At 36.5% G+C, this 123,118-nt stretch overlaps 4 protein-coding genes across 4 annotated transcripts; all 4 read right to left on the minus strand.

Annotated features, from left to right (window-relative positions):
• Nucleotides 1-35,931: 35,931 nt before the first annotated feature.
• On the minus strand, nt 35,932-72,439 carry LOC141427037 (RYamide receptor-like). Its single transcript, XM_074086268.1, has 7 exons — nt 72,159-72,439; nt 47,164-47,878; nt 45,838-46,036; nt 44,825-44,893; nt 44,060-44,218; nt 40,218-40,305; nt 35,932-37,189 (listed from the first exon to the last, which is right to left on the minus strand). The coding sequence occupies exons 2-7, from the start codon at nt 47,811-47,813 to the stop codon at nt 36,993-36,995; spliced, it is 1,362 nt and encodes a 453-aa protein (XP_073942369.1). The 5' UTR covers nt 47,814-47,878; nt 72,159-72,439; the 3' UTR covers nt 35,932-36,992.
• Nucleotides 72,440-81,517: 9,078 nt separating this feature from the next.
• On the minus strand, nt 81,518-91,997 carry LOC141427391 (aldehyde dehydrogenase-like). Its single transcript, XM_074086749.1, has 11 exons — nt 91,954-91,997; nt 90,546-90,650; nt 88,384-88,651; nt 88,204-88,320; nt 87,641-87,828; nt 87,182-87,284; nt 84,627-84,811; nt 84,313-84,477; nt 83,148-83,305; nt 82,533-82,607; nt 81,518-81,989 (listed from the first exon to the last, which is right to left on the minus strand). The coding sequence occupies exons 1-11, from the start codon at nt 91,978-91,980 to the stop codon at nt 81,920-81,922; spliced, it is 1,461 nt and encodes a 486-aa protein (XP_073942850.1). The 5' UTR covers nt 91,981-91,997; the 3' UTR covers nt 81,518-81,919.
• LOC141427390 (aldehyde dehydrogenase 1A1-like) lies at nt 84,459-101,999 on the minus strand. The gene is made up of 12 exons (XM_074086748.1): nt 101,932-101,999; nt 100,476-100,580; nt 99,355-99,622; nt 99,153-99,269; nt 97,682-97,869; nt 97,490-97,592; nt 96,866-97,050; nt 96,509-96,673; nt 96,247-96,404; nt 96,093-96,167; nt 94,920-94,990; nt 84,459-84,477 (listed from the first exon to the last, which is right to left on the minus strand). The coding sequence occupies exons 1-11, from the start codon at nt 101,956-101,958 to the stop codon at nt 94,921-94,923; spliced, it is 1,461 nt and encodes a 486-aa protein (XP_073942849.1). The 5' UTR covers nt 101,959-101,999; the 3' UTR covers nt 84,459-84,477; nt 94,920.
• Nucleotides 102,000-106,189: 4,190 nt separating this feature from the next.
• LOC141427389 (aldehyde dehydrogenase 1A1-like) lies at nt 106,190-114,852 on the minus strand. The gene is made up of 10 exons (XM_074086747.1): nt 114,744-114,852; nt 112,250-112,354; nt 110,652-110,919; nt 109,284-109,400; nt 108,904-109,194; nt 108,634-108,818; nt 108,100-108,264; nt 107,813-107,970; nt 107,321-107,395; nt 106,190-106,331 (listed from the first exon to the last, which is right to left on the minus strand). Exons 1-10 carry the CDS (start codon nt 114,768-114,770, stop codon nt 106,262-106,264), a joined length of 1,461 nt encoding a protein of 486 aa, XP_073942848.1. The 5' UTR covers nt 114,771-114,852; the 3' UTR covers nt 106,190-106,261.
• Between the last annotated feature and the right edge of the window lie 8,266 nt (nt 114,853-123,118).

The raw sequence follows: 123,118 nt of genomic DNA on the forward strand, positions 1-123,118 counted from the left end.
TATCTCTCACACGTGCTTAAAGTGCTCTTTTTAGAATCAGATTATATTTAAACGGATTTCCATCACAAACATCATCATCATCATCATTCCAGCCTATATACGTCCCACTGCTGGGCACAGGCCTCCTCTCAGAACAAGAGGGCTTGGCTATAGTTCCCACGCGGGCCCAGTGCGGATTGGGAACTTCACACGCACCATTGAATTGCTTCGCAGGTTTGTGCAGGTTTCCTCACGATGTTTTCCTTCACCGCAAAGCTCGTGGTAAATTTCAAATGTAATTCCGCACATGAATTTCGAAAACTCAGAGGTGCGAGCATCACAAACATGATTCACTCCATTTGATTGGTATATTGGTGATAGTAGGTACTTTCATGAATTCAGGAGCAATAAAAAACACATTTCAATACATTTATTGTGAGATCAAAACCCGAGCTAATGCACGAAAGATGGAGCCCTAAAATACTAATACAAAGTAATGTTACGTAGTAAGTATATCCAGTTTAGATATACCATTAAAATCCGATTTGAAGGTGGTGTTGGTATAGATGCTTTTTCCAAGGCTGCCAACCTAAACGACCCGGCCTCGACTTTTCGATGCGCTGTACCCTTAGTGTAAGTTTTTCGGTTACAAAATACGTCTCGATCGCGTTCGCGTTAAAATCTCAATTTGTATGGAAACACGAACATCGCAAACGTTCCGCTAGAGGCGCTGTTCGAGTTTCCATACAAATTGAGATTTTAACGCGAACGCGATCGACACGTATTTTGTAACCGAAAACTTACACTAAGGGTACTGAACATGTTCTCTCTTCATTGTGCCGCGCAAACACACACAAATTAGTTGGTGTACAATGCTGTGTGCAATTGTAATTGTGTTGTAGGCACTAATTTTTAACCCCCGACGAAAAAGAGGGGTGTTATAAGTTTGACCGCTATGTATGTCTGTGTGTCTGTCTGTGGCACCGTAGCTCTTAAACGGGTGGACCGATTTGAATGCGGTTTTTTTTTATTTGAAAGCTGGTTTTCTAGCGATGGATCTTAGACATGATTTATCAAAATCGGTTTAGCCGTTTCAAGATCATCAGCTCTTTTGTTCGATGCGGTAGGAATCTTAGACGCATAATGGATTACTTTACTTTCAAACATATTTGGGACCTAAAATTTGAAACACCCATGTATGCTATATAGCTATGCAAGATTATGGAATTCTCGGCCTGATGCTGCAGCCAGGATATCCAGAACACTAGTAGGTACACTCTTAATAAAACTATATCAGATATATCGTGTTTGGGTTCGTTTTGATCAGTATTTGATTCTACAAACAATGCAATGGTGGCAACAGGATGAGCTGATGCTGCAGCCAGGATATCCAGCACAATAGTACACTCTATAAAAAATAATAACACATATGTCGTGTTTGGATTCGTTTTGATCAGTAATTGATTCTACATACAATGCAGTGGTGGCAACACGACGAGCTGATGCTGCAGCCAGGATATTCAGCACACCAGTATACTCTTGAAAAAATAATAGCAGATATGTCGTGTTTGATTCCTTTTGATCAGTATTTGATTCTACATACAATGCAATGGTGGCAATAAGATGAGCTGATGCTGCAGCCAGGATATCCAACACACTAGTACACTTTAAAAAAATATATATCAAAGTTTAAAAAACATGAAATAAAAACTTAAATTTAAAATTTAAAAAACCCCCGACTTAAAAAACGCCAGCAAAAATAAAAATAAAAACGCCCGAAAAAAACGCTGCTTGAAAAGACAATTAAAAAGTAAAAAATAATTATGCGCTACCTAGCTGTTGCACGCGACTTCATCTGCGAAGAATTCGTTTATCTCTATCCCGCGGGGAATATGCTGATTTCCCGCAAAATTAGCCTAAGTTAATTTAGTATAAAGCATCTAGTAATATTTTTTTATCTAAGCGTTGTCGGTGTCGGGGGACCGCTAAGGTTAATACTTTAAAAAATACAACATATTTAGTTTCATGTTAACCTTAGCGGTCCCCCGACACCGACAACGCTTAGATAAAAAAATATTAAGTAAAAATATGTACACACGGCCTTAATGTTAAGTGCATAAAGTCGTGTATACATATTTCTGTAACTTTGGCCGTGTCGATATCTTTGCCCTTGACTGTACCTTAAAACCCGTTACAGACAGACACTGAAAACTTTCATAGAACGTGAACTAGTAACTATGAGCTATGGTCACTATGACAAGAAACAATCAAATTCTTCTTCGGTGATGACAGTAGGTACTTACTAACTACTAACTCACGTAAAGAAGTATGGAATAATGTATAGGCGTATAAAAAATCGACAAGTTTGACTTCCAGTCCAGTCAGTGCGTCAATCTCAGTAAGTGACTTAGTAACTACCTGGCAACAGTTCCAAATCCCGGTCAAGTTAAGTTTAGAAAATGGACTTTTGTTTTTTTTTCTTTGTAGGTACTTACGAGTAATAAAGTGTACAAGATAAAATCTGGTAGGTAATTAATGGAAAATAAATTTCACAGAAATCCACGACTAAGTCGATAAATTATCTACAAAAGTGACATCGAAAGATATAAATATCGAAGTACAAAGTATCGAAGTACAGAGTATCGAATATCCTATGTATGTGTGAACTATCACGTGACAGGGTAGACTGAGCGGAGCTCCTATTCCGCCCAGTTGAGGCGCTTCGCGCTTTGACGCAATATTAACCTAACCTAATGAACATTATAGACATTTCGGTAAAATGATGTATTACCAAAAATATTTGGTTGGGTTAGGTTAGAACTGTGACCACAACAACGCTAAAAATGACTAGATTATCTAAAATAAAGCAGATTTGTATGTACGATGTTTTAATTTTCGACCTTCAAATGACATTTATAACTTGGATAAGTATATTGGTTATCGACATTTTTACTCATTCGATATTTTAATCAGTCGACATTTCAAGCTTAGATAACAACTTTCGATATTGTGTTTCAATCGATATTTGAATTTTTCGATATTTTGAACATCGACATTTTAACCGTAGGTATTTTAATTTTGGATTTTCAAATACATATGTAACCGTAAATTACACGAGGACATGAATCTTACATTCAGAGTCGACAAATACTCGATCGTTCGATAATCTATTTCTAAAATACAATTACGTAAATCAAACGAAATTAAAAAAGTCTTACTGTTAGGTATAATTAGGTATGTAAATCAAGTAAAATTCAAAAAGTATTACTATTGTCATCTTCGTCTGTTGATATTTCTAGTTTAAAACAAGATTTTTATTTATCTTTCAAAGCTTCCTTTTTAGGTAAAACTTAGTCTCTGTTCCCTAAAATATTCTACCGTTTAAAGAAACCCTCTAAAAATTGCGAGAGATGGCATCTGTCATTGCGTATTAATTATTAAATGTCAGGACCCTAAAGTAAACTGCCCTTCTATTGTGTCATTTTCAAGCTCTGGGTCGTGTTGATCGACAGCCGTAGTCATTGATATAGTAACAACGATACTATTTTGGAAACGCGTTCTCCATAAAATACAGGTTTAACTGCTCCATGAGTTGAATGATCTCAAATATTTTGTTTTGTAGACAGTTTGTACTGAATGCAACTTTGATAAATAGATACAAAGATATGATTGTAAATTTCAAAATAACACGTCTTTACATAACAAAGACAATTGATGATAAAAAATAAAAATTAATAACAATCTAAATGTAACGAATCAGGCAAATTTGACAAATATTTTGAAGATTTTTTGGGATCTCTATAAAAATGCTCATAATTTTACATATTAAGTACCTAAGTTGTATCGCTACATATAAATAAACGAACACCTATTAGGCGACCTATAAAAAGCGAGTACGATAACGATAATTTATCTCCACTTTTCTTTCACCACGTCGCCTAAACTTTGTTCAGATGCTTTAGCTGTTAAAGCTCTTTGTACTTATGTCAAAGCCGTTACAAAATTACACCCACTTTTTGCTCGTCATCCGATATAACAAACTGCCAACCCGAGTCAAAGACCTCATTTCTTTAAACGCCACCGGAATACTTAATCAAGCCTGAAGACTTATATCTCAGTCAAGTCCTTATTTTCTTCGTTCATTTTGAAGATCATTATTTTTTGCGGCCTGCCATATGTCATGTTGACACCAGCCCGTTGCTGTCCTAAACATAAGTTAATAGAGAATATGCATGAAACATAATATTTTCCAAATAACGTAACACATAACTGGAAAATAAAACGAATGTCGTAATAAAATAATCATCAATGTCTAAGAAATAAAGGCAACGCTGGCATATTCCCTATTGAAGGAATCATAAATATTCAGTAAGGTAAGTATCAGCAGCTACACGCCATTGTTTATGTATTGTGATCGACGAATTTGCGTAAAATACTTAACGGCTGATATCAAGTTCATAAAACTACCTCTTTGTACGTAGCAAAAAATCGAAATAGACTTAACTAAATTGAATATGATAAATAAAATAGAAATATAACCAAGTTTTAGTAAGTAACCTACCTTCGGAGTAAAGCACGAGAGAGAAAATAAAATACAAAATTGTTTCAATTTATCTGCGTCTGTCCCAAAATTTTCATTTGAAAGTAACATAAGTAGCAGCCCATTAACTCTCAGTGGATTAACTTAGGTATAAAATAGGCTTAAGTTTGTATTCTCAGTCTTTGATTAAGTTTGACGTTTTCCTTCTAACTAAGGATGAGACGGTGGTTGATAAGTAGATTTCCTCCACTCACGGGTTGAATTACAGAAAATCCTCTCTAAGCGAATGCCTACGTCATGAGGAATCTCTTCTTAAGATGTCACGTTTCTTGGATTAGTGCAAAATTTGTTTTGAAGGTCTCCATAACTCAATTAAATTGCGAACACGATACGACGCAGAAGTCACGTCACCTACCTATGTCCTTATCATGTTTATTAACATTTTTACAGGTCTACGACTTTTGGAAAAATAATTATAACAACGTTGATTCGGTATCTGTACATAATTTAAAAACAGAGAGATTTATCCGACTTCTAATAAGTATATATTCACGAATCAATGGAAACTAAACTAAGTACAATAAAAATAAAAACAACGACAGTCGTAACGCGATAAAAGCTTAGTAAGTTCACTTATAATACTAGAAGTTAGCTAGCGTGGTTTCCCAAAATTAATAGCCGTAACAAATTTATTACGAGCCAATAAAAAGTCACATACGAAACCTGAAAAGGAGAAGACCGTAAATTGATATTAGGAACGAAAGAAAGTGTCTGCCGACTTACCTGTACCATTCATTGCGTGATATAAAAGGATGAAGAAGCAAGAAGATATTTTGGAATAGTATTGAATATATTTCTAGCTCGAAAAGGCACATTTACAGGTATTGAATCACTAAACGCGCAATGAAAACTTAGCGCTGTGAACGATTGTCGATAGCAACAGCGAATAGCGAAGTGTTTTATTAGTAAAATAATAGTCTTTCACATTATGTACTCAAGAACACATTTAATTATTTTGACTCATGTTTTATTACGTCGTTCGAAGCCGGACAACGCATTTTACGGCATAATAAAATTGCAAGTATACTTAATTGATATTTATGGGGCGGCCGGCATCGCGTGGTGCTGGTTTTTTCCTCGAAAGTTCTTAAAGATTTCCCTCTTTACTGGATATGTTTCAAGGTTTATGCTTTGTTTACTTCCCCAATTTGTTACTTGTCGACGGAAAACACCTATTAAAACGAATATTTGTGCGTTTCGAATTAATATACCTGTCCGTGTTGGTGGTGGGATCCTGGTCTAGTAGGTACGTGATTTATCATTTATCCTTAAACCTCCGTTAATCTCACTGTTAATCTGTCGAGTGTAAATAAGAGTTTGCGCACTTAAGTTGCAGGGGTTTTGTTAAAATTTAAAATGGCTCAGGCCCAAAATGTCTGTTTTCCTAAAATGTACAATTCTCAAAACGTCTGCGTTTTCACAATGTTAGCACTTCTATTTTGTCAGTTTCCCAAAATGTCTGATAATAAAATGTGTACAATCTCAGGAAGTCGTCTATTCATATTGTTTACATTCCTATAATATTAGCATAACCATAATTTCAGCTTTCCCGTTACGTTCACTTTTTTTAAATAGGCTATAGTCTTGTTAAGTTTGTTTTCCCATAATGTCTGCTTTATTTTCAAATCAATTTTTTAAATGTAAAAGGTTTAATTGCTGGCATACTTACTCTTTGATAACATAAATATCTATACCTAATATAAATTACTGCTTTAGAACAAAATATTTTCGTTCTCAACCGGTTTCGTACCCGAACAAAGCGATTTTCGTAGTTTAGTTTTTTACTAAAATCAATGCTAATAAATGCGAAAGTAACTCAGTCTGTCGATCTGTTACTCTTTCACGGCTGAACCGCTGAACCGATTTAGATGAAGTTTGAAGACCATGATTGGAGACATTTTGGGAATAAGACTTTTCAGGAATGCCAACGTTATAAGAAGGCGGATATATTGAGGTTGCAGACATTTTGAGAATAAACACTTTCTGAAAAGCGAACATTATACAAAAACTGTAATTCTTGGAGACAGGCAATTATAAACAGCTGACATTTGAGAAACTGACATTTTGCAAAAGACGTGTTGAAATTCTGAAAAGCAGACATTTTACGAAAAATACATTTTAGGAAAACAGATATTTCAGGCCTGAGCTTTTAAAATTTCATCACTCAACACCTCGATACGTAAGTACTCATTGTCATTATTATCTCTATTAAGCTTGTAGTCAATGGGGAAAACAGTATTGTGAAGAATTTAAGCATATTGACAGCTCGGTTGTACCTATGTAAAAACGATGTGATGGTTTACAATAGTAGATTGTACAACAAGAGCATAAAACGAGCCATTTTACCCGAGGCATTTATATAGCCACCCGAACCGGTACGCCGAGGATGGATAGACACATCGAGGGGAAAATTGGTTCAATGCCCGAGTTTTACACTCTGCTTTTCACTTCGATGGCGAGGAAATGAAATATCAACAGTGGAAACAATTGTTCACTTACTATGTACCTTTTGTTGTTCATGCATTACTATTTAAATAATTTTTGTAGTTTTATTGATTTGATTGGTTTTTATTTTCACATAAATTAAAAATTATCAAAAAAAAATAGCAACTTCTTTGTTTGTGGCTGTTTACACCTGATTGCCTTGGTGTCTTGGTCTTAGACGAAGATTTTACGTTATGCACTAGCTAGAGCATAAAAAGTCATTTTATGTCGCCTAGATCCAGCATAAATACGAACTTTACGAGCATGAGAAGTGAAAAAGCCTTTATAAATTACATTAACGATCAGGCTTTAGTCAGTAACACAACAGTTCCTTCGTTCCCAGCGTTTACGTCATCTAAAAGATATTTATTTACACCGATCTTAAAGGCAAACTGTGTTTATTACATCGCTGAAGATAATGTATATTATTTGGTACATATTTGAATAGTTGTGTTACAGTAGAATTTGCTTTAATCGTATTAGGTATGTTACAGAGAGATTGCGTTCCTTCCGTATCGTAGCAGCTGTCGACCGCCCATATATTTTCAATTGTAGTTTAATTGTAGTCGGTAAAACTGCATGTTGGGTTAGCTCCGAACAAAATAATAGTCAGTTGGCAGTTGTGATTAAGCTGCGGTAAATGCAACAGTGTGTGTCAACCCTAAGACATTGCCCGCCATTACATCGTCCAAAATGAAACGGACAGAACTGATGGAGTACTAAGGTACAATACAATACAATACAATACAATACAAATATTCTTTATTGGTCACCAAAAGCAGTCCAGAGACATTACAAGTAATTAAATCAGAAATCAAATCGGGGACGTTCTGAAGAAAGGTCGGGTCAGGAGTACTCTAAACCGACGTATGCATGAAAAGATTGATGAATGTAGAGGAAGCGAGAGTTGTATCCCAGAATCGTAGCAAGTGGAAGGATGTAGTCTATGCCTACCCCGTTGGTAAAGAGGCGTGATTTTATGTATGTATGTATGTAAATCAGAAATGTTTATTTTTTTAGATTAAGCTGTTGCCCTTGACTTCATTTGGGACAAATTATTCGCATTTATAATTATTAATAATTATAATTAAATATTGTACGATTCGAAAGCGATAATTCCCATTCGCAAATTATCGCGTGCCCTTAGGAACAATTTTATTAATTGTTTAGGGTTATAGGATATAATATTATTTAATCTGGCCTTCTAAGGTGTTATATGTAAAATGCCATTGCAATTTCAGCAGTTAAGGCATGGAAAGGGAACAATGTGCATTAAGGGGCGTAAGAAGGGGATTACTAACGAGGGTCTATTAAAAGCCCGACGCCGGCTTTTAATGACCGGAGTTTGTAATCCCCTTACGGCCCGTGATACACACAATGATTTTCATCAGATTGCGAGGAAAAAATGCAAAAAAATAAATTCACAGCTCAGCAAAAGCAAGACGCTAAGAAAGCAACTGAATAATAGTTATTTGTGTCATAAGGGAGCAAAATGGTGTATTTACGGCGACGGCGTACATTGAATCCAGAATGTAGCGAAGGATTCTACAATAGAATCCTGAGCGTAGCGAGGGATTCTAAAGTAGAATCCTGAGCGTAATGAGGGATTCAAGTGTTAACGCCCAAGATGAAAATAATTTTGCTCCCGAGTGGCTCATAAAACTGTTCACACCAAGCATTAAGAAACTTGAAAAAAAAATGTCTAAATATAATTAAAAAGCAACCAGCATAGAAAATGGCGTGACTTTACAATTATCAACTTCAAAAAGTGGCATTTGCAATAAAACACTTAGAAAAGCCTTGAACAGAAAAGTTGCACTTTGCTCCCTCTCGACAGCGAGGAAAAGTTACTTTTCTGAAGGAGAGGTGTGAAAAATATATGGCTACCCGCCAATACAGGGGGCTACTACAAAATTCGGAAATCGAAGTTCGTATCGTACCGGCCCTCTCACTCGTATTAAATAAAATTAGCGTCAGGAAAATGATATGAACTTCGATTTTCGAATTTCGTGGTAGCCCCCCTGATTGTTACTTTTTTCGAGTCGTCTATCATAGATAGTACTAAGAACCGTGTTTAGTTTAGGATTCAAATGGTCTTACGGCCAAATTATTCCAACATGCTAAAATATATTTACTAAAATTATTGCAAAACAATTTTGATTTATATAACGAAGTTTCATGAAGCGTGGCACATTTTTATGGTGTAAAATTAGGTTATATCTAAGTTTAAGAACTAAAGTCATTACTCCCTTGAGAAGGAAAACTATACGTAAATCCATAATTGTCGCGGGAACAACTGTGGCCATTGTCTTTTAGTATACAGGCATGGAATAAGGTCATTGACAAGCAAGTGTGATAAAAATAAATAAATACTTAAAGCCACTTTCACATTTAAGAATAAGAAATCTTTATTTCGCATAAGTAACAAGTCAAACATGTTCATGCTAAGAACATTATAATACGCGCATAATTATAGGTATATTATTATTATGCAATTATAGTATTATTAAGGAAATATGGATAACTAGCGTTTGTCCGCGGCTTCGCTCGCGCAGAATCGGTATGTAGCTTAAACCTTTTTTGATCCCACAGGAACCATACATTATTTCAGTATAAAAAATAGCCTATATATTAATACAGGGTATTATATTACTTGTATGCCAATTTTCATGCAAATCCGTTCACTAGTTTTTGCGTGAAAGAGTAACAATTATCCAAACATCCATCGATACAAACTTTCGCGTTTATAATATTATGTAAGAAGTCAGATAATATAATCATCCGAGCCAAATCAGTCATCATCATCAGTAATTATATTTAACGCTAATGCTTTGAGCTCCTGATATGACCTTCTTGAGCCAAAACAGTAACTTATCAAAATAAAACTTCATTCACAGAGATTTTACCATAATGTAGGCGGTAATATTGACAAATGATTTTTCTTAACGACAATCCTTACTAACAATTTAAATACGAAAGTACTTACTTATACCTGTTTGTCTATTATCTGTACACGCTTAAACCGATGAATCAATTTAAATAAAATGTTGGTATGATGTTTGACCCTGGAAAGGACATAAGATTTTATCCCGAAAAATTGCAGTTTCCGCGAGATAACTAAATAGTTTGTTGGGTTCCTCTTCCACTGGGATTTATTATACAAGTGCGGAAAGTAGGCAATTCCCAACGAGTGGCAGAGAACTTGAAACACGAGCGAAGCGAGTGTTTTGAGCCGGCACGAGATGGGAATTTCCTACTATCGACACGTATATCATACAACGTTTTCGATGCATTAACCGAGGAAAAAAATCGAGACAGTTACTAACATCATTAATTTGCTATACTCCTTTTACTATATACAGTAGCAGGCAGTAGATATACATATCGACCGACATGTACCTACACCAAACCAACAACGTTAACGTATACACTTTTAAACCAACTTTCATAAAAATCATTGACCCAGAAGATAAAAACAGCTACAGCTACTTATGATAGGTAAAGGAGACTTTGTTGACCTGTATCTAGTCCTTATCTCTTTCACGCTCCTATAATGCTAAATATCAGTGCAACCTGATACCTTTATACTATTCGATGTTTTTTTTTAATTATTATTTCTTCCTAACGTGTTTTTTCTGTGTATCGAATATGTGTAAATAAATCTCTCTCTCTCTCTCTCCCTCTCTCTCTCTGTGAATAAATCCGTGTAATAGTTAATTATCATCAAGTATATTTTTATATTATGTATCTAATCTAACAGCTATGAACAAAAAGTCACCGTAAATCTGTGATTGTTTAGCTTTGGAACTGTAAATAATTCAAAATAAAATTGATTGAATTGACTGGCCACTTGCCACGGCTGCCTATAAAAAAAATCGAGTTGGTCACGACCAAGGAGCTTATATACAAAACTGGATGTTGAACGCCGAACGAAGAAGTTTGACCTTTATTACTTATTTATATATTCCATCTCTTCCACACTTCACGAATTACTTCCATCTCTTTCTTAACCTAACTAAAGAAAGAGATGGAATATGTTCGTGACGTAATAAATATCAAATTTCTTGTTTCAAACAGATTTCGGCATTCAACCTCCAGTGTTGTATATAAGCTCCTTGGTCACGACGTGCATCTAGATGTCCATACCGAAACGTGAAAAAAAGTGTCATTGACGTGACTCAATAATCTTCGACTCCGTGGCAAATCGAATAATAAAAAAAAAATATCTTTCCACCCTACAGATGAAAACGCAATTTTCCACCCGGCTATCTATACTCATGAAAATTAAAACTCCCGAACAGGAGAGATGAAAAATGTATTAGCGATATACGATAGCGATAAACGAATTTTTCGGGAACGGAGTCGCGAACAAAAGCTAGTATTAAATAAACAACAGACAGAGCCATATTTTTAATTAAAATTAAGGTTCTGAAACACGTAGGTACATGGGCTAACAGTTTTAATGAGAACCATGATAAAGAGGTGGTATAATGATGTTGTCGGTGTTATATCAAAAGACTGGAGCATCATAAATAGGGTTTAAATTAATAAACGTGACAACCATGATAATTATAAACACTTTTCTTGACTATCTTTTGACAATTTATTATTAATCCTTTCTATGAATTTAGGCATACATCTTCAAAACATACTACCGAATATCAAAGAAATGCGCGAATACTGTTAAGAAAAAACTATTTGTACCATGTTTATTAATTACAAAATGTGAAAGGCGGCAATAAGCTTTTTAATTTTGAGGAATTGTACATACATTATTATATTTTTGAATTCCATTTTTCAACACAGCAAATTTATCATTTTTTAAATCACTTCTACTCGTACACTCGTACACTCGATCACTTCTACTTTTTTCATTTCGGATTTTGAGGAAGTCGCGTTTTGAATGAAGCTAATTTAATAAGTAGGTATGTTGTCAATCAATGAACACTATCTTTTAGTAGTTGCAGTTGCTTGTAGTATTGAATTTAGCTATTTACGTTTCAAAAAGATTTGAAATGGACAGCAGTTTCCATGAAGCATTAAATAAAGATTTTTTAGGTTTGTTAAAACTATAGTACCTACCTACAGTCAACCAATCAAAGTGCTTTACCATTTTTTATAAGGGTTTCTAATAGTAGTACTAATAGTAGTGGGTGGAAAAATTTGAAAAAAATCAGGATGGTAGTTAGTACATCAAACTTACATAGAAAACTATAACGGTTAAGTTTTCTTGAGAATTATTAGTAGTTTAAGAGTAAATAGCAGCCTAAGGTATAAAATATTATTATACCTAAACTTGGAATATTCCGTTACCAAATACAAAATCCTTAGAAAAATATGACTTAATTTTTTCGTAATGGCTACGGAACCCTATTTCGGGCGTGTCCGACACGCTCTCGGCCAGTTTTTTTTTTTTTAGAAACACGTGGAAGTTTCATGCTTAAGTTGCTATGAAATACTGTCTGCTATCTCTGGGAGTAGTGAAAAAATTAAGCTTTTATGTCAGCGCGATCAAAAGATACAGATAGGTATTAAAAAAAAAGATGCTTCCATATAAATTGCCAGGGAAATTAAAACCTGTACTTTTAGTTGTCTTAAACACTTAAAACTTGATATGTACGCTGGATGATCTTATAGCCCAACCAATAAGAAGTATAATAATCATATTTTTATGTCTGACTGTCTATGTCAATAACCAATCTTAAATGACCCCACACTGCGTGCATTTTGCTTAGGAGCAGAGCTCTATTAACGTTGAATATTTATAAATACCTACTTTGTACAGAACCCTCTATGTGCGAGAGACTCGCACTTGGCCGGATTTTTCCAAGTAAAAAAGGTAAACTAATAAAAGGAAAGTTTCAGAGAGTCACTCACCTTCATATTATTGCTGTTCGGTTTGTTATTACTTGTTTACATATTATTTAGCTTCGCTTTGGTTGGAATATTATATTTAAATTATAATACATTTTGCGACTGAGGCCCAATTTTAAACGCTAAATCGGAGTAATTTTGCCGAAATTGGAGTGTTTCTTTGATGTTTATGTTGGCAATAAATGTTAAGCAGAAATCATAATTCTATTTCTGGAATACTTCTTATAGAAAAAAAGGATTGATCGTTTCAAAAAAAGAATTACAAAATTGTATTACACACCTTTCCGGTGTTTGAGGGTGTGTACTCTGTATGTGGGTTATAAAAAGTTTGTTGCTACATAGGTACATTATATTTACGACTCCGATTTGAAATAAAAAATGCAGGTAGTTATGCAAAAGTACCTACATCTATATATATATATATATATATATATATATATATATATATATATATATATATATATAAAAGAAGAAACTGACTGACTGTCTGACTGACCGACCGACCGACCGACCGACTGACTGACTGACTGACAGACTTATAGATCAACGCACAGCCCAAACCACTGGGCCTAGAAACTTGAAATTTGGAATATATGTTCCTTAGGCGGTGTAGACGCGCACTAAGAAAGGGTTTTTGGAAATTCCACGGGATAGGAAATAAAATGGGATTTATACTTTCACTTCAAAATGGCCCTATTTCTGTAAGTATAATTATTAGAAACTTCACATTTGGCATGCTAGTAGGTAATACTAACAGCTTAAAACAGTTTTCAGGATTTTTCGAAATTCCCACGGGATAGTGAATAAATGGGATTTGTTTTTATACTTCCAATAAATGATCCTCTTTCCGTCACTATAATTATTAGAGACTTCAAATTTGGCATGCAAGTAGGTAATACTAACCGCCCAAAAAAAACTTTCAGGATTTATCAAAATTCCAGTTGCAGTTCAGTTTCAGTTTCTTTATTTGCTTTCAACAGATACAAGTATCATGCAAAATTGTGTACAATGAAAATAAAACTTAACCTAAATCATGCATATACAATTCAAAATTTAATTCAGAATAACATTTCGACACCTCCTACGTATACTGGTACAAGTGCATAATCATAAATTTACAGGAGAGCTGTTCAAAGGTTCCAAAACTTGTAACTTTCTCATTTGATGATATAACTTTTCAAATTTTGCATTGGTTCCAAAGAAAATATTTGCTTTCTACCTGTATTCATGGAATTTTGAAATTTCTTATAGTTTTTGAGAAAATTGCAGATACACTACTATACGCGTATTTTACATCTTGTAGTTGTGCGGTATACTGAGCTAATTACCACTTGCTCCAGTATACGGCGTAATTCGTAGATTACTGATCTAACGATATTTTTATATTGTATATAATTTTTAGATGAAATACTTATATGGCTTGCAATGAACAATAAAACAGATGCTCTTTTACCTTCATCTATTGATTTATAAACGTTTTATCACTTGCATCAATATACGCTAACATTAGCATGCTACTTGTACCAATATACCGCTAGTAATGTGTTAAACGTGCTATACAAAATACAGAAATATACCTTTATAAAAAACCTCACTTGAAATATAAATGGTTTTATTAAGAAAAGTAATTGTATTAAGTGTTTTAAATTAATGGAAGCACATTCAATGGATTCGTATTCCTGTTCAAATGTGTACTCGTATTTTATTGTGAAAGGTTCCTCATGTGATACATATATCGCATCGCACCCATTTGTGCATAACGGTTTAGCTTTTTGTGCCTCTTCAGGGTTCCGTACCCAAAGGGTATAAACGGAAACCCTACTTCTATATACTACTTCGCTGTCCGTCCGTCTGTCACCAGGCTGTATCTCATGAACCATGATAGTTAGACAGTTGAAATTTTCACACATTATGTAGTCGATATAATATATATATATATATATATATACATATATATAACAAAAAATAGAACAGAATAAATATTTAAGGGGGCCCCCATACAACAAATGTATTTTTTTTGCCATTTTTTGCTAATCCTAATGAAGTTGTATAGATGGTATGAACCCTTCGTGCGCGAGTCTGATTAGCACTTTGCTTAAGCCAAGCTTTGACATGAAATATTGAGTCAAAGTCAAAATATCTTTATTCAATTTAGATTGTAACAAGCACTTATGAATGTCAAAAAATCTACCACCGGTTCGAAAAAACCTCTGTTGAGAAGAGTGGCAATAAACCTAGGTATATTTTGTAAACAGATTTACAATCATATTTTAGTGATATCTATACATCACAAGTATTTAGCACAACTACATATTTAAAACAGTTCTAAATTCGCTATTTGGAGTAAGCACTCGCCAATGCAGATCGGAATTATTTCCAAATTTCCCTATCCATGATATAATCATTAATTTTAATAATACGCCTTATATATTAATGTCTTCTTGACAATAGATTAAATTTTGTGTCTGTTTCTGAGTCTTGGGAAACTTCTATAACTTCTTACGGTTTACCCGTTTTCGCCATATACATAGCCAGGTACCATTTCTTAGGTGTGTATAAAAAAATGTGTATAGGGGGTTATAAAAAACCTGTACTATACTTTAAACCACATTAGGGCTACTAATTACTAATATGATCCAAGTAGAAAAATACTGTGAATCGAAAAAAAAAAGTTTTGCATGGAAGTGGAGTCGCAAGAAGACTTGCTAATTTCGATGTTTTCCCACTTATCGTATTAGTAATCAGTAGCCCTAATATGGGTTACAGTATAGTACAGGATTTTTTTATCAACCTGTAGGTATATTGAAATTTACTGTTCTCATTTTAATTAAAGCATGCATGCCTTCGCCTTCTTTTTGGGGATGCTCAACTACCAGAATGCAATGTAATACTGCAATGTTATATTTATAGCACGCGTACATGTAGGTATAGCCGAGGAAACTGAATCACGTACTGGTACTGGGGTGGAACCGTTGTACTACCAATGTTATGTTGACATCCCATACAATTGCCAAAGAAATCATAGCAAAATAGATCACGAAAAGGTTTCACATTGGATTTAGTTTCCATGACTGTCTATGAGAAATACGGCAATTGTGGTCTTGCCCTCCGCAATTGTCAGACGAAAACATGTTTTTTTTTATATATACTATCAAATTATGTGTTCGTAGAACAGTTCAAACGGTCCGCACGCGGCGACGGCTAGCGCGTATACTGAGGCAACTGCCAGTTACACTGGACTTCCCCGGCCCCGCGACAATATCGGTGCCGCGTATAGTGGTGCATGTCGGTTGCCTCAGTATACGTTGTACCGATTAGCAAAACGGTGTTAGATGCATTCATATACGTCACTTTATTTCCAAAACTAATAGGAATATCCGTGCAAATTTTTGTGGTAGGTAAATAAGGAAATATTAATCACAAAATTGCAAAAAACTAAAAATCAGAAATTTGTCACTTGTACCAGTATACGTAGGAGGTGTCGATTTCACAAAAGAGTGATAAATATTTTATGAAGATGTCACATTTTAAGATAACCCACGGGATAGGGAATAAATGGGATTTATATTTTCGCTTAAAAGTGGCCCTAAATCCGTAATTATAAATATTAAGAGACTCCAAATTTGGCATGCACGTAGATAATACTAACATATAAACTGTGTCATAGATTTTCCGAAAATCCCACGGGATAAAACGAATAAAGAGGATTTTATATACCAACTGAATCGGAAAACGCACAATCTAAACTAATTAAACTAGGGACTGGAGATTCTTCACCGATGTAAATCTAGTAACAATACAATAATTTAGCAGTGACATTCTGCTCATCATGGCGTGGATCGTCTCCGTAGAAGGGAACTCCTCAAAAGTTGATGGCACAAACAAAAGACTACATGATTGTTAAGTTTCAATGACAATGCGTTTATATGATATACACCACTTGATGCTGCAGCCAGGGTGGTCTGCTGATGACGAAACTCCTCAAGGGCTGATAGCACAGATACGATATTTTACATGTACGTTCAATGAACTAACACAATTACTTTGCTCACCCGTGACCTTTATGATAGCTACTTTTATGCATCAAATGTGTGTTCATGCAGTTCCTCCGACACTGTAAGAACACACACACAAATCCATCTATCACCACCACCACATTACACTGACGCGTATCAAACCCAACCAGAGCACATCTTCAGAGCAACAAAACCGATCAGCATGCTACAGTGTGAAATTTGGCATAGATGAACCTAAAGTAATACAGAGGTGCACTAGGGAAAGATTTTTAGACAAACCCCATGGAATAAGAAAATATCTCAACTTTGTTTGTTTCATTGTTTGTTGGGGGTAATCTCTGAAACTAATGAGCTGATTTAGAAAGCTACACTGTCCCTGATTGACATAGACTACTTTTTTTTAAATGCAAACTATCCGCAGAATAAAAATAAGTGAATTCAATTTCTGGGAAGATTTTCATAATTCTTTTATTAATAGAAAGGTACAATGTGTCTCTCATCGACAATTAAGAATATTAAAATAGATCATAACAGTAATTCATGTACTGCGGAAACTTTACAATTTCTCGAGACATAATCCTATATTGTGTATGAAGTCGCGGGCAAAAGAAACGCGTAATACCTACTTTAACGTTTTCTAAAATTCCACTCCTGAATCAGCGAAACAGGGTTTCAAAGTTGGTACAAATTATGATTAATTACGTATGTAGGTAGATTTTTGTATTCCAAAATTTGCACCATCTGTCTAAAACAACGTATTTGTATTTCCATGTAATCCTCCGAAAAATCAATCAAAACACGAAAAAAGGATCGCAGAAAGTAAATGACGTATGTTACCCCAAATTTAACGTGAGCGAAGCCGCTGTCAAAAGCTAGTTTTTTTATATATTAGTTAAACAGGCTTTAATTCATTCGCAAGGAAACTTTTTGATACCAAAACTCTGGTAACAAAAACGGAAATTTCCACAAAAAGTAATTAGGTCATTTTGGTATACTACTTACTCGTATGCTACGTAGATTCCTTTTCATTTACCCTACAAAGGTACGAGTACCTGTTGTTTTAGTGTTAGTAAATTAAGAATCGTGAATGAAAAATACAAACTTTTTAGAAATGGTGATTAATATAGGTACTACGAAGAGGATTATTTTTGCCTTCTAATAATTACAACTTCAGTTACACTAAATGTCTTTAGAAACTGTACCCTTAGTGTAAGTTTTCGGTTACAAAATACGTCTCGATCGCGTTTGTGTTAAAATCTCAATTTGTATGGAAACACGAACAGCACCTCTAGCGGAACGTTTGCGATCTAAGGGCATACTGTTTTATACAAAACTTGTCGGTGTTAGTCGATTTAGTAGTAATTTAACGTAAACAATTAATGAGAATCAGGATAGAAGGGTACAGTTCTGACAGCCTAAAAGGAAGACCTTAATTTTAAACACGAAAATGCTTTTTAATTACAAACGTTTAGCTGGGACACGGATCAGTAAATAAATGAACATAACCTTATTTTACTAAATTGCGAAGCTACTTCTAAATTAAAGAATAAATAATAATCAATCAGTTAAGAACTTGAAATCGAAAAAATACTTAATAGGCAGGTAGGTACTGTAAATGCAAAAGTTTGTACGGCTGTTTGTTTATTACCGCTTCACGCCTAAACCGCTGAACCGATTTAGACTAAATTCGATTTACTTACAGATAGTTTAAGTCCCGGGGAAGGACATAGGATAGTTTTATCCCGGAAAAAGGCATAGTTCCCGCGGGCGCACAATAGGTAAATGTATTCTACCTAGATGGAGTCTCAGACAACATCTAGTATACGGTAATTGTAACTGAACTACTACGACCACCTTTGGACTTTGGGACGAACTCTGGTGTGGAACGCGACGTGTGTCGACACTCTTGCCGCGTCCCACATCCAGAACACCTCTCTCAGGGCTCAGATAAACAAGCGCCGCAAATACCTACTCAGTTTTAACAAACTATCATGAGTTGGCGCTTGCTTTTGAGACAATAGGACCATGGTCAGGAGACACCAAGCTTTTTATTAAAGATTTGTCATCACGTCTGGTTTCGGCATCAGGATCTGTCTGTGGTAGAAAATCTTGACGGCATTTTTAATGTGTAGTTTTAGTTTAATTCACTTTAAGTTTTCTAATAAAACTTATTTATCCCATTCACATAAATTACATTAAATTGAACAAAACAAAGTCGAGTGTTTTCTTATTGTATTTTATAATAGTCACTATAAATAAGGTGAACTACCTACTTAAAATATGTTGTTTCAAAGAGATAGAGCGGGGTCTGAGCAGGGTGAAAAATAAAGTAAGACAGAAAAAATATTTATATGTTTTAATACAATCAAACATAATTTTGTTTACTGAAATCCTTACAAGGTTTCCTTGCATCCTCAAATGGCATTCGTAACGCAGATTTTATTTATATGAAATTCATGTTCGCCCGAAAAACAAGCTTGATACGTTAAAAAGGCCAAAGTTGCTTAAATGTATACCTACAACATCATACCCAGGTAGCGGGCGAAATTGTTAGTAAATAGCATTCTAATGTTAGTTAAATTATATTTTAGGTGCCTGATACCTATTTAGTTGAAGTTGTGCGACATTATATTACTTTCCTGTCCTTTAACCACGGCTTCGCGTGAATAATTACATTTAGCAGTGAAACCGAGAGGTTGGGATTTAATGCATAATGCACTTACAAACTTTCATTTTATAATGTTAGTAAATACTTTAGTAGTAGATAAGTGGTAGTTAGTAGTAGTGGTGAGCATAAAAATAATGTACGTGGTCGCACAGAATCAGATGCACCTACCTACTTGTCTTCCACGAGTGATCGCAGAAAAGCAAGATACTCTGTTCGAGCTTACCATCCATCTATTTTGTGTTATCTCTGAGCTGACCACCCCTCAGCACCCAATTATTGCTCTGTGCAAGTAAGTACCCTTATTAACTGATGTACGTCTAGACTGCGTTCAATAACTGTACCTACTCGTACTGCAATTTCATCAACTCTTGTCGAATACTCAGTCTTAAATTCATTTCCCCGTGATTAATCAGAACAGAAAATTTTAAACTCATTTGTCTTAATAAGGATGCAGTTTCAATTTATTTTCCTTTGAGTCAAATGATAAATTACCTTTTTATTCAGACTCAAATTAACGGAAGTGAAATTGAATTTATTCAAATTGAGGGTTAGTAAGTATATTACAATGGTTAATGTTTGCGATGGAATAGAAAAAAGCAAGATCACGTTTAATAACTTTGCGAAAACCAATATTTGAAGCGTTTTGCAGATATCGTGGGCACGTGAACGTGTACGTATTCGTATTTTAATTATTTAGCCCATTGGTATATCTTTGACATTTTCTGAATAAGGTGGGACACCTTATAAGGTTAAACGAAATAAATAAATCTAAAGATACATTGGTCATAATGCATGGCTATTGTCATTTTATCAAAAGAAGATAATTGTATTTTGGCCAGTAGCTTACAACTACGTAGGAGTTATTCAATCCAATGGAATAGCCCACCCACCCTTTCTAGACGCGTTTGGTTACTCTCCTATTAAGATATAGGCCACTTCAAGTCCCACGTATATTTGCAGTCTGGCTCAAGTATATAGTTACCAATTACATAATCCTCTTAGTAAATTAGTACGTGTTTTATATAAATAAACAATAGCCTCATATAGCCTCTCCTATTCCTTCATAAGTCTCGGGCATATCAGGCCCATCTCTTTCATACGAGTCCAAATCATTTCACCATCTTCTTGGTTTGCTTCATTGTCGCTGGCCGTTCTCCGGCATCCACACTTGGCGGCATCGGCAAGTAGAAGTGTCAGCCAGTTCCTTAAGCAAAGTAGTCTCATTTTCTTTTTTCAATGACGGCTATGCGTGTTTTCGAGCGCGACGTGGGTGGTTTAAAATATACTGAGCGGCAAAATATCTGACCCTCAATTTTATGCAGTAATAGGTACTTTTGTATGTAGAGTGGGCCAAATTTTGTACCGCTGAGTATATATATATATATCTAACTAAGGAATAAATTCTGATAACGCTACTCTACAATAAGACTGAAATTTTATTGCCATTTCTTGAATATTCTCTTTCCTATTTGCTTTTGTTACGAACTTCTTTTAGAAGGAACTGAGTGACAAATTGCCAGTTATTCGGGCAAATAAGCACCTTCAAAGGTTTTTTTTATTGAATTACGTGCACTTAGAGAGAGTGTAAGCTTTTTTTTTGCGGTTTTTCCGGTTAATCTAGTCAAGCAAAAAAAAAAGTTCATACTTGAAGAGTAAATATTGTGAGACTTCACATTAGTTCACGGTATAGTCATATTATTATTATATCCTGAAGAACAATTATTTATTCTAAGATTTTCATAAAACTATCTTGATCTAACCCTTTACACTGGCTTATCTATACATATAATGTATACTAAACATGTAGTAGGTATTGTCGATTTTCTACAACCTTGTACAAAAGAGTTTGTGCAAAACTTTATAGTCAATATCTTAAGCTCAACATCAGCATAAAATCAAAGTGAAAGCTCAGGTTTTCAAACAATTTTCTTGTGATATTTAAGTTTGAAAGCGGATTTTGTAAAATTGAGTCCAAGTTTATAAAGTTCTATCTAATGCTTGCCCGTTATATTGCTCGCTTCAAAGACGAGTTTGTAATAAATTAACCAGTACAATAATTAAAGTAAACTTGAATGCTTTATGGTTCTTACTAATCTGCTGTGTAACGCTGCTATAATCTACCCTAATATTACCCCGCAAACTAATTAGCTGCTCTTCCAATTCTATACACAAGGTGCTGTTCGTACAAATACGTCAGTAAGGTGTTCAAATTCGATAATAAATTTATTAATTTGAAGTTACTGTTTATCCTACTGCTTATATTTATTTTAGACATTGTATTATATGTACGATATATGTATGTGCTGGACATAGGCCTATGTCCAGCAGTGGACGTCTTTCGGCTGACATGATGATGATGATAATGTATGTATTTAATAACTCTAACTGATGTTAACTAGTCCTTCCTTCTTTCAACAAACAGCGTTGTGGCTTGCCGCAACATTATGCTGAGTGGGTCCCAATTTATACTATTCGATATATTTTTTTTAATTATTATTTCTTCCTAACGTGTTTTCCTGTGTATCGAATATGTGTAAATAAATGTCTCTCTCTCTCTCTCTCTCTCTCTCTCTCTCTCTCTCTTTCTGTAAAAAAAAGGTTGCGTGGAAGAGATAGCTCTTAAGCGATAAGGCCGCCTATTGTTTACCATGTTATTTTCTCTCTGTGTACCTGTTTTCTGTATCGCTTACTATTTCTGGTATACAATAAAGAGTCATTGTATTGTATTGCATTGTGTTTGTTCTGGTTAAAAAATCTTGTACTTACAGTCGAGTTCCCCATTGAGAAATCATATTTTTTGTACAAATTATTACGTGGTTAACTTGTAAAACTCTACTTACAGGTTTGGTTAAGTTTCTTTATAACAATTCTGAAATTAGGAAATGGATTCAGAGAAAAAATAGTTATGAAAAACAATACATTGTGACAAACATTACTTTATACCTACATGTAAATAAATTACGTAAATAAATGTATTTTCTTTCTTTCTTTCTTATGAATTGCGACAATTATGAGGGTCGATATGGACCCCGTTGCGAATAACTTTCACACCTATTAGATCGCACAGGGCGAAATATATGATATTGATTACTAAATAGCACCCTCTCATCGCAGGCTACTTGAGGCGCGGTGATTTATTAGCAATCTTCGATAGCGTGGCCTTCTTTCCTTTAATAGAGTTTAGCTGAGCCCATTCAATAACGTGCGAGAAACATTTTATGAATATCACTATCATTGCTTGACCGTAAAACTCTAGTGATCACTGCAAAGTTGTTATACTTATAAGTTCGTTGCACAATTATCGCATTTATTTATTATATAAGAGTACTGCAGATGCCACATTGTATAACGCTCCGAAAGAATACCTACATTAATATTATAAGGTGTAATTAGAAAATTAATAATTATTAAGTATATTAATAATTACTAGTATATTATTAAGCTTATTATTATACTAGTATTTATTAATATATTATTAAGTCGTGGTGGCCTAGTGGTTTGACCTATCGCCTCTCAAGCAGAGGGTCGTGGGTTCAAACCCCGGCTTAAGCCTCTGAGTTTTTTGAAATTCATGTGCGGAATTACATTTGAAATTTACCATGAGCTTTGCTGTGAAGGAAAACATCGTCAGGAAACCTGCACAAACCTGCGAAGCAATTCAACGGTGCGTGTGAAGTTCCCAATCCGCACTGGGCCCGCGTGGAAACTATCGCCCAAGCCCTCTTGTTCTGAGAGGAGGCCTGTGCCTAGCAGTGGGACGTATGTAGGCTGGGATGTATGTGTGAAGTATATTACGGATGTTTGGAAATATTTCCGATCTGCACTGGCGATCTCTTACTTCTACTGTGGTCAAAAAGTAGTTTTAAAGTTCTTTGAACCGGCGGTTAATTTTTAGACATTTATAAGTGTTCATTTTAACCCAAATCATAGGTTTCAATTTTTTTTTCTCTAAGACCACTTTTAAACTTTTACTGTTTTCGGTAGACCCATGCACCTACATTTCTACTATACTTATTCTTCAAAGCCCCCATTTTTTTCACGCCAACGTGGACTGAGTCTGGTATCTCATGGACCCTTGAGGGTTCACCTGGACCACTTTGGGAACCTCTGGTCTAAATTGAATATAGATATTTTTGACTTTGATAAATATTTCAATTTAACCATATTTAACGGCATATTTAACGGCTTTCTTCACGTTGTATTGCCTTCAATAATCGTTGCGTGTAAAAATTTTACTGCAAGTAACTTAAATACCTATTTCATCCAACCTGAGTGACATTTTACACACATTTTTTGAACATTATTCATTTTAGCGCCTTTGTTTGTCGACTTCCGAGAAAAGGGGAGAAATAGAAGAGGAGTTTTATAAATGAACCTTCGTGTTCAAAATAAATGCTTTGTTTTTAATTAGGTACGTACATTAAAATACATTTTGTTGTAGAGAGCAATCGATATATTTTATAAATTTATTTAAAGAGCTTTGTTATTCGCTTTGTTATCTATCATAAGACCCGATTACAATGGGAATTGTACTGTAAGTGAAAATTGCAGAAATTTTAAACAATACGTAATTTAATTTGTTTAACGTTTCATACAATTATAGTAGCTGTCTGTAAAAAATTCGTTTATCACTGATCCGCGGGAACTGTGCAATTTTCCTGGATAAAAACTACATATCATATTTCCATTGCATATCCACATAAGTATATCGTTCTTTTAATATCCAAACCAAATTCATCACACGCTTTCTCATTTTATAATGTTTGCAGGATAGGATAAGATAGGATTTGAAACAACTGACAGCGGCATCTACTAAAAATCTATATTCAAGGTATCAATATAGATAATACATATTATCTCACGGAATCGAAATATCCTGGTTTGCGCCAATATTATAATTAAGCGATAGGCCGATTCATAACATAGGTAGGCAATTTAATTAAAGTACCGCAGCACTTTAGCAAACACATTTTAAGTGTCGCTCGACCCGTTGTTATTATAACAAAGAAAGGTTGATTTTGACAGAGGTTTCGAGGCTGTAAGTCAAGAGTGTTGGTAAGCATAAAAAAAATTATCATAAAAAATGTCTGTTGCCACCAATATCATGTGTATCACGGATATTTAAAAAATACTTTGAAACCAAGTCAAATAAACACTCTTATTTTGTTATATAGGAAATATCCATACTAATATTATAAATGTGAAAGTCTGTTTGTATGTTTGTCCTGTCGTCTTTCACGTCGAAACGGAGCGACGGATTGGCGTGATTTTTGGATTATAGATAGTTTATGGGTGAGAGAGTGACATACACTACTTTTTATCCCGGAAAAATGCACAGTTCCCGAGGGAACAGCGCGCGATAACCGAATTCCACGCGGACAAAGCCGCGGGCAAAAGCTAGTTGCTATATAAAGCTATAAAGTATTCGTAGTTGGTGTTACCGCTTATCAGATTGGCTTTCTATAAGTTTTGGGAACAGAACAAGATTCTTGGAAACCGAAAAATAAACACTCCCTTTCTTCATTAATCACAGGCACATAGAAATCGGGACTCTTTTATGTGGCCTTTTCTACGTGATCTACATTTATTTAGACAGTATGGAAATAAGGTACTTACTATTTGAAAAAATGTTATTTACAAAAAATTACCACTTTTGTTTGATGTGTTTCGCACATAATCCTTGTAATAAAGAAAAAGGTCGCGAATCATTTTGTTTCCCTTCAGTATTACTCATTTCATAAACGTAGCACGCTGTAGTTTTTGTGTAATAAATTACATTTTCCGACATTTATTCGCATTTGCATAATAATCTCGGTAATTTGGTGGACCATAAAAATATAATGAAAGGAAGCTATTAGAGTTATGGTTTATCCCGTACTGCGAAATTGTTTCAGGGGCTGTTAATGACAGACGAGACCCAGATGGGGGCTTTATTATACGATCCTTTCGAAAGGATGAACGTGTCCTTCAGATTTGAAAAGGATTCAGACCACAAACAGCCCAATTTAACCTCATTCAGACATCAATTTTGCATCTACACTTATTTATAGAAATCTTCTTAAATATCCCATCGTATAAATGCTCGTTATTTGCAACTTGAGCGCTGTATTGTCGTACCAAAGTAGTTTTACCCACAGAATCCGTCCCATTGCCTTTAATGTTATTCCTTTTATAAAGCGTATTTACAAGTAAACAGTAAAAGTTATATAGTATATATAACCTTGTTAATTATGGAGTATTAACGATATTTCATTCCTGAGATCAAAATTATTTAATGTTTCCTAATTTTTAACTTTTTACAAGGCTCAAAAGATTTACTACGCCTGGCGACCACCGCAAAAAACTTTCGTATTTTTAGCAGCATTTAGGTTTTGCGAAGGTCATACTTCTAACCTAACTGGCTTTTCTGGCTTTTTAGTTTTTTTTAGTTTTTATTTTATTTTATTTTGAATTTGAATTTACTTGCATTTATGTATAGATAGAATAGATTATACACAAAGGTATATTGCAAAATATATATAATAACCAAATGTTATTGCCTGAAATCGATAGGTTGAATAGTGAATGATACATACATAAATGGTAGTAATAGAGGTAGGTATTTATGTTGAATGACATTAGGAATATAATAAATTCAGAGTTCTAATGATTATTGCTGTGGTGTTAAGTAAAAAGGAGATGAGTTAAAAAAATAAATTATTAACTCATCTCCTTATTGCCGTGACACATAATAGTGTTTGTATGTATTGTTAAAATTTGATGAATGAGATACATGTTCGAAATTTCAATTACCGAATTTGCAATTTTATAAGAACTTTGGCGCACCCATTTATTTGGTTTACTAAAATACACGAGAACTTATGTACCTAGCTATAAAATAGAAACCAATATCTCATGATATCAAGACATAGGTATGAATTCGCAAATATATCGGAGACATAAATGTATGCCATTGGTATTACTGATAGTGTCAATGGGGCCATTCTTATATAAAAAGACAAATTAATTGACAACCTACGACCTGTACCACAAAAGGATAAAAGGAACCCTTGTAAAATCATTCACGTGTTGAGTCTGTGATAGCAAAATACTTCAGATAGAAAGAAAAAAAATACATTTTCTCCAATATGCTATGAAATGTCCGCATATCTGTCGCAAACATAGTCTAGACTTCCAATAATTAACAAAATAAAATCTACAAATTGTATGAAATTCCATTATTGTACAGTTTTTTTTACTTTTTAAATTCACGTTTTGACCACGATAAGTCAATCTAAACAGCCAAATATTCCTGAAGATCAAATTCCTTCTACCTTTTTTCTTTTTAAGTCCTAGTCTAAGATTTGATTTAGAAAGAAACAGCGTCTTTTAAAATGTCTCGAACAGTGTCACTGTTTTTTTTTTAAGATTTCGAGTTCAAGCACAATTTTAGAAACTGAAAAAATGGTAACAAAAGAAAATGTCTGATAATATAATATCTTAAGCTTTCGCGATTTTTACACATGAAATGAATGAATGGATGTTCTGAGGGACGATCGGACGTTGTTAGTGTTGTGTGTCGGTGTGATGGGGTGACAAATAAAAATTATCAAGTGCGGGTAGTTCGTGACACGAGTGCCGGTACTATTTGTGATCAAGTGCGGGTAGTTCGAAGGACTCGCGCTGATAGTACGGTATTACTATTAGTTATTCTGTGCTGCTAGGCAGACTTGACACCCCAACCTTCAGTCTACTCGTGACCAAGCCACTGTAATGTTGCCGAAACGTCGAGGTAAATATTACTCGTGTGCTTTAGCGTGAAAAGTCCCGTTTGTGTTATTTAGACTATTCAATTAGGTAATTTGTCAAATATTTAAACAACAAAATCGATATTCATAGATAACTGGAGCACCCTTTTGCCTAGGTATTAACTTTATAGGCACGCCAATCGTGAAGTAAGAGCTATTAAATAATGCATGACCACCACTTTACGCTGGAACGATACCCTACGGACTTTTCTCAGAAGTCGGTTTTAAGTAAAGGTCACTCCATAAATGTTGTCACCCAATATTATGTCTTTCTATTGGTTTGGACAAAATACAATAAAATTATAAATTTATGCCAATATCAAATTCATTCTTCTAGGTACTTAAATGGTTGTTTCTTGATACTACGTATGAATGTTTTACGGCAGTGAATAGTAGGTATAACTACGAGTGCATAACTAATTTGAAAGGAAAACTTTCACAGCTACTTAGCGTACTTAGCCAAGTTAACGAGTAATAGTCGTTCAAAACTTTATATTAATTATTTACTGTATCATTCGTATGTATTATCGCGGTGGCCGCACGCTGGCCCGCCCTTTTAAAATACGATAACGAGTGTTTCACATAAAAAGCGAAAAAGTACCAGGCTAACAATTTACATAATACAGTCTATAAAACGACCGCAATGCTCTTATGTGGCGGAAACGTACGATGATCAAAAGACAAGAAAGGAAAACAACGAGTCAGCTGAGGGCGGCGAATTGGGACGTGTTTAAAAATGAGGTTGCAATGTAACATGTGGGGAAAATATTGTCCCTTTTATGAAAGGGCATTTGAGTCGAGACCACTATTATGGGCGTATATTTACCCTAAGGCCAAAAGTCAGCTAGGGGCGCGTGGCACGAGCTACTTCTCGTGCTCAGCTTTAGGCGCCATTCTTTTTGACTTAACACGTGTGAAGGAATATAAAAGTTATAACCTGATTGATTAATGATGATTTGGTTGTAAATTTTGTAGACTTCAAGACGTAGGGCTATACTGAATTACTGCCTGGGCGGCGGGACGGCTGTTTCGTTATACTCCGTAGCAACTAGAAACTAATTGGAATGTTTTGAAGTTGCTCGTGTTGTATTTTTGGTGTTTTAAGTGTTTATTGTTATATATAATACAGGTATGCACAATACACAGTAATTACATAGGATTATCACGGCACAGATATGTCTGTTTTACACTTACGTGTGGAGAAATAGAAGGGAAAAGAGAGGGAATTCAGCTCTGCAAAGCGTTCATATTCAAAGCTCCCCGTTTAAGCGAATTTCCATTCCATAGGTACTATCCATACTAATATTGTTGATACGGAAGTAACTTCATCTGTCTGCTACCGTCTCACGCCTAAATCTACATCAGTTTAGCGGTTTGAACCAATTTAGACAAAACATATTTAGTTCTATGGAGTTGATCAATGAAATGTTAACGTTATTAAAAATATCACTAGTGCCACATTAAAAAAATGCTTTTCGATTTCGTAATTCTTCAAAAAAGGGCGGGAAAGGTTGAGGACTTAGTTGAAATCGATAGTTATTGGATCGTTTACCTTACAGGGGACTTACTAGATTAGCCGTGCAGGCAAATTATTTGCTAGATGATTGTACATTTGACACAGTTCATGTTCTTACTAACTATTTTAGTATGAAAGAAAGAAAAAAAAAGCAAAAAAATACATTTCACGCCATTAAACATCACAGTCTCAGAACAAAAGAAAAACATTTCTTTTTTTTGTAATTGACCCCTATCTCACATGAGACATACAAGACGCTAAAATAGGGCCCTAATCAGCATAATGTCACGGCAAGCCGTCCTGCTGATTTTCAGTGATGTAATTATCTAAAGCTAATGAGTGATGACTTTCTTATTGTTATGATTAGAATAAGAAAGGGTCATGATTATTTACCAAAACAAAACGCCTAAAAAAAGACAACTAAAAAGTAAATAATAATTATGGACTACCTAGCTGTAACAGTCGACTTCATGTTTCCCGTATAAGTGTTATTTAGTATAAGTACCTACCTAGTAATATTTTTTTTCTCTATGCGTCGTCGGTGTCGGGGGACCGCTTTACTTTTACCGATTTACTTTTTAGTTGTCTTTTTTTGCGGCGTTTTTTTTTTATTTTTGCTAGCGTTGTTTTGAGTCGGGTTTTTTAAATTTTAAATTTAAGTTTTTTTTATTTCATGTTTTTTAAACTGGTATATTATTTTTTCAAAAGTGTACTAGTGTGTTGAATATTCTTGCTGCAGCATCAGCTCATCGTGTTGCCACCATTGCATTGTATGTAGAATCAAATACTGATCAAAAGGAATCAAACACGACATATCTGCTATTATTTTTTCAAGAGAATACTGGTGTGCCGGATATCCTGGCTGCAGCATCAGCTCATCGTGTTGCCTTTAGTGTGTAGTTAGGTCTTTGGTACCTTATGTGGTAACGATAGTGTACTAGTGTGCTGGATATCGTGGCTGCAGCATCAGCTCATCTTGTTGCCACCATTGCATTGTATGTAGAATCAAATACTGATCGAAACGAATCCAAACACGATATATCTGCTATGGTTTTATCAAGAGTATACTGGTGTTCTGGATATCCTGGCTGCAGCATCAGGCCGAGAATTCCATAATCTTGCATAGTTATATAGCATACATTGGTGTTTCAAATTTTAGGTCCCAAATATGTTTGAAAGTAAAGTAAATACCCATTATGCGTCTATGATTCCTACCGCCGCGAACAAAAGAGCTGATGATCTTGAAATGGCTGAACCGATTTTGATAAAACATGTCTAAAATCCATCGCTGGAAAACCTGATTTCAAATAAAAAAACCGCATTCAAATCGGTCCACCCGTTTAAGAGCTACGGTGCCACAGACAGACACACAGATACACATAGCGGTCAAACTTATAACACCCCTCTTTTTGCGTCGGGGGTTAATAATACGCGGTGCGAAAATGTCTGGGCAACAAAACGCTTCTTCATACGTCATTAATGCATGCGAAATAGTAGTTGCGTGTTTCATATTTTATTCAAGTTTCATATTATATTTATTGCCCTTGAATTATTACTAGTGCCAGCTCAAAAAATTTAATAACACTCCTTCAAGACCAATCGTACTATATACCTACCTTCGAAGTGAAGTGAACTAAAGTTATCAACTTTTCCTGAAACCGATAGAGACAACTCTTGTAACACGATATTGCTTTTAAATAAATATGTATACATACTCGTATCTATCTAATAGTATTAATGCATTAACAGATACTTTGAATTTTGCGAATATGTTTACTCAGAAGGTTACTGCGCCTTGGTTTATTACAAGTTTTTATATAAAAAAAAATTAACAAAAAAGTAAAACCGACTCCAAAAAAATAACACAAAATTTGTTAACCATTTTCTTTATTTCTCACTTTTTAGTGATTTGTAGCCAAAGTACTTCTCACAAAGATTCCATTAAGCCCAAACACGGCTTAGTTACGTCATTTTATAACAGAGTTCCGTTGTCTACCTTCCGGCTTCAGCATCAGATCTGTTCGAAAGAATCATTTTAAAGCTTCTTCTTAGACGCTTATCTAGGTATATTAATCATGATCGTTTATAGACCAGCGAGCATTACTTAGCTTTGATGAGTTCCATTGGTCATCTACGGTCTTCTTTATCAGGTCCAGTTTACCAAATGATACTTTCTGAATGTAAACTCTTATCTATATGCTAAAAATGCCAAAATCGCTATAGGTATGCCTATAAAATTTGAGGTTTGCCCTCGATTTCCCTAGGATCCCATCATCAGATCTTGATTTGGTGACAATGGGACCATCTCAGAAAAGTACTCTTTCGAATAAAAAAAGAATTTCGAAAATCGGTCCACAATTGACTGAGTAATCGGTAACATACATAAAAAATACAAACATTGGAACATAGAACCTCCTCTTTTTTTGAAGTCGGTTAAGTAACTTGCCCTGTCTGTTGATGTTGGGTCAAATCTTGTAAGTTCATTTTGACCCACATCCAGCAGACGAATTGACTTGGAACTTAGTATACCTACATTATGTAAAACGGGTGATAATACAAGTCCAGTCAACAAAACATACAGTCAGCAAAAAAATGTTTTAAAAATTAATTGTTTAACAAACTTATTTTACCTTTATTTTATCATCCTTTCATTCACTACTTATAATTTGCTATAATGTGCTTAAAGCACACCAACTCCACACGCACAGTACCTACCCTTAGTGTAAGTTTTCGGTTACAAAATACGTCTCGATCGCGTTCGCATTAAAATCTCAATGTGTGTGGAAACACGAACATCGCAAATGTTCCGCTAGAGGCGCTGTTCGTGTTTCCATACAAATTGAGATTTTAACGCGAACGCGATCGAGACGTATTTTGTAACCGAAAACTTACATACACTAAGAGTACATAAAGAAGTTTTTTTTTTCAGATAGGGATGTTAGGATACGCTTATTTATAATTTACCTAATACTTCCTCAGTAGTGTTTGAGTTTAAGCGCCGTTTAGCGTATAACTTTAATGAGACGTGAAAGTGAAAACTACTTAAGTAAATACAAGTAGATAGGTACCTAATTGTAATTAAGTACTTAATGGATTCGATGCAGCTGTAATCTGTATGTAAGATTTTCATTATTATCAGATTATCTTTTTAGGGTTCCGGAGCACAAATGGCAAAAACGGAACCCTTATAGTTTCTGTTTGTCTGTCCGTCCGCGGCTTTGCTCAGGGACTATCAAAGTTAGAAAGCTGTAATTTTGCACGATATGTATGTAAACTTTGCCGACAAAATGGTACAAAAAAATGTCAAAAAAATTTTTTTTTAGTGTATACGTATAGGCGTAAAATGGGGGATTTTTTTTTCTAATCCAACCTTGTAGTGTGGGGTATTGTTGGATAGGTCTTTTAAAATCATTAGGGGGTTGCTAAAACGATTTTTCGATTCAGAGATTTTTTGCAAAATATTCAACTTTAAAGTGCAAATTTTCATGAAAACCGGTGGGTGGAAATTTTTTTAAAAATTCAGAATGGTAGTAAGTATATCAAACTTTCAAGGAAAACTATAACGGCTAAGTTTGCTTGAAAATTATTAGTAGTTTAAGAGTAAATAGCAGCCTAAGCCAGCCTAATAAAATATACCTAAACTTGGAAGATTCCTCCTCCATTCCATTCCTTAGAAAAATATTACTTATTTTTTTCGTAATGGCTACGGAACCCTATTTTAGCCGTGTCCAACACGCTCTTGGCCGGTTTTTTTTTCATAATACTGACCCATAACATAGTTATGTTACCTGATGAAAAGTGCAAATGAGGCCAAAGAAGGTGTATCTCACTGATTCAGTAACGCTTATGTGCAGCCTGTGGGTTGACTATACGCAGAAGGCGTACAACGATTTACGCGTGCAGTACAACAATGCGTTCCGGGTGTTGATGGGGCTGGGGCGAAGGTGCAGCGCATCTGGCATGTTCGCCGAGGCGCACGTGGACGGCTTCGCAGCCGTGATGAGGAAGCGGTGCGCGTCGCAGCGCGCCCCCCTCTGCGCCAGCCCCAACACCATCCTGGAGCCATTGGCCGAGCCATCGGACAGCCCTATGTTGAGCCGTTGGGGGCGCTTGCATGCGCACCTCTAGTTTTATTTTAGTTTTAAGTTTTACTAATGAATTTTATTTAATTTTGTAATTTGTATGGACCTGGTCTAAAAATAAAATAATAATAATTATCAAAAGTCAGTTAAATCATTACTTTGTTTCTTTTTGCTCATGAATTGAAGTGAGAATTAACTAAATTACTTAACGTGACATATTACACCGAACTACATGTCGGACAAAGTGGTTAGTTTTAAGTCATTTTAGTTTATTTTTGCTCATGAATTGAAGTGAGAATTAACTAAATTACTTAATGAATTTACACCGAACTAATGTCGGCCAAAGTGGTTAGTTTTATTTTAACACTTTTTTTAAACCTACGGGTAAAATTTCGATGTTCAAAATATCGAAAATTAAAATATCGACTGTATCGAAATATCGAAAGTTTATATTGTCGAATGGTTAGATAACCTACGTCCAATATATCGAAAATATATTTATCTACAAAAGTAACATCGAAAGATATAAATATCGAAGTCCAAAATATCGAAGTACAGAGTATCGAATATCCTATGTATGAACTATCACGTTTAGTTTTTAATATTTCTTTGTTATTTTTACAGTTTTATTTTTGTTTTTGACTTCTGACTATTTTCAATATTGATTATTATTTTCAGTTTTTACTTGCCAATTTTCAAATTATTTTATGAATTTTACTTAGATGGACGATCCCCTGATATTATTGTAATTTTAATTTTATTTTTCTTTTATGAGAACCTGTTTTGAATTTTCATTGTTTTATTGCTTTTTTTATTATTTTATTAAATTTTCACATTTTGTGACATTCAATTGTTTTCCAATTTAATCTTTTGTGTATTCCTGACAATTTCAGTATAAATTCTCGTAACTTTGACATGTACAAACTATGATGTAATTTTATACTGAATGAATAAATAATCTTATCTAATCTAATCTAATCCTAGACATTTTGACCATAGATATAACAACTTTCGATATTGTGATACAACCGATATTGTAATTTTCGATATTTAAATATGTAACCATTATTGCCATATCCAGAGTTATATCTATGACCGTGCACTATTTCATTCCCAAAGTTCACTAAAACAACTTAGTTACCTAACGATTCCAAAATTTGTTACAAAATATGAAAGCGAAAATTAACTAAGTATTTTGTTGAGTTTTCGACCATCAAATTATAGCTATATGAGCTTTAAATTATGCGAATAGTCACTAACTCGAGTCGAACAATCACTAACTGACATCTAGGTTCATAATTTAAGAGATAAAAGTAAATATCGCTAATAACTTGGAAAATTAAGCTTTTTGTTTCGATTTGGCAGTTGGAACTTACACCGTGACATGTCATTATATCATTGCAACGAGACAACAATTATGATAAATATCTCACGCCATAAAACATTAGATTTTTTTTAATTTTCACAACTTTAAACCTCCGTATCTCAAAACAGCAAAATACGACTTAGTGACTTTTCGCTCTACGGGAACGATTTACTCTAGCTTTGAAGAGGCCTAGTTGTACTAACCGGAAACACAAGACGATATGGCAGCGAATTCAATTCCATAGTACGTAAGGTAGTTCACATTATGAATGATTAAGCGAACCGCTTCGTACGGACTAATGAAATAATAACCACATGGGTTCCACTCGCCTGGACGACCTAATGGCTGCTCCAAAGTATCAGAGATCAAACGCGTATAAGATACATTATTCATCCCTATTGACAAGCAAGTGTCCTTAAGGGTACCCGAAAACCAGTTTGGCTGCGCTTCAGTTGTGATATTTAATGAAATCATTACACAGCATTACAGACAAGCCAAAGCACTGTGAAATTCATAAAATATTAACAAGCACAACACATGACACATGGCACAAAAGATAACAGAATTAACATTTACAAAACGGTCATCCTTCGCCTCACAGAACCTCATACACTCGCTACATAAATTCATATGTCGTAGGTACAATTCAGTACCCAATTAAGATACCAAACGATGTAAAACTGCGTCTTTATTTACTTACTAGCTCCCCGCCCCTGCTCCGCACGGGTACAATATTCAAAATAACCCTTCTTTGGACAGTCGGGTAAAAAGGTCTCCGCGCCGGTAGCCCGTAGTTTTTGCACGGGAAAATTTTTCAAAAAACTGGCCAAGTGTTCCGTACTGTTATCTATACAAAATTAGAAATTAGAAAAAACGGCAAAAACATACGTTTGTTGTATGGGAGGTTCCCTTAAATATTTATGTATTTTATTTTAATTAATTGATTTATTTTTAAGTGAATATACAACTAATATTCTGTGTAGGTATATTTCAAGCGTCCACCTGTTGCGGTTATAAATATCATTTTCACTTCTCATGCTCTAAAAGTAGGTCAATGCAGCCTTACGAGGCGGGAGTAAAATGAGTACTTAAGTCCCTAGGGAGTAAAAGTATTTTTTTTTTAGTTACTTCGTAATTTATATCGAGTCCCTCGATAAAAAATATACTTATAATCTGGAGAAGCCGCTGGCAGACTCAAGCCTATTGCGGCTTAGGACAGGATCATGTATTTTCGCAGAAAGTATTTTTCGGAAATGATCCATTTCACAACTGTTTCATTCGACGATTTTTTTTTCAGAAACTGTAAACTGATCAGGATATATTTCAGGACTATCAGTAGAATCCTATAGGTTAGGTTAGGTTTGTTCTATAACAATCCTGAAATACTTACCGTTTAAATAAAAAAACGTTCTTCCATATGAAACAGTTGAGAAATGAACCATTTGAGAAACATACTTTCGGCGAAAAATTAGAGAACTGCTTAGGAGATTTAGAAAAGGATAGTAAAACAATGATAATAAAGACAATTTTAATGTTCTACCCTTACATTTTATGATATTCCAGTCAGAAGCGAATTAATAATGATAACTGAAAATAAATATATACATCCAACAATTTCATTCACAATTGTCATTAGAGTTAAACGTTCGAAACGAGATACTTTTCTATTGCACTTTTGTTATCGTTATCTACATAATGAAATTTGTATGTAAATGTAATAACCAAAAATATTGATACAATGTACATCTTAAATTCACTTTTATATTATCCTTATTATTTACATAATATACCAGGAGAAATCGTACAAATATATCACATTCATTTACGAATTAATAATAATGACTATTCTGGTATTTTTAAAAGGTAAACGTACTCAATTACGTAAGTAAGTTTTTCGATTCTGTGGTCTCAGCTGGTCGCAGCAAAAGATAGATTTTAACAAATTACCAAAATGTCTGAAGCTTGACGACTTGGACATCGAATACTATATATGGTGTCTATCGTATCAGTTAATCGATGTCCCTGAGCTCGGTAGTTAGTATTAACGCCGCGGTCACAAAGTCAGCGGGAAGCGGCGCGGCGACCGTGCTCTCTATTCATTGCTGTACACTGCCAGGTAACCACGGTGTGGCGAGCGTTACAGCCACGCAATGAGCAGAGAACGCGCTCGCCGCACTGCTGCCGTCTTACTGCGTGACTGCGCCCTTAAACTTTATCTTAATAAGCTGTTGCGTTGCTCTGCGGGACATGTTCCGGGCACTTCGTAGCTCTTTATCTACGAGCAATGGTGTTTCTTCGGATAGTCGTGCGACCAGCAGGGCTACTACGAAACTCGAAACTCGAAGTTCGTATCGTACCGTCCCTCTCGCTCTCGTATTAAATAGTATAAGTGTCAGAGGGACCGCACGACACGAGTTTCGAGTTTCGTAGTAGCCCTGCAGAACGGTGGAGCGCAGTGCACGTTTCACAGCAGTCGCCGTGTCGCGTAACTCCTAGGAAGAGCTACGAATTAGCCCGAAACATGTCGAGCTAAACTCTATTTAAGACTTGAGTTATCCGGATTTATTTCATTAAATATGAGTGAGTCTCACGGTAGTTTCATATTCATAGTTTATCTATCTCATGTGAAATGCGACCGCACTGAAAGAGCGCGCGCCGGCGGAGGCGGCGGCCGCCCGATGGCGCACACTTTGCGGTCTAAGGAGTCACATTTGCACTTGGTGCCGGTGGCGATCACTTTGACGCTATTGGCGCGCGTCCGACACCGGCAACTGGTCAAGCCACGCCGATTCGCCGACCCGTTCAAACCCACCATTTCTGTGAGAGAGAAAAACAGAAACATAACGTCCAGAGTTGGGTAGTTCATCAGTTAGATTATCATAAAATATGAGACGAAATAAATAAACGAAGCAGACCAATAAAATTCATTTGACATGTACCCAAGAAAAGCTGACACAGTATAACAGCTCTACATCCAAACAAAAGTAGTGTGTTAAGCCGGGGTGTTCTCTATTTAAATTAGCGATGGAAGAATTCAAAACTGCTAATTTTGTTTTATTTGTATCATGACAAAAAGTCATATAGTATTAAAATTAGAAAAAGTTAAATACCCGTGTTATTACAGTAAGTTATTTTGTATACTGTTGGTTATTCTTTACATAACTTTTTCACGACACTGCTCAAAAATGTGGCCATAGATAACCTAAATCCAGTACTCAAAACTGCCTATATGTACATATTTACATTTAACAGCTGACTCATTTATGGCTCGAAAAACACAACGACAATATTTTTCCCGGGCGTGCTGAAACGACAATCTGACCAATCAAAAGTACCTTATCGTCTGCTGCATGTGAAATTTAATTGACCAATGAGAATGCGTCATTAATGACTTTTATGATGTCTTTTTTCTAAACGCTTGATACCTACGTACATAATTCTTTAATTTTTTTAAGTATGAAAAAACGCCACAGCATCACCTGAGGTCGGACATGACGAGGATGACGATGACGAGGATTATGTGTTTGGGTAGGTACTGGCCACTAAGAATGAACTTGTTAAAAAAAAGGCACAAAGGAAAAACTAAAATCGGCGGGAGGGGTAACACTATGTACCGGCACGGATAATACCGACATGGGATTCGCGCTGTCATCGTTCATCCACCATTACCTCTCATATTTCGTTTTCTAGAATTTTTTTATCGTACAACGGCAAAAACTACTAGACACTGGCAAAATTGTCCTCCGATGGATAGAGCCATATTTTTTTAAAGAAACAACAACAATACCGACCTGGAAATACCGACCTGATTATACGTGCACCCATAAAAACTCGTGTCAAACTGACATTTATTTATTTATCAAGAATATCTTCAATACCCAAAGCACAATACAGTTAGGTACTTGTATTGTGCCCAAAGTACGCTTCTAAAATCCGAAGGTTTTTTTAAGAGCTCACGGTATACTTACGTTATACGTAAGAGCTTATAGTAGGTACACTTATAACGAAACCGGCTAGAAGAAGGCTATCTAAGGGATGATGATGGCAATAGTTAAAAATCACGAGACATCGACACCAACTAACCTAATTTAAAACCGTTTTTGGGAACCTCATCGACCTTAAAATATTGACTTATAGCTGCAAAATTCGCTCGCCCCTGCTTTGGTTTCAGGCTGTGCAATTAAATATACTTTTTACAGCCTCGTTACATACTCATATTCCCACCATCAACAGAGAACGAGCAAAATGAATGTTTACTTTCCTGCTCACGTTATTTGAGTGTTACCGCTTGCCGATTTTGCAATTCAAGAATAATAGTCGTGAGTAATTAATATTGTTCTTGGATTGATTGGATTAGGACGTCTCGATTATGATTATGTAAATATTAGACGGTTGTGGTAGCTAACATCAAATACTAATCGTTTATTTACTTTACACACTAATCGGGCGTCTACGTCTAGTAGTTTGACCGTTATAGAGAGAGCACTTTTTGGCGTAGCTTTTGTTCAATTTCATAAACGTGAGAGAATATATATCATTAACAAATAAGTGCGTTAGACGTTGCCAAGAGAGCACATGGAAACAGAGAAGATATTTGGCTTTATTTTCGTCTCTATAACCAAGCTCTTTTATCTACTTAAATCCTTTTTTTATACTTACAAACAGCCACGTAAATTTCTTTGGTAGCTTTCGTTATCCTAATTACTTAAATGAAAAAAGATATCATCTAACGACACCAGCTATTACCTTACCGTTTTATCTGTTCATGTAATTTTGAAGATAACGTGGTAATTTTACGTTGGAATTTCCAAATTCATCCAAAGAAATCACGATAAATATATGAAGGCACGTAATCTTGTAGGTACTTTTCTAAATTAGCCGGCTTACACTTATTTCTAACTGCTACATTCACAAAAGCCATAATAATAATACTGCGATAATCTTATTTAAAAAATAACAGTTTTTACTTATTCAAAGAGATTGTTTATTAATAAACGTTATTAAGTATAGTAGAGCGTGACCGTTGTTGGTTTACATTCATGATTATCACATTTTTGACATTTTCAAAATATTATAATAAATTGACGTAGAAGTAGAAATTACCGACTAGACAAATTTTGAAATTGTATTTATGGAATTCATTTCAATAGGCTAACATCTAAATATAGCAGAAGCAGAAAGGTAAACGATGCTAAAAGGATTGATAATCATAATTAATCGATTTATGTCTTGTTCACATTTCCTACTGATAGGAAACTGTAAATTTTATAAAAAGAGTCCGTTTGTTGCCCCGCTTTGCCGCTTGTCTAAATACACAAATGAAAAAGTACCCAGCCAGACCAAGGGTCACTCGAGACACCGATTTATTACTCCAACAAGCCCTTAAGGTTTTTTTGGGTAAAAACTATTTTTTTATATATATAAGTGAGGGCAAACGAGCAGACGAGTCACTTGATGGAGAGCGATCACCAAAGAATTTCAAAGTTCCTATCACAAGTACTTAAATTTATCAACGGTTTGATAGCAAGGCAGAATCTGTCTCTACATAGCCCATTGATTTGTCGTGTAGGTGTGCTTTCGGTGTATCATCGGGTATAATATTTTTTTGTCTAACACAATGTATCGATGAAGAACGTAGGTACATTATCAACAATATAAAACAAATAAGTAAGTTTTTCTTCCAATTTCTCTGGGCCCATTAACGATACAAAGCCGACACAAATGGGACGATATTGTTACAAAAAGATATTCTATTTTCTCATCAAATAAAAGAAAAATAATGAATCGGGATCTACCTATGTATTCCAAATAAGAAATTTCGTTAACGCAGCCTGATTGTCTTTACCTGACATGGGTACGCCTTCACAGATGCTGGAGCGGTGACAGGAGCGGCCGTTCTCCGTGTGTTTGAGACAAAGGAAACCGCCAAGTATCTGCGACAAACATCATTTTAGTGGGCGTTCTGACAAAGACACGCTCAACACCTAATTGTAATGTGCGAGCAAATGGTATCTAGTGTAGAGGATCAAATAATAATCCCATCTATTTCTAAAAGAAATTGGTGATCAAGTTTGAAAATTTGTATTTGTTCATTTCTTTTACCTAATACTAAGTTTGTTGCTTTGGCTAAAATCAGAAGTTATTATGATTTGGGTTAATAATACTTATAAGTAATGAATTGATTGAATTTAATAAACTAAGCAATTTTTTTTAACAATTCGTTAAAACGGAATGTTTTATGAAATATCCATCAAATCAATTGAACAAACCGATCATAACTCGGCAAACTCATGCAGCAGGGTATTATTTACAAAACCAAAATTACTCTGCGATCCACAAGTTTCACGTCACGATTTATTCTTATTGACAAAGTCTCAGAGTATTGACATTCTTATCAACCATTGAGTCCACCGGTGAAAAGTTACTCCTACTATTATGTATTTTTAACCTTTTCCACCCGTCTCGAGTTAGATATTACCTTACGTAGTCGCTCAAGTTCCATAACTTCTAATAAAACATACAATATTAAATGTTATTATAACGGATAACTCACGTCTTAAACCGAGTTTAGCTCGACATGTTTCGGGCTATTTCGTAGCCCTTCCTATCTGGCGTGTTGCGGCAGCCGCCGGTTCGCGTGCTCCTGAGAGGAAGGGCTACGAAATAGGTTTAAGACGTGAGTTATCCGTTATAATAACATTTAATATGAGTGAGTCTAACGGTAGTTTCATGTTCAAAACATACAATCACCGTATTACCATTTAACTTGCCTAAAAACACAAAATGTATTGTCAAAACACAACTAACTACCATAGTCGAGTTTTTCGAGTCTTTCCATTTATATTTTGGATGATAACTACTATCGTTATAAGATCCTGGCTTCTGTTTGAAATACTTATAGCAACATTATGTGAGACTATAAATAGGTAATATCAAATTAAATGTAAGTGTCGCAGAGCTTTCGTGTGGACATGGTCAGCTAGCAGAGCACTTAGGAGGATTAGTCGTAAAACATAGCCTAGTAATAATGGGGCTAACAATGTAATCGGTGAAATTCATAGGACTGTCGTTTGTTGGCAAGTATTATTGTAGGAAATAAAGGTAGTGGACCCAACAGTAATTCCTCTGCCAGAAAAAACTTTACAGTATGATAAAGTATCAATAAATAAATAGTATTGTATAAATTTCCAAAGAATAATAAATACCTAAAGTCTTAAATCGTTAATATATTTTTGCGGAAAAATGCTCCGTTCAGACTTTCTTCACCGGCCATATTCATGTAACGTATTGCAACAATATATGAAATATCAAAAAAAATACCAGCAGAAATACCAATATTAATAAAATATAATTTTTTGGCGTTTCTTGGACCGGAAAATTGCTCCGTCTAATTTTTTCATTGAAATGCCATTTTATTGCCGTTTAATACCTACAAAATGAAAATCTAAAAAAAAATTGCCTTTTTACTCGCTGTGGAAAATTTCTCTATCCATTTTATTTATTAAATTAAGTTCACAGTTTTCTTTCCATTCAAGTATATAAAAACATCCAAAAAAATAACAAGCGTATTAAAAACTAAACATATCGGGAGCAGTGTGTAGGGAGCGGGGTGTACAAGCGGGTTTTTTTTGATATTTTGGATTTAAGTGTATACGTGACTACTTAGTATATACTACTTAGTATATTGAAGTCAAACGATCGGCTACATGTAAGTACTTGCACTGAACCGCGCTTCGCTCCCGGTATAAATCGGGCTTAACAGTGCCGTGGCGCAGTTACAACTCGATTCCCATCGGGTTGCTAACGCCGACGCCGGGTTGCAGGTTGATATTAACGTATTCAATATCCCATTGTCAATCATCGTTATAACAACATATTCCCTCTGTATCTATTATCTGTACAGCCAAGGTCATAAATGTATGGACGTTCTAAGACGTCAATACCTATCTTTACAAAATGTTGACCCTATGGCTGTATAAATATTTATGCCCTCAACTGTACATACGTATACATCGCCCCCCACGAAAGGGCAGAAAAAAGAGATGTAGAGACAAAATGAAGCATGCATTAGGTAACTCTCATTATACGAGTAACTGCTTTGTACTTAGTTGAAACAAAAGTCCCATGGCATGTGCCCTACATTTGCAGTTGCATTTAGGTAAAAGCTTTTTTGTGTCATTGCGAAACAAAAAATAATTAAAAGTACTTTTTGTAGACAAAGTTTCACTAAATTCCTACTGAAGAACAAAAACTTAGACAGCCGTTCAACATGTATTTAAAATATAATGTAACACACTTCACTCAGAAGAATAAGTAATAAAAATAAAACAATTTACCTCATTCGAGCAACATAGTCCATATAACAAATATCTTTCAGACTAATATACATATATAGGTACAATGGTACTTACATGATTTATAAAATAAGAAACAAAATATTACAAACTATTAATGATAGGGCTTAGGCCGTGTAGGTCCTGCGCGAGCCTAGTGCAAATTGGAAACTTCACCCATAAATATCTACCCATTCAATGTTTTCACGATGTTTTCCTTCATCGTAAAATACATGGTAAATTTTAAATGTAATTTCACACGTAAGTTCCCAAAAACTCCGATGTGCGAACCTTACAACCCACGACTGTTGGTTGAGATTTGAGGTCAAACCACTAGATCACCACAACTTTTTTATATTTTGAGTACCTATTTAATCATAACTGATTCATTTCGAAACAAGTAAAGAATACCTAATCAGCCCTAGGCCCGCGAGGGAAGTCGCAAAAGTGTTCTCAATTTATAGACGCTTTCAACTTTACGCGCGAGGCAATTTTACATCTTTTCTGAGAAGAAACCTTGATGGAATAAATTAGTCTCCATTTTCAATTTTGAATCGGTGAACGTTAATAGAAGAAATTATTTTGCAAATATTTCAGTTTTCATACTTGTTCAATCAACAAAATTATTATTTTGTCAAAAGTTTCATTCGTTTGATCAAGTTTGTAAGTAAAGGTGAAAGTGGGCATTTAATATATAAACGTGATCCGATCGTATAACTACACCAGATCTTCACTTACAATCAAGCATTTAACAGTAGTCAAAGACAAGCTCATTACAAGTGTGCATGTTTCAGCACTGATCACCCTGGAGTATAAAAGAAACAAAATAAATACTAGATAGGTAACCTTATTCAATTTCCTACCCTAATTCCCTATTATAAGGTGCATAGTGGCTCAATATAAACTTAGTTTAATTAGTTGTGCTGCCAGCAGACTAAACTATCCGCTATCAATACAAATACATATGTAGGGGGCCATTTAGCGTGTGTGGAGATGTACCCGTATTTTCAAAAGTTGGCTACATTAGCCACATTAGAGCATGCTATCAGAAGTCTTAATTAGGATACAGAAGCAGTTTCCGTAGCTGAAATCGTCACGACCTGGATCATCCATTCATTTAGTGACAGTTAACTACACACACATAAACAAACCTAGCATGCATACAATAAAATTCAAATATGAAGCCATGAAAATTTAGTGAAATTTAGAGCCGCATAATTACACTATTACATAAGCTACAAATATCACTATATGACGCAAACTGCACAAATATTGATGTGTTCCCATGCAACAGTAGGTACCTAAGTATAATCTGCATTGACCACTTATGCTAGTGGTTAATATATAGAAATACCTGTTTAAATCCGCGTCTGTATCTAGCGTTCATGTAGCAGTAGATGATAGGGTTGTAGCAGGAGTGGCTCATGGCCAGCCAGTGGCTCGCGAACCAGGCGTAGGGCAGCCCCGGCCACGCGCCCCACTCCGCGTCGCCCTCGTGCGCCGTCCACAGCACCTGCACACCACACAGTCACCCCATGCCCAAAGACCACTGGCCACTACAAAATGAAAATACCAAGTTCACGTAGACTGCAGCCACGAGAAGAGGTTGGCACACCCATGACTCGTATTGTGCCTGGTCTTGCACAACACACGGCCACCATACGAACCTCCATCCATACGGCACCATCCTCAGCGAGATTAAAAATAGGTAGGTACCAAGTTCATGCAGACCCTCACGCCACGAGACGAGTGTGATGCGTACATGCCTCGCTCGTGTCTTGCTTGCCACTTCCAGCCTATCCAGTTTTTGGCCGGACTCAATGAACCTTGCCAGCGACGCGAGATGGACGCAAGGTTAGTGTTTACATTCTCGAGTTGCGAGGCAAGTACAAGTCGAGGCACAAGGAATCTAAATGGGCTATAATGTTACTTCTTACAGAATGGCCATTATCCGTTTCTTACCGTAGGTGACGATTAAGTATGTTTGAAAGAGCTCTTATGAGCCTCAAAGGAATTCAAGGATAAGCAATTCGAATGTACAGAAAATTCTTGGTAGAAATATGTAGGTACTCATGCACTATGCTATAGCAGCATACATTGAAATTAGTAAAAGACTTACAATGAACACGTTGAGAGGCAACCACGATATTGTGAAAACTGCTACCACAGTCACCATCATTTTGATCATCTGCCAAAGGAGCGTTTAATTAAAATAATTAAAAATTCAATCAATGAAAAAGTTAGTATATTCTAAATTAAAGTTGAAAACAAGCCTACTTAATGGTAACTAATATTAATATACCTATAGCGTAACACATTAGATAAACGGTCTTTGACCATGATAAAAAACTTTTAGCTATTCTAAATAGCTTGACAAAACAACGAAAGGGACGAAATTGATAGCTGAGTTTTCGTTAAGTTGGAAAACAATGCAGTCTTCTGCGCATGATATCTAATTAATTAATCCGTTCGTCAAATGAACAAAATTAAACTGAAAGTTTAATCGCCCCTTTTATGACAATCAGGAATAAACTAATTATTTATTAACTTCAAAGTCGAAAGGGTTGGGGTTTGAGTGACGTAGGTTAAAGGGCCTTCATGAGTGTACACCGACATTATAGAGCATAGTTTGTCGTGCCGATTGTCTTCTTGGGGTACTCCCCAAACATACGGTTTAGCGGGAGCATTTTGATGGCCTTAGCCATATCCCACTGTTTACCTAGTAAACAAACATCAACGGTAGTGCGAACAGCAAAGCACGTAGACATATAATTAGACTAGCCATTACCCGCGACAATAATTGGATAGATCTGGCCGTTGAATTCAGAAATTTTACTAAGTTCCACTGGAAATTCTCCAAAATTACATCCTTAGTCTCCGTACACATACGTACGCATGAGGCACGCTCGTGCAAAATGTCATATCTCAAGACATAGCAGTTGAGATTTAGGGATTTTACATTCGTTATAAATAAACATCCAGCTAACTATTTACTAAATTTTATCCCTATCCATCCACCCAGACTCCTTTTCTACAAGCCAGGCAAGGGAAGCGGAAGACCAAGGTAAATTGATATAGACCTTCGCAAAGTAACGCCTGCAAAATTGATTTTTATTTAGGTATTACGCTGACCTTTCTCTTGGAGCGTTGCATGCGCGTATCACGCGCGCTTTGCGCCTCGCCAGGCGTGCGGCCGCCCCACACGGCGTGCGCTATGCGCACGTAAGTGCACACCAACGCGGAGAGTGGCAAAGCAAACTGCAGGGCCAGCAGCGCGCACGTGTACTGCGAACTCTGCTCGGGATTCGCCCACAACTCGCCGCAGATGTCACTAGAATAGGAAAGATGCTTGAATTGTGCCGCTTAGCTACTACTGTAATAGTCTATTTGGTAGCATTGGTTGATTTATTTAATCCCGATTTCTTGCAGAAACAATTTATAGTTTCAATCCCGATAGCTAGATTAATGTTTAGTTAGTTGTAAAATATTATATTTGTTGTAATACCCTTGTAATACTAATAAAATTTTGTTCTGTGGTTATGGATTGGATTATTTATTATTCTTTTCCCGCAATACACGGGCAAGGCTAGACGTTCAATATTTATCACTTCAGTACTGACGCGTTATTTTTATCTAACGTCGTAAAGCCCCGCAGACTGAATTTAGGACACAGCTACACCTAATTTTTTTTTTTTACTTTTTAGGGTTCCGGAGCCAAAATGGCAAAAACGGATCCCTTATAGTTTCGCCATGTCTGTCTGTCTGTCTGTCCGTCCGCGGCTTTGCTCAGGGACTATCAATGCTAGAAATCTGTAATTTTGCACGAATATGTATGTAAACTATGCCGACAAAATGGTAAAATAAAAATTTAAAAAAAAATTTTTTGTGTACCTGCCATAGACGTAAAGTTTGGGTGTTTATTTTTTTCTCATCCAACCTTGTAGTGCGAGGTTTCGTTGGATAGGTCTTTCAAAATAATTAGGGGGTTGCTAAAACGATTTTTCGATTTAGTGGTTTGTTTGCAAAGTATTCAACTTTAAAGTGCAAATTTTCATTAAAATCGAGCGCCCCCCCCCCCTCTAAAATCTAAACCGGTGGTTGGAAAAATTTGAAAAAGATCAGAATGGTTGTAAGTATATCAAACTTTCAAGGAAAACTATAACAGCTAAGTTTGCTTGAGAATTATTAGTAGTTTAAGAGTAGTAGTAGTAGAGCAGCCTAAGGTATAAAATATACCTAAACTTGGAAGATTCCGTATAAAATACGAAATCCTTAGAAAAACTATTACTTATTATTTTCGTCTTGGCTACGGAACCCTATTTTTGGCGTGTCCGACACACTCTTGGCCGTTTTTTTTTTACTACGTCAATCAAGAAAAGTTTTATAATAAGTTTAATATTATAACGATCATCATAGGACGTGGAGTTTAAGAGGTTACCGTCAAACTATTTAACTCACATTTCGCAAGCTTCGTGCCATAGTGACGGCCGTTGCAGGTTTGAGACGATGGGTATGGGAGCGGCGGTGGCCAGCGCCCCGCCCCAAACGCCAGCGACCACCAACTTCGCGGTGGCTTTCCCGAGTCGTGGCTTCAGCGGCTGCATGATGGCCATATAGCGGTCGATGGAGATTGCTAGCAGCGTGTAGGCGGAAACAAGCACTGACACGGCCTGCGAGTAGTTAACCACCTTGCACATGATGGCGCCAAAGGGCCAGTAACGCAGCACCAGCATCGAAACAAACGAGAACGGCACACAGAACAGCGTCATGAGAATATCCCCGACCGCCAAATTCACTATGAAGTAGTTCGTCACCGTCTTCATGCGCGGAGACGTCTGCACCACAAAACACACTAGTCCATTGCCCACAAGCGCCACCACAAACACAGCACTATACATAAAATACACACACATTTGAAATAATGGCGATGCCATGAAGTCCTCGGCTGGTGTCTCAAACATGCACACCATTTCGTTGTGAGGCCCGGTAAAGTTCTGTGATGAAGTCTCATTGTTAAAGTGCCACAATCCTTGGCTGCACTCCCCATCTTTGCAAGCGAATCGGAGTGTAGTTTCATTTTGGATCGTCGATTCGCTGGTGTACAGCATCCTTCGGTGTCATTAAACGATCACATTATTTTCATGAACGTCTGTCAAGTGTGTCAACGCGGTACCTGAAACAAAATAACGTCAATTATTTTTTGATTCAAGAGGACCAGGTGTTACTTTGCTAATGTCTTGCCAGGCGGGTGCTCACAGGTATTATTGCACTAGTTACTCGTAGCTAACATTAACTATTGTTATAACTAGCAGTAACATTATTAGTTTCAATTTCACAAGTAATTAGAATATTTAAAACATTTTTTGAACAATCACAAAATAGAAGACCAAAGTATTTTACACAGTACCTAAAAATTGGGATCTCGACAAGTCAGTCTCGTAATTCAAACAAAATTAGCGCAATATAAATTTTTATACCCATTCATCTAATTAATTTTGTACCTTAATTACTTAGCACCTCTCCTTACAAATTATCTTTGAGTTTTGAGCAGTAACGATTTTTCACGATTTAAGGAGATGGTTTCGTTTTTAGAGTAAATTAATATGTTTTTCGAAATGTCTTTGAAATTTTAGGAGCAGACAGACACGTCTGTTAGACTGTATAAGATTTACTGAACTAATAATTAATAACACGAGACCACGAGAATACCGATTTCATCGTTAAACAATAAACATTGTGATAGCCTTCGATTTACAACGAAAATATTGACCAACAAGTGAGAATTCCGTTCTACTCATTTATCATAGAGCAAAAATATGATAGCCGTTTTTCTTATGTAAAAAAACAATATTAAATAGTTACTACCGTTTTGGATGTAACATTAGGTAGGTATCATGCGTATAGGACATTACAGGACACGCGGTCGATAGGGCACGCTTGACAAAATATCGTGATGAAGACAAACAGTTGTCTGGAATGTCTTTAATTAGTTTGGTTCAAGGATTCGAAATGTGAGATATTTGTCAGGGTAATGCTACATCGGAGGTCTGACCTTAGAATATACTTACATAAAAGTGATAGCGCACGTTCACTTTTGAAAAATTTGATAACAGACATGTTTTAAAAGCTTGTGCGTGTGTTATATTACCTACACTTATAATACTTTAAATTAATAAAATTAATATTACATGGGGTCAAAACGCTTTGATATTTATGTTCAGGCATTTTGCACAATTAAAAAAAAAACTATACACATAAACAAACATCACGCCTGTATTCCCAAATGGGGTAGGCAGAGCACATGAAACGTTACCGCTTCGGAGCAGCAGCAAGTTTAAAGTAAAAAAAAATATGATAAAAACTATGGTCTTAAGGCCAAAAAAGAAAATTAAAGCAATACATCATTATGTAATCACGTTTGTGTTTCATCAAACAATCATCGAATACAAAAGTAATAAAATTAGTGACTTTCAGCACAGAAATAAAATTTATTAAAATGTTTTAAAACAGAACAGGAAAATATTCGACTTTTGCAAAGAGTATTTCTGTTTGATCTAGGTTAACAAATACTGCCTTTTACAAATTATATTGTTAATAGAATATTACACTTCTTCAAAAACAGTGACTATACTAATTAATAAAAAAAATAGAAAATAATTATAACTTACAGGCAACAATATTTTATATAAAATTCGATCATATAAATAACTATGTACATACATTCTACTTAATTGACTCAGCATAAAAGTATTCTAAACAATATTCTAATGACAATTAACAAATAATCAAATCAATTAAAATTGTAGTAAAATATTTTCCGGTATGTACAATTTGTTCTATAATTAGGTCGCAAAGTTAGGCGTGCAGACAAAATTGGCAATTCTTGGCGGACGCCGAATCTCATTACTACCCTAGTATCTTGAGGTTATTTTTTGTTTAGAGAAACTCAGTTATTAAAACTCTTAAATTGTTGCTCGCTTTTAATTACATGAAAAACGACAAGTGTTTCACACCTAATGGTAAGTGAGCATCACCGCCCATGTTCACCAGCACCATTAGAGGATTGCAGATGCTCTGCCAGCCAAGAGGGCTAAGATGAATATCCCCAATGAATGCCAATAATTCACCGAAGATTGGTTTTTTGGAATCTTTTTGTATTTTTTATTTAATTTCCAAATTTTTTACTTTTAAATTGAAAATACAAACTGAAATATAGATGCACAGAAAAACCTGCTGGACCAGCAGTGGTGTAGCGGTATAGCACGCGGCACGGAATGCCGAGGACCTGGGTTCGATTCCCAGTGCTGGTCTTATTTTTCTGGTTTTTCTGTGCATCTATATTTCAGTTTGTATTTTCAATAATTCACCGGTTAGGATAAGATGATAGTAGCGATAAGGGAGGATAATCAATCACACAAGGTTGCACCAGCCGCAAGATCGTGCTTGGTGAAAACTACGCCAATAATAAAAGGCTACGTTTCCAGGCGAGGATGTGATGCGAGAAATGCAGTGTTTTTCATGAACCAATAGAAACGCTTCATTTACCTATCCTATACAGCATCGCTCTGTTGGACACAGCTGAGGGGTGCGAGGCGAGATAAGTGAAGCGTTACTATTGATTCATAAAAAACACATTCCTCGCAAAATATCTTCGCACGGCCTTGGACGACTTCAATGAGGATTCGATTTGTAGCATTCGAACATGGCGGATGTAGACAATATCTAATTTTGCTATTTCTGTTTCTTTGGCTAGTTGAAGTTTAATTTTGATAGTGTTTTATGCGGCGATTAACCTTAACAGTGAACAGTGATCACAAAAGTTCTATGTTGCTCTCGTGTCTGGCATTTTTTAATGCGCAAGTTGTCTCCACGTGATTTCTGGAATTTTACTATCAAGTTGCAAAAACTGCAATCACCGTACAACGTCCCTCTCAAAGAGAGTTTACCTTGACACTGGCGTAATTTCCCTATTAATTAGGACAGAAAAGCCATATCTTTAAAGAGAAGAAGAAGAAGCTTCAATGAAATTTGCTATATTAATTAGGGTTTTTGGGAGCGAACAACGAACTTGCCTTGGTCCCATCTCTAAAAATTGCGTGTTCTGGCGTGTCCGTCTAGCGTGATCGCCCAGATAGGTAAACGCAAAAAAATATTGTCCCAGGTATACTTCAGTGAAAATTGCGAAAGTTTGAAACAACGAACGTTTAGATAAGACCAGCACATACCTAAATACATCACAAAACCCGGCCAAAAGCATACATACACGCTCAAAATAGGGTTCCGTAGCCATTGCGAAAAAATTAAGTAATATTTTTCTAATGATTTCGTATTTTATACGGAATCTTCCATGTTTCGGTAAATTTTATACCTTAGGCTGCTAATTACTTTTACACTACTAATAATTTTCAAGCAAACTTAACCGTTATAGTTTTCCTTGTAAGTTTGATATACTTACTATTATCCTGTTTTTTTTCAAAATTTTCCACCTGTTTAGATTTTAGAGGGGAAGGGGGGACGCTCGATATTAATGAAAATTTGCACCTTAAAGTTTAATATTTCGCAAACAAATCACGTAATCAAAAAATCATCTTAGCAACCCCCTAATGGTTTTTAAAGACCTATTCAACGATACCCCACACTATAGGGTTGGATGAGAGTTTTATTGTACCATTTTGTCGGCATAGTTTATATTTATATCCGTGCAAAGTTACAGCTTTCTAGCATTGATAGTCCCTGCGCAAAGCCGCGGACGGACGGACAGACAGACAGACAGACAGACATGGAGAAACTATAAGGGTTCCATTTTTGCCATTTTGGCTACAGAACCCTAAAAATGGGCAATTGTAAATAAGCTCTACCTGAAATTATGTACATCGTATAATCGTCCGAATATCACAACTCGCACGAACTAAAACACTTTTCGGGATAAAACTATCCTATAGTCATTCTATACAGATATTTAAGATCGAGTCTCAAACTACTTTCATACCAAATTTCATCATACTCGGTGGGGTATTTAAAGCGTGAAAGTGAAAAAAACAAACATACTGATTTTCGCATCTATAGGTACCAGTAAGAATATCCGGACTTGACTTCTTTAAGAAACTTCTCAGAAATATTTTAATAAAGAACCGCGTTTCATTCGGGCAACAGACGATTACTTCGTACCTGTAAAGTTAAAATGATCCTGATTGTTCTCTTAATCTATGTCGGAATTGTCTGAAAAAATCTACAAATAATCATTGATCTCGAGGATGGAATTTCCCTTCTTCCTCGTAGTGCCCCCAACTTGTTGCAGCTATGGCACGAGAAGGAATTTCGTCATTCCTCGTCGTAGGTCTACTAAGTTTTCCCGACTGCCAAGCGAGCATCACTGAGCGAGTAATATCTTTGATAGCTCTTGTGTTTTGTAACTGTGACAAACTTTGTCTTGTAGCTTGTGGGTGTTGTGGTGTTCCGTTGTTTTAGGGAAGCCACGAAGACGACATTCAAAAATTTGTAGTTGTGTTATGTAGCTCCTTTATTATTACAACTTAAATACATCTTACATTTATTATACTTATGTGAAAAATATCGTCAAGTTTTAATAAATGAAAACTATAAAATAAAATGAAAACGATAAAAAAAAATCTAAAAACAAAAGTATAGTTAAGTATAAGTTATTATTTTTTTATGTTTTTTTTGTGTTTCTGTATTATACATATACGTAATTGAATTTTGGTTTTCAACTTTAATGCTGTTTTTTAATTGGTAAATTAATTAATTAATAAATAAGTGTTGATAGAGTTTTCGCCAGAAAGACGGCCAGCGATAAACTAATTTATGCATCTCTTTGGCAGACACGGGATTAATCTAGAGATATAATCGCTTCTGCGAAGTCGGTGGGATAAGTGCCTTATGTACGAGTATGCAAGACCTACTCGAACATAGCACAGTCACCATAAATATATAGGTTTGCTGACCTAACACAAACAACCTCCGTATAAAATAGACAATTTATCGACAGCGCTAACTTTGTACCCAAAATTAGATAAGTCGGTGTATGAAATTGTTTAGCGTCCCCTTAGATTATGCTGCTAGCATCGAATACTTGTGAAACAACTTTTGTAATAAATTACATAAACTCCTCACAAGAAAAGGAAGAAGCTTGGAAGAGGGGTATTTTAAGAACTTTTTCAACCCCATACATTAAACTCTTTATTCTGGAAAAAAAAACTAAGCAAAAAAAAACAAAGAAAACACATAAAGATAAAGTCTTCCGTTACCAGAACAACCCCAATGTATACTATTCGATGTGTAGTAAAGAGATAGTTCGAGTCCCAGGGAAGCACATGTTTTTTTTATTCGACTGGATGGCAAACGAGCAAGTGGGACACACACACACACACACACACACATAGCGGCACATAGGATAGTTTTGCTATGAGAAATTGCATAATTCCCGCGAGATAACCATAAACAAATTCTTCACAAAAAAATGACGCAGGCATAAGCTAGCAATGAAATATTTTTTTCTACTCCTGTACTGTAATCTGTGATTTACTTAATCACGAACAGTAGTATAACAGTATACATAACAAGATTCTGGAAAAGTCTATTATTATCTATTCCCCATAACAGCACTATATCGTAATGATGCTAAAACGATACTGCAACGACTTACTTTTTTTTTATTATTTCGTAAGTTTGGACAAGCTAAGGTGCAGCCAGTTACATTTTATATGGTTTTTATACAGAATAAAAACTTTCCGAGCATAATCCATAGCCTGCTAACATTTAAGTAACGCGTATTTTTAACATCGTCACAGGCAAGTAAACGTTAATCAAAAACAAAATTTTACTTAGGCAAATTTTGACATTTTCATATTTCTCACTTGTTTGTTTATTGTTGTTTACCTTCTCTTTGCATTTGCCATACTTTTTACTATAGTATGAAAACATTGAAAGTTAACTTTTTCTCTAATTTTGTATTGTAATTAATACGAGGTAAGTAGGTAAGTACCCAGTCGAAGGAAAAGTAGTGTATGCAACGTTGTATAAGTAAGTTAAAAAAAAGCTCGTGGCGTCTTTTGTGTGGTCGTAACTCACGCCACTCACCTTTATTGAACCCTGTTATACAACTGTTGCATAAAATACTATAAGTAATATTAAGCGTTCAAAAGATTAATATATTATTATTATGTGGCAAGACAGCGCTTATCTAAAAGACATTAGTAGTATCAAAGGGCCTGAACTTCGTGTATGGATTCTTAATGATATATAGAACCTTGGCAGCCTTAGCCAGTACCAAAGTGGAGTTGACAAACGACGTCAATGTGACATGAAATACGACTTCGCTTTTCTTGGAGATCGCTAGTCCCTATTACAATTTTATTAATCGCGTCGCCCGGGCGTGAAGGACGTAATAACACAGCGAATATCTTAAGAAATATATATATAGCCTGTTGATTAACACGCGTTCAACATCAGCACCATCATTTCTGTCCCCTACAATGTAATTTTTAGACACTATCTAAATTTGGACCTGTGATACAGCATCGTTAAAAGAGCATGACATGTTTAAGCATCTAACTTGTTAGTGTGTAAGTAAGTGTAGTTATATTGTTCTTTTTAAAAAAGTCAATATGGTTTTTCTTTGTAAAAGGATTCTTCATTTCCGGAAGATTTTAATAAGAGGGTAGTTAAATAAAGGTTCGCGCGTATTGAAAGTGCCATATAATTTGATTGACAATTTTAAAATTATATGGTTAATTTTCGCTTACACTTACGAGTATTCATTCAAATTTAGAAACTCCTTAACGAATGTTGAGAAATACTTTAGCATGTTGAAACTAAGTTGTAAAACTTTTTACTTTAAATTTCCATTTTCCGGAAATGTCACGGCACTTTAACAGCCAAATACTAGTCGTGTTAAACTTATTTCATTTCCATTTTCCAACTTTAGTAAGTGAAGTTGAACGAGGGTTTGCCTTGGATGAACTTGAGTTTGAATTTTGTTCTAAGTAGCTTACGCGGGTGTGGCAGGACTGGCAGGCCACGGCGACATGCGTCTTACTTGAGATTAAGAAACAACCGCGAAATGATTAAGTAATTCTAGTTAGTAGGAATAGGAAAGTATCTGGCGGGCGAGTATTTAAATATTTGTTAGTGTTTTAATTTAAAACACTAAAACAATATCTATGTTTACAAACAAATTAAACTGTCTGAGAGAAAAAGGCTGCTATTAAATTTAAATTCTTTTTATACTCACAACGAACAAATCTATATATATAATATTCGTGCAAAATTACAGCATTCTAGCATTGATAGTCCCTGAGCAAAGCCGCAGATGGACGGACAGACAGACAGACAGACATGGCGAAACTATAAGGGTTCCGTTTTTGCCATTTTGGCTCCGGAACTCTAAAAATGGACAGATTATTTAATTTATAATACTTATTTTAATTCGATTAAAAAGAAAGAACGCATTTGAACATTATTGCATTTATTTCGTCTTTAACCATTCCTACTGAGGGTGTGAGTCATGTTTATATAGTTTATGAAACAGGTAGGTATTTTTTATTCGCGATGAATAAGGTAACATTTTGTCATTACCTACTACTGCTACTACTACCTACTACTTATAAATACGACCTAATCAGCAGTCGTCATACTGCGGCCCGAAGCCGATATTTTTGTGGACGGCAACAAATGCAACAACATTAATAGGTAATAGCTTTTAAAACAGATTTTATGTACAAAGATAACTGAATAGCTTACGTGAGTCAGTTGCCAATTCATAAGTGTGTGGCCCACAGTAAGCCCTCGCTTTGTGTAATGTGGCCCTTGATCATAAAACTGTGACGACCGGATGGCCAAGTAGTTAGAAAACCTGACTACGAAGCTTGAGGTTCCGGGTTCGATTCCCAGCCGGGGCAGGTATTTGTATGAATAATACGAATGTTTGTTCTCGGGTCTTGGATATTCAATATGTATTTAAGTATGTATTTATCTATATAAGTATGTTTATCCGTTGCCTTAGTATCCACAGTACAAGCTTTGCTTAGTTTGGGGCTAGGTCAATTGTTGTGAAGTGTCCCATGATATTTATTATTATAACTTAAAACAGAATGATATCAACCAACATGCGATCTATATTAAGTTCAAACTCACAATTGATGACAAACTCAAGAGTATGAAATATAAAATACAAACTGAAATGAATCTCCCTATGCACTTCATATCTCAGCTTGTGTTTCTTACTTCTTCTGTTTCTTCTTGTGTTTCTTGTTGTTATGAGGTGCATAGGGAAATTCGTGTCGGTACCGTTGGCCATCAGTGGTGTAGCGGTATAGCACGCGGTACGGATTACCGAGGGCCTGGGTTCGATTCCCAGTGATGGTCTTATTTTTCTGTTTTTTCTGTGCATCTATATTTCAGTTTGTATTTTCAATTTCGGTTTTACGGGATGACCGTAAAAGTAAAAATTTGGAATTGAAATAAAAAATACAAAAAGATTCCAAAAAACCAATCTATTTAGTATGAAATATTCCTAATTTTATTGCGAATGTCATGATGGCCAAAAAACAATTTATAAAACGGATCGATTGCTTCTCAAATATAAATCATTATTTAAGTTGAGATTACCCCATGCCTATTGACTTACCTACCAGGATTGGAAAGATATTCGATAAGAAAAGACACCTATATTCACGTCCATTGGAAATCAAATAAGGATCTTTGTATAAGTAAGGTAAATACTCAAGGAAAAGGATAATGATAGTAAAAGAAGAATAGCCAAGGATCCAGAGATTCCTTAGTAGGGCCCTATTGTGTTCGATATGAGCAGGATTTTGGAATATACCTTCCGACATGCCGAGAAAATGTCATATGAAAAGATAGTTTGCCGTTTGGAGTTGGGATTATTTGGTCAGGGCAGTGTAAGGTTCCGTGTTAATAAATAAACATTGAATATTTAGTTGGGAATTGTATCACTTTGGTGGACTCCATATTATGTAAGAACTGCTGCTTTTATGAAGAAACAAAAAAAACATACATAAAAGACATTGTGCTTGTATTTAACAAACAGAAATAATTAAATAATTGCTAGATAAGTTAAGCAAAAAAAAGAAAAACCGAGAGCTTACCAAAGTGTTGAAATTTAGTCCGATGTTACCCCAACATACCTTAACTTCATTGTACAAAATTAAAAACTTTCCAGTACTAAGACTCTGTACGCTAAGCTACAGACAAATATAGAGACAAATGACAAGACGAACATATAACAAAATTTTGTTTTTGAGATTTTGATTACCTACTGGGCTATAATATTGTTGTCAATTAGTATAATAACGTATATCTATGAGTATACCTTTACTTGCCCGAATTTCATTTGCCCGAATTTCATGTGCTGTAATATTCAACCGTCATAATATTGTTTCTTATAAATTCATTTTCACTACTCATTGTTCACCATATTAATCAAATGACAGAATCTTTGTTTCCCATAATATTAATTTCAATAATTTCATTTTTCATAATCATTGTAAGCCATAAGTATCACATGCCATAATATCATTTGCCATCCATATAAATGGTGAGTATCGACACTATATACTAATAAATCCCATACGTCAAACAAGCCTTTGAATTAGGTAAATTTTAATCACAAAGATTACGTTTGGTAAGAAATGCGAAATTTGATTTGTGCGAGCGAGCGAAGCGAGCGAGCAAGACGGTTCGGAGCAGAAGCGACTCGGATAGGTTAGGTTCCGAAGGCTAAGGCGGAAGCGAAGCGGAGCGTAGCTCCCGCCTTAGCCTTCGATGTTAGGTATTTTTTTATAGTAGCCCGAATAATAAAGATAATAGATAGATTAGTAATAGAAAAAAGCAATTTTAATAATAATAATAATAATAATAATGATTTATTTGCCAGAATACACAGAACATTAATACAAAGTATTGGTGTATTTCAAGAAGGTACAGTATTCAGTCGTATGAGAACAACATGCAAATCTTAATATTTATTTTTTATAACAATGTCAATTTCACTCAATATAAATATACGATATATTACTACATTATAACAATTTTAACAATTACAAATTAATCATGTGTACAAATTATGATTCCAAGAAATCTTTAACGCTGTAAAAACATCGCTCATGCAACCATACGGTAATTTTGGACTTGAAAACATGTCCCTGCAATTGTTTCAACTTCTCCGGAAGCTTATTATACAAGACAATGCACATGTAATAACAATTCTTCCTATATATAGCACTCCGACAGCGAGGGAGATATAAAAGACCCCTGTACTGTGCTCTTTGCGTTCTAACCAAAACATCTGCTCTCATTTCAAACAGGGTTCCGGATGGCAAAAATGGTTATAGTTTCGCCATCTGTCTGTCCGAACTATAGAAAGCTGTAATTTTGCACGGATAATATGCCGACAAATAGTAGGGTTGCAAAATAGTGGTATCGTTGGATATAGTATGGCGTTGAAAATTTGATAAAATCTAAATGGGAATCAAAGTTGCACACATTAGCATGGCAATATTCGGGATTATTGCATTCGTATCCCGGGAAAATAAGAATATATCAAATAAATTTTCTAGTAAACGAAACATTCGGACAAATGAAGTTTCGGGCATGTGAAGTTCGGGGTAAATGAAATTATGGCGTATAACTTTCGAGCAAACAATAGATAACCATATCTATGTAGGTAAAGCCTAGGTATAAACAAAGACATTTCCAAATTGCTTAAACGTTTAAGAAGATATCTATCATGTTAGTAATTTAGCGTTTAAATAAGATATTGCTTGTTACAAAAAAAATCTTGCTGAGTGTACTTTTTGCTGTCTATTGCATATTACATTGCTAGTTGCATTGTCATCCAATCTACGTAATTGTGAACCAAAAAGTCAATCTTACCACTAGAAGTAGATCAAACAGAACTTATAAGATTTAAAGCAAATAAATAAATGCTTGTAAGTAGGTACTTAGCATCACAGATACATCACAGATTACACTAGATACCACAATAACGCAACACCTCAATCTGTATGAAAACCAACCGTGTCACTTTTTTAGGGTTCCGGAGCCAAAATGGCAAAAATGGAACCCTTATAGTTTCGCCATGTCTGTCTGTCTGTCCGTCCGCGGCTTTGCTCAGGGACTATCAATGCTAGAAAGCTGTAATTTTGCACGGATATAAATATAAACTATGCCGACAAAATAGTACAGTAAATTTTTTTAGGGTACCTCCCATAGACGTAAAGTGGGGGTGATTTTTTTTCTTTTCCAACCCTATAGTGAGGGGTATCGTTGGATAGGTCTTTTAAAAGGGGTTTGCTAAGACGATTTTTCGATTCAGGTATTTGTTTGCGAAATATTCAACTTGAATGTGCAAATTTTCATTGAAATAGCGTCCCCTCTAAAATCTAAACCGGTGGGTGGAAAAATTAGAAAAAAAACACAATGGTAGTAAGTATATCAAACTTACAAGGAAAACTATAACGGCTAAGTTTGCTTGAGAATTATTAGTAGTTTAAGAGTAAATAGCAGCCTAAAGTATGAAATATACCTAAACTTGAAAGATTCCGTATAAAATACGAAATCCTTAGAAAAATATTACTTAATTTTTTCGTAATGGCTATGGAACCCTATTCTGGGCGTGTCCGACACGCTCTTGGCCGGTTTTTTATATCTACTGTGACGTCTCAAGAGCGAATTAGCGATGTGAATTCCCCGATGTCCGATGTCGATGTGGGGCTCGAGTCAGTCATGATTAGTCAGTTAACGGTCAGTCTTTGTATGGGGCCAACCCCGATCTTTGGTCGGGGTTCGGACACGCGAAGTAGATGCATTTGCGTAATCAAGTGTAATCTATATCTGTGCTTAGCATACTAACCTATGGGCTTACGCTGTCATCAATCGATCACCATTTTTTTGGGCCAAACTGTGTAAATGCGATAACGATTACAAATGCGTTTTCAATATAACCGCTGGTTGCGTATACGACGACTCCTTAAAGGTAGACTTTCGACTAGAGCGGCTCTATCGCAACAGCCGCACTGTCAGAGCCGATGCGTCAGTGTCGTAGCGGCTCTGACGCAGATTGGCTTCCGAGCAGCGCGACTCCGGTGTCAGTCTGTTGTTATTCCATGCAAAATAACCTCAAAACCACGTGCGATCCCAGCGATTGCGCGGCAGTGCTTGCGCAAACATGGCACGGCCGCTATCGCTCGGCGATACTGACGCGGCGCCACTGTCGCGGCGACAGTGACGCTGCGTTCGAACGTTAGTTCATACGTTTCCGTACTGCATAATACTATCGCTCTATCGCCGCGTTACTGTCGCTGCGTTAGTGACGCCGAAACCGCTCTACTCGTAAGTCTACCTTTATTAAACACTACAATTAGTAAGCGATACAGAAAACCTGGTAGACATAATGAATTTAGGTAGGTACCCAAAGACTTTTTGAACATGAAACTACCGTGAGACTCACTCATATTGTTAAACTCGGATTAAGACGTGAGTTATCCGTTACAATATCATTTAATATAGGTACCCAAAGACGTTAGTTTTTAGTTCTTTTTTTTTCAAACTTTATAGTTTTATCCTACGGTTGAATAACCTCATAAGTCTAAGCTCATTAGTTAGTGGTGGCTTGGAGGGTTTTAAAAGTTAGTCTTATTAAATCCGCGGTTCAGCTAAAACTGTCCAAGTTGGGGTCTTATGTGTAATCCGGCCCTAAAGTTCACATTTGAGTAAGTAGTTGTATCAGAAGAACATGAAATCCAAGACCACTGTCTAGCTGCTATACTGTGTACTGCCAACTTTCTTATCCTACTAAATCCTAGTAGTATTAAAAAAGCGAAATTTTGAAAGTGTGTATTTTAGTTTTACCTGTCCCGTTGTCTGTCTGTCTGTCCCCTTTGGCCACTTTGGAAACCAAAGGTTCGAAACCAGTTTAGAAAACAGAATTATTTTTCTTTTTCGGAAACCTAGTTTCGAAAGAAAACTATTTTGTTCTTATACGAAACCAGTTTTGAACGAACACTTTTTGTTCTTGCACGAAACTAGGATCAGGGATCGACTTCTGGTTTTTTACTGAAGCTTATTTTCACAGTAGTGTTTTTTTTTCAATCCGAATCGACACAGACACAGTGTCTGCTTTTGTGTAGTTTTGGCCCTTCGGGCCGATGTAAACTTAACATAACCTAAACCTACCTGTGTCTGTGTCGATTAAAATTGGGAAATTGAAATTTGTGAATGAGTTTCAAAAGAAGATTTGAACTTTAGACCTCCAGTTTGCAAATTCAACACTATACCGCTGAAATACAATACATACATATAGGCATATGTATAGCTATGTACAGCTAGATCGATTGTTCGCACTTGAAAGCCTCCAAACAGCCAATTTTATCGAAATCATTAGAGCCGTTTTTAAGATCCCCGATATAAATAAAAATACAAGATATGCTCCTTTAAATATTTAAAATGTAATACAGTGTATGTGTGTGCGTTTGTTACTTTGTCATACTAAAATAACTGAATGGAATTAGTTTTTGTAGGTATCTATAAAGTAGGCTTGTAATACCACATTCACTACGCTGCCAACAGATGGCGCTAGTTAACCCCGTTTAGACAATCATCGGCAGATACCACACGCAGTGTTTCCCGAAGCGCCAAGAGATGGCGCCACCGGTCAAATTAAATCGCGCCAACGTTTGGTAGATTTAGAATAATGAGGTCCAAGGAAACAATCGTGTCTGTATCGAATTCTAGGGACCTAATACAGCACGCTAAGCGCTCTCTCCTACGTTGAGACGTTTTAGTGTCTTTATTAGGGTAATAGGCTTTCTCTTAATTACTGTAATCGCTTCTCAGTAATAAACATTATTTCCGTGTAACGTCTGGTTTAAATCGTCGCTTCCCGCCACTTCCCCTTGCTAAAGTGGCGCCCTCCGTTCGGCCCGTCACGTGACGTCAGCTACGTGCAACGAGGACTACGGGTTTCGTAGCAGGTCTACGCGCGCTGCGGATCCCGCTTGTCTGCTACGAGCTACTCAAGACGACGCACCTACGAAAACATTAATGAGTGGAAGAGGTTGCGGAAGTTCGCACAAACCACCTACATACGTTACTCGTTCTGGACGCACGACGACTGTTAAAATCAAGACGAAGCATAACAGCATGTTGTCACCGGAACAGTTCCAGCAATTCTTGGAGAAGATTTCTCCTGCACCCACAATACTGAAGGGCTCCTTCACCAACTGCAATTATAGTTACAACGGTGTGAAAGACGCTGAAGTAGTGGAAGCTTTCCTATCTGCTGTGAACATCTATAAGCGGTCTTGCGACATCGGCGACAGGACAGCACTGGATGAACTTCCCATTCTCCTCAAAGGCGAAGCTGGAGTCTGGTGGCTCGGAATAAAAAACGACGTGACTTCGTGGCAAGATTTCGAAACACGTCTACGAGAAAATTTTGCACCAATCCGCGAACCGTACTTATTATACTCCGATATCACCCAGGAGAAACAGCTGCAAGACATGTCAACTGAAGACTTTGTACGGCGCAAGCGCATGCTATTCTCTCAATTACCAAAGCCAGGTCACACAGAGACTCAACAACTTGATATGATATACGGTCTGCTGCGCCTAGATATCCGAGATAAAGTCCCACGCGCTGATATTAAGGATTTTAAGGACCTATCGAAGGCAGCTCTTGCAGCTGAGCACGTCCTTATGGAGAAGAGCAATGAAGTGCTTTCAAGAAAGGTTAAGACAATTGAACCAAAACCTGAAAACAAGTCGGCATCAACACGCAAACCACGCTGCAGGTATTGCAAGAACTACGGTCATGTCAGTGAAAATTGTAGAAAGCTAGCTCAGAAGGACAATTTACCGAAACTACCGACTAGGACCGAAGCAGTTACGCAATTCCCATCACCGTCGGAACCAAAGGTGAAATGCTACGGCTGTGGTGCGCCTGGCGTAGTTCGAGCCAACTGCCAAACCTGCCACTCCAGCAGGCACACACAGAGGCAACCAGATGTTGAGTTTTGCTCCGTCGATACAACGACCGATGCCAGAGATCGACCCATAGTTTACGTTGATATTGGCGATAAATCCGGTGCAGCGTATCTCGACACGTGCGCTAAATCAAGTATTGCGTCATACTCCTTATATTGCGAACTACGAAGTAAAGGTTACGCCTTCAAGGAATTGGGAGTTGGGATAACACTGGCTGATGGTGTTCAGAAACGACAGAACGTGCTGGTTACCCGAGCTCCGGTGAAAATTTATAACCGAACCGTGATGACAACGCTCTTGGTGTTACCGGAATCCCGAAGCAATCGTACTCTCCTTGGTGTTGGGTTTTTAGTAGATGCCCACATCGTACTCAATTTGCCTCAATGTACCTGGCACTTCTTAGAGGAACCTTCTGAAGAGTTCGAGCTTTTCCAAGAAAGCTTCGCAACATTCAACGAAGTAAACATTGCTACCATGATGAACACCGACGATATATCCTTGTCACCTTCTCTACCGGAAGCCAGCAATACTGAAAATGTCAGTACACGCCCATATAGCCCTCCAGAATCCTTGGAAACAGTAAATCCATCTGCTTCAGCGAAGAAAAGGCCTCATATAACATGCCCAGTTAATCGTTCGCCAATCCTGGAAGCCCTGTATCGAGACGCTATAAGCAGCCTCCAGAACTACGATGAAGAAGATGATTTGGATGAATATGACAGAGCGCTGTTTCCGGATCAAGCAAAAAGGAAAACTTCGATAGCATCAATCGACATCCAGGCATTGACAACATTTCTTGACAACAATCGAACCGTATTCTCACCTAATGGAGAACCAGTGAAAGGCTTCGAACATGCCATCGAGACAGGAGACCACAAGCCAATCTCAGTACCGCCATATCGCTTATCTCCTGTTAAGACTGAGATCCTCAAAAAAGAAATAGGTAACATGCTTGCGGAGAATATTATTGAACCCTGCTCATCCCCATGGGCTGCCCCCGTTGTAATGGTCCCCAAGAAGGATGGCAGTATACGAGTCTGCGTTGATTATAGACAGCTGAATGCAGTAACCACAGCGGACGCGTACCCTATGCCAAGAATCGACGACCTGCTCCACGGTGCCAAGCCTACACCTTTTATGAGCACTATAGACCTTCGTGCTGGGTATTGGCAAATCAGCGTCAAAGAAGATCATCGGGATAAAACTGCGTTTGTTACACCGTTCGGGATATATAGATTTCGAAGAATGCCATTCGGACTTCGCAACGCTCCAGCTACATTCCAGCGGATGATGGATCGATTTCGCATCACGCTCAGTCATATCAAATTATTGATATACTTGGACGACTTGATTGTCATGTCAGCCACTTTTGAGGACCATCTTCGAGATCTGCAAGATGTTTTCACCAAACTCAGGGAATTCAACTTGACGGCGAATCGAGAGAAATGTAACTTTTGCTGCACCAGAATAAAATATTTGGGTCATTATATTACCCCTGATGGGCTGCAATTGGATCCGGGAAAAGTTAGTGCTATACTGGCCACGCCGCCACCGCGAAACTTGAAACATCTTTTAACTTTTGTCCAAATGTGCTCTTGGTATAGGAGATTTATACCTGGCTTCGCAAAAGTCGCAGAGCCACTGACGCGCCTGACAAAAAAAAATGCGACTTGGAAATGGGAAGAGGAGCAGACGACTGCTTTTGCAAAACTTCGTGAGCTCTTAACAACCTCTCCGATTTTAGCCCAAGCCGACCACACCAAGCCTTACATCATCAAAACAGATGCAAGCAGTTATGCACTTGGTGCAGTTCTCGTCCAGGGGGGAGGGGGATAAAGAACACCCTGTGGAATACGCAAGTAGACTCCTTACCAAGGCGGAACGCAACTATTCCACGACAGAACGCGAAGCCCTTGCGGTTGTCTGGGCGGTCGAAAAATTCAGAGGCTACGTTGAAGGTGGTAAAATAACGATTATGACTGACCACCAAGCTCTTCGATGGCTCATGTCATTGAAGTCGCCGTCCGGACGATTGGCCCGATGGGGCCCTACTTTTACAACCATATGACATCACCGTAAAATACATCGCCGGAAGGACTAATGTTGTCGCTGACTCTCTATCACGTCCCAATTGTGAACCTGGAACTCAGGAGGAGTGTGGGCTATGTACCGTAGTGGTGGATATGCCCGCAAAAACCAAAGAGGTTATAAGGGAGGAACAGCACAAGGATGCAGACATTGTGAAGATAGTGCAGAGTCTCGAAAACACTAACGAAGAAGAAGCTAGATATTGGAGTCGTAAAGGCTATATTATGAACAATGGCCTTTTATATCGCTATAGCCCGGAGGCTGAAATAGAAGGCAGCCAGCTAGTCATTCCGAAACAAGAACAAGCTAATATTATTGCTGCCTATCATGACGACTCAACTGCCGGACACTATGGCACAGACAAAACGCTCGATCGTCTAACGAAGCGATACTTTTGGAAAGGCATGAGAAAGCAAGTCGAAACATATGTCCGTAATTGTCTCCAGTGTCAACGGTACAAGCCTACTAATCAAAAACCAGCTGGTTTACTCCAAACGATGGCCCAAAATCAACGTTTTGAAGTGGTAGCCTTTGATTTATTCGGGCCGTTGCCCCGAACCGCAGATAACCACAACTGGATATTCATAGTAGAGGATGTTGCCACAAGATGGGTAGAATTATTTGCTTTGCAACGAGCCACCGCAGAGGAATGCGCCAAGGTTCTACTTGACGAGATCATACTAAGATATGGCACACCACGCAGATTTCTCAGCGATAACGGCAGTCAATTCGTCAGCAGTGTTATGCAACAACTGACATATTGCCTTGGCATCAAACATGGCTTCACCCCAGTGTATCATCCTGAGACTAACCCGTGCGAACGAAAAAACCGGGATATGAAGACTCAGTTGGCTATCCTAGTTGGAGACAACCATCTAACATGGGCAGAGAAGTTGCCCAGTATCCGCTTCGCAATGAACACAGCCAAGTCTTGCTCGACTGGTTACACACCCGCGTACCTAACGTTCGGACGTGAGTTGAGAACACCGGACGACGTGAACCATGACCTTCGAGAAATAGTGGAGAATGACAGCTTTATCAAAGAAGTGACTCCACGCTTGCTCATGATGGCGAACACATTAAATAGAGCTAGGGAGATACAGAATGAAAAAGAAGAGAAAAGGAAGGAATATGTGGATAAGAAGAGACAACCTTGCCCTGATTATCAACCAGGAGACCTTGTTTTAGTCAACACTCACGTACTGAGTAAAGCCAACCAAGGGTTTAGCGCAAAGCTGGCTCCTCGACGCGATGGCCCTTACACGATTGTGCGTCGACACGGCCCCAGCTCATTTGAAATCGCAAATCCGAATACGAAAACGCCTGTTGGCATTTATCACGCTTCAGCATTATTTCGATACCGACCCCAAGGTGTTACCATACCAGAACCCACGCTTCCAATTAGAAAGAGAGGCAGGCCAAAGAAACAAGAAAACAGTAAGAAAACAACTTCGGCTGCTACTAGGCCACGTGGAAGACCACCAGCTAGAGCACGTCAATAGAAATACAGTTCTGTCACCCTCGTCGAGGCGACTTCGCGGACAGAGGGGGAGACTGTAATACCACATTCACTACGCTGCCAACAGATGGCGCTAGTTAACCCCGTTTAGACAATCATCGGGCAGATACCACACGCAGTGTTTCCCGAAGCGCCAAGAGATGGCGCCACCGGTCAAATTAAATCGCGCCAACGTTTGGTAGATTTAGAATAATGAGGTCCAAGGAAACAATCGTGTCTGTATCGAATTCTAGGGACCTAATACAGCACGCTAAGCGCTCTCTCCTACGTTGAGACGTTTTAGTGTCTTTATTAGGGTAATAGGCTTTCCCTTAATTACTGTAATCGCTTCTCAGTAATAAACATTATTACCGTGTAACGTCTGCGTTTAAATCGTCATACTTCCCGCCACTTAGTTTTTTGCTAAAGGCTAAATTATTCCAATGTTCTCGTGGAATTGAGATGCATACGTATTATAATCGTTAAATCTAGGAACGTAGAATTTTGCACGAATGTTCGTCGTGCAACATACTTAAACTAAAACCAAATTATAATCCAGAAGAATTTGTATGGAAATTTAGTGAAATCCCCGACTTTCAATTCAAGTGCCAGATCCTATGCCTTACGCGTTTTATCTAGTAGGTAGCTACTCAATAAGTTGTAGTCATTTAGTTTTTAGCAAAGCTAGTCGTTGGTAGATTACCTTTTATTTAAAAAAAAATATTTTTAGGACTGTATCTACATATTGCTAAGAAAGATAGCATTATTCGTGATATTACGAAAACATGGAGAAAGTACCTAAAAAAAAAAACGTGTCACGGTCACGAAATGGCAATCACTAATCCTGCGTCTTTTAATTATTACAAATATGAATATTTGCGAGCAAACGACTGTCCGTATGTAAATAACATGAACTAAAGGAATTTCTTTGCTCTTTGATGTCATGTTTTTTAATGTTTTCTGCGTAATAAAAATAAATAAATGAAAAGTCAATATTTAATTCTTTTTTTTGCACAACAACTTTTTATCCATTTACCACTGTTACAGCTATACACACGTGTTTTCAATTTATTTGCGTCGCACAGACGTAGGCTGGCTTGCACGTGTCGTGTGGTAGCGGAGTGGCAAAATAAAAGGTTGTCGTGTCGTTCTCAAAGGATCAGTTATTTAATTCCTATACCGTTTTGTTCTTATCTTCTGAGACGTTTGAAACTGCGAATTTCTTCTAGATCATTTGTAAACAATCGAAAATCAATTGAAACATTCGCCTTGTAAGCGAATTGATAAAAACATGCTATTCTAAATATAATATTCTGATTTTTTTATTTTTGTAATGTCTCTGTACTGCTTTTGGTGATCAATAAAGAATATTTGTATTGCAACATCTGCACCGATTAGTCACTTGTTAGCTTTACTTCGAAAAGTTTTCATTCATTGTTGTCTGACAAAGTAATATATCGCTCGCCTTCCTATTTGTTACGAAAAAGGTCGTTGGTATTATGCACGGTACTGCGAGTATATCCCATTATGCCTCCAAATGTGTAATAAAGCTTACTCCACACGGGAAATTTTGTAACTGCTAGATTTGCCACAGCGAACCAACGCTCACGTAGGCACAAATTTAGTTCCGTATACTCGTTCTCAAGTTAAACATTGTGTAGAAGTTTAGACGCTGTTGAATTTTTGGCATTGCGTTGCAATTGAGCATATTTCTGTAGGTAATCTTGACGGCATGAGTAACATTTAAAAAAACCGGCCAAGTGTGAATCGGACTCGCACACTGAGTGTTTCGTACAAATTTGTAGGTATGTATCTATAGGTAAATATACAGTCAGAGCAGGCCTCGAATATATACGCAAAGCAAAAGTGTGGGGTCATTTTAGTTGGAAACAGATTTTTCTTATTTTGTTGTGCTATAATACGAGTAGGTACCTTCATACCAAATACTATCAAGTTTCTATGACAACCTATAGAAACCTATAGAAAACGCGTTTTGACTGTGTTTCCACCAATGACGCGCAAGTCGAGGATGTATTGCGGGGAATGTGTTTTTCATGAACCAATAGAAACACTTCATTTGCCTATCCTCGCACAGAACGTCTCTTGGTGGAAACAGCTGAGCGGAGCGAGGCGAGGTAAATGATAAATGAAGCGTTCCTTGCAACACATCCTCGCACATCTTTGGTGGAAACGGAGCCTTCTATGAGTATATTTCTCGACTGTGCTGAGTTAGAAGTCTGTTTTTTTTTACTAAGTTACTACTTCAAGTGTTAGCAAACCTGAATATTTAATATTTTGCAGGTGGTAGGACCTTGTGCAAGGTCCGCCTGGATTGCTACCACCATCTTTCTCGCTAATCCTGCCGTGAAGCAGCAGTGCTTGCACTATTGTGTTTCGGGAGAGTAAGACAGCCGGTGAAATTACTGGCACTTGAGGTATCCCATCTTGGGCCTCTAGGTTGGCAACGCATCTGCAATACCCCTGGTGTTGCATATGTTTATAGGCGGTGGTGATCTCTTACCATCAGGAGACCCATTTGCTCGTTTTCCATCCAGTCAAATAAAAAAATATAAAAAAAATTGTTTCAGCTTGATACCTTCACGCGTTCCTGAGAAAAGGGATCTTGACAGACGAACGACAAAGTGGTACTATTACGGTTCCATTTTTTTCTTTTGAGGTACGTAACCCTAAAAAACGTGATATTCCTAATGCACATATTGCAAAATTAAAAACAATTTAATCACTGCGTTTGTTATAAGCTATCTAGCTATAAACTTTGAATGATACAGCAAATCTCATTTTTTTAATGAATCATATCCTACTAATATTAAAATATACCTAAATATTTATAGGTAGATATCATTAAATAATTAATTGATCGAGGCGTTACTTAGCGGACCTCTTAATCTATGAACAACTCCCAAGTACCTCAGCAACCAACCAAGTACTCGTAATATATAATTTTGCTACAAATATAAATACTTCAATAAAAGTCGCTTGGACCATTTCCCACGTGGATACTGAGTTCCCATAAAAATGTACTCTATGGTTCCCATCTTGCACGAAGCTTATTAAGTGGGTTTTCCTCAATGAGAACGCAATATTTTATATTAAATTCCTATAATTGTTTGCCAAAAGAAAACATCACTCAATATATTTCCGACAACGTTTTTATGCGCGATACATAAGTAATAGCGATATATTTAAGCTTTAAGGGATAAGTTCGCCTTTGTACATCTTATTATCCTGTGTTATGTTATTTTCATGTGTTTTATGTACAATAAAGAGTTTTACAATACAATACAATACAATATTTTATATTTCTTTACGAGTATAATGAATTTAAAAACGGCTTTTAACCTGCGGTAAGAGTTCCTATTTTATCTCAAAAGTCCAAATTAGATATAGTCTCGTACCTACTTTTCAATACAAAGAATATATTTTTGCCTGACACATTGCTGTTACGTTCATGGTACGATACGGTGTAATGGGTAGAGAACGAGAAAATGGAGACGATTACACACGCAATACACAAACAAACCTTGCTAGTATAGTCAAGGACTTTAAGTCATTAGCCACCATGGAACCTTTTCAAAGGAAAAGTCATTACGATTTTCATTGTCACCCGACTGCAAGGAGTGGTTAATTAACGCGATGTCACTATGACGTTTGCTGAAATAGCCAACTAATAATCATCATCATTCATCATTTCGGCTGATATACGTCCCACTGCAGGACACAGGCCTCCTCTCAGAACAAGATGGCTTGGGCCACTCGGGTCCAGTGCGATTGGAAATTTCACGCACACCATCAAATTTCATTGGCTCCGTACAATTTTCTTTTTTACCGTTAAGCTCGTGGTAAATTTCAAACATAATTTCGCACATAAATTCCGAAAATCCCACAACCCTCTGCTTGAGAGAATAGGTCCATTATTTCAAACAATAAAATAATTATGAATTATTATTATGAATGATGAATTAAAAGAATTACAAGTAGACGAGTACCTAGCAGTCGATCAGAACTTAATTCTACTGATAACTATTATAAATGCGAAAGTTTGTAAGTTTGTTTGTTTGTTACCACGGAACCGATTAAGATAATATTGGGTAAGTATACAAATAGTCTGAGTCTCGGAAAAGGACATAGGATAGTTTTTATCCCGGAAAATCCCAACACGGGATAGCGATAAACAGCATTAACAGCTAGTGTTGAATATTTTGTTGCGTGTTAGTACGAAATCATTTACTCTGGGTGGCCCAACTCGCACTTAGGTCTTTTTTTTTCAAATCGACCATCGACTTTGATCTCAATGGCAAATGCAAATGAGGCCCAGAACGTAGAAGTCAGCCTAAACTAAACTGAAATTAGGTATGCAAATAGAAACGTAGGTTAACCTAATAAGGTAGGGTAATATAACATTGAATATTTTTCTTCGAATAATTATATTGCTTTGACCCCCTTGTGGTAAACCCTTGCCTATTTATACGACATGTCACAGGTCATAATTTTGAGCCCGGAGTAGCACGTTCGACTATTTTTAACGCAATATCAATAACGGTGAATGCGCATAAAGTTTCTAAATCACGTGAAGTCAGAGTGGAACTAAGCCCACACGATGTCAGATCAGACCAGGAGGATCCCAGCGGTGGGCTAGGAACGACGATTACACAAGTAGCACTTACATCTAAATAATATGCTAACATGTTCAAATGAGCAATTGTTTTTATTTGACTACAAATAGAGCATAAGCGTCATTACCCCTTATTCAAGCCTTTGCACAAAAAAGTGCAAATGAAAAGCGTTCCTTTGGCTGAAACTTCTGTATGATGATTTTTCGTAGTACTTTTCATAATGTCACTGAAATTGTCTCAGTAAGGAAGGTAAAGACTGATGGTTTATTTTCAATCGCCTTCCATGATTTTTAAAGAAAACAAGAACCAGCCTTTTAATTTCTTCAAAAGTTGCAAATTAAAAGGAGATGACGAAAAAAATATTTGAGGAAAAAATTGACAAATCACATGAAAAAAATTATAATACAAAATGCTTGAAAGTATATTCTGCAATCAACAGTTTTATATACAATGTATTACCTATGTATGTACTGCTAGTTATAATGCGAACGTGATCACTTATGTATACTTGTAACGCTTTCACGCTACGAGTAAAAGCACTTATCCGATTCTAATGAAATTTTAAATCGAGTTAGTTTGAGACTCTGAGAAGGATATATCGTTTTATCCCGAAAAATATCGCTCCTGCGGGCGTGCGATAAACGAACGCCCGGAAAACAGCTGGCTTTATAATAAATCAATTACTCACGTCACAATTACGTAAATTAATGATGGGTATTCATAATTTCACGTCATTTCCTGTGAATGAAGAAAACTGACTGATAAGCTTAGATTATTGGACATTGTCAAATAATGGAGTGGCCTGTTATAACGTCAGAGTAAATTGCGAGTGAATGATGATAGTGGGTAATTAAGTAACTTTACTAAGAAATATAGCAATCAACTACAATCGGGGTGCTGAAGCAGCTATTTTTACCTTGTTACTTATATTGAAAAACATATATCAAAATGTTATACCAACAGTTTGATAACTAACAAAATCATTGTCCGCACAGAAATTAAACGGTTCTACATACACTTAAAATAAATGTTGTATAAATTAATTGTATTAATATCGTATAAACTAACACAAAAAATACTTACCTACCTATATTTATATCATTTCAATATTATTTGAAAATTACCTTAAATCATAATTATCACTTACACTAAACAGTCTAAACACTATTAAAATAACGGAAATCCGATTAAAATCGGTTGTTTTTACTCACCAAAAATTTCAATGATTCCCGCGAACCGTCAAAAATAACTCATCAACAAAACCTCGTCCGCTTCAATAAAAGTCAATCCACAACTTCTTACGCGAGCGTTAAAAAAATGCAGTACTAACTTTTTACATCGATTCGAACTTCCTCAAAGTGTCCTTAACTTTTTCTTCACTACTGTGTGTATCCGAGATTATTTTGTAAAGTTTTCTCTATAACCACCACAACATTGAAGTTACTGTGGATCGTCTGAGTCTCGCGTTGCGTTGCGTCGCGTAGGAAGCCGGTTGCTAAATGTGAAGCAGAAGCTGTGCTCCGAACGCGCATGCCTACTCCAAACTGACTACTGAACTAATCTCACCCTCTGCTGGACTTATTTACGAAGCTTTCCTGCTTTAAGTGCAAACAGCGTCGCAGTATACTACTTTTTTTTACTTTAATTTTAAAAGTATAACTAACTTATTTCAATTATTCATTTAAAGTATTATAAGATGACTATTACTGCTACATGATGATTTAGCGATTAATGCTAATATATTCTTAAATAATGTCATAAAATCAAATCACACAATTACAACTTAGATGATTGTGTTATTATTGTGTTACTTTAGTATAGTTTATTGTATTTCTTAAATTTTAACGTGAAACAGGAAAGTTACATGCTGCAAATAGTGGGGTGGTTTTTAATAGCCATGAATGATGATGGCAATAGGAAAATAGAGTAGATAAAAAAGGTACCTACATACCATCAAAGTAAAAACTCTCTATAAGTAGTAAGTAAAAAACAAAAATGTTATCAGATAGTGATGTCAAATGGTTATACTAAATCAATGGTAAATAGTTTGGTTCAAAAGAAGCAGGCACTTATAGTGAATAGCATGCTTTACTCCGTGTTGCCTTCTCAGTCTTCTAACAAATATAGGTGTAGCATTTCATACGTTGGTCGTTTGTCTGATAGATTTTAAAATTAAACAATGTTAATGTAGCCTTTAACACTAACAACTCTTTGCACTCCAAACTTTGTAACCACAAAGAGAACACCTTCTACCACCGATAAAGGAACTAGATCGGGTGTATACAAGCTCACTTGTAATGACTGCAGTAAAGTATTGTAGGTCAGACAGGTCGCAGTATTAATGCTAGATTTAAAGAGCATGTTTCGGGATATGTATATATTATCGTTTATAGACGCGCGAGCATTACTTAGCTTTGACGAGTTCTATTGGTCATCTACGGTCTTCTTCATCAGGTCCAGTTTACCAAATGATACTTTCTAAATGTAAATGCTTATCTTAAGCTAAAAATGCTAAAAACGCCATAGGTGTGTCTATAAAATTTGAGGTTTGCCCTCGATTTCCCTAGGATCCCGTCATTAGATCTTGAATTGGTGACAATGGGACCATTTCAGAAGAGTACTCTTTCGAATAAAAAATAATTGTGAAAATCGGTCCGTAATTGACTGAAATAAAATACAAACATTGGAACATAGAACCTCCTCCTTTTTAGAAGTTGGTTAAAAATAAAAATACACAGAGAGGAGAACAAGGCCTAGGGGGTAGGTCTTAGGAATGTAACGATTGAAGTGCAAGTAATTGAAGTATCAGAAGTAATATACTGTTTTTTAGAAAGCTATAATAATATTTATGTTTTCTAATAATATATTATGGAACTATTTTTTCACAATATGTTTATGTTCGTATTCTTTGTTCTTGTTGGTATAATGCCGAACGTCTTGTTATAAATTATAATGAATTCAGTCACTATGATCTAGGTTTAGGCCGCTAGCAATGGAAAGGGAATGGCATGAGATGAATGTTCATTTCTAGACAATCCACTTTACAAAAATAGTATTTTTTGATACAGATACAGTAACTTGTTCTTTTTTGTGCAAATAGCTTTGCGAAAGTCTTGAAATTTGATTCCTATGGTTCTTGATATGTATTACTGCATATTAAATATGTATATCATTTTCTAATGCACTAGTTATTAAGGGCACTTTTAAATTACGTTTCGTGTGGTTTTTGATATTGGCCTTCCATCAGTCCGCAAAAAGTTAAATGAAGGAGATTAGTTTAAGAGATGGGTTCGCTTTGATACATCTGTTTTATGGTTACCTATCTGTTAATTTCATGTATTCTGTGTGCAATATAGAGTACATTTACGTAGACCCATAAAACCCATACGCTATAAAATAATGATTGCTATAAATAATTAACTACAATTTTAAAAATGAACAACTAGGTATTTTCTCCCAAGGTCACATTACTATTTGATGGGCCATGCCCGGCCATTAGAAGTTGTTTTTGATTTATTTAATGGTTGCAGATTAACCGCTTTAACATCACGCGTACAACATTGTTTATTAAAATGGTGCTCTGAGTCTGGAATCAAAATATTTTATCAGCTCTTCAACTCTTGATCTGAACTAAAATCGTTTATCGTTATACTCTTGTTACATGTGTGAAATTCTAGACCGAAATGTGAATGTTGAATTAATATACGGCCACTGTAATGTTGCCGAAACGTCGTGGTAAATATTACTCATGTGTGTTAGCGTGATAAGTCCTGCGCGTGGTATTTTGACTATGAGTGAAAAATCACGAAAGTTTAAAACGTTGTTGTCTCACGATTTGACAAAACCAAATTTTTTAATGATTCTACTCACTCACTGATCATTCTCATCATTAATAAGATTTCGTACCTCAAAAGACAAAAATGGCACCCTTATACATACCGATCACCGTGTTGTCCGTCTGTTAAAATCCTTATCCACAAATTCAACCCTTAGTGCAGGAGTCCTACCTGCACTTGGGCAGGTTTTTTTAAGAAAAAAAACGAGAGCCTTTGTGAGTAGGTCTATCAAACGCAATTATACTAGTAGCACATTGTACCTACTTAGTCTCTTTTTTTAATTTAATTTTATCATTGTTTTTAATAATGCGGTTTCAATTTATTAAAAGATCAACCGTCTTTTAAGTCTGAATTTTTAAAATTCAGTCATAATGTCCTATTCTTTATAAAGGATTCAAAGAGAGAGAGATACTTTTGTTAAAGTACCTACCATTTTTTAAATGATATTGTAACGGATAACTCACGTCTTAAATCGAGTTTAGCTCGACATGTACGGCACTGCTAACGGACTCTTACGTGACTGAGTTCACAAACTAAGGTAGTATTATCGTTACTACTACATACTTAAGGTACCACTAGTAAATTATAATTTGACATTCATAAAATTAAACGTATTATAAAGTGATGGGCAAAAATAACGTTCCATACAAAACTATCCGTATTTTTTTTACTTTATTTCTGTTAAGAATTATCATTGTATTTCTATTTTTATAGAATTACTAGCCTTTACCCGCGGTTTCCCTCACGTAATAATTTAGATCTAGCCATTGACATCCTTACGGCACTAGACACAACCCCTGTCACGGACGTCAATCAACAAACTATAGTAAAACGTTCACAAAACCGCGCTGTGAACTAATTTCGTGCTCTTTTTTATTCTAAGAAACATGCAGTCTATAGGTACATAGATGTCGATGGATCTATAGCAATAGAATTAGTACTCCGCAATATTACCGAATTTCCTAATCTCTACATTTACACCGTTTCGTTGTACGAAAAACAGTAGGTAGATATGCAAAATTTCGTTTCATTTATTTTCGTCATTTCGCAGTTACACAATTTTATAAGCGTGCATATCTATCCCATGGGAATATCAAAATAAAAAAACCAGGCAAGCGCGTGTCGTACACGCCCAGGATAGGGTTCCGTAGCCATTGCGAAAAAATCAAATAATATTTTTCTGAGGGTTTCGTATTGTGTAAGTACTGAATCTTCCAATTTTAGGTATATTTTATACCTTAGGCTGCTATTTACTCTTAAACTACTAATAACTCTCAAGCAATCTTAGCCGCTATAATTTGACTGTGTGACTGATATGTATATTCATGTCAAATTACAGCTTTCTAGAACGGTCTCTGAGCTTACCCGCGGGCAGACAGACGGACAGACATGGCGAAACTATAAGGGTTCCTAGTTGACTACGGAACCCTAAAAAGCCTGTGTATTATTCCCAAAACCCAGCAATCTAACTGAATAACATATCGAATTCCTTCCAATTCGTCGTGCCGTTAATAGCGTAAAAAAGTAACAATCATACACATAAATAATACGCGTTTATAGCATCTCCCTATATAGACTGTAGTCTTTGACTGTAGATTTTTAAGCAAAAAACGGACGCAATTAATCAATTTAGGTTTGTCCGTTAGTGCGAGAAATGGGCAAGACTTAAATAAACCCTTTTAACCTCAAAAAAGTACAAAGGAACATCGAATACAAACTAAAAGCACCACAGAAAGCGTTTTCTATCAAAAATCCAGGCACGCGCTGCCGTAATGAAAATGTTAGAAAAAACAACGTTACGATCGGACTTTAACTAGGTACAATTGTTTTGTAAAGTCCGTGGTATAGGATCATCATCATCATCATGATGAGCCGGAAGACGTCCACTGCTGAACAAAGGCCTCCCCCTTTGACCGCCACAATGATCGACAACTCGCCACCACCGGTTTCCCGCAACTATCACGGTGGTATAGGATAGATGCTGAATACGATCAGTTAAAATAAGATTTTGTTATAATGTCATTTTAAAACAAGCTTTTTGGCTTACACTATTTTTTGACTATACATGCATTGTAGTCTTGTAAATGTGTAAATTCGTAAAAAAATCGTACTAAATTTTAAGTCAATGTAATACTTGAAAGTGGGAAAAAAATCCTCTTAAGATTTAAATACAGCTAACATACTTACATAGGTACCTAAATAAGGGAATTGCAAGTTAAATAAAAGCTTGTATAAAACATTAAATTCCCAATCCGCACTGGGCCCGCGTGGGAACTATGGCCCAAGCCCTCTTGTTCTGAGAGGAGGCCTGTGCCCAGCAGTGGGACGTATATAGGCTGGGATGATGATAAAACATTCATTTATTAATTTCACAAACAAACAGAGCAAGAATTATTTTGCCAGTTAGGTTCTATTTTGTTGGTTTATTTTTAGGGTTCCGTAACTCGAAAGGAAAAAACGGAACCCTTATAGGATCACTTTGTTGTCCGTCCGTCCGTCTGTCAAGAACCTTTTTCTCAAGAACGCGTGGTATCAAGCTGGTATGATAGGTATCAAGCTGAAATTTATATCAAATACTCAGATCTACTGTCCCTTAGAGCTATGAAAAAATCAAACTTCTAAGCCAACGCAATCAAAAGATTTATGCCACAAATTTCCGCAAATTTTCGGAACTCGCAAGGGAATTAAAACCTACAGGGTACTTTCCGTGAACTCAGTCTTGAAATTTGGTAGAAGAAATTAATAAGCACAGATAAATAAAGGACAAATTGCGAAAACCGTAAAATTTTAGTTACATCATATAATAAAAATATTTATACTTACGGAACCCTCGGTGTGCGAGTCCGACTCCCACTTGGCCGGTTTTTTTAAGTTTCTATTTATTTCGTTCTACAGGGTGTCCCACGGCTATGCCACATGGAGGGAAAATATCCTACATATTGGAGATAGACAATTTTACTGAAGTGAGACTTCATTTTGTCTGATTAAAAAGAAATTAAACTGCATCGAAGTTTTTTGAAAAATATCCTGTCTATACCGAGAATCGAACCCACCTAATAGTAAAAAAGTACAATTATATTAATTTTCCTGAAATTATTAATGTCGAATTACATAGCTTTCCCTTTATTTAAGATGCTATGTTATCAAGAAAAAATTTGATCGGTACCGAAAAATTACAGATGTTTTTTTTTTACTATTTGGCGGGTTCCATTCTCGGTATAGACAGGATATTTTTCAAAAGACTTTGATGCAGTGTAGACAAGGTATTATTCTAATTTCTTTGAATGCAGTTTAAATAGTTTTAAAAATAAAAATGAAGTCTTCTTTCAGCAAAAAATCTACAATATTTAAGATACTTTCTCTCCATGTGGCATAGCCGTGGGACTCCCAGTATAAATAAAATTAGCTGTAGGTACCTGACTTTTCAAACTATTCTGTAATTGGTTTATATAAGTACCGTAGAACTGAGGTTACGCCATTTTAGAATAGCTGAATAATAATAAATTAAATACAAACCCTGGTGAAAAAAATAAACTATCAGCGTTCAATTCATGAATGAGATTAACATTTGTTTAAAATATTTAATTTACCGATGTTACTTTCACAGTTTTCTTTTGATAAGAAAAGCTAATGAACGTTATTGTTTCTTTTGAAACTCATTTTGTACTTATTTATCATATTGACAAGCTAAGGAATGTAAATAGACCAATTTTGAAAAGATCCAAACTTGTGATTTGGTACTGGCAGTGGCGTCAATAGCTTATTTGTCTTTGAAAAACTTTTACAATTATTGTCGGTTATAAGTTTAGATTATAAATTATTTTACGACATGGCTACTTCTGTAGACTTATTCGAGCTTATTTGGGAATTTGATTTGATTCATAGAAATATTGAATGTTTTTACACAGGTGCCTACTGTAACAGAATAGGCAAAATCATACAAACAACAGAGATTTGCTATTATGGAAATCATACTTGCCTACGTCCTATTTTTCCGAGATTCAAAATAAATGATAGGCAGAGAGGTTTACCGCAGTCCAGTTTATCATTCTTGATGCCAAAACAGTGTTGTCAGCTATTAAATATACCTTCCCCCAAATCTTACTGCTTCATACTACTTTTTTCTTTGCTTACTTTTAAATAGTACAGTGTACAGAGTGATTTTTTTGTGGTGTGCTGCAAAGATTGTTCTATTTGTGTTTGTTTTCTTTATTAAAATATAATTAATAAAGATCAGGTATATTGCAAAAAAAATGCAGTGAAAAGATAAAGTAAGTATGAAAATGGTTTTTTTTATTTGGAGAATCCTCAAATCTAGCACTAATGAATAAAGCGGCGCTTTTTCCGGTAGTTAACTCGTGTGCTACCCCAAAGAGAAAACTCTCGTCGACCTGCCGGGGTCAGTTTTCATAAATATTTACATATTTAACTTCTGCTAACTTAACATTTACTTGACATAAACACTTTGAAATTTTCCCTAGCCAAACAGGAATGACATTATACTCTATTATACCTAATTATTATTATGGATTTGTTAGTGAAAGTTAGTGGTTAGAGCACTTTGCTAAGCAGATACAATTTTGACTCTCCCCTGTTTACTTCGTTCTCGTTTGAAAACATAAGGTACACCAGAAACTTTTCAAATAAAAGCTTACTTGCTATGGTAACAGCTTTGTTACTCTTATCATTAATATTAAAAGTTCGGTCACCTAATGCAAAACACACAACGAGACTTAAATATATATGCTCGTTTTGAGGTGAATTATAAGCTGGCGACATTATGCTCAGGCTATCATATTGAGATCGCTATAAAAGACGCCCGCGAGAGGGTAACAACCCCAAATCTGTTCCTCCCTACAAAAAATCGTAAAACAAGTTATCAGGTAGCACGAGTGTGTTTTTGTAGAGTAAGTTGATATTATTCGAGCTGATGCTGAAAAAACTAAAGTTTCTGTATCAGCTTTTATAATTTTGATTAAGCTATAATGAAATTGATTTATTCATTCAAAATACATATTGTAAAAAATTACCTATGTAGACATCGAAAAAGAATAACTAACTTGATACGAGTATGATGTCCTCATAGAAGAAAAAATCTATTTAAATAAAAATAAAATCCTGACTGAGTTACTGTCTAAGAACTGACTGATTTATCAACATTAACTCCAAATTAATGGCCCTCAGAAAGATGAAATTTTACAATTAAGATTCCCTTCATGATATGGACAAGGAAAATAGGCAGGTTTTGCGAAATCCACCTGGAATAGGGAAATATATACCGGGCGCAAAGCCACAGACATAAGCTTGTAAATCTATTTGGAATAAGCGTATTGCTATGTCTATTTTTTTACTACTATCATGAATTAAATATTAACTCTACACTCTTTTTTTGGTTGGTCGGGTATAAATTCATCAATCAGAAGTTTGTGAAACCAACACCCTTTAATTACCATAGCATCCTACTCGCATTTTAATTACATAACTGAGAGTGTTTTTGTTGCCATGTTCAGGGATCATTTCAAAATAAAGCTTGTGAAAAATACTTTCACATTGAAATTGCTCGGATACTCAGGGGGAAACATGGCTTATAATATTTAAATTCTATAATTTATATGGTAAACCAGCAACAGATATCCATACTAATACATGTTATAAATGCGATGGTGTGTTAGTATGTTTGTCCGTCTTTCACGTCGAAACGGAACGACGGATCGACGTGATTTTTGGCATAGAGATAGTTTATGAACCAGAGAGTGGCATAGGCTACTTTTTGACTCGTAAAATGCACAGTTCCCGAGGGAACCAACCCAGACGCACGGATAACCAAATTCCACACGGACGAAGTCGCGGGCAAAAGCTAGTTATTTTCTTAATTTAATTAATAATTAGTACCCATAAACTTAACGTAGTTTGTATTTCGACAAAGTGAGTAATGTTTAGCCATAGTATTTTGTCGATAAAGCTTGTATTTATCTCGCTCTATTAACTAGCTTACTGAAGTTTATTGAAGCTAATTGAGAAAATGTGTCGCCCGCAGCCTGGTTTTTTTTGAGGGACTTAACCATGACATTAATGTAATTAATAAATTAAAATTCAGACTGTTCATTTTCTAACAAAAATATAATTGCCAGCAATTTACAGCAAAGTAAATTGACAAGTAAGTGTAAATGACTGCCGACAGATATTTTGATTATTACTTAACTTGTCAATTTACTTTGCTGTACATTGCTGGCAATTATAATTTTGTTAGAAAGTTAACAGTCCTAATTTTAGCTTATTAATTAAATCTATGTGATGGCGAAGTTACAGAAATACTTACTTACGTTATAATTAAAATACCATAAACGAGACTTATCACGCTAAACACACGAGTAATATTTATCTCGACGTTTGACCACTTTACAGTGGCCGCGCGAGTCCTTCGAACTACCCGCACTGGATCACAAAATAGTACCGCCACTCGTATCTCGTACTACCCGCACTTAGTCATTTGTATTTGTCACTCCATCACACCGACACACAACGCTAACAACCGGGAACACTAATAGTCGGGCTGAACGTTCGGGGGGACGGTCGGACATTTGTCGGAGCTTTACTCAGTTTGGGACTAGGTCAATTGGTGTCAAGTGTCCCATGATGTCCTAGGTTTTTAACCTGTTTTTTTCTTTAATAAATGAAACTCTTGCACTTAATTTCAAACTGATTATTTTTAATGATTAAAGGCTAGCCTCCAGCTGAATGTTAAACTAAAACTGTAGCATTAAACAACTTACTTAATTACTTATATATGCATCATCATCATCATCCCAGCCTATATAATGTCCCTTTGAAGGGCACAGGCCTCCTCTCGGGATGAGAGGGCTTGGGCAGTAGTTCCCAAGCGGGCCCAGTGCGGATTGGGAACTTTACACACGCCGTTGAATTGCTTCGCAGGTTTGTGCAGGTTACTAGGTTTACTTATATATTAAAACGAGAATTTTATATTTATGTTGGAACTTCTCTGTCGTATTAGGTCAAGCCTGTAATGATAGATGTAAGTGTGTGTACAATAAATATACAGTAAAGTGAATACATAACAATAGGGTACAAAAAGGTTTAAATTTAAGTAATATCAAGCGTGACTAGCAAATTAAGTTTTAGAACTTTTTCGGTTGGGCTATTGACACGGATTTGATCTCCAAAAACTCGTTGACGCACTCCATTCCTCTAGAAATACAAAAGACATTTCACATTAGTTACTGCAGTTTGCAGTCAAGTATTATTCCTGATTTGGGTATTCTTGGCCGACGAAGTCGAAGTGAAAAATTAGTAGGTACAACATAAGTATAAGTATTGACTAGATTGAAGTCGTATTGTCTAACGCGCTGACGTTCGCGATTGCATTCATCATCTCTTTCTACCCTCGTCTTTTAACGTGTGACAGAAAGATGTGGTGAAAGCAATTGTTATTCCAAATGGTGTAAGAAAATAAGGTCTCAGACCACCCCCAAGCGAAACCCAACCTGTATTCCTTTGATGTTTAGTAAATAATGTTTAGCAATGGAGGGTACATTGAGGCTTAAAATAACTGAACGTTAGGTTATTTATAGTTTCGTAAACCACTAGATGCTGATCTTTCGCTGTAATTGTTGTGTTATGTTATTATTATTGAAAGTGTAGTCACGCGTATAACTTATTATAATATAACTTTCTGTCACTAAAATATTTAAACTCACATAAAAACCGCTGAAAACTAACTATGTAACTCACCTTTCACGCCCTATTCCAGAATCTTTAAAGCCACCAAATGGTGCTTGATATGCACCTGCTGGATAAGTGTTTACGCTGTAAAAAATACGGGATTTTATACAAAACATTCTTTAAATTTATTTTTAACAATTATAATCTTAGTCAAGAATACTTAGGTAAGTATTCTTGACAACTTTTCGACAATGCAGTCGCTTAACTTTTGTATGTGTATGATACTTTGACCTAAAAAGATGGAGTTTCATTTAATTCCTTCACATTTTTCCCGTCTATCCCACTAGTCCCATTGAGTAGTCCCATCATGGGACTACTGAGATGATTACGTGCCAGTAGTCCCATGGGACAAGTGGCACTAATATCATATAGCGTGAACGGTCCAAAAAAGAAAATTGAAAAAATGCCAATCGGGATACTTTCAAAGACGCTAAGGAGGACGCACAGTACGCACACCCAAGAAGGAGGAGACAGTTATATTTTTTACCTTCGTCTCATAATGAACCTTTCCCCATAACTAAACGGTTTCCATATATTTTGCCTATAGTTCTCTATAGCTCTCTTGCAATCTGTAGTTGTACTCCACTACAAAGTAGGTACCTATTGAAGAACATATTTATTTACCAAACAATACCAGCTTCAACGTGCTTGGCAAACTGCAAAGCAATGTTGATGTTGTTCGTGAAGATGCCAGCGGAAAGCCCGTAGCTTGTGTTGTTGGCGCGACCTAGCACCTCCTCCAGAGTGTCAAGTTTTAGAATGCTCTGCACTGGCCCGAAGATCTAGGAAAAGAGGTTATCAGTCTTCAAAGTGTCTCTTTTTTCAACAGCTATAGCAATATAACACATTAATCGCAAGTCATATCAGACGCATCCCATCAAAAACTTCTTCATCTCTCCTGTTCGGAAAGTTTAATTTTCATGGGTAGTGTGTAAAGTTTTTTTTTTTAATTTTTACTATTAGACACGGAATCGAAGATACGTCAACGTCAAGAAGTTACGTCAATGACACTTTTTTTCACGTTTCGGCATGGCCATCTAGATACGCGTCGTGACCAAGGAGCTTATTTACAACACTGGAAGTTGAACGCCGAACATCCGTTTGAAACATGAAACTTGACTTTTATTATGTCACGAATATATTCCATCTCTTTCTTTAGTTAGGTTAAGAAAGAGATGGAAGTCATTCGTGAAATGTGAAAGAAGGAGACGGAATATATAAATAAGTAACAAAGGCCAAACTTCGTTCGGCGTTCAACCTTCAGTTTTGTTTATAAGCTCCTCTTTTTTTGTAGTATTTTACTTTCCTCACAGTCGAAATGAAAATTAGTGTCTAACTCGGGTAAAATTACCCATTTCCCCCGAACTATTGGCGCTCTCACTTCGTTCGAGCGCCAGAAATAACTCGGGTGAAATGAGTTAATTTCCACCCTCGGTTATTAATCTACTATTATATGTTTGACAGTTTATGGCAAAACCGTGATCAGAAAAGCACGATTAGAGCAAGCTAATGTAACTTTAGCTCGATAAAATCTCTAACATTTAGGTGCTTTGAACCGTGACGGTGTTATCATGATCCAGCCATTCGTCGAAATATTAAAATTAAAATAACCACTTGAATTTATTTTTCCAAGAAAAGAGACCGAGCTAAATCAATTTTCGCTCTGAAAAACTCATATTGCAATGCTCATTGAAAAGTATAGCATAAGCAACTATAGAATCAACTCCATATCATTTGCCATCCAGTCGAATGAATTTATATATATATAAATCGGTCGTTCTTAACGCACTTCTTCTTTAGCAATAGTCATATCATCAGTGACATCAGCGAAGACAGCAGGCTCTATGTAGTAGCCTTCGGTTCCTATACGTTTCCCTCCTGTCAGGAGTTTTGCTCCTTCCTTCTTGCCTGTTTCGATGTAGCCCAGCACCTTTTTCATCATTGCTTCACTAACCTGTTAATACAATAGTAAATTACGGTATTTTTAATAAAAAACAGTAAAGTTAGTAAAGCTATCTAAGCTGGTTATGACTTGCTCTCTAATTTCCTTCTTCCTAATTAGCTTTAAATATGCCATTATTTTTCACTTTTTAGATACAGTACCTGAGGACCTTGATGGTTAGTAGGATCTGCGGGGTTTCCTACTTTGATTTTTTTTGCTTCTTCAACTGCTTTTTTCACAAACTCGTCGTAAATGCTCGACTGCACAAACAATCGTGACGCAGCTATGCATACCTGACCTTGGTTAGCGAAAACACCGTTTGCTGCATAGCGTACAGCGGTATTTACTGGAATAAAAATAATGCTTAGCGGCATACTGCAAAATAATTTCAATAAACCACCATGGTATTCAATGAATCAAAAAGAAACGAAAAAGTTGACTTGCAAAGGGGTACGTATTATAATGTATAAATTTAAAATACATATCGGTTGAAATACAGACAGTTGAAATACCGAAAATTATAAAATATAATGCATCAAAATATATAAAGTTATTTGACATAAGTTCTAAACGCATAAGCTTGAAATGCAGGGTGGTCAAAATATATTATTATAAGCTCTGGCGCTAATGCAGAAGTGTTTTGCCGTCCCGAAGGTAACTTACCTCCTGCGTATGGCCCCAGCTTGGTTGTTCCCCGACGACGTGGGTTATTTTGACGTAGCCATTAAGTCGGCGATCGAGTCAATTACCAATGTCTCCCTGAGCGATAACCAATGGGCACAGGCTGCTCTGCCAATTCGGCACGGGGGCATTGGGGTGCGGCGTTTGCGGGATGTGAGCTTGCCGGCCTTCTTGGCGTCGGCGCATGGGGTGGCAGGCCTGGTCTCTAATATTCTATCTCTGGATGGGGACGGGGCAGGTATACCGTATGTAGCCGACGCCGTGGTGGCGTGGTCAGCTCTCAACCCGGGGGCGACCGTGCCTGAGGACCCTGCGGTCCAGCGTGGGTGGGATGATGTGGGATGTAGGGCGACTCTCGATCGTCTCATTGATGGCGCCGCGGGTGCGGATCTCGCGAGACTCTTGGCGGTATCGCGGTCAGAATCAGGGGCATGGTTGCACGCGCTACCTTCGCCTCAATTAGGCACTTTGCTCGATGGTGACTCGTTGCGTGTGTCAGTGGCTCTCCGCCTGGGCTGCGATGTATGTCAACCTCATTTATGCATCTGCGGTACCATGGTGGGAGCTGCCGGTCATCACGCGTTGAGTTGCCGGTAGGCACCCGCGTCACCATGCTCTCAACGATATCGTCCAAAGAGCCCTCAGGTCGGCTGGCGTTCCATCCGTGCTTGAGCCTTAGCCGCACGGACGGCAAGCGGCCTGATGGCCTGACGTTGGTGCCGTGGGAGGGGGGCCGTTGTTTGGTGTGGGACGCTACGTGGTGCCCCATTGGGTTCCGGGTATATATTCGTTCCCGTGGCGGTGGAGACGGCGGGCTGCTGGGGGGCGGATGCAAAGCGTTTTGTAGGTGATTTGGGCCGTCGACTCAGGCAAAAAGGGGAGGACCCTCGCTCCGAGTCATTTCTGGTACAAAGGCTGTCCATAGCTATCCAACGTGGAAATGCCGCGAGCGTTATGGGCACCTTTGTGGCGGGAATGGCGAGGGGCGAGTTATTTGACTAGGTTATAGTTTTCTATTGTAGATAATAATTATTATTATAATAGTTACAATGCATAATGGCTATTAGTCATATGGCACAAAATGCATATTTTGATATCGTATACGTTAAAAATACATAAAATTATAAAAAATAAATAGTTAAATGAAATATCAATCAAAATCTATACAGTATGTTTTCTATATTGGTTGAAATATTATTAGAGACACTAAAATTTTATAAAGAAAAATGCATAATTATAATACAATTCTGGCACTCGCCGGCCGCTGGTGTGGCACGCTCGCTTCGCTCGCTCGGCTCGTGCTTGTTTTGGTCACAGTTAAACCTAACACGCTCCTCCTTGCTACGCTCGTCGTCGCACCTAAATTTCTATTCAATTAATAATCAGACTTCAGTTTTAAATGCAAGGTCGTGTTAGACGATACGGCCTCCGATCTGTCGGTATCTTATATGTGAGGTTAGGTAGGTTAGAGTTCTGTCCAAGCGCGAAGCGCCTTAACTACTCTTAATAGGAGCTCCGGGAAACGGAGCTCCGTCGACATTGCCATAAAGTCCTTAATTTTTCAGAATTTAACATGCAAATACAACGTAAATAGACTGGAGATGATGATGAACATCGGGCATTATATCGTATGTATTTTGACCATTACGTAAAACGTACTGTAGGAATTTTAATTGTTATTTCTTTCAAATATTATATATTCTGATTGTATATATTCTAAACATGTACATTGTGATCTTAGTCATTTTAACTGTATGTATTTCGATCAATATGAAAAACGTGCTTTATGAATTTTGATTATTATTTATTTTAACCATTATATTTTCCAATTTTCTGTATTTTAACTGTATGAATTTCAACCGATATGTATTTTAAATTTATACATTATAATACGTACCCCTTGCAAAGACACCTATTTAACCGAACTACTACCTACACTGTAATTTCTATTTATTATCAAAATAAATAGATTATTACACCGCAAATGCTCAGAACTAACCATAACAGAATAAAGGAAGCCAAATTGAATTCTTACCATCTGCATCATTCATTATAATAAGTGGACTCTTTCCTCCAAGTTCTAGAGTAACTCGTTTTAAGTTAGTCTCTCCTGCTGCTTTCTGAATAAGCTTGCCAACCTACAATGACCAAGAATTTTTATATTTTTACAAGAAAATATATGCAAATTGGTTATTGGTGGGGTATTGTTGTTTTAACACATATAAAATAAATTACAACTTAATTTGCTTGAAGGCTCACTATTAGGGTATCATAACCAAAATGGCAAAAATACGAGGCTCAGAGAGGCTTAATATTCGAAAGCCCTTATTTTGATTGTACATAAAGTTGGTACTCATGGGCAGTGGTGATCATTTCCCATCAGATGACCCACTTGCTCGTTGACCTCCCTCTCATAATAATAAAAAAGTCACGCCCATGAGATAATCGAATGAAAAATTGAAAAAAAACAAGTGTTTGCTACGAAACTGCTTACTTCAACTGATCCAGTGAAAGAGATCATAGCGACATCGGGGTGGTGCGTGAGCGAGGAGCCCGCGGCGGACCCCATCCCTGGTACCACGTTGACCACCCCTGCTGGGATCCCGGCTTCCTTTACGAGTTCAGCCAATACCAGTGCTGTCAGAGGCGTTTGCTCCGCTGGCTTGACCACTACAGTACACCCTAGAACCATCTTAACCTTTGTACTCTACACTAACGAACAAAGTTTTAACAAGGGGTCGACTTGGCAGGCACCGGCCTATTAACGCATGGCTCCGTACCTCAAATGGATTTAATCGTTCACTTGACTCATTCAGTATTTTAAACGCGTGTAAGCGTCATAGGAAAACAGAAAAGTCATATACACTTACAGTATGCTTCAGGGCGTACAGACTGGGCGAAGTTCTCAAAACGTACTAACTCTTATGTGCGTTTGAGGTACTGAATGCTGTAAAAGCTACTACGTAAAGCGACGTAGCGGGGCTGATACAAGTACAGAAGCAGAATTGCTACCAGCAATTAGTGTCTTGATTATGAAGAAAAAGTTATTGACCTTACCTGCGGCTAAAGCAGTTGTAACTTTGGTGACGAAATTAGAGATCGGTGAATTCCACGGCAAAATAAGACCGCATACTCCCGTTGGTTGTTTCAAAGTGTACGTGAAAACATCACCGTCTGTAAAATTAATTCATTAATAAAAAGTCAAAAAAAAAAAAATTGAAGACGGTTGGACTTTACCCGCTGGTATGGTGTCCCCTTGGATTTTGTCAGCTAAACTGGCACAGTAACGCATGAATTTGATTCTACTGTCAATATATTCAGAAGCTTTGTTGATGTTCATCCCATTGTCGTATGATTCGAGTTCAGCGAGATACTTCGCGTCTCTCTGGATGAGGTCTGCGAACTTGTTGAGCAGACGGCAACGCTGTGACGCGTCTAGCAGCCGCCACTCCGAGTTGCGGTGGAACGCGGCCTTAGCGGCACTCACTGCCAGGTCTATATCCGCCTGAAAATGACATGAGAAGATTAAATATGACGTCACGTGGCAACAACGTAACGTAGATTTTCTACAGAATATTACGCCATGCACGAACTTTTACAGAGAAAATCACGGTTTACCATTAAACAGCCACGGCTTTGCAAAAAACGGTAAAGTAAAAAAAAACTTTTTTTTAGTTTTACTTACGTTCAAAATACACACACTGTGTTTTTCTTGATTTTCGCTAACTTAAAAGACGGCTAAACTTACTGATAGAGAAACTACCTGATAATTAACTGTTATGGACTATTTTTCTTTAATTAATAAAAACTTTTTCACTTCTTATAATAAATAAATAATGAGGCAGAATTTATCTCGGGTAGTGAATGGATGCTTATAGGCTTTTTAAATAGTAATAAACACTTTGAAATTGAAAGACAAACTAGTTTATAACGTTTGTTAGTAATTTATTACGAAAATTCATATGATTGTAATCTAATTATAAATTCAGGTGTTGGTATGAACTGCAACTTTACAGCTGAATAAATCTAGGTTGGTTACTTTAGATACGATTAACTACTCTTATCCGATATGAATAAGTTAGGTGCTTTATGTATTTTTTTTATTTGTGTTTCTATTGGAATGTAACTTTAAAATTATAAAATAAGATATTTTGTGTTGGATTTCCATCAGCATGTACACCGACATTGTATCAGCATGGTGAAAGGTTGTATTGCTCTGAAAATGAACTCTGGTTGAGTTCGAAACAGTCAGCTCAGTTTAGTCAAGTGGGGGTATTAGTTGGGTTTGTGTGATGTGTTCTTACAGTGAGGAGGCAGAGGTGCTGCATGAACACACATTTCTTGCATAGGTCGTGAGTGAGCAAAATATTTTTTTATAGTTCTTGCAATTTATGTATGTTCGGGTCAAATATTGCAAGTTTTTGTCCCACTGCCAACTATGGGACCGACTTGTACTTTGGCAAATACACAGCAAAAAAGCTACCTACCAATTAAAGGTGAAATTTTTAACAAAAACTTCTTTATACGGGACGTATCTCTGAAAGCCATAACACAATGATTGTCATAATTTTGCTAAGTAGGTAGTCATAATTTTTTGCCGCCTAAATCGTATTCCGAAATTTTTTAATCATCTTACTTTAGAACTCTATTCATTAGGTAGGTATAGTTTTGGTTTGTATTAAAAAAAATCTGAAACATAAATTGATTCAGAAAAAACAATAAATTTAAAAATCAAAAAACCAGACTGCCTTAAAAAATACTAAAAAGAGGAAAACACGTCTAGTGGGCTAGAACTTTGTTAAGTAGCTAACTTAAAGTTCAACAGTCGGGACCCATTAGGTAAGAATTTTTGAGCGTCACGATTTAAATGGGTCCCAACGTTGAATTTTCAGTTAGCTACTTAACAAAGTTCTAGCCCACATGACTTGTTTTCTTCTTTTTAGTATTTTTAAGGCAGTCGGGTTTTTGATTTTTTTAATTTATTGTTTTATTGCACACTTTTCTGTTAAATGGGTATATTAAAACGGTTATAACCCATATATTTTTAGAATGGGCTAATCTTTCATTTGAAACCCCACTCGATAGGTTTGAATTAAAAACATTTCTTAAAAACTTACGATTTGGCGCCAAAAATCCGCCATTTTGATTTTTTAAGAATTTCATGTACCCAGTGTCACTCGCGTCATTAAGACAAATCCAATGACGAATCATTTATCAAAATCGGTTCTGCCATTGAGTAGTTACGAGAGGACATAGGATTAGACATACATACATACTTACATACATACATACGCGTCAAACAACCATAACTCAATACCACTGCATATGCCATTTCACGCTCTCGGTAATTTTATGTACTTAATTTTTAAATAGTGTGTGTTACTAGATTCTTGCGTTACCTTATCACCTTCGGCGACTCTCGTGATCACTGTTCCTTCATGAGGAGTCAACGTCACGAACGTCTTCCCACTGCGGGCGTCAACCCACTCGTTGTTGATGAATAGCTACATGGCAATGCTTTATCAATAAACTTTGTGGAAATAAAGTTTTATCGTATAATTTCAGCGTAGTCAAAATACCACCAACGGGACTTATCACGCAGACGAGTAATATTTACCTCGACGTTTCGGCAACATCGCAGTGGCCGTGGTCACGAGTAGACTGAAGTGTGGGGTGTCAAGTAACGTCTGCCTAGCAGCGCGAGTCCTTCGCACTACCCGCACTTGATCATTTTTATCTGTCACCCCATCATACCGACACACAACACTAACAACGTCAGATCGTCCCTCTGAACATTCATCCCGACGCCGACGCTTATTAATAACAGGATTCCACGAAGATGAAAGCTTATATCCATCATCCCGGTTGAAATATTAATGACCAAGTGCGGGTAGTTCGTGATACGAGTGCCGGTACTATTAGTGATCAAGTGCGGATAGTTCGAAGGACTCGCGCTGCTAGGCAGACTTGACACCCCACACTTTAGTCTACTCGTGATCATGGCCACTGCAATATTGCCGAAACGTCGGGGTAAATATTACTCGTGCGTGTTAGCGTGATAAGTCCCGTTGGTGGTATTTTGACTATGAGTGAAAATCACGAAAGTTTAAAACGTTACATAATTTTAGCGTATAATCCAACGGTCTTAAAAAAATATTTTTTTTCCAAGGACCACGAATTTGCAAATAAATGTGAGAAGGTATGCACACATAGGGAAATTAAACCAACGCTGTATCTAGTCCGTTAATTTTCCATATTAAACCAAAAATACTTCTGTTAGTTCCACTTTTTAAATGATATACATATGTATGGGTATCAGTAAAATTAAAAAGAAAGAACAGCCTTTGAAGCTATATGATTCCCTATTACCTACTTTAAAAATAAAATCTCTCTCAAGTAGTTTCTGTGATGCTTATTTTTATGTGGTGCTTAATAAAGGGTCTTTGTATTTCATTTAAAGATTGATAACATTTATTCTTGATATTACAAATTAGAAAAAGAAATACAGATAGGTACAAATTATCACGTAATGGTCCCAACTCAACATACTTACCTAATGCCGGTATTTCTGTCGAAAATATTTGTTACGTTATATTTCAATCTTGTAAAAGATAATAAAATGTCACATTCCCCGTTTCTCATATTCAATTTTACACTACCTACTTACTCGAAACCAATCACCGAAAAGTATTTCTAGTTATTATTCTTCACGATAAAAGAATTCATTTTACATAAATTAAAAATTATTTCAGCTCTCTTATTTATATTCAAGGCTCCTATTGTATATTATATTCAATTGATACTTACTTTAGTATATTTGATGTCTGGTTTCATCTTTTTCAACACCACAACCTTTTGTGTCGGAAAATAAAGTAGAATTGGTTAAATAAGACGACACAGACATTTAAATTAAATACATAATTAGCATTACGAAGAAAAGTCAACATAATAGTGCAAATAGATTCAGATAGAATTGGATTGTATACCTCTTTATTATACAAAAAAATACACCCGGCATCTATCCTTACCTATGGCAGTGCTACAGCTCACTTTCAAACCTGATCTATAATGACTACCAAATTGTTTATTCAGTTGGCTGCCAACAAGGCGACCCTCTCGGACCAGCCATCTTCAGTCTTGCCATTCATCCCATTATTTCTGATTTAAAATCAAAATTTAACGTTTGGTACCTCGACGCTGGCACCCTGGGTGGTGAAGCAAGCACAGTTCTTAACGATCTACGTTCAATAATTTCTAAATTTAACTCTATTGGACTCGAGGTGAACAGTGACAAATGCGATTTTTTTATTAATCCTGATACTTTTAACAAAGAAGAAATTCTGAGAAAATTTCAGGATATCTGTCCTGGTATCAGGTCTCTGTCGAAATGCTCGCTTAATCTCCTAGGTGCACCAGTTTTCGACGAATCATTTCCAAATTTCATTAGAAAAAAAATCGATCTTTTTTCTGAACTTTCTGATCGTATGTTGGAAATCAATTCTCATATGGCCTTTTCCATTCTCCGCTTTTGCGTTTTTGTCCCTAAATTTACATATTCTTTGCGCTGCAGTCATTCGTATCCAGATAAAAATGAGTTCCAGGCTTTTCCTTCAGGCCACTCTTCCCATTAGATACGGTGGCCTCGGAGTACGACAAAATAGTAGTATTGCTCTACCCGCTTTTCTTTCATCTGTACACCCGTCACTTTGTGATTATGATTATGAGGTAGCATGCTTGTCAGATGCGGAAAATGCTTGGAAAATGGCTCGTCCGGGAAAAGAACCCCCTCAAAATAAAAACATTCAGAAGCTATGGGACGACCCAGTTTGTCGCCAGGTTCACGCTTATCTCCTGGATACCTGCTCGTCTAACTCGGAGAAGGCTCGCTTACTCGCCTCGTCTGAGAAGGAGTCTGGTTTTTGGCTCCAAGCGTTTCCTTCTACAAATTTCTCCACCCTCCTCGACAGTAACTCTTTCAGGTTGGCTGTCGGCCTCCGTTTAGGAGCAGATATTTTAGTACCCCATCTTTGTCTTTGTGGAGCATCTGTCGATCGCTTGGGCCATCATGGACTCTCGTGCAGAAGGAGTGCCGGCCGTCTATCTCGCCACGCCTGCCTTAATGATATAATCCGCCGGGCTCTTTCCATAAATAAACGTACCTTCTGTTTTGGAACCTCCCGGGCTTGCACGCGATGATGGAAAGAGACCCGACGGATTAACCCTTATTCCCTGGCAAATGGGTCGGCCACTTATCTGGGATGCCACTTGTGTGGATACCCTCGCGCCGTCCCATTTAGCCTCTTCATCTACCAAGGCGGGCGGAGCAGCAGCGCAGGCTGTGACAGCAAAACGCCGCAAATATACAGGTCTCTCTAAAGACTACATATTTACAGCTTTTGCTGTTGAAACTTTGGGTCCATGGAGTTCGGACGCTCACAAACTTTTCGGACAAATAAAAAAATATATTCGAAATTACCAATGACCATAGGGCTGGTGCATTTCTCGCCCAACGTATTGGAATCACGATCCAGCGCGGAAATGCAGCCAGCCTTATGGGCACTTGACAAGACTTGGGTGAACTGTATATTTAGTTAATTTATTTTTAGGATAGTTTAGTGTAACCTCAATGGTTCCTTTTTAATTAATATTTACCTAATAAAAAAAAATAAAAAATAAAACATGAAATAAACAGGTATGGATAACTAGGTAGGTATAATGTACGTGTATTGCAACTACAAATTTAAATACATAAACCATGGTAAGATACCTACTCACTCACGATCTACTCACTTGTGTGTTCGAAGTCAATAACTCAATCTAATCATTCGCAAAAACTTCGAATTTAAACTTCTGCATAGAGTGGTCACTTTCAACAGTCAATTTACGAGTAAATGGACTTATCGGGTTTGACCGTGTAACCCTCGCGATGCCTTTTTAGAATAACGATGTAACTCTACAACACGACATTCTTATGTGAACCGGGGTTCCTTATGCACGATAAAATTTCGCTTTTATGCCGTGTATGTTTAAGTCAGAAACATAGAACATTCAAATCGCGCATTTTTTCTACAAACATAAAATTAACCAGACGTTGTTTTTTTAGTGCTGTGCCACACCGCTTCTTAAAAAACGGTGACGGTATGGAATCGCAGTGACGCATCGTATGCGCACCGTTTTTTTTTTTGCATGCTTTCCACACCGCTGCTTACAATACGCAAACGGTCCGAAATCGCAGTGTCGTGCCGTAAACGTCACGACTTTTGTTTGGTAAAGTTCTGACGTTTACGGCATGTCACTGTGATTCCGTATTTTAAGCAGCGGTGTGGAGAGCATGCGATAAAAACGGTGTGCATACGATGCGTCACTGCGATTTCGTACCGTCACCGTTTTTTAAGCAGCGGTGTGGCTTCGTGGAAATTTCTTCATGTTTTTCTTTTCTTCTTCTTAATTTTTCAATAATTTTAAACATTAATTTTCAATTTTCTGTGATGTCAGAACACATAAGGCACTGATTTTTCATTTATTCAGAGTAGACTAAATAAATAAAGCAAAGTCTTTTTCATTTTATTGGTCTAAGATATACTTATAGAGCCATTTTCGTGTTCAAATATACAGTATCTTGACCATGGAAAGGTTACGCCTCATCGATCCCATCCAAAAAAAAAGCTATTGGCTACATGCTCCTTGGCCTACCTACCAGTGTTTTTAAAAAGTATTAAGGAATAAAATTAAGAACATAAATTTAAAGTAAAACAATACTTTTAATCATTTACTTTACAATTTTTTCGGCTGAGCTACAGTCACAGTCTTGACCTCCAAGTAAGCGTTGACGCAATCCATTCCTCTAAAAAAAGAAATAAATATATCAAATGCAATATAGAAATGGTACTTTGTACCTATATCTACATATTTAACATTTGTTGCACATGTTTTTGGATGAACCTACCTACGCGCCAGTTTTATGTGTTTTTGTTATTGCTCTAACTCTAACCTGCTAAAATCTATCTTTTACTACTTTCTATTATAAAGCTTGCCTGGAAGAGATCACTTGGATGCGATAAGGCCGCCTAATTGCTTATCTTTATCTTGTTAATTTATATCTATGAAGGTACCTGTTTTCTTTATTGCTGGTTTTTAATAAATAATACAGTGATGTATTATAATTATTGTAGAGTCACCAAACAAAACAACAACGCACAGAATATAACATTGTCTAAGATCCGAACTTGAAAAGATTTTCACCGGTCTGAAAACAGAATGAAACCTATATTATAATAAATTTAGTATACATACTCGTATTAGAAAATATATTAGAAATGGATTTGCTAAAAAAATACAGGACAGGCTATTTTTAATTATTAAAAAAGAATTGTTGCATCATCGAGATAATACGTAAATTTTATATTGACTTAAAGTATAAAACTTTTAAAATAATGTAGAGGTTGGGTTTGCTATTGTTTACCTGGACGAACTAACTGGGTTGCCAGGTATGAACTTAAACAGTTATGTCGTTGCCAGTTACTTTAACTTAATTAGATAATAGAACAAATTGTATATCAACGTAAGCGCTGTTTTATTGTGAAGACGTTGATATAGGGTTGTCTGCATTTAATTAAAAATTATAAAACAAAAAATAGCCTGTCCAGGATTTTTTAGCAAACCTATTTCTAATATATTTTCTAATATAAGTAGTAAAGTTATTTTAAAATACATTTCATTATATTATCAGACCGGTGAAGATCGATCTAATACATACATATCACTTAAGGTAGCTGTGCAAAAGTAAATTCTAACAAAGTATAGGCAGGTACTTCAAAAACTCACGCGACTTAAGAGTCCTACTCCTACACTTCAGTCTACTCGTAACCACTGCGCTGCACTAAAATGGCCGAAATTTCGAGCAAATCTCTGCAAAATTTGTCGTGACTGAGAAAGAAAAACCTTACTTTTCGCGGCCAAGTCCTGAGTCTTTGAAGCCACCAAAAGGAACCTGAACATTATAAACCAACCAATTGTTCACCCTGTAAAAATAAACAAATATAAAAACATGAGAACTAAATTACATAATTATAGGTAGTGTCATTGAGGAGAAAATTTTACCAGATAGTGCCGGCTTGAACGTGCTTGCTGAATTGCAGAGCAGTGTTAATGTTAGAAGTAAAAATACCAGCAACGAGCCCGTAATTAGTGTTATTTGCTCGATCAATCACATCTTCAAGCGTATCGAACTTCAGGATACATTGCACTGGTCCAAAAATCTACAACAAGTTTAACAGTTAGCCAGCATGAATTTCAGCGTATGTTAACTGAAATTTGCTCACGGAAAGTTTAACAACTTTACGTATTTACTGAACTCGTTTACCTCTTCTTTTGCAATAGTCATGTCATCAGTCACATTGATGAATACAGCGGGCTGAATGTAAAAACCTTTGTCACCGACACAATCACCGCCAGTCATAAGTTTTGCTCCCTCCTGTTTTCCTATTTCGATGTATCCCAGGACTTTTGTCATCATCTCAAGATCAATCTGCAAATTGTTGGATAATAATAATGATTTTACCGTGAGAGTTTGTGAAATTCAGGATTGCAGGTTTATCCTAAGTTTAATCATGTGTACATCCCTTTTGCATACTACTCCAAGTTTACAAGGGATGCTTTCTTTTTGTTTTCAACAAATTCTAGAGCGTTTAGCCTCCTGGTTATAAAAGTAGGTTTGTACCTGTGGCCCATGTCGTGAGGTAGGATCAGAAGGATTTCCAATCTTAATATTCTTGGCGAAATCTACAGCTTTTTGAACAAACTGGTCATAAATGCCTGACTGAACGTATAGGCGTGATGCAGCAAGGCATATTTGTCCTTGGTTAGCGAATACTCCATTCGCTGCAGTGCGCACTGCGAGCTCCACTAAAAGCAACAAAACGTATTTAAATTCGAATCATTGGGAGTACTTCACAGATATGACTTGTCGATCAAAATCTTAGACTGAGAACCAAGTCAAGATTTTACATTGCAATGCAAAAAAAAGTTCATTTTAAAGAAAACTTTCATGTTCGTCGCTGTAGTTGTAGTACAGTCGAACAAATTGAATCATGACATGACCCAAGGTGGAACCTTTGTGCTACTAAATTATAATAAAATTGATTATTAAAAAGTTCCATCCTGGGTAATTATTCAATTTGTTCGACCGTACATGTACATACCAACAATTGGAATACACAGCGAGGGTAAGTCTTCTGAGCGTTAACATTTTTAAGTGCTTATCTCCAGTTTAATACATCAGTGCTTATCTCAATTTGAGTACAAATTCGTTATCAACAGTGAATTTTAAAATGGATTAACTCACAATCCGCATCATTCATTATGACGAGAGGATTCTTTCCGCCCAGTTCAAGCGATACCCGTTTCAAATTCACCTCTCCGGCGGTGCGTTGAATCAGTTTGCCAACCTGCAGTTACGTATCTTTTGGTTAAAAATTTCTCAGTGGTACTTAAAGCAGATTCATCTATTACAGTGAATGTTAATTGGCCTCTTCACCTCAACTGATCCGGTGAAAGAGATCTTGGCAACATCAGGGTGGTGCGTCAGCGAGGAACCGGCGCCAGGGCCGAAACCCGGCACCACGTTAACCACCCCAGGTGGAAAACCAGCCTCATTCAACAGCGCGGCCAGTGCCAACGCAGTCAGCGGCGACTGCTCTGCTGGCTTCACTACTACTGTACATCCTGAAATATATCTTTTTTTCAGAACAACGAATATCTAATTCACTACTTTTAATTCCTTATGTGAAGCACGGGACTATTACAGACATTGCTTACAGTTAAAAACATTCACTGCGTGGTCAGTTAACATCACATCACAATTTTATTGATCTTACCTTTTCTAAAGTTTTGCAGATTTAGACATAGTCGGCACATTATAAATTTTCTTATTTTTTTTTTAATGTTCGTGAATTAAAAGGATTCTCCTGCTATTTTTCGGAAACTGATATACGGTTCCCTATGCACCTCATATCTCAGCTTGTTTGTTTCTTATTTAGCCACTTAAGCAGTGACGCTAGCGACATCTATGCCGTAGCCCTCATCGAGAAACTTTTTTCGGCACTCCATTGGAACTAACCGCTCACCCGGACAAGAGATATCGTTACTAAGCAATCAAATTAAGATTGGTTTTTTGGAATCTTTTTGTATTTTTTATTTCAATTCCAAATTTTAACTTTTACGGTCATCTCGTAAAACCTAAATTGAAAATACAAACTGAAATATAGATGCACAGAAAAACCAGAAAAATAAGACCATCACTGGGAATCGAACCCAGGTCCTCGGTATTCCGTACCGCGTGCTATACCGCTACACCACTGATGGTCAACGGTACCGACACGAATTTTCCCTATGCACCTCATATCTCAGCTTGTTTGTTTCTTATTTAGCCACTTAAGCAGTGACGCTAGCGACATCTATGCCGTAGCCCTCATCGAGAAACTTTTTTCGGCACTCCATTGGAACTAACCGCTCACCCGGACAAGAGATATCGTTACTAAGCAATCAAATTAAGATTGTTTTTTTGGAATCTTTTTGTATTTTTTATTTCAATTCCAAATTTTTACTTTTACGGTCATCCCGTAAAACCTAAATTGAAAATACAAACTGAAATATAGACCGATTGTCCTACGGCATAGATGTCGCTAGCGTCACTGCTTAAGTGGCTAAATAAGAAGCAAACAAGCTGAGATATGAGGTGCATAGGGAAAATTCGTGTCGGTACCGTTGACCATCAGTGGTGTAGCGGTATAGCACGCGGTACGGAATACCGAAGACCTAGGTTCGATTCCCAGTGATGGTCTTATTTTTCTGGTTTTTCTGTGCATCTATATTTCAGTTTGTATTTTCAATGAAAATAATGCTCTTTAATTCTAAAACAAACTGAACAAATACTTCAAAATTATTTATCAAATTTACAAGTAAATAAATCTAATATTCACAGATTGATTACTTTAGCGTAATGTTACCTGCAGCCAAAGCTGTTGTTACTTTGGCAGCGAACATAAGAATCGGCACATTCCAGGGCAAAATAAGCCCACACACTCCCACGGGCTGCTTAAGTGTGTATGAAAACACTTCACCATCTGCAGATGCAAAATATCCATTAAATTAGCTGAATACAAAAACTACATGAAACTAGCAACTCAGGTGAAGGAACATAAATTTTACCTGCTGGAATAGTATCTCCTTGGATTTTGTCTGCCAGGCCGGCATTATAGCGAGCTAAATTCTCTGCCATTGCTACATTACGCATGGCAAAACCTATCAACATCCCGTTATCGTAAGATTCCAGTTCAGCAAGGTACTGGGTATCGCGTTGGATGAGGTCCGCGAACTTGTTGAGCAGACGGCCGCGCGCTGATGCGTCGAGCAGCCGCCACTCCGAGTTGCGGTGGAACGCGGCCTTAGCGGCACTCACTGCCAGGTCTATGTCCGCCTGAATAACATTTTACGATTAGGTAGTTTCCTGGCTAAAAAAATATATTATACAACGTTCATCATTTAGATTATCAGAAAATATTAGACAAAGATGAAGGGCGTGACAGTTCGGGAGTAGGGACCCTGACGTCACGCCGCGCTAAAAACTGTCTCACAGAACTTTAACTGACTATATCAGACGTTTTCACCCGGTGTGCCGCAGCACAGCAGTGTGCCGTGTATGCTGCATTGAAATCATGAATAGCTATTTTAATGATAAAATAGTACGAAAACAACTGACGCGCGGCGTGTGCAATTAGCGCTTGTCAGGTTGTTATGGTAACGGAGCGGGAGCCGGTCTAACTCGCGCTTGGCTATTTTTTACTGGTGTGCCCTGAAACTTGCTAAACGAAAAGTGTCTAATAATATTTTCAGATATTTAATCGTACTGACAGACTAATTCGATTTTTTAGGAAACTGGCCGATTAGAGCAATCATTTTTTTTTTCATACTTACAATTATCATTACAGGTTATGCGATAATTTAGCTAACAAAATATACTTATTATATGCAATGATGCCAATGATATACGTAAACAATGGTAAGAGAATAAAGTAAGAATTGCCTTTCTTTACAATAATATTTTAGCATCGTCTGAGTGTGGTTTAATTGAAGCAATAGAATTAGGAATAGAAAGTAGCAAAATACGAATGAAAATATTTTCTGTCGAATGACAGCAAAACCTCAATTTAATTAAAACTAAATGAATATTTATTAAACGAACAAAATTTCCCGCACAGCCACCTCATGATAAAAATAACAACTGAATAAACACTAAATTATTGCGCGTGGCTTATTCGATTCCAATTTACCTTATCACCTTCAGCGATTCTGGCGGTGACTGTTCCGTCGTGAGGAGTACACGTCTCGAACGTCTTCCCACTCCGAGCATCCACCCACTCATTGTTGATGAACAGCTACATGGACAAATGAAACTGAGACTGCTTTAAACATCCATTATTTGGAACAAAGCGTCTTTATGTTTGTAGTTTTTAAATTGTATATAAAATGCTTTATAGAAAATGGAAGCAGCACTCGGGAAAAATCATTATGGGTGACTGGGAAGGGAGAGCCAAGACAGTGCTGGACTCTCACCTGCTAAAAAAACCCGGGTGCACGGCCCCAATTCCCTGGACCGTCTTTATGTTTTTCCAACAATACATATTGCTTAAGTTTTTACGTAACACACACACTACTCATTAATACCAACAGTGGGTACCAATTGGTGTCAAGTGTCCTATGATATCCTACTAATATTATAAATGTGAAAGTTTGTGAGTGAGTGAGTGAGTGAGTGAGTATGTTTGTTACTTCTTCACGCTTAAACGGCTGGATGGATTTGGATGAAATTTGGCGGAAAGTTAGTTTATAACCTGGATTAAAACATAAGATACTTTTTATCCCGATATTCCCACGGGATAGGGATAAAATCTCGAAATAACAACCGCTAGGCTTAGAGTCATGAAATTTGGTATGTAGGTATTTGGACGTCTGGAATAAAACATAGGCGACTTTTTGACCCGATATTCCCACGGGATACCTAGGGATAAAATCTTGAAATAACAACCGCTGGGCTTTGAGCCACGAAATTTAATACGTAAGTAGCTGGACCTCTGGAATAACACATAGGCTACTTTTTATTCCGATATTCCCACGGGATAGGGATACAATCTCGAAATAACAACCGCTGGGCTTAGAGGCATGAAATTTGGTATATAGGTAGCTGGACGTCTGGAATAACACATACGCTACTTTTTATTCCGATATTTCCACGGGATAGTTTTGTAACTAAGGGACCCCATACATCCGTGTATTATTATTATTATTATTTTGTAATTTTTTCTTTAATTGTATACTTACTGTAGTTTTTAAGTATTTTATTTGTAATTATTTTATTTTGAAAAAATGACTCTGCCAAGCTTCTTGCGGCGCATTCTTCTTGGCAATGATGGTCTTTCCGAAAGCGCTGGTATTTTAAAAAATGATGTGTAAAAGTGCCCATTGCGGCCTATTTACTGAATAAATGATTTGAATTTGAAATTGGATAGGGAACAATTTTGAAATTTTAGCACTGGGTTTAGAGTCTTGAATTTTGTACAGTTATTCACAACACAACCTCAATGAAGACCACGATATAAATTTTGGAAATTTCCAGGGGAAAATCCCGAAAATTTCAATTGCAACTACCAGACCGAATAGTTTACGCGTGCGAAGCCGCGGGTAAAAGCTAGTAATAAATAGAAATAAATAAGTCTAGCAGTAGCATACCTTAGTATATTTAATTGCTGGTGCCATCTTCGTACAAGCATACGTGTCTGAAACTAAACAGTAAACGAGTTGTGTTATTCTTATTAAAACCAAACCCGACCGAGCATAACTAATAAAGTTGTGAAAATATCAGACATATCCAAGTGTTCCGTAGCCGTAATGAATAAAAAAGATAGATATTTCAAATATTTCTACTTTAACGTTGTAATTTGCCACAAATGTTATTTGTTGTGTCCTAAATTAATCAGGAATGTCTAGTACGCGTATTCTGCGCTGCATTCTGTTTGTTCAACAGTGGACGTCTTCCGACTGATGATGATGTGACCACGAGGTTGATACCCAGTCTGGACCATACCTTGTAGGAAAAGTAGGGTGAAACCTTTGTGCTACTAGTAACATGTTAATATCTCATACATTGCCAAAAAATATAGTGAGATTGATTATGATAAGATTCTGTCCTGTGGATGTCCTGCCCTACAGATGTAGTGTACAGATGCAGTGTAGTGGAGGAAGAGGATTCTTTCCTATCGTATTTACACGGAAACGTTCGTATTTGTCATACTACTTCAGTCAGCCTCAGTACTCATCAAGGCAGCGGAGGGGAAGGTCACATCGAGAGATTAATAATCGATATAGAGTGATTAACACAACAAGATAAGATTTTTATTCGGGTTTATGTTTACACTGCGTTATCTACATAAAATAATTTTTTTTCTACTCGCGTACTACAATGATGTGCTGCTAACCATACCGCTATCGGTAATCCAATGAGGTGCATTTTGTGTGATCGCAACTTTGACATTTCATTGTGAAACGTTTCACAATGTTCATTTTCGCACTGCAAATGGCGGGATTTAAAACAAACAAAAAAAAACTTCAATCATTCTATTTTATTACCTTAATTTTTGTTAAATCGACTTTAAAGATTGATTAAAATATGTTTACATAAATAATTAATGAATACTTACATAACGGACAATAAATGAATTTTACCGTTATTACTAAATTTTTATATTTCAACATTATTTAATTTGTCTGTATTCGAAAAAGTTCCCGGGTTCATTCTAAGGTTGTAATTAGTGAAAACAAAAACGTTTCAAAATAGCGGGATTCGTTTTGCTTTTGCACGGAGTTCTTGAAAATAAAATAAATAATAGAGTTAATCACTATTTAAACGACTTTTTATCTGTGAGAATGTGTGACTTTGGTGAATTAAGTGATGCAGAAATGATGTCGCCTCCAAAAATAAAACAGCCGGCAATGGAAGTGAGCAGTAATTTGCTACCCTTAAAATCGAAAAATTCATTTATTGTCCGTTATGTCAGTATTCATTATTTATTAATTGTTTATGTTTGAGCTCGTAGAAAAAGTAATGTATTATTCGAATATAAATGCAATCAACTAACATAAAATGAAAAATATTTTTGGGGTGTCTAAGGTTTTCAATTATTTAATTACTTAACACCTTTTATTTAATTTTATTGTGGAATTATAACATCTCAGTGTAATATACTCGTACTTTAAACTCGTGATTTGGCACTAATCACTGATAAATACAATAATTCATAGTCACGTCGGCAGCATTTAGAAGTAGTTGTGTGTTAAGAAATTTCACCATGGGAACGGATTATTCGCTACATCTGTATTTAGTTTCCTGTATTGTACACTAGCTGTAAGACACTGCATAATAGGCTCCTTGTAGATAGATCACGAAACCCTAAAATTAAGTTATTTACTTAACTGCTCCACACATCTGTGATCACACAATACGCTCGCTAAAAACAGAAGTGTCGAATGTAACTATATGTGTACACAACAGCTAACTACACGAGAAACAGCGGCAAATTAAAAAAAAAACGCTGACAACACTTGCTGTACACTGATTAAACGATTTTGATTGATACTTAGAAATTATTTCAATTTTCCAGATATTAAATTATACTCTTGACTCTGCAAGCTTCATCAAAATTCATGTAGTAATGTGTGAAAGTTGATGATTTAGGAGTCCCTTGGTAAATTTTATGAACTTGTCAGTGCCCATTTTCGTACAGTGCAGACGCATCAATTTTTGGACTATTTTGACCAGATTGCCTAGTGGTTAGAGAACCTGACTACGAAGCTTGAGGTCCCGGGTTCGATTCCCGTGTCGGGGCAGATATTTGTATGAAAAATACGAATGTTTGTTCTCGGGTTTTGGGTGTTTAATATGTATTTGAGTATGTATCTATCTATATAATTATATTTATCCGTTGCTTAGTACCCATAACACAAGCTTTACTAAGCTTCCTTTGGGACTAGGTCAATTGGTGTGAATTGTCCCGTGATATTTATTTATTTATTATAATCTTATAACATTTTGCATTTTGAGGATGGTAGGAGGTTGAGGATCAGAAATGAGGAGATACCGACATAGCCAAGCGAATTAGCTCGTTGAAGTGGCAATGGGCAGGCCATATAGGGCTACAATTGATAAAATAACTAGCAAGGTCAATGTGGCCAAGACGGCATACTTCATTTTTTTTTTACTTGAGGTGATCTAGCTGCGTTAATTATTCACCTGCGTTAACACTTGTACTTGCATACGATGAAGAATTTCATAAATAACAGTTAAGCTATAGAGACAGATTATTTTATTCACAAATGAAGCAAAAAAATAGTATTTTCTAAAATTCGGCCAGTAGACGGACTTCCGTGTAGTTTAAGGTAAGTCCGTCTAGTAATGATATCGGCCATACTATGGGTGCTTATATTTTAGTATTCGAATCCTTAAAAAAATGAAACAAGACAATGAAAAGTGTACTTTAAACTTGTTACATAAGGTTTAGATTCGGAATAAACACAATTTTTCTTTTTCAAAGGCAAGTGCGTAATATATTACGTAAATGGGGTGGTAAACCTTTTTTTGGCAAGAAAAATAAAATAAGTACTTACTTATTTATAAGGTTCCCAAATAAAGATCAATTGAAATTTTAAAATTTATTTTAATAGTTTAATTTTTAATTTACTGAGATCAAAGAGGGTCACCTAGCACTGATAGTGCAAGCTTTGCTTAGTTTGGGGCTAATATTTATTTGATTATTTATTTATTTGATAGGTATTTTTAATTTATATTTTCGGTGACATAGTGCCACAGCATAGTGCTGAGGGTGAGGAACACATTTCCGTACTAGTTTCAAGATCAAAATGCCTTATGAAATCGTAATAATATTGAAATCTAAAAACAGTTGGTAACTTCGGATTCAAGGGAAGTCCATATGACGGACTTGCCTTGTACATAGTAGACGGACTTTCCAACTTAACGAAATTTTATTGTGATAAATGATGGTACGTATATTACAAAGTAAGCCAATTTCTGATAAATTAAACACAGAATAAAGATAACTGGATCTTATATTACTTATGTAGTTACTTTCTGGTGCAAAATCTTGTCACGAACTATTTTTAACAATTTTGTTAGCAGAGACCGTCGCACTATCATTTCGAGTTCCATACATGCAATTACTTGTTTAGGCGGATTGCTCTGAAGTTCGTTGTCACAGCGCCATCTGTTTTAGAGTGAGGGAACAAGCGCGACAAACTGCTTTATAGACTGGACGCTAAAGCAGGAACCGCTTTCAATTCAAAAGTTATAACGTGTTGACGGACTTGCCTTGTAGACGGTCTTGCCCACAGTGACACCTTAAGAACATAAAAAACATAATTGGCATTGAATTATCTTTTAACATTTTAATTCTAACATAAGCTTATAACAATTTGCATTTCGAGGATGGTAGGAGGTTGAGGATCAGAAATGAGGAGATATAAGAACAAGGGTCACCGACATGACATATTCAAGCGAATTAGCTCGTTGAAGTGGCATTGGGCAGGCCATATGGCACGGAGAACAGATGGCCGGGGGCCGAAAAGTTCTCGAGTGGAGACCGCGGATCGGCAAGCGCAGCGTAGGACGTCCACCAACGAGATAGACGGATGACCTGGTTAAAGCCGCTGCCAACCGAAGCGACGAGGCCTATGTCCAACAGTGGGCGTCCTACGGCTGAGATGATGATGAGGTCGAATTAAACAAAAAATAATTTATTTATTTCTTATAGCAGAAGTATCAAAACTATCTAAGCCGGGCTAGAATGATAATAATAACAATTTTGACAGTCTCAAAAATGATACCAGATTAAAGTTTCGTCAAAAATAGAACAGAACCTATAGAAGAAAAATAGAATGAGTAGGATTATCCACATTATGTTTTAGAAAATAAAAACGGTTTAAAATGCAAAATCTTAAAATTTTCGTATAATTTTCATATGTGATTACAGGTCAGATTATACACATTTCACTAGAATTTCTTAGGGAGAGTAATCGCCACCGTTTTCACCTCCAAGTACGGCTCCACGCATGCAATACCACTGAAAATAATAAAGACATTAGTTCTGAATGGAATTAGCATATACTACTCTAGTCATACTTTCTTACTCACATACAAAGATACAAAAAAAGTGCGTCGAAGCGTAAACCACACATAGGACGGCAGCGGGCCGGGAGCGGGTCGTTTGGGAGTGCGACGGGCCTATTTATGTAGGTACGTGGCTCTAAGTATATGAACGGGGTCCATATTGACTCTAATAAAATTCTTATCCTATTTTTGATTTAACTACCGATTAGTGTTCATAATAATCACTCAACATAATTTGTTTTTCTCATACTTTTTTTGTTCATAATTTTTTATTACTAATTTCGGAATTCATAACAGACAGTGTTCATATTTTTTTCATAATATCATTACTAAGAACATATCTCAACTCATAATATTGTTTTTCATACAACTTTTGCTTCATAACAGACAAATATCAAAATTTTCTTATTAATAATGGCAATAAGAAACATTTAACTCATGATATTATTTATAAGATGTCATTTATGTGTTCGTCAAATGTACTGATTGGCAATTGACACCTTAATTTAGCAACATATTGAATGGCATCCAACCTACTTTCCTAGTGGCTTATATTTGCTGCTATAAATTAAAAAACACTAGAAAATTACTCTTTTATAAATGCACGTAAAAACAAAAAATAAATTATGGATCGTTCAAGTTGTCTCTATTTCTGGGCTGAAGTGTAAACTATGTGCTTTTAATTATAATATTTCATTGTTAAGGCGTGGGGCGCTGGAACAGGAAAGGCGGAAGCTGCCCCACGCTTTTACAATTATTATTTTTTAAGCGCGATGCGATAAGGCCGCCTATTGCTTACCTTAGAAAATCTCTATGTATATACTTGTGTTTTCTGTACTGTTTACTGTATTGGTGTGCAATAAAGAGTTATTTTATTGTATTGTATTGTAATATTGTTCATGTAATAAAATAAATATCTACTAATATAAAGTATCTACTTACTTCTCTCTTCCCAGGCCAGACTCCTTAAATCCACCGAAGGGGAGTTGCGGTTGGAAGACAAAGTAGGTGTTTACCCTAATGACAAAAGATTAAATTACTGATTGTCGAGTGTTTAATCAAAATCTTTTCTGCATTCTGCAAATACTGCATTTAAACGATTGTCGAACAATCATTAGATATTAACGAAAAATCAAAACCTGAATTAGCTGCTAGTTGTTACAGTCAAATTAATAAATATAATTTTTAGTTTCAACGAATACTCTTTTCAACATATTATCCCTCGGTGTAAGCTGACTCTATGGCTTATCCATGAGATAGCTTAACTAATTCCGATCTACATACTTACTTAATAAAATTATTTCTAACCATCCCAAGTCCAATAAACTCATAACTATTACTACTCACCTATTTACTTAATCGTCGTACTTAATTGAATTTTTTAGTTTAACTGTACTATTACTTATTCTGTGGTTTAATTTAGAATTGACTTACCAAACATTTCCTGCTTCAGCGTGTTTCGCAAACTGAAGCGCGTTGTTGATATCTTTCGTAAAGATGCCGGCAGCGAGGCCGTAGTTGGTGTTATTAGCACGGTCCAGAACTTCCTCCAATGTATCGAACTTCAGGATGCTTTGCACCGGCCCGAAGATCTGTCAAGAGAAGTTTCCGAGATTGATTGATTTACAACGAAATACATTTTTACTCATACATACACCCAAAAATGACGCCAATCAAACGTTTTAAATCAAAGACTTCATTTTCGTATCTAACATATTTACCTCTTCCTTGGCAATAGTCATTTCATCAGTGACACCAGCAAAAACTGTAGGTTCAATGTAGAAGCCTTTGGTCCCAACACGTTTCCCACCTGTCAGGAGCTTAGCTCCTTCTCTTTTGCCTTTTTCGATGTAGCCCAGGACCTTTTCCATCATTTCTCCATCAACCTGTACATATCATCGTTTCGTGCTTATTTCACAACAAGATGTCCATATTATATTATACAACAATTGAGTTTTTAATAAGGTAAACTTGCGTGTGTTTGACATGCCAATGCCACACAACGAAGAGCACTGGTACGTTTACTTGATAGTATTTTAAATTAATGTCATCTTTGTCTTACTATAGTATTGTATTCACACGCAATGTGTTCAAAATTTAACGATAAGGTTATTACAAAAGCAACAAAAAAACTAAAACTATTTTACTTGTATGCAGACCTTGTGGTTTCGTGTTTCTGATTGACCAGAATAATCTAAACCTACCGATAAGTATTATACCTAAAGGTCTTTTACTTTTAGAGTTTCAGTAGTTACCTGAGGTCCATGCTGGGTGGTAGGTTCCGTAGGATTTCCTATTTTGATATTCTTCGCGAATTCTACTGCTCTTTTTACAAACTCATCATAAATGCCAGACTGGACGAACAAGCGCGACGCAGCGATGCATATCTGACCTTGGTGACCGAAAACACCATTTGCAGCACAAGGTACAGCAACGTTTACTGAAATTAACACAGAGTTTTGTTACATTACGGATTTACCATTGTGAACACATAACACATTAAAATTATACAAAATTGTGCTTACAATCGGCATCATTCATGATAACAAGTGGGCTCTTGCCACCCAGCTCAAGAGTGACTCGCTTCAGGTTAACTTTTCCAGCAGCTTGCTGGATTAGCTTGCCAACTTCAGCAGAGCCAGTAAATGAAATCTTGGCAACATCCGGGTGATGCGTTAGCGAAGTACCAGCCCCTGGTCCAAAGCCATTTACGACATTTACTACTCCAGGTGGGAATCCGGCCTCCTTGAAAAGAGCAGCTAATGCCAGCGCCGTAAGCGGAGTCTGCTCAGCTGGTTTCACCACTACTGTACAACCTATACAAAAAAATGAAAACATCTTTAGTATAGTCCACCATAAAAGATGATTTATTATAGAAATATTTATAGATAGGTAGAAATCTCACCAGCGGTTAACGCAGTTATCACTTTGTTAATGAACATTGCAATGGGGCCATTCCAGGGAAGTATAAGGCCACATACTCCAATAGGTTGCTTCAGAGTGTAAGAAAATAAATCACCATCTGTAAAATTAGGTATTTAAAATATGTAGATCTCTCTACTTAATTGAATTAACAGCTAAAGTAATTGGCATTGTTCATATTTTACCAATGTAGGTACCCTGATTCGAAAACCATTTCGAGGGATAGGGTTTTTGATTTTTTTTCCTATTCTGATTCAAAAATACTTAAGTGTTACGAATATATAGGCAAAAATATATTTGACTTTAGTTTGACCTTCGTATTTTTCTTTAAGGTAATTTCCTTTACCTGAAAAGTAAATCCATAAGTATCTAGGTTTATCTATGGTATCTGTCACGCAGGGCCCGTATTACGAAGTGCAAAATTCGAACTTCGTATCTTGTCGTCCCGCTGACGCTTAGAAAGGTATATATAATACGAGAGTGAGAGGGACGGAATTTCGTAGTACCCCGCAGGGCGCAGGCAGACATTAATGTCCGTCAGTTGTCATAATATACATTTTATACATGTTTGATATTCGCCAAAGAGTAGGTATTGACATAAAAAACAGAATGTACCTACTCTAGCAGTTTCCTGCCTAATGAGATCATTAATTGAAAAAAAAATACATTAAAACATAATATTATATAAATGAAATGTTTATATCATAAGTCATTATGATATAAACGTGAAGATGTCATGAGGATTGGTAGTAAAGCTAAAGTTTTTAGTTTCAGTCATTTGTTTTCTGTGGCAATCAATGATTTTATTATTATTTATTATTGAAATACCCCCTACATAAGTTAAGATAAAATTGTATCATAGCTTGTATACAATTCGCAGAGTGGTAGTTATTCAATAGGCATAATATGATTATTTTCAGACTAACCTTCTGTTTATCTCTACTCTTTCTCAAAACAATATCCGATTAAATGTGACACGGACAGTTAGTATCTATTGACATTAAAAACTAGCTCGTTTTTTTAAAATATTATTTTACTTGGCCTTTCACTGGGTTTCAGCCGCCATATGTAATTAACGAGACGTCGTATCTGATATTTTCAAAAAATATTTAAATTTAACTATGCCATTTTATGCCAAGATATTCAATTGGTATCTTGAAATTATCTATTTTTTAAGAAAATAATATAAAAAAGAATAGTAAAAAAGTGAACAATGCCAATTGCCAGTGATTGACATGTTAATATCCAATAGATGTCACTCTTCTGACATCTCTTACTACTTGCTACACCTACGGCACACGGATGTCTATTTTAACATTTTGATATAGTTGAGTGATTATTAAATAAGTACCTGCTGGAATTGTGTCGCCCTGAATTTTATCTGCTAAACTGGCATAGTAGCGTATGGATCTTGATGAGTTTTGGATGAAATGGACGGCAAGGTTCAACAACATCCCATTGTTGTAAGACTCCAGTTCAACCAAGTACTGTGCATCGCGTTCGACGAGGTCTGCGAACTTGTTGAGCAAGCGGCCGCGCGCTGACGCGTCCAGCAGCCGCCACTCCGAGTTGCGGTGGAACGCGGCCTTAGCGGCACTCACTGCCAGGTCTATATCCGCCTGCAACACATATTAATTGTAATAAAGTGAATGATGATAAATGTGATGATGACAGAAATTGAACACTAATTAAATTACATAGCTTAAATAACTAAAAAATATTTTAAGAAAAGCACCGTACAAGCTTCGAACTCCTAACGTTTGTTTGTTTCTTTTTAGGCCTACAGAATTTGAAAATCGAGCTTAGTATCGATCATCATCATCAAGCCTATACACGTCCCACTGCTGCACAGGCCTCCTCTCAGAACAAGATGCTTTGGCCATAGTTCCCACGCTGGCCCAGTGCGGATTGGGAACTTCACACGCACCATTGAATTGCTTCGCAGGTTTGTGCAGGTTTCCTCACGATGTTTTCCTTCACCGTAACGCTCTAAATTTCAAATGTAATTCCGCACATGAATTTCGAAAAAACTCAGAGGTGCGAGCCGGGGTTTTACGACCCTCTGCTTGAGAGGCGATAGGTCAAACCACTAGGCCACCACGGCTTTTATCGGCTTAGTATCGATATGAAGTGAAAATGACAGATCAAAGTCAAGTTCAAATATTCGGAATTCAGTGAGTGGACCCAGCACTGTTCTCAGCATTTTAAAAAAATAATTAAAAAGCTACTTTGTCTCACAGAGTGAGCAAAATGCGATTTTGCTCACTGATTTTTCATAGCAAAACCTGCCTGTTTGAGCTGCTGAGGTGAAAAAAATATTTCACTTTTACGGTTTCCTCGCTGCTATAAAAAAAAACAAACATCGAAGCCTAAGGGCTAAAAGAGCGGGAAAATTTACATTTTGGAAATATTTCGTTGTCATGTACCATAAATTGAATTTAAGATTTGATCCTATCTCTCGCTTTTTTCGTGTTGAAGTGATAGTGACAGAAGTCTTTCGTGTTGAAGTGAAGTTCAAATATTATGAATTCAGTGAGTAGACCCAACACTGTCTTCAGCATTTAAAAATAATTAAAAAGTTACTTTGTCTCACGGGCTCACTGATTTCTCATAGCAAAACCTGCCTGTTTGAGGTGCTTATTTTCTAGCTTGAGATCTTAATTATTATGGCTCGCTAGACCGAGCTTAATCTTAAAAACTCTATCGGAGGGTGTACATAACAAATATAATAATATAATCTTATCATGACAAGAACAAGTATACAAATGAAAGTGGTTAATCATTAGGGAAAATTCTTTAGGTGGTATACGTACTTAGACTGCGAACCTAAGGGTAAAACCGTGCGTTAGCAAGCTAACACGGCACAGTAAGTACAAACAAGAAATAAAATTTGCACTCTAGTTATTTTAAAAGGATAAATAGTAGTAGAAACACCGTTCTAATAACTACCTTGTCACCCTCAGCCACGTGAGCGATGACTGAGCCGTCATGGGGAGTGTAGGTAGCAAATGTCTTGCCGCTCTTGGCATCGACCCATTCATTGTTGATGAACAACTGAAATACAAAAAACAGGAACATTTTACAGTTTGCAATGTCGATGTTATCAACCTGCGGCCACGGCCCGCTGGTGCCCGCTCGTTGCAGTTAGAATCAATTACTCAGTCATGCGCACGTAGGTACTAAAATAAAATGATGCAAGAACACACAGAATGATGTAGTTAAAAGACGCTCGTGAATCAAGCATTGTGTTCTGATCAGAGTTATAATTTTGCTTCAGACATACCTATGTACACGACTACACAGTCTATTTTTCAGAGTTACGTATCTACTTCAAAAAAAAAAGAAGTAAAACCGACTCCACAAAAAATAAAAAAATAACAAAAAATGGAACCGACTACAAAATCCTTGAAAATATTTTTCTAGGTACTTACCTACTGGCTCGAAGTCGGTGCCTCAGCACGAGCCAGCAGGAATGGAACAATATTCGTCTACCTCACCTACATACTATGGGTTTCAATCCATCCTGCTGGGTCGTGCTGAGCCACCGACTCCGAGCTAGTACGAGTAGGTACCTAGAAACATATTTTCGAGGGTTTTGTAGTCGGTTCCATTTTTTGTTATTTTTTTGGAGTCGGTTTTAATTTTTTGTCAAAAAAAATCTTTATTTCTCACTTTTTAGTGATTTGTAGCCAAAGTACATCTCACAACGTTTCCATTAAGTCCAAACACGGCTTAGTTACGTTGTTTTATAACAGAGTTCCGTTGCCTACCTTCTGGCTTCAGCAACAGATCAGTTCGAAAGAATCATTAACTTAAAGCTCCTTCTTAGTCACTTATCTAGGTATATTATCATGATCGTTCATAGACGAGCGAGCACTACTTAGCTTTGACGAGTTCCATTGGTCATCCAAGGTCTTCTTCATCAGGTTCACTTTACCAAATGATACTTTCTGAATGTAAATGCTTATCTTTATAGGTGTGCCTATAAAATTTGAGGTTTGCCCTCGATTTCCCTAGGATTCCATCATCAGATCTTTACTTGGTGACAATGGAACCACTTCAGAAGAATACCCTTTCGATTAAAAAAATAATTTTGAAAATCGGTCCTCAATTGACTGAGTAATCGGTAAACATACAAAAAAAATACAAACATTGGAACATAGAACCTCCTTTTTTTGAAGTCGGACTGTAGGACCACTTTGATATCCGTCTGTATGTTTGTCTGTTTGACTGTCAAGATGCTTTTTCTCAGGAACGTGTGAAGATTATAAAGTTGAAATAAACTATAAACCTCAGTAACTTAAAAAAATAGTTTCTAATTTCGCGCTTTTGAAAGTCCTTTTTAATTAAGAACAATATATATTAATAGAAAGAGGTGTAGGTACCTCCTGTCAACATAGATAGGATTAAGTTTCAAAATTCCAGTAAAAAGAAAGAAAATCAATTACCATTAAAAAAATACTTTGTTTTCATACGACTACTATGCAGTGGGTACAAACATTTGCTAGTTTTTTTGTACAGATAAGGAAGAATAAGAACAGTGTGCAAGTCTGACTAGGGGTTGGCCGGTTTTTATGATTACCTACTTAAAATAAATGTTTTTACATATCTGCTAAAAGCTATTTTTGTTTCCAGTTACATATCTGTTCCCGTCATTAGGGCAGTTTCAGGCTAGCGTTTTATACGCGCGTATAAGCTTCTTTTTTGAGAGCGCGTGTACGCGCGCATAGGGTGCGGTTTTGTTTTCTTCGAGCGTTGACGTGCATATTAAGCTCGTATAAGCGAGCGAGAACATGTCCTTTAGACCAAACACGAGCAAACACGCAGGAATAAGCGCGTACACGCGCGTTCAATTTAATGTAGCGCGCGTGTAAGCGCGTATGCCAAAAACGAGTGTAGACAAGCAGTAAAAAACGCTAATCTGAAACCGCCCCTATAGCGACTCGGACGGTTAATGTGTTTCGAGTCATTATGGCCATGATTAAGACTAATAAATATAAGAAAAACTTAAATGATGTAACATTGTACCTTATTTTTTTATTTCGTTTCTAATTCTCAGTCAAAAAATGTACTAATTTTTTTCCTAAACGTTGAAGCCAGGTGACAACGCCCAGAAACTTAGAGGCCCAGACCCAGACGCCTTATTGTGTAACCCACTCGGAAGCACAATAGTTTTCATCACTTCTTTCCGTCACGCAGTACGTGTACCTATATAGTGACGGTAGAGAGAGATGGTGAATGCGATTGCGAGCGCCCGCGCTTTAGACAATACGGCCTGCCACAGGTTGACAGAAAAAAGTCTGACCATCAAAAATATGCCGATTAGTAAATCTCTAATAGCTACTGACAATAATTAATTACTTAAATAGAATTGACAACAGACTGACAGTAAACTGAGGCCGTTAGGCAATACGGCCTCCGGTTTCCACACATTAACACTTACCTTGGTATATTTAATCTCGGGAGCCATGTTCAACACAACACTGGACGACTATCAACTATATTTTAAACACTATTCCGGCAAATCACCCATATTCATACCATTTTGTATAATGTGAAACAGCTACATGTAAAGATAAAGCCATCTCATATTTTTTATCTCGCATGACACATCAATTCGGAGTCATCGTATGTAATCATAATCAAATCACAAACATGCAAGTCATGAAAACATTGATTCTAAAGGAAACACTCTTGAATTTAATAATAGTCATTCCAATATGGATCTTGAAGCTTACGATAGTAGTTTACTTTTGTGATTACCTATTTCTTTGTCTTGATGTTGGCGGCTTGTCGCTACGTGGGTTTTAATAACATAATTGACAATATTTTCTTGAGACTTTACTTTAGTATTCACTTACAGGTAAATAAGGGAATGATTATGTTTATTTTTATCGGTACAGATACCCAAATGTCAATTAAGCGGCAATTACACTGCGTCGTTCACCTAATGCGGTCGCCGAACTTGTTTTAAACTACTTCGGCGAACGATCGTCGCCTTAACATTAATCTATCCGTCTACTGCGGTGGCCATATTAAGGCGGTGGCAGCTATCGCTCGCCGAATGCGGCCGACTACCGTGTTCTTTACACTTTTGCGGTCGCCGCATGCAGCATGCGGCGAACGACTCAGTGTCATTGCTGCTTTATTTTATGAGTTGATATTTTGATACGTTTTACTTCCGTAGCTTCACGCCGCTTTTACCCCATTAATCAGTGTGAGTTTTGTTTGATTTTTTTGATAATCGGTCGAGTAGTTTTTGAGTTTATTCGTGACAAAAATACAAACCTTTCCTCTTTATAATATTAGTATACTAGCTTTTGCCCACGGCTTCGCCCGCGTGGAATTCGGTTATCTTATCGCGCGCTGTTCCCTCGGGAGATGTGCGTTTTTCCGGGATAAAAAGTAGCCTATGTCACATCTCTCTGGCCCATAAAATATCTCTATGCCAAAAATCACGTCGATCCGTCACTCCATTTTGACGTGAAAGACAAATAAACACACGCACATACAAACACACAAACACACACTTTCGCATTTATAATATTAATAGATGTAGATCTCAAAACTTTTAGTTCAAATATATTTTATGTGGGTGGTACATATTCTGAATACCAAGTATCAAAGTTATGCGTATTATTTTGTTTTTAATTTATGCTAAGTTTTATTTATGTGTAGCTAAATAGGATGTGTATTAAAGATAAGTATATTGAGGGTAATGAATGCGTTTTCATGTGTTTTCAAATTAAGAACCTAACTTAAACCTAAAATTGCTAAAAGTGGCTCCGAAGCGGTAACGTTTCGTGTGCTCTGCCTACCCCATTTGGGAAACAGGCGTAATGTTTGTGTGTATGTTTCAAATTAAGAACATTAAGTAACTATATGCTTTTTAATATAGGTAGACCCACTCCAATAAGTTCTAGTTGATGAGCCGGAGCTCCTGCATAATTACAACCTGGCCCTCCCCTCACGGCGACGAATGTCTCGACTAATTTCACCTCATAAAGAAATATTTACCTACTTTCGTAATGCATAGAAATTTAAGGGAACAAAGGTTTTATTGATCACCAAAAAATCAGAAATAAAAAACTTTAATTATAATTGGTATAAACTATTATTTTACTTCTTAGTGACCAAATCAATGCAAGATACGTTGATTTCGCTATGACAGGAAATTTAAAATATGTTATTGCATTCCTGGTTTGTCAGGCTTGCAAGTACGACTCAATTTCCACTAAATCAATGATATATAATTGGACCCAGGTGTGGTGGTTTGTGTTCCAAAAGGTTTATGATATAAGTAAGCAATAACTGAACCAAAGTTATGCGCCTGCATTGGTCATAGTTAAACATTGTATGTACAGTGTATCTCTTTTTAATCTAATTACTGTGGTCATAACAAATGTATACGCCTGCCGTCAACTTTGAGGCGTCAATAGCCTGTAAGTACCCTTATTTTTTTTGCAAATTAATATAGTTGTTAAGTAGCAATTGTATTATTAATAATAGGTATATATTGGTATTATTATTAATAATAATACCTATTCTGTTATTAATAAGAAACTTTGAAAACAAACAACAAATGACAAATAATAGTGAGTATTTATGGGCGAATTAGACAGAGCCGCAACATCAGGCTATCTCAATCTCAATACGAGATAACATGCGAATAAAATAACTGAATCACTTTAAGAACGATAAGTCATGCAGTGATCGTCAAAATTGGGCTATCATTGTCACCGTCGGTAGTACGCAGGCCATAAAGTTGTATGTAAAGTATTTTAGATAATGAAATTTGATATTAGTTCGCCTCATATAAAGCTGTTTTTTGCTTGTGTGTAATTGCACACCCATCTTTTTCCCCCACCATAGTCAGTTTCTGAATCCCTCGCATCCTTATTTCTGCCTGTCACTTCTAGTCGTTAATAGGATTTTGACGAAAATTTAAGCATGTTTTTGGATATCCCCAGAATTGATCATTTTTTAGCAAAAAATACATTATTTGATGAAAGTAAGTTCTGTAAATTACATTAGTACATGTATAGGAAGGATATTAGGTCACAAACAACCCCCTCCCCTTTCAAGGCGACCCGATTAGTTAGCGAGCTCAATTATGTTTTAACGTGATCTTGATAACTTAGTCATTAGTGATACGCATAGTACGTATTACGTAAAACGGATAATAAGTAGTAAGAATTTTGGGACAAACCCGTATGCGGGAACTAAAAAAAGTACTGTATTCTAGTCTCATCTGTTTTAAAAAGCACACATTCTGCTGATTTACTAAAATAAAATAAAAAATGTGGAATGTGGAAGGCCTTATAGTCATACTTGTTAGAGACAAAATGCTGCACTTCGTGATTAAAGCAAGCCACTTTGCACAGTGATAGTACAAGCTAAACTGAGTGATTTGACCCGCAGCAGCGGAAATTTCACTCTTTAGGAACAGAGATGGCGCCACTTCTTTAAAAAATATTTCAAAAAATTCTACAAGTTAAAGTAATAGACCGATTTCAATGTTTAATATCTTAAATAAGAGCCTATTATATACGTTACTTATAAAAATTAAAAATAAATATTTACTGACAACTTTTGGCAAAAAACGCCATCTTAAGTTTTTTTTCTTACCTGATTGGTAGTTTTTACTTGATTGCTTAAAAAAACTGTATGCAACATGTATGGTTTAATGCATATACATATTACTGAGTACATAATAAGTACCGTAAACTACACAACTATAGTACAGGGCCCCAACTTTAGTCCAGTGAACTTGTCAAACAACATCGTAGCTGCGTCGACTAGTAGCGACGTCTAGTTTATTATCTGGGTAAGGCCGCGAATTTTGACAATTTGGACGTTTCAAATTTGGAAGGCTGATAAAAAAAAACTGATAACACCTAGAGGTTAATTTTTTTTTTATATATGACACGATATAAACTCTCAAGGTCGCAAATGAGATAATGATTTAAACCCTTTTAAAAAAAAAAAAAAATATATTACCGTCAAAAACGTAACGAAAATTGACTATTTTTTTTGACCACGAGTACTTAATACCTTATTATTTTCATGCTATTTAACTTCTCATGATCAGGATTTTGTTTTAAACGAAATTTTATGATATAACGATAGTCCTACCGATTGCGGAATCATGATAATCAAATAATTTTCATGTTTTATATTTATTTCTTTTCACGTGCCAAAAAACCACGTTTTCGTTACAAATACTTAGGTGACGCTTTTTTAAGCAACCTTTAACGCCAATTTCGGTAGAAATTAGTTTTGTACATGGCAACTAATACTCTAATAGGGCAACATCGATGAGATAAATAAATCTCATCAGTTTGTTGACAAACAGCCATCAAAAGTGACGCGGAGGTTTTTTTTTCGAAAAAACGTCGAAAGTGCTTGTTCGATTTTAAGGGTAAGTAGTGATTATTTTTAACTTGTTGTTTTTTCATACGATAGGGGTAATTTTTCCATGTAAGTGGCATGTGTTATTATGTTCAAAATGTCGTTATTCACCATGATAAACGATTTTTGTATAAAATACGTTACACTTTCGTTACGATTACGTTACATTTTTACAAAATGCTACGTATATTTGTACATAACGTAACGAAAAAATGTGGTAAAGGGAAGTTCACACAGAAAATTCTAACTTACACCAGTTTATTATTAGGTTTCCAATGACTGCACGCACAGTAAGTTAGTTAGATGGATATTTTGAAGTTAAATAAATTTTAATCTGTAGGTGCAGGGATCGGCACAAGAGAATTGTGGCGAGTTCTGTGTTCACGTCCTGCTACATGCATAGCGTATTTAAAGTGAGAGACAAACGGAGAGATTCACTTACCTACTTAGTTCATTTGTTACCTAAACTTAATAATCATAATAATTTATTTCCAAAAACATCTTTTTACATTGTCCACTTAACTAAGATACTACTTCCTAAATTGGTAAAACCTGTGATTTAGGTTTTGGCCATTTCTTTGAGGTATTTAATAGCTTGTACAGTCGAAGTCACAAGCATGCTCACAACTAGGTGGTAGGACCTTGTGCAAGGTCCGCCCGGATTGCTACCACCATCTTCCTCGCTAATCCTGCCGTGAAGCAGCAATGCTTGCACTGTTGTGTTTCGGCGTGGTGAGTAAGACAGCCGGTGAAATTACTGGCACGAGGTATCCCATCATAGGCCTCTAGGTTGGCAACGCGTCTGCAATACCCCTGGTGTTGCAGATTTTTATGGGCGGTGGTGATCTCTTACTCATTTGATCGTTTGCCATCCAGTCGAAAAAAAAAACCACATCCAAATTCGTTATGCTTATAAATGTGCACCTTATTGTCAGTGTTAGAGAGGCATGTAAAGATACACTTTTGGAAAGATGTTCGTCAACTAGGGGGTAGGTACTTCTACTTCCACATTCTCATGTTTAGCTCTATAGATCTCATATAGGACAGATTTAAGATCAGTATCGTCAGAAAGTTCTAGTAAAAATAAAAAACTTCACTTTATTATATGAGATGTATTTTTTTTCATACATACGTTATCTAATGGGAATTTTTACCAGTTTGATCTAGGCTTTATAAAAATTTGCGTTACGTTTTATGGTAACGTCACGTATTTTTTTTATGTTATTTCTATGTCACATTGGTCAAAATTCGCGGCCTTACCCATTTATTACTATTATCATTCACTGACGTATGTAGGAACTAGTTTCTTGCGTATCCAATAGATGGCCAACGGATTCAAGTCAGTTGGTTGCTTGCTGGAAGAACCGGTATAAACGTGTCGTTTGAGCTCCGCAAACTTTTATTCCCAGATAGTGGTTGAAGCGACGATATAAACTCTGTGTTGGATTCAAATGGAAGGTAATGTTTCTTGGATGTAATTAATATATAGTTTATTGTGAAATTTGCAACATTAAAAAAAAGTGTAGGTTTTTTTTGTAATCTCGCCCTTGGGTTCCAACTATAGTACTAACGGATTTTTGGACCATAATTAAGTCAACTTATTTTATTCCAGAAAATGACGTCACGAGATAAAATGATGAGAAGAAAAATAGATGGGCGAGCGTATAAGTGCTACAGCGATCGCCAAATGGAACTTTGTCTCATGGATATCACAAAAAAAAACACTTAACACATTGTGAAGCTGCTAATAGTTATTTGTGTCACAAGGGAGCAAAAGGCGTAAATTTAATCCAGAATGTAGCGAAGGATTTTAAAGTAAAATCCTAAGCGTAACGAGGGATTCAAGTGTTAGCGCCCAAGATGAAAATAATTTTGCTCCCGAGTGGCTCATACAACATTTCACATCGAGCATTAATAAACTTGAAAAAAATAATTCTAAATATTATTAAAGAACAACCAGCATAAGAAAATGGCGTGGCTTTACAATTATCAACTTCAAAAAATGGCATTTGCAATAAAACACTTAGAAAAGCCTTGAACAGAAAAGTTGCACTTTGCTCCTCTCGCCAGGGAGGAAAAGTTACTTTTCTGAAGGAGAGGTGTGAAAAAAAAACCTAGGAGCTCTGCATATTCTATCGAATGAATGAGATTGTTTTCGCGATCGAACGCCATTGAAATTAGGCACAAAGCGTGCATTGTTCCATGTACCTGAAACTCGAATCTAAATGGGGCAAGCCAAAAAAGTAAAACTCATTTTCTAGTTACATATGTTATAAGTATGTAGTTGATTTTTATAAAAGATTTAATTGTAATTTAATTACTTACATTTGTTACTTCTTGTTTAAAATAAAATTAACGATTTAAAAGCATTTATTAAAGATTAAAAAGATCTCAAAAACCGTGATTTCTTAAATACATAATTTTGCTAATAAATAATACTTTGATCTCACTTTTTTTTTTTTATAGTAAAAATTTAGAGGTATAAAATAACTCACCCAACTATAGTCAAAGATGCCATAACATGCGATTTCAATAGAATTTATAATCTGGCCTATTGTTGTCAAAATACTATACAACAATAGTCCAAAAATAATTTTAAAAAATATATATATTAAGTCAATACTTTAACTTGTGACTAATATTTATTATCTTTATACATTTTCCTTTATCTAAAGACATAACTAAGACTTAAATATGTCAATCCATTCGTTAGAGGCAAAAGCACAAAATTGAAACCTTACGATTCGGTACCATAGTTGTGTAGTTTTACGGTATTTAAAAAATTAAATAAAAAAAAACTAACTAACTAATTTGGCTCAGGGACCCAAAGAGGGTCTTGGCCTCCGAAACGAGAGCATGGCATCTGTCCCGATCGTGCGCAGCCTCTTGCCAGTCGTCGACTTGGAGACGTCGCAGATCCGCCTGGACACTGTCCTCCCAGCGGTACCTGGGTCGCCCAACCGGGCGGCGACCAGCCGGTCGTCCCACGTACGCTCTTTCGGCAGCCCGATCCTCTCCCATTCGTAGTAGGTGGCCGAACCAGCGAAGTCTGTGTGATTTTGTTACGCCGATGATGTTGGGTTCAGCCACCAGCTCCTGGACCTCTCTGATTCAATTTTTTTTCTGATTCTGATTCTCTTTGATTTTTTCTGATTGATTCTCTTCTGATTTTAATGTTTAATGTTAAATGAAAAGAAGAAAGAAATTACCTAATTTATTAAAAAAATGAATAAAAAGTTTTTTCCTGGTGTTACGTAAAAATATAATTACTTTAAAATTAGTTATTATTATGACAAAAAACTAAAAACTATACCGTTTCCGGCATAGTTCGTTCTGAGATGATATATTGCTTGCTAATTGGCGAATTTATTTAAAAATTATCTTTTTATCTGATAGGACTACAGCTTATAGATATGTCACATTTGAAATAAAAGACTATGTACATCAATGTTTATCAAATATTTTAATTAAAACTTATAAGTCCTCTTGGGGTTCATTGGCAGATGTAGAACTGAAAAGGAAATGTCGTTTTGAAGTACTTGTGCTATTCCAATACTACAAAATCACAGATCTTTTATATAGACACGGACTGTGTTGCTGTAGGTTACTGTTGAATAATTTTTGTGCCTAGTTGATTAGCATTAGATCTAAAATTTTGTGCTTACCTGTGGAAATCGGTGGTCAGCATACAAAATAATCCTGCATTGAACATTATATTAACTTACTTTTGATTTGTACAGCCACCTTTGCAGGATTTACACTGGGCAGTGCATGGTAAGCTGACCCGACGACACCCACAACGCATGGTATCGCAGCCAGATTTGCAGCCACAATAATGGTCCAAGAGGCTTACTTTCTTTTGCCAACTCTCTTTTGCCTCAGTCCATCCCCAAGAAGATGGACATGGTACGGAAACTTCTGGTTTCAGAGGTTTCAGAGCCTTTCTCCATATGCGGCCCGCTTGGTAAGCTGCACGCAGTGCATATTTATAGAGAGCATATGTCCATACCATGTCCATCTTCTTGGGGATAGACTAAGGCAAAAGAGAAGGACTCCAGAATGGTCGGCAGTTACAGCGATTTGGTCGCAATTAAGCCTCTTGGACCAGAAGCCGTACCATGTCCATCTTCTTGGGCGTCGTGTTATTTAAATACCTTATATAAAAACTTATTGTGACAGATATAGATACTTAAGTATCTATACGGAATTGGGTTATCTCTGGATACAAGAGGTGTTGATCAGACAAAGATGAACATTAGTAACACGAAGAAGACAATTTAATTGACAGATGATCTTTAATTTAGGATAGAGATAAATTTAGATTGTAACGTACAAGATACTAACAACGCAAGAATTTTTTAAGTACCTACATAATAGTCTCTAAATTAACTTTTTTTACCATATTTT

Source organism: Choristoneura fumiferana, chromosome 4 (assembly GCF_025370935.1).
Source record: "Choristoneura fumiferana chromosome 4, NRCan_CFum_1, whole genome shotgun sequence".
NCBI lineage: Eukaryota > Metazoa > Arthropoda > Insecta > Lepidoptera > Tortricidae > Choristoneura > Choristoneura fumiferana.

What these genes read in the sequence shown, in the direction of transcription:
- LOC141427037 (XM_074086268.1), bottom strand. Translation starts at nt 47,813, where the DNA reads ATGCTGTACACCAGCGAATCGACGATCCAAAATGAAACTACACTCCGA. An exon ending in ACAGACGCGGATTTAAACAG is followed by an intron (nt 40,306 to 44,059) that starts GTATTTCTATAT and finishes TGTTTGTCGCAG; the next exon opens with ATACTTGGCGGTTTCCTTTG. An exon ending in TGAAGGCGTACCCATGTCAG is followed by an intron (nt 37,190 to 40,217) that starts GTAAAGACAATC and finishes TCTCTCTCACAG; the next exon opens with AAATGGTGGGTTTGAACGGG.
- LOC141427391 (XM_074086749.1), bottom strand. Translation starts at nt 91,980, where the DNA reads ATGAAACCAGACATCAAATATACTAAA. An exon ending in GAGTCGCCGAAGGTGATAAG is followed by an intron (nt 88,652 to 90,545) that starts GTAACGCAAGAA and finishes TGTCATTTTCAG; the next exon opens with GCGGATATAGACCTGGCAGT. An exon ending in CTAACCATCAAGGTCCTCAG is followed by an intron (nt 84,478 to 84,626) that starts GTACTGTATCTA and finishes TTGTATTAACAG; the next exon opens with GTTAGTGAAGCAATGATGAA.
- LOC141427390 (XM_074086748.1), bottom strand. Translation starts at nt 101,958, where the DNA reads ATGGCACCAGCAATTAAATATACTAAG. An exon ending in CAGCAATTAAATATACTAAG is followed by an intron (nt 100,581 to 101,931) that starts GTATGCTACTGC and finishes TTGTCCATGTAG; the next exon opens with CTGTTCATCAACAATGAGTG. An exon ending in TGACTATTGCAAAAGAAGAG is followed by an intron (nt 96,405 to 96,508) that starts GTAAACGAGTTC and finishes AACTTGTTGTAG; the next exon opens with ATTTTTGGACCAGTGCAATG.
- LOC141427389 (XM_074086747.1), bottom strand. Translation starts at nt 114,770, where the DNA reads ATGGCTCCCGAGATTAAATATACCAAG. An exon ending in GATAACTGCGTTAACCGCTG is followed by an intron (nt 109,195 to 109,283) that starts GTGAGATTTCTA and finishes TTTTTTGTATAG; the next exon opens with GTTGTACAGTAGTGGTGAAA. An exon ending in CCACCCAGCATGGACCTCAG is followed by an intron (nt 108,265 to 108,633) that starts GTAACTACTGAA and finishes TGATATGTACAG; the next exon opens with GTTGATGGAGAAATGATGGA.